The 117,022-nt window shown below is 40.9% G+C and overlaps 4 protein-coding genes and 1 pseudogene across 5 annotated transcripts; 4 read left to right on the top strand and 1 right to left on the bottom strand.

The window, feature by feature from the left end:
- Positions 1 to 20,264: 20,264 nt before the first annotated feature.
- On the bottom strand, positions 20,265 to 21,018 carry LOC148103440 (butyrophilin-like protein 2; the record flags this gene model as incomplete). Its single annotated transcript, XM_087838881.1, has 2 exons — positions 20,265 to 20,419; positions 20,658 to 21,018. Coding segments are annotated over 2 exons (516 nt in total), but the record flags the coding sequence as incomplete, so codon positions are not given.
- A 6,213-nt stretch (positions 21,019 to 27,231) lies between these two features.
- Positions 27,232 to 28,638, top strand: LOC148103441 (nuclear factor 7, ovary-like; annotated as a pseudogene).
- A 13,224-nt stretch (positions 28,639 to 41,862) lies between these two features.
- Positions 41,863 to 103,126, top strand: LOC148103442 (low affinity immunoglobulin gamma Fc region receptor III-like). The gene is made up of 8 exons (XM_087838107.1): positions 41,863 to 41,893; positions 42,354 to 42,389; positions 42,513 to 42,776; positions 42,856 to 43,101; positions 77,089 to 77,157; positions 77,270 to 77,365; positions 100,575 to 100,647; positions 103,030 to 103,126. The coding sequence occupies exons 1-8, from the start codon at positions 41,863 to 41,865 to the stop codon at positions 103,124 to 103,126; spliced, it is 912 nt and encodes a 303-aa protein (XP_087694233.1).
- LOC148103443 (nuclear factor 7, brain-like) lies at positions 80,030 to 81,478 on the top strand. The gene has a single exon (XM_087838715.1). The coding sequence runs from the start codon at positions 80,030 to 80,032 to the stop codon at positions 81,422 to 81,424; it is 1,395 nt and encodes a 464-aa protein (XP_087694841.1). The 3' UTR covers positions 81,425 to 81,478.
- LOC148103444 (nuclear factor 7, brain-like) lies at positions 97,645 to 99,048 on the top strand. Of its 2 annotated transcripts, XM_087838751.1 has the most exons (3): positions 97,657 to 97,893; positions 98,080 to 98,346; positions 98,380 to 99,048. In XM_087838751.1, exons 1-3 carry the CDS (start codon positions 97,657 to 97,659, stop codon positions 99,046 to 99,048), a joined length of 1,173 nt encoding a protein of 390 aa, XP_087694877.1. The 2 variants fall into 2 exon arrangements, with proteins under 2 accessions (XP_087694878.1, XP_087694877.1); XM_087838752.1 differs by having other exon boundaries at positions 97,645 to 99,048.
- Positions 103,127 to 117,022: the final 13,896 nt, after the last annotated feature.

Here is a 117,022-nt window from a genome sequence, read left to right on the forward strand (position 1 = left end):
ATACTTACTAAAACAATATATGAAAGTAATGAGAAAGTGGCCACTTTCATGAGTGAATCATGTAAGCCTTATATGATTCACTATATGAAGTAGGCCACATCTGATGCAAGTCTTTTATAAGTGTTCTTTTCCATATGGGTTTGCATGGCCTCTGCACCTGTCCCTCCTGCACTTTCCTGCTCAGTGTTTCGGATGTTTAGTTACTCCTCGGCCTCTTTAGCAATAAAGACACTTTTAATAAATCTAGCCTATTTGTAGCTCTGTACTGAACACTTGGCTTCACAAAAAACTGTGGCTGTGCAGCCGAAGGTAGCGTTACCTCTGGCAGATTGTCCTTGACAGCCGGGAACATGAGGAGGAAGCGTAGTCCTAAACAGAATCCCCTGGTACACAACCAACCCGTTCATGTGTCTAACAGTTTTTCACCACTCAGCAGCACACCCACCGGGAATCAAAGCAGTGATTCTGATCTGCGACATGTGAAGCTAGAGACACCAGTAACCACAGTCTTCTAGGGGCCGTAGTGTGGTGGGCCAGGAGTACCAAAATCAATTAATTTAATCCGCCATTAAATAATTAATTAAATGTTACATTAATTAATTAAAATCGGAATTAATTAATTAATTAAATAAACATTACAATAATTAATGAAATGCCCATTCATTTAATTTAAAATGTCAATAAATTATTCATTCAATTATTTCCAATTTTAATAAATTGACACATTTACTTAATTATTTAAGTTTATTTATGTATTTATTTAATTCATTTTGGCAGTCCTGGCCCTGTGGCTGTCTTCAAGAATTTATTTTATCTGTCAGCCTCACCCATCAGATGGCCAAGTCAGGGGGCGGGGTTCACACTGGTCGAGTCATAACCATTGCTTTTGCCTGGTGGCCGTTGTTTAGTGGGTACTCCCAGTAGAAATGCCCCCCCTTTCCTCCTTGTATAAAAAGATGTTAAATGTTAGTTTTAATTCAAAATGAATGCTTAACAAAGTTTAACACAAATGAACACCAGATAACAAAGAAAACGAATGGTTAAGCCTAACATGCTCAAGTGAGACATTAAACTTTACTAAAACTATGCAGTTATGAAACGTAAAGTAAACATGACCCAACAGATAAAACCTGAGTGAATTATGTCCTGTGTTTAATCACTGCGAGCTAAAACTCAGCGGAGGTTTTAAAGCTGTGTGTCGGTGACCGGATATCAGCCGCTGATAAAGTTGGTCCGTGGTTCGAGTACTCTAGTTTTCTCAGTGTCCATCACCTCCTTTTAAATCTCGTTTGTCATCTTTAACACAGGTCAGTCACTCTGAATGAAACACAAGCTCCAGCAGCTCTGCGCTCAGGAAACAAACTACATTTACTTATCTTACTTATCTAGCCAAAAACCAAAAATTGGCCCGTGTATAGCATCCTGCTATGCGATTGCATTTGTCCCTGACCACCAGAATCCCTCGTTAACTTTTATCGAGTGGAAAAAAGTTGCCATTCATCCTCCAGCTTCACTGTGCTAATGTTATGCTAACATAGCTGTGTCGCTAGCAATCACGTAGCACAACATTATATACCAGATAGTCCAACTTCAGTAACCCTGCAAACGCCACTGCTGTTTAGTTTCCTGTCCTTATGTTGGAAGTGATAGTAGAGCTGTACGTTTGAATTAGTTTCAAAAATCTCTCAGTCAGAACATGGTGTTACCGCGCCAGATCCACGGTCCCAAACCGTAGTAAAGAAACTCTGGCAGTTACTTGAATGTTCCGTAACTGGCTCGTAGCCAGCAACAGCTTACTATACAGGTCAACTCCGCTAGCAAAAAGATCGAAGGAGGCGTAGGAAACTGCTTCACCTAACTTTATTTCTTCTCCAAGGCACCAACACCGCGTACAGTGGGCTGAAACAGTCTACTCACAGCGAGCATCGCCGACACAACTCTGGCTGTCGAGGGAGTTATTATATTCCTTTTATTTATTTTCTTTCCGTCTCTTCTGTAGTGTCGAGACAACGCCGGTCTCTGCGATTCTTTTGGTCCTGGTAGAGATCACTCTGAGATGTTTCCATGTTTTACACAATCCTTTTATTACCCATTATTCTTACAGATGCATCTGGAGATCAGCACACTGCATTCCTATGCAGTCCTATGCTAAAAGCTGATCTCAAGAACTCCACACAACAGTTACAGTTATAACCTCTGGTATCCTCCCCCCTACAGTAAACACCCCCACAATGGAAATACACTAGTACAGTGGCCAAGGGCGCTGACACCCTGCCCCCCATCTCCTTTTAAGGTAGTGTCCGTTTGCCCTTTGTCTGCCCCTCACCCTCAGTAACTCTTGCTTCATGCCCTGGGGGTGGGAGTTGGTCCTCCTGCCCTGCACCTCAGTTCTTTGTTCCCATCCAAGGCCTATTTTCTATTTTGTATCCTTACACCCATTACCACAATATTATAATGTTGCAAGCAATCACAAACTACATTCTCTTTAACTCTGATCTACATTAAGGAATCTATTCTCAACAATCCCCCTTTTGATCTCTCCAATGAGAGATCACATCACACCTCTCCTTCATCCTAGGGCATAACTGGTTTCCTAAACCTGACCAGACCTGGTGTGAATGCTTTCCTCACTTCCTGAGATAAACTCTGTTTAACTGCTTGAATAGGGTGGTGTGGAGTAGACAACCTTCACTATCTATTCCCTCAGTCTTCTTTTTCCAGCGTGGGGTGAGTCTCTGCGTTCTTCCGTCTCTTCTTTCTTCAGTCTCAGGGGTAGACTACCTTGAGACCTTGCCACAGACCAGGGGATTATTCTGCCCCTGTGGTTGAGGTCTGGGTGTTCTCTGACTCGTCTGAGTCAGGGCTCGATTCCCCCTTTGGTGCTCAAGTTGCTCCTTGCTCCTCGGCTACTGCACACTGGCTCCAGTGGTACCCCGCTTCGCCTTTGCCCTTCGATCGAACAGCGTGCAATGTCCTGTCCACCAACTCAATTGGTCCTGTCCACCTCGGCTCCAACCACTTTCTTTTAATCACTTTCCGACGTACCCACCAGGCTTCTGACAGTGTGCTTCCTGCAGCAAGCTGTGCTCTCTCTCTTGCTCGCTCTTGAAGCCTTCTCTCCAGGTCTCAGTCTGCATCTTATGAATGATCTCCTTCCGTCAGTTTGGTCGCTGAACCTGTAATTAAAAATTAAAACTACCCCAGCAAATCCTTTTTGCCACATGGTCCTTGCCATGTGTCAATTCAAAACAATTAGAGATGCACAATAAAGTTGCCCATCCTCTCTTAAAAATTCCAGGGCTTCTCCCATGGAGTAGCTCTGCTCCAGGCCTGTAAACCTGTGTTTAAAAAAATGGCCAGTGGTGTTTCCTGTTGCAAATCATGTGATTAAATCATATGATTAACCCTCTGCTGTAGAAAAATGGTGTAGATGTTAGCCCAGTGCATCTTGTATGCACACTTTCTCACAGTGACCTCTGCACTGTAAACAATACAAGGTCATGAATAACACACCGCTGATAAATTCACAGACACAGAAAGTGGCAATTAAAAGGTTAAGTCAGCATGGCCCAAAAGCCCATGCAACCTGTTGCTGTCATCTTTCTGCTCCTGTAAAAAGAAACATACATACATACATCCACCCTTTTGTCTCTCTGGGTGGAGGTGCAATCTTGCATATTGGTGTCAAGTCAGTCAAGTTTTTGTCAGTCCAGTCAATCCCCGTGTTTATTGCTGATAGCAGAACCTCTTGTGTCGCATTCAGTTTCTACTGCCAGCAATATGACAACATTTCAAAAAGAACAAAAAAAGAATTTTAGAATGGATTACCTCGCGAAATCCTTTTAGGCAGGGACTCATTATCTGATTGCGTCCCAAATAAGTGACTTTCTCCAGAGCCCATTGTAATGTGGAGAAGCTCAGTTTGCGATAATTTTCAAGCCAAAATTTAGTATAGCGCTTTCAGATCCAATCGTGCAGGCCTGCTTGAAAGAGAGAAAATTGTCAATCAAAACTTTCAGTGCACTGTTAAAAAATCAAAATACCAGAATTATTTATAAATACAAATATATAAAATCGTAGTCTATTCCTTCTCTAAAAATGAAAACACACCAAATCTAATTGGCAGGTTCAACTTGGTAACAAAAGAAAAATGCATCAGCCAATTAAATCCCCCAAACTTTTCCTAGTCATGCATTTTGTACTTATGTATGTCATTTTATTTACCTTCCCCCTTTTTTCTGAAACAAAACTTCTTTTGCTCCACCTTTTTGTTTCAGAAACACCTAAATAAAAATTAAAAATCTCAATCATAGTCAGGCACAGCTAAATCCTAATGCTTGCGAGTTACCATAGGCAACCACGCTTTGTTTTGTAAACCCCTTCTACAGGTACCCTCTTGTGATGTGTGCACTTCCTGTATGATTTTGTGCTACCCCAGTACATGTTGTGTGCATGTGAGGTGTTGCCTTTCCGTTTTGTCCAGCAGTGCACTTGCATACCTCAGTGCTTGTCTTCCTCCCCCTTTTGTGGTGGTCTGGACACTTTTTCAATCCTCCACTTCAAGTCAGTCGTTTGTCTCCCTGGATTCCTTAACCCAATTTGATTCCCCAAACTAAAACAGCAGCCTCTGTCCTCACTTGCTCCTCTCACTCCGTTCTCCAATCCCACTTTGCAGTCCAATGGCAGTCAGTTCGCTTCAGCTTTGTCCTGTGTATTCTCCCACTGTCTCTTTCACTGCCATTTTGCTCCAAACATGGCAAATGTCAAACTCAGAAAGTCTCCTCAAAAGTCCTTCACCCACAGTGAAGTTGCAGCTTGCTGGAACCGCATCTCTCCATCCATCCAGTCATGATGATGGATCTTCTTTTTCTCTCTCTGATGTCGTTTGCCCATAGCGCTGCTGGACCTCTATGCTCAGGACTGTTGTCTCTTGGCCTGCTGTCCACTGTTGATGTTCATGTCTGTGCTTCTGGAACTGCACTCCGTGTCTTCAAGAAGAGATTAGCTTCCTTGGAGCTTGCTTTTTCAGGATGAGGAAGGAAAGCTGCAAAACAATTCAGCCAAAACTCGGGCTGGGTGTTTCTAATGATCTTTACCTATAATTGTCTTCCGACTGCTGCTTGTGGAGAATTGATCCAGGTCCATATCCCCACCTGCAAGTGACACACTGAGACAACTTGATCATTCACTGTCCTGGTCTGGAGTCTGTGGACTCCGTGTTTATGTTTAAGTTTATTAACATTCTGTGGTTTTGTTTATTTTGTGTTGCTTTTAATTATCCCTAGTGTTTTGTGTCCTCTGTGCCCTCCTGTTCCACATTCCTATGTTCTGTCTCCCCAGTCTGTGTTAAATTTGCATCTGTGTTAGAGTTCAGTTGGTGTGTTTCCTGTTTTATTTTGAAGGTCTTTTCAGCGTTTCTAGTTTCACTTCCCCTTGTGTTGTAATGTCCAATTAATTCCAGCCGTGTCTCTCTCCTGTCTTAAAAACCCTGAAAGTAAGATTTTAGTTGTTCTTGACTGAGAAAAACAAAACCCTCTTCATATTATTATTACTTTTTTCATCAACCACACTCCTATTCTGTTTTTCTTTTGTGTCCACTAAGGGCAGCTGGTGACCTGCAGTATCACCCGCTTCCCCAATTGGAGACAATTCCCCTCTCACAATTCCACACTTTTTTGGTTTTGTTGTTTTTTCTTTTTAATTTTTACCCTTTTTTTTTTTTTACCCCATTGTTTTAGACCCGCACATCAACCTCTTAATCCACTTCTCCAACCTCTCTTTTCCTTTCTCCCCAACTGCTCTCATCTAGTTGTTGATCAAAACTCCATATTATTACTATTATTGTTTTGTCAATAATCCCCTGTAATCCGCTCTGTCTCCCCTTTTGTCCCTCAAAGGAACACACACACACACACCTCCATTTTGCTCCTCACCTCCATTTTGCCCCTCAGGGCACTTACACACACCTCCTCCATTTTGGTCATCAGGTAGTTTAAACACACACCTACACAACTTTCCTTTGTCCTCAAAGGAGCACCCCCACACACACACACCTTTTGTTCTTCAGATTCAGCCACATGATACTCTCTGCACAATCACACTTCAAACCTAAGTTTCCTTAAAACACAAACTCACAACAAATTACAATTTAGGGAGGAATATTTAACCAATCTGCTCCCTCGGCCTCAAACCGTTTTAGTAGAATTTAGGGAGGAATATTTAGCCATCTTCTCCCTCGGCCTCAAACCGTTTTATTAGAATTTAGGGAGGAATTTTAACCAATCTACTCCCTCGGCCTCAAACCGTTTTAGTAGAATTCTGGGGTCCTGAACTTCCCGGGCCTCAAACCTAGCTCCAGAAACGCCGTCTGGGCCTATGAATTCGTCAACTCATAGGAGGGGCAGCCACATCAAAGGACAATAGAATTTAGAAAGTCCTGCTTTCTGGGCCTCAAACCATTTTAGTAGAATTTAGGGAGGAATTTTAAACAATCTTCTCCCTCGGCCTCAAACCGTTTTAGTAGAATTTAGGGAGGAATTTTAACCAATCTTCTCCCTCGGCCTCAAACCGTTTTAGTAGAATTTAGGGAGGAATTTTAACCAATCTACTCCCTCGGCCTCAAACCGTTTTAGTAGAATTTAGGGAGGAATATTTAACCAATCTGCTCCCTCGGCCTCAAACCGTTTTAGTAGAATTTAGGGAGGAATATTTAACCAATCTGCTCCCTCGGCCTCAAACCGTTTTAGTAGAATTTAGGGAGGAATATTTAGCCAATCTACTCCCTTGGCCTCAAACCGTTTTAGTAGAATTAGGGGGTCCTGAATTCCCCAGGCCTCAAACCTAGCTCCAGAAACACCATCTGGGCCTATGAATTCGTCAACTCATAGGAGGGGCAGCCACATCCAAGGACAATAGAATTTAGAAAGTCCTGCTTTCTGGGCCCCAAACCCTCACTCTTAGAGAAACCAGCTCCGTTCTACACACATCTCTTATCAAAATTTATGGACTTCTGCGTTCAGGACACTTTTGGGTGAAATTTAGCTTAATTTCCAATATGCAGATTCGATTAAACAGGTTCTGCTTACCTTGTTTTTTGCCGGCAATACCCTCAGTTTCCATTCCGCTTCAGCAAAGGTCCAAATGGAGATCAACTACCAAGATCCGGGTCACTGGCACCAAATTGTCGAGACAACGCCGGTCTCTGCGATTCTTTTGGTCCTGGTAGAGATTACTCTGAGATGTTTCCATGTTTTACACAATCCTTTTATTACCCATTATTCTTACAGATGCATCTGGAGATCAGCACACTGCATTCCTATGCAGTCCTATGCTAAAGGCTGATCTAAAGAACTCCACACAACAGTTACAGTTATAACCTCTGGTCTCCTCCACCCTACAGTAAACACCCCCACAATGGAAATACACTAGTACAGTGGCCAAGGGCGCTGACACCCTGCCCCCCATCTCCTTTTAAGGTAGTGTCCGTTTGTCCTTTGTCTGCCCCTCACCCTCAGTAACTCTTGCTTCATGCCCTGGGGGTGGGGGTTGGTCCTCCTGCCCTGCACCTCAGTTCTTTGTTCCCATCCAAGGCCTATTTTCTATTTTGTATCCTTACACCCATTACCACAATATTATAATGTTGCAAGCAATCACAAACTACATTCTCTTTAACTCTGATCTACATTAAGGAATCTATTCTCAACAGTAGCTAACCGTTACCTTTTTTCTTCTCCGCTCTCTCTCCACACACCCACACCAGCAGTCCCGCTACACACATCCCAAAATACATTTCCCATCAGGCTTCACCCTTAAAGGGCCATGCCTGTAACAATGGTATGAAATGTTTAGGTGGAAACTAGCGAGCTAACTTCCTGTTAACTTCTAACGCCGTTAAATTTAATAACTTCTGTTTTCATGGGTGCCTGGATGTTAAACTTTGTTTACACCTGGTAAAGCAGCAACGCTGATGATTTTATTAAAGATGAAAGAATTTAGACCGTTTTTAAAAAAAATTTTAAATAATTGTTTTCTTATTTTCAAGTGTGTGTGAAGCTGACACCCTCATGTCATCTTTGGCTCCTCCAGCTGAGACACACCTTCACAGACACACAGCCCCTCCCCTCACTAACAGCCGGATCACTGTCACAAGTGACACAATCACCTGTCTGTGTTTATGCATGTTTCAACATTCACAATGTGACGACAACCAAATGACTGTGTTCAGTGGCGGTCCTAGCCTGTTTCGCAGGCAAAACATATTAAGGATTGTACATTAACATAAAGCTGTTGTACACACACACACACATATGAAGAGAGAGAGTATACATAGTATGCAAACGGCTACCAAACAGCCATCATAATACGTCATACAATGAGAACAGGACAAATCAACAATTGACAATGACTAATTAATATTAAAATCTGTAACATAATGTTTGGAGTTTAGTCTGTTACTGTTACTATTTTTACCATTTCTTCTTGGAGCAACTGTAACGCACATAATTTCCTTAGGGATTAATAAAGTATTCTGATTCTGATTGTGCCTCTGCCATTCCCAATATGAGCTGGCTGATGTCGGGGCAGCAAGAGTACGAGCATTTTTTTTTTTTTTTTGTTGCCGCCCATGTTGCCCGGGGCAGCAACATGGGCGGTTGCCGCCCCGGGTTGTCGCCCGTATCTAAAACCGTTACTGCATCCAGAGGAAATATCTGGCTGTGCATCATGTTTGGTTGTTGAGATTTTTACAGTGACCTCAGTTTTCTGTGAATTCCTTCCTTTTCTTTTGGACGTTCCCTTTACTGGTCTCCATAGTGACTCATCAGCCTCCATCCCTGCATCCTCCTCCTTCTAACCAACCCTCTGTTGTATTTCTCTTTTCCTCCTGCCTGCAGCTCCATCTTCACCACCCTTTGTCCAGGATATCCACTCTCCCTCCTCTGCACACGTCCAAACCATCATAACCTTTCCTCTCTAACTAAAGTCATCCAGGCTTTTACATCTTTAAGATGTGGCTGTAGTTTAGCTAGCTTGATGTTTTTCTATTAGTATGTTGACATGGGTGGACAGTTCCAACCTGTACTGAACTCTGTTGTAATTGTGATGGTTTTATAATTTAATTTTCTTAAATTTCACACATGGCATCACATCTGAGTAGTGTTTACCTGCCTCGTCCATCTTTGTCACAGCTGCAAAATGAAATTACCATGACAACATCTCAGTACAGCCAGATAAACACCTGATACAGGGGCTTCATTTAAGAGGTAACAAAGTACAGGTTAGGTGTCAAAGGTTACTTATTAAAAACTAAAATGTGTTTTCGACCCCACTGTTGTGCAGTTTTCTCTCAGTGGGAAAAGTAAAGAATGCAATGATCTGCACATCTCATAAATTTACTTACAGTTAAACATGTAAAACATATCAAATCTTTAAACTGAGATTCCTTTTGTGTTTCATATAATAATTCAGCTTATTTTGAATTGATGGTACCAACATGTCGGGAGCTCTGGTTCCAACATCCAGGCAGGAAGTGGTCTAAAAAGGGCAAGCAGCATAATAAGTAAATAAACAGACCTTTTGTGAACCACTAAAACATGTATGAAGGGCCACGTGGGCGTATGTGCTGCCCTCTAGCTGCCGAGACTATTTCAGAGCCGCCACCTTTGGCGTTATTAATTTGCAGTTCTTTTCTACTTTGTAATTCGTGTTCTCTTTATCGGTAAACTGACACAGCACTTGACTCTGTAATTCTTACCTGGATGATAACTGGAACCTGTACGACTTAATAAGAAGAGGTGGACGTCCACTTAGTGTGACACTTTTTACTGTGGAAACAAAAACAAACAAGCAAAGAATAAAGAAATAAAAGTTAATAAACACTGAATCTGAACTCTTCATGTGATGTCAGGCTCTCTGAAAACACTGAACATAAAATGTTAAAAATATAACGATGTTTATTCCTTCTTATTTAAACTTCCAGACTTTTGTGTGACCTGCATGAAACCTCAGTTCACAAAATCACCAACAGGGGGCGATGATGAGCTGACCTCATGGGCCAAAAGGTCACATTGATTATGAAATCGCTCCAATGCAACATTTTTCCATCTGTTCAGATGCAAAATAACTTGTCAGTGTTGTGTAACGATTCTTCATCCCCAGCAGACGAGAGAAACGCTGTAACAAGAAGGTTTTACCGTCTGTGTCAGTTTCACTTCCTCCTTCCTGTGACGGTGTGAGGCCTGCATCAGCACCACACTGCAGCAGCAATGACTGATAACACAAACACTCAGACAAACATCCTCAGCAGCCTGATAACACAATGTGAAACTACCCACAACTGTGAAACAATCAGTTGTTCTTCCTTATTGTTTCATAAAACCACAGAAAGATTATGAAACAACCTCCGTCTGAGGAGTGACACACCGAGACCCGAAACATCAGAGCTGTGAAATGTAGAGAAAGGGAATTCCCGACATTCACTGAAGGGGTTAAATCTGTAGATGGTGCAGGAGGAGGAGAAGCTGGAGATGACTGATATGTAGCTGACACATCGATGAAACAGACCTCCTGTGATACTGTGGAGAAAGACTACGAGCAGCAGCTGTGAGGAGCGCCACCTGCAGGTGTAGATGAGCTGATCTCAGTGCTGACACACTGTATGTTACTGTGTGGGAACGATTGTAGTCAGTTCTCTGTGTGTGCTGACCTCTTCATGGTCTGATAGAGGCCAGGGTACGTAACTGGTTCCTGACCAGCTTCAGCTGTGTCCACCAACAAAATATGTTAGTACAATATTTGAGCGTTGATGGCCCAGTGCTCCTCTGCAGACTCAGACACACATTTTCTACACTTATAAAACATTTCAAACAGAAAGAATAAAAAGCAAACAGCACTCAAAGGTCAAATATATTTAAACCAAGAGTTTAATACACAAAATCTGATGACCGTGACAACAAAATATGAAAGATTTTGTTGTCATTGTACCAATGTAAATATCTTGGGGTCATTCTAGACCCAACCTTATCCTTCAAGAGTCACATAAATAAAGTGTCCCAGGTACTTAAATTTAATAATCGAAATTTTAATCATATACGTTATGCTGCCCTCACGACACGTGACCATGTGAAGCTAGACAGCTAGCGAACAAAATAGACGAGATCTTCCACACAAGGCTTGCTTTTCTTGCTTTTAATGAAGATCCTTTAAAGCCTTATCCTCTCTCAAGGCTCCTCCTTGCTATTTCTTATTTGTAACTGAAACATACAGAAAGTGAAAATAAACTGCTAGCTAATACACATCTTAATGACAAACTTAAAGATTAGCCTAGCTTAACACGTGCGTTACATTAGCATCACAGTTCACTCCAGGTAAACACATATAAAAGTTGTTTCTGAACATATTAATACTCACAAAGACGAACGTTTCCCAAGGTACAAGCGTGTAGGGCACTTTTAGCGTGTACATGAACTCGTTCACTCTTTCAATACTGCCGAAGCACTTTTACAGCATCAACGGAGAAAATACGTCAAAGATAGGTTAATGATCAGAGCGCTCCCTCGCTCCCATTCCCGCACATACAATACAAAGATCGCTTGTGATAACGATGTCTCACTCCGAGCAAATTTCGAACCCACACATTTTAACTGTTTTTAGCATGAATTACTTATAATATTTCTTAACTCTGAACTTATTTATCACTTTGCTTATGTAACTTAATCAGACTATGCACTAACTACTGACTTCTGACCAAAAGGCATAACATACGTAATAATTTAAATATGAATGTTGCAAAAACTTATTTTTACTCAATGATCATCTCTCATATCGACTATTGTTTGACGTCCGGGTCACTTGCTTGTCCAACAACACTTAAAACTATTGAAAACATTTATAAAAGAAGTTTAAAACTACTTGACAAAAAAACCCGACTTCCCACCACCACTGTCATGTGTTAAAAAAACATAAATTACTGAACTTCAATAACTTAGTGACACTTAAAAGAGTGTGTTTAATATATAAAGTCTTACACTCCCTTGCTCCACCACCACTAAACCGATTTGTTTAAGGCACAGGTTAAAAACTGGTTATGGACAAATCAAGTGTGTGATCATGTATCAGTTGTATAGTTTTAATGTTTTATTTGGGAATAGAATAGTGTGTATGTGTGAGTTTGGTGATGGAGTTTTTATTATGAATGAATTATGAATTATTATGTCTGTTTTTTATGTTTTATGGACAAAAGATGGAAATTAGCCCTTGGCTATAATCTGGTATGTTTATATTCAAGTAATTCTTTTTACATTTATGTTCATTAACATGCACTGTCCTAAATAAATTAAAATAAAATAACAATGTCCAACATCTCCCTCTAGTGGTCATATATAAACCATGTGTGAGGATGGTGTTCATTATATTCCAGCTACCACAGGTTAACAGGCTGGATAAACTCTGCACGTCTCCTATCAGTCTTGTGTCTAACACAGACACACAAACATTCACATCTACGACCAACTTAGACTCACAGGTTAATGTAACTGCCTGACTGTGGACTGTGGGAGAAGCAGAGTGCCCAGAAACAACCATGCAGACCCCACACAGAAAGATGGAGGCTGGATTCAAACCCAGCACCTTCTTCCAGTCAGACAACAGCATCACCATGCTGCCCCAGGGGGACGTCCACTAAATGGTTATACTGGTTATAGTTTGTTTCATTAACTAAGCTGCAACACTGACAGCAGACTGAAGTAGAGTCGACGTTTTAAATGATATTTTTGTGAATGAAGTCATAAATGTCAGGATGTGCTTTATCGATTATCACAGAGAAACTCAAATATCATGTAATCATCTCAGTTAACCTCAAATTATGTCAAAACAACGTTGCTGGTTTCTTAACTTCTGAAAGCACAAAAGGTTTTATGTGTTTCTGTGTGTTACACTTAAAAAAACAACTTAATTTTAAATGTTTTGCAACAAAAGAGGAACTGCAGAGTGTCTAAGTTCATATTCTGGAATAAATTTATCACATGAATCATTAAGAGGTTAGAAATCCACCAATAACTCTGTACAAATAGAGGAAGAAACAGACTCAGAGGAAGAGGGCGGGCTTTACTTGGTGTCAGTGACAGAAATGAAAAAAAGCTCAAATGAGTGAGAAGGACGATGAAGGAAACATCTGTGCTGTGTCTGCTCTGTAAGTAGAATCTCTGTTTGTTTGAATTCTTGTACTTTGACTGTCTGCTCTCCTGATAACTGATGATGGAGGAGAAGACATGAAAAACAAATCAGGCTGAATTCAAGTTCAAAACACCACGAGGACCAACTGCAGGTCTGAAGTTTCACAGAGTTACTGATGAATTTATGAGTGAAAAGATGAAATAAAATGTTGGTGTTTGTGTGAACAGAGCAGAGGACAGACCTTAGTTTAGTGCTAGTCTTTTGTATTTACTAATACATACAGTTACGTATTATTATAACATAACTGTATGTGATTCCTTGTGTAACAGTAACTACATTAGAGCATAAAATATGAAATGATGTGATCAGTTTTATTTTAGATATTTTATATTAGTTTTATTTCATTATTATCAAATATTACAAAGTTGTTCTTTATGTTCACCTCAAATCAACCTGAGTGTCATTTCTCTTTAGTTCTGATCTCACTGCTGAGCTGCACAACAAACCAAGGTCAGTAACCTTCTTCTGTCACAGTTTAAACCTGAGAAACTCTGACAGGTTTTACACATTTGGATTAAAACTTTCAGTAAAGATCTCAGAGACGTGATCATCAGTTTCTCATTTTAACCCTCACAGCTCGTCTGACTGTGAGTCCCAGCAGCTCTCAGATCTTTGAAGGAGACTTTGTGTCTCTGAGTTGTGAGGAGGACGACAGCTCTGCTGGATGGACTCTGAGGAGAAACACAAGCAAACAACAGAGGACTCAGTGTGGAGATGGGTGCAGTGCTAATTTATTAGCACTGCACCCATTAATAACAATCACAACTTCACAACTTAACACAACTGAAACCTGAATTCAGTGTTGCATAGTTTACTAACAGTGTGTGCTAACACTGAAGTTAGCAGTTTGTTTCCTAAGAGCTGCTGGGACAAACCACAGTGACCGGCTACAGAGTTTAGTTAAGGTGGTTCTAATATGTGACCTGTTGAATTATTTACAGGGATTTATTTTTCATTTAAAGCATCATTTGTGAAGTTTTTATGAAGTTTAGTTCTTTTATGTTCTTTGTGTAACGTTTAGATTTTCTTCTCTTGTGTTTTAACTCTTCAGGTTTCCTGTAACAGAGATGTAAACCACCGTTTTCTGATGGTGCTGCACTGTGACATAAACACTGCCACTTTATTAGGCACACCTTGCTGACTGCAGGTTATAACCCCTGCTGGAAACATCCCCACAGATTTGGATCCTTATTGCCATGACAGCACCACACAGCTGCTCCAGATGCTGCAGGATGCTGGTCGGGGCTCTAACAGTGAAACTTTACTGAAAGTAAGAAACCTGAGAGGAAATAAACTTTGGACTTTAGTAAGCTGAGCTCTGAAGCTGTGATGGAGCTCAGTCGGTGTGAAGGCGGCTGCTGTGTAACAAATGTTTGTCTGAGGTGCTGCGACTGATCGTGGTCATGTTTACTTAAAGAAGTCGGTGATGAAGCAGGCTGTGCAGTCCGAGCTCTTCATCAGTTAACAGTCCTCCAGAGCTGCTGCAGGGAGCTGACTGTCCTCCAGGTGGCACTAAGTGAACAAAGTCCAAAGAAATAAACTTGGACTGTTTTTTGAAGCCTAAATAAAATGTAAATAAACTTTATAGATACATTTGAAACCAGCTACTCTGTGACTTTACACACTCACACAGTAACAGAGCTGATTCCTGATTGGAGCAGCACAGAGTTAGTAATGTAGAACATGATCGCTCTCACTCTGTGTCTAAAAAACCCAGCAAACTGGTGATCACTTCAACAAAATGGGCATAGTTTATGGCTTTATCAGCTGCAACACCATGTAGCACCTGGATCCCCTGCAGGCCCTATAGGTGTCTGACCTCCAAGCCTTGTTGCATATGTCCCTCTGAGGTCCTTGTGCAGTAGCAGTAGCTGTACTAGTAGTACAAGAAGTAGTGGCAGTAAGAGTACTAGTATTGTGCAACAACCAGGCTTCAAGAGCAGTCACTCCTCTGGCTTACAAATGGTGAAAACATGTCATATGCACATGCCACACTCTTAACTGTAAATCAGAAATTTTGATAGAATTTGAAAAGCAGTTTAAAATTCTGGTTTGGCATAGACACAGACTTTAATAATCCCACACTGGGAATATTCACATGTTACAGCAGCACAAGGGTCAGCAAGAAAAAGTGAAACAGAGATATATTAGAAAAATACACAAATAAATAAGTAGTGCAAAAATTTAAAACAAGGAAAAAACCTACGCAAGAGTAATTACTACTGATCTGCAAACTGCTAACTGGTTGTTAGAGACAGCAAATACACTCAGAGAATATTAGCATGTCAGTATAAAGCTGACTGTAGTTCCTGGTCAGGCTGGCTGCACTTCAGTTAACTTCAGTTTTTTTTCTAATTTAAAATTTCATATCAGGTTTAAGTTTCAAGTTTTATTGTCATGTACAGATAAAGAGTGTAGTCACATTTACCCATTATGAAGTTATTTGGCTCGTGCTCCTAATAAATGTGTTTATTTATTAGATCTACTGATACAGCCGAAACATATAGTCACGTCTGATGAGGCCGACGGCGTGAGGAGATTCTGGACCCAAATGCAGGCACAGCAGCAAGAGCAGATTAATAACAAATGGAGAGGCTTTATTTTGGAGGCTTAACAAAACATAACTAGAAGGAAAGGAACAGGAAGGAACTAACAAAACATAAACTGGGAAAAGAAACATGAGGAATATGTAAAACGAATTCAAAATCAAATTCAGATTTTATTTGTCACATACACAGTCATACACAGTACGATATGCAGTGAAATGCTTACACGACTGCTCGTGACCTAAAGAAAAAAAAGGCTATGAATAAGATAGGAAATAAATATGAAAATTAAAAGGGGTCAATTTAATTTAATAAATAAATAAATTTAACTAGGAAGGAATAAAATAAAATATATAAATTAAAGTTGGAAAAAAAACCTGTACAACAAAATACACAATACACAAATACACAGTATAGAAATATATAAGAATGTATGAAGAAATATAAATATATATGTACAATAACAGCAGCTGTACAGTATTAAGTGGAAATGAAGAAATATAATGTCCAGTGTTGTGGGGTCATTACACACAGGCTAGAAGTGCAGCTCACTCTTTACTGACACATTGTAAATACGTTTAATGCTGGATTGTTGACGTTTTTGTACAATGGTTTAGCCACAAGCATAATTTCCACTTCTGGATAAAGATCACTCTATCTTCATGCTTCTTAACAAATTAAGAGTGTAATGTCTTTATTAAGTTGTTATTTATTAATGCATACATAATAATGTGCTCAGTGACATAAAGGTCCCCTTTCAAGAGTTTGTGCTACGTAGTTTTTTTCCTTTGTTTTAGTTGTTTTGTTTTTCCATCTTCACAACCCAGTGTTTAAAATGTTAATAATCTTAGGACCAACCCTCCAGCTTGTTATGAATCGCCCAGATTTTTTCTAAAGTTTGTGATTCAAAGTGGCCTTAATACTTTATACAGGCTAAATATTTCCAGAATAATGTTTCTCAATGTAAAACTGTAAAGAATCTTTACAGGATACAACATTTTGTAAACAGCCACCTCAGAACCTGTTGAGCCTCTCCTGTACTGTTAGATGGATGTAAGTCCAGATCTTCATAAACCGTCCTCATTACTCCATTAAGTAACCAAACAAATACATTTACTCTTGCAAATTATAAACAGTCCAATTGTTCCTTCCAAAAGTAACAAAAACAAAGAACAACAAATGACTCAGCAATGATAAGCAGAGCTAGACTGGAGTCCAGTTTGTTTCTATCCTTCATTAGTTGTTAGTGTCAGCAGCAGCATTTGATAAGTATGTCTAAAATATAAATATAAAATCTCTATAAAAGGATCGACTCCTTAAACCTATGCAGCAGTAATATTTAAGATGCTTATTTAATAATGTTCTACAAAGAGGTCAATGTGTTTGGGATCTTATTAGATCTCTCAGAAAAGCTGTCAGAGCAAAACTTTTTTCTTTCATAATAACACGTTTAATGTTAAACCACTGAGTCCATCTAAAACATGTTTGTGACCATCAGGACCGACCTGATAGAGTTCTGCTGGAGGATGTTGCTGATTGAGCTTTTTGGTTGTTCAGAACTCACTCAGCCTTTGGAGTTCGTTTTTAGGACATCCTGATAATAATGAATTACATTAGTCCAGCCTCGAAGCCTAGATGAAAATGATGCAAACTGCTGACCTGTCAAACCAGCTGGAGTGTGAGCTGGAGTCAGTCACACAAACAGGTTGAACAGGATGTGCTCTGTGCAGCACCTGCATGTAAAACAGAAGCAAAGCTGTTCCTGTGAAATGAAACTGAAAGCCTCTCTGAGCGTCTCCCTGTAGAAAATGGAGGCTGAGCTCAGTCAGATCACTCAGCCTGCAGACAAATGGAGGAGTGTTTGAGACGTGCAGATAAACAGTCACAGCTTTGTGTCGGCCTCTGAGGGCTCAGGGCCGTCCTGTTGTCATGGTATCAAGTGCATGACGGCTCTCTGCACACACTTTGAGTCCTTATTCACATTTTCTTTAAGTCCTCATCTCTGTGGACCTGAGGGATTACCCACAGTTCATAGTGCTGTGATGGTCAAAACATTAAGAACAAGGATGGAAATAAATAAATAACCAAACCAAAAGTTTAGAGGAATGTAGCTCATCAAAAATGCTTCATGATGAAGTTTTCACAATGATGAATAATTTGATTATTTTACAGTTTCTTCCTGTAAAGTTAGAGTCTGACAACAGACCAAATCAAACAGTAAATGTCAGATCACATGACGAGGTCTGAGGGACAGTTAACATCACAGCAGAGGTGACAAAGTGCTTTCTGTGGTCTGTTTATCTTCAATTCTTTGAATTTAATTAGACATTAATTTCATTAATGCGAATTAATTTCAGTACATTAAACATTAGCAGAAGGATGGAGAGCGTGCTATATGTATTTCTTGCACTTGCACAAACACAAACAGCAGCTCTTCTTTTTTTTGCCACTCAATCTAGAACAGAATTTAGATCAAGAAATTTCCATGATCATTATGATTTTATTGTATTTTATAGGAAATGCAGTTTGACATGTTTCCAATACTGAGGATGAGGATACACTATAAACATTTAAAGCTACTGTTAGTTTTCCTGTCTTGTAAAAAATAAAGTTTGTGTTCAGCACAGAAAATGAATATTTTTCAGATTTCAATGGACTTCCTGTCATTTTTGTTTTGTTTTGTTGGGGTTAAAACGATGCCACCTTAAAAGGAAACTGAAAAATAAATAAATATATCGATCGTGAAAAAAGATTAATTGACACTGTAAATATTGACATTAAAAAAAGAAAGAAGTTTTCACACTTACATCTTTTTTTTTTTGCTTACAGTTTTTTTTTCAGTTTCAATTTGCTGTTTTGGCGTCTGGGGGCACGATTGTTAATAACAAACGCACAAATATTACATCTTTTGAATCTGTGATGACATGTGAAATGATGATGACGTTCACATGATGTAGCTTCTCTGCCAACAACACAAATGAAAGAATAAATAATTGAAACCAAAGTAACGAGCGACTGAGACTGAGTTTATTGTTCAAATACAGACACACTCTTCACACTGACCTTTGTTCTCTGTCCTTCATACAAACATTTGGAGCTCACAGACTCTGTGAACACTGAGTTTTCAGGCTTTTCTAATGCTGTGTGAGCAGCAGGAAAATACAATCAGAGCATAAACACACATACATACAAGGTCAAACACGAGTGGCTACACTTTTTAAACACAATAACTGATCACTGATGTGAAGTCAGCGAGTACCGAGGTGAACTTTTCTTATCTTTGAGATCTATTGAAACAACTACCAATGACATCAAATGACAACAATACCGTTATTTAAGGTTAGAGGGTTACCTAGGCAACCAGGGATGTGCATAACCATCTGTCAGCTACAAATTGATGCATGAACGATGGGATCAGTTCATACTTGGATGTAATTTTAGTGAAACAGCTGATCGAGGATTAGTGTTGTTGAGGTTTTGTGGTCCAAAGCTCACACTCACATAATGAGGTCATATTTGATCTTATAAACAAAAACACTGATCCCAGGTCTGTAACACTGTTCATGGATACTGAGGGTAAACAAACCACACAGCTCACAAAGATAAAGAGAAAACTGAAATCAGATCTTGATGATTGAAACATTCAGGTGTGAAAAACTTCATAAATATGTCATCTGAGCTCAAAATGATGTAACTACAGTCAGTGGAAACAAAACCATCAACGTGAAAAATGTTCAAGTGTTGACTTCATTTGTTTGAAGAGTTAAAAGTAGGCGTGCACAACAAAACCACAGTAATGTCTCATTGAGCTGTGTCACACTCAAAGTCAGAGCTTTCTGTGTCAGAAAGAGGCTAAATCACCATGGTAACTGATGGTGAAAGAAGCCACTGAATGAAGCTAAACTGCACATCACACTGTTACAGGAATGTACCTGTATTCATGTAGTGGAGACATTAGTGAAGTTATCAATGAGTAACGTCTCTGATTGGACTGGGTGGCGCTCACAGGGATCATTTTGTGTAGAAGAAAAGTCACATGATACATGAAACGCTCCTTTTCATCTGAGCGTGCTCAGAGCCTGAAGCAGAGAGCCAGGGTAACAGAGAAAGGTGATAATCACCATGGTGATACCTGCTATCTCTAACTGCAGTTTCAGGTTTAGTTGAGTCAGCTAACACAAAGAAAGCCTGACTGTGTTGAAGTTGATTTGTAGTCACAGCCCTCTGGATGTTCCAGTGAACTACAGAGCAGAAATGTAAAGACTGTTTTTAAAGATGAAACTCGTCCACTGAGATGAGCTGTGAGCAAAAACAGAAGCAGCCATTAAAGATAAAACTGAAATAAAGCTACAGTGCTGTGGGCCTGCTGTCTGTGCTCAGTTCATCTGTTTCTGCAGGATTTTAAACACTGACAACACCCAGAACTCTGAACAGCAGCGGCAGACTCAAAGCTGGAAAAACCTCTGAGACATTTTAAACCTGCTGCACTTAAACAGGAGGCTGGTTTGTTTCCTCACTCTGCTGTTGTCTACGTTTGTAGATCAAAACAACAACAACAGCAACAACAACAAGAAGCAGAAGAAGAACTGACAGACCAACAATCAGTCCAACAGATCCATCCTCTGTGTGTCCTCCTGTCTGACCTGCAGGTGAGAAACAGGTGTGAGGTGTCAGCTGTCAGGTAGGTGATGAGTGAAGAACAGAACAGAATCCATTTCCTCTTCAAACTGCTGTCAGACATTATCTACTGCACTCTGATCACATCACTCAGACCAGCTGCTTTCTACAAAGTCTCATCAACAACATCTTTAGAAACAAACATCAACAACCAGGAAGCAGCTTCACCTCTGATCACACACACACTCAACTCTACTCACTCACCTGGAGGATCAACAACTCTCAGGTAGATGATGCTGATTAGAGTCATAGGTCCTCCGACTCGTTGGACAACTCGACACTCGTATGTTTCAGCGTCATTAATCGTCACATCCTTCAGAATCAAAGACACGTCTCCATCCTTCATCTGTCTGTCCTGCAGATCCACCCGGTTCTTAAAAGATGGATGCTGGTCGTCTGGAACAAAGTGACCATCCCTGTACAAAAGCACATATTCATCTCTCAGGTCAGCTCTGCTCCACTTTACAACTATGATGTTGTTGTTTGCAGCTCGACATGTCAGAGTGACGTCCTGTCCAGACTCAGCTGTGATGGTTTTCTGGTCTGAAAGAGGAAACAACACAGAGCAGATAGGTTAAAGGTCAAAGTACAACTGTTCACTTGTTCAGCAGCCAATCAGAAACACACAATAAAAGACAGTCTTCTGTTATTAGATGATGATCTTTGATTGTGTTTCTTCTTGTGTCAGCTGCTCCCTTCAGGCGTCACCACAGCGAGTCTTCTGCCTCCTCCTCACCTGATCCCGAGCATCTTCATCAGGGCTGATTTGTGACAGAAGGACAGCAGCAAGAGTGAAAGGGAAGGTTTAAAGATGGCAGTGAGCTGCTGTCATGTTTGCTTTGGAGACTCTGACACAAAGACAGGAGGCCGAGCTGAACGTGTTCAGATTTTCATTGAGAGCAGAATGGACGAGATTATGAACGAGTTCATCAGAGGGAAGCTCAGGCTGAGACGTTTGGAGACAAAGTTCATGAGCAAAGACTGAGATGGATGAAAAACATCATCTGAAACCATTTTGTGAACAAATAAAAACAAATCTTTAGTTTTAGAATCTGTTAGTTTGATAAAATGTTGCTGATGGACGAGTTCATTGAGACTCTGGATGTCTGTCAGACTGAGTCACTGCTTTTTATTGTAACAGCTGTACTGATGCTCCTAAATCTGGCCTCTGACACAAACCTCCAAACAGTAAGAATGAAAAAAGAATAAAACGATTAAAAACTCTTCAAGCAATAAATAATCAAACCTGAAAAAGAAGAAAATCATCTGGAAACTAAACTGAACTAAACACAAAAAGTCCAAATGGAATAAAAACTCAAACTACTGAGAAAAAACTACAATAACTCTGTTCCACAAACAACAACATGTGCTGATAATAAGTGAACATAATGTGTGAGAGAAAGCAGCCTCTCATTATAAGACACTGTGAGTCTCTGCTGCCTTTATGGAGCTACAGCTGTTTGTATACACTGAACAAAAAGCTTTGTAGCTGCATACTGACTCCTGACACTACAACACATCACACTGACTCACACATTACACTTCTTTGTCTATGTGCTGCAAACTGCACCAACACACAGACTCCACCCAGCTTTGTGTCGATCACAACACTGAATGAATGTGGCTGAACTGACCTCTGTGCCAAACAGCTGAACCAACTGACTCTTGTTTCACTTTGCTGTCCTGTTTAACAGGTAAAACAAGGTGTCACAGTTACAGGAAATGAAAATGTTTCCAATGCAACAGGTAGACGTGTAGAGACAAGCTCCACTCTGTCTGTCAGTGAATTGAAACGAACTTGTCCTAATGAATAAAAAGTCAAAAGTCAGTTGTGTTGGAGCCACAGAGAGCAAATCTTTGTTCTTTATGGAGAACCAGTGAGTTCTACTTCCTGTGTCTAGTTTTACTTCGTCTGTCTCGTCCTCTGTGATTGGCCCAGCTGTGCTCCCACATGTTATACTGTGTGTACATGTTGTCTTTGTCTTCTCTTACTCGTTGTTATTCTCCCTCACAGCTGTGTCCCATGAAGGTTATAGTTTCAGATGGTGATGAGTAGATGACACATGGAGTGTGTGGCACATTCACTTTGCTGTGTTGACACTGTGTTGGTGTGACACTGAAGGGCGATTAATTAATAATTGCCGAGTGTGAGACTAAACTTGGGTCATTCATTCTGACAGCTCTGTACTGTACTGTGTTACATGAGCGCTGATGGCTCATGTAACGTCTGCTTGTAGATCAGCTGATCACAGCCTGGAAACAGCTGGAGCTCACAAAACAAATGATTCCGACTTATTTCTTTGTCCCTGCTGCACTCAGTCGTAGAGTTCCTCTACCTGCCACATCCACTTTAACCCCAGACTACCTTTTACTGAGTACTACGGTAGGACCTGAGTACTTTCCAGAGCCTGTAGTTTTCACTTTTACTTCAGTAGAGAAGTTTAATGAGTACTTCAGCTATTACCGGAGTATTTGTACAGCTTAAGTATCTGTACTTCTTTGAAAACTCTGAAAGTGTCTGATTATCAGTAATTATCTATTATTTACTGAATAATATGGAGAATATAAAGCAGAAGCTGTGGGATGACTTACTGTAGTCAGGAGTTCAGGAGAATCCTCAGAGTTTCTGCTCCTCATCATGATGGAAACATGAAAACATGTTGATGCTCTTTGAGCTGGAATCAGTCCAAAGCAGCCGTGAGTGTGAACCAACAGACATCATTATAATAACTCTGACATGAATCCTGATAGAAATCCTGCTCACTGACCTCTCTAACTGCAACTCTGTCACTGACACATCTGCCAACATCTGTTCCTGTAACAGCTCAGAGGAGTTCAGCACTTTCTGATTATTATCAGAAAAATCAGAACAGGAGGAGCGTTTTTGTAAATGTGGCTGAAAGCAGCAAGACAAGTTTATTTATATAGCACAATTCAACAACAAGGTGATTCAGATAAAAGTAGATAAAATCAGTAGTTAAAATATAAGTTTTAAAATTTAAGCTTAAAAGTGTGGATTTGGTCCTTTATTCAAATGCAGCTGAGAACAGGTGAGTCTTCAACCTGGATTTAAATAAATCAGTGTTTCAGCTGATCTGAGGCTTTCTGGGAGTTTGTTCCAGATATAAGGAGCATAAAAGCTGAATGCAGCTTCTCCATGTCTGGTTCTGACTCTGGGAACTGATAAAAGACCGGATCCAGATGACCTGAGGGATCTGGAAGGTTGATACTGGGTCAGGAGGTCACTGATGTATTTTGGTCCTAAACAGAGGTGGGTCGAGTATCCAAAAATTGTACTCAAGTAAGAGTAGCATTACTTTAAAATATTATTAATCAAGTAAAAGTAGTCTTCAAAAAAGTTACTCGAGTAAGAGTAAAAAAGTACTTGGTGAAAAGACTACTCAAGTAGCGAGTAACTGATTGAAATGTCCGATTTATTTTTTAAATAAATGCTGTCAGACAAACAAAAATAAATAAATATACAAATTTTAGTATTTTCAAATAGAATATATGTAAAAAGATCAACAAAATAAGGCACAACAATTATAATTTCCAGATTTCAGTTTTTCACAACATTTTTCAAACAAGCTTTTTTCACCAATACCTACTGTAAATAATATGAATATATAAACAGTGCAAACAATTTCCAGTAACAAGATATGCTGTAAACTTTATATTCATTTTGGCTCCAAATGGCACAGCAGCCTCAGACAAAACAGAACGAGACATCTTCAACATATGTTCATACAAGGCAGCTCAGTTTACCATAAATTGTATGGATGTGCATCTATTTCTGCATATTTAGCAAAAATGAGCCATTTCTTCACTCAGTGAGGTGATGGTTAAGCTTCAGCAGCAGTTTGCTCTCAAGGTTCTTTCTGTGAAGCTGTGACTGTTTAGCAGTGAACAGGAGTCCTGCATGACTGAGAAGTCCTTCACAAGCTCCAGATGCAGGAAGAGCTGTATTGACTTTGATCAACAGCTTCTTGATGTGAAGAAAGCAATGCAATAGATCCACACCTCCAGTGAATGGACATGAAAGGTACCTCTCCAGCCCTGCTTCTGGCTTTCCTGACCCGATGGATCCATCATCTTCGTCGGTTAGGCTGCTGTTTGTGCTGACCTCATCCAGCTCTGTGTCTAGGTGATGTCTGATGAAGTGGAGACCTGTGGAAAGATGTATGGTTTTCAAAAGAATTAGGTCTGGTCATTAAGCCTAATATGATTCACTATATGAAGTAGGCCACATCTGATGCAAATCTTTTATAAGTTTTTTCTAGGAATTTCATTGCTCCTCCAGAGTTTCTTCATCAGGTTTCTGAACTCTACATATTAGCATCTGATGCCTCTTGGGTGTTACTGGTCCATTCGTGTCCATTCCCTCCTCAACCTCTCTCATACAGTGTTGTGAAATCATCAACAACCTCCAGTCAAAGAAACCAGAGATGGAGGTTTGTGTGTTCACCCAGGTGTCATCCACATACCTGAACCAATGACTTGGTGGTGTTTCAGGGTAGGATAGCAAAGCCCTCTTTTCCACGTCTTCCATATACAAGTTACCCACAATGGGTGAAACTGGGGAGCCCACGGCACACCCATGTTCCTGCCTGTAGAACTGACCCTTGTATGTGAAACAGGTGGAATTAAGACACAGTTTCAAAAGCAAGCACACCTGGTCCAACAGCCTTGTCTTGTTCTAACTACTTCAGACAGTCTGTCACCCTCGTCCTGTGACCACTTCCTGGGTCTCTTTCAGTCTTCAAATATAAAGTTTTTACAGCTTATAGATTTTAAGTTCTGCTCCAATCATTTGGGTAAAGATAAGAAACACTTTGATGGCCTATAAGTGAAAGTGAAAACGTGATAAACGAATAATATAATTAATAAATAATAAATAATTATATTTTTTTGATAAGTGAAGTTCACTGAACTGAAAGGAAAATTTGGTTTGATGATGGTTGACATGTTTTCCACATAGAAGTTTTTCCTCTAGTAAGGAGATACAGGTGCAGCAGAGCATTGCTGGAAGAAATGATCCCAAGGGTGGAATCTCCTGAGAAATCTTCAGAGACCCAGCGAGAAGTAGGGACCATAGCTGACAGCCCAGGCAGGGGTTGAGGTCAAAGGTCATGCTGTTTGGGGACCTACTGGTCATCATGAGAAGATTCTGGAACCACAGCAATGACCATAAAGCTGCATTGGATGGAGAGCTGTGCCACGGGGCTTTCCAGAGGTAATCACGAGGAGATTGTGGACAACAGATGGAGATCTGAAGGATGAGGGGAGCGTTCCAAGCTCCAATCGACCGTGCAGAGAGGAAGTTCAAGGATGGCATCATTATTCTGTGAACAGAAACCAGAAGCTATGGTGGTGACGGGAATGACTGACAGCAATTTCCTATGAACATCACCTAATGCTGTGTCACTGTGCTATGCATACTTTGGCACTCTGAAGAGGGTCTTCCTTTGTGTCATTGTTGTTGTCATTTGCATCATGAACAAGACTGCTGAAGTGACTCAACAGGTGGGGTTATAACAGCAGTAAAATAATTGAATCCAATACCCTTTCCAAAAAAGGTTTTCTGCAGAGACGAAAGGACAATAGAGGAGTCATAAGTATCCCCCCACAGGAAGAATGCATGAAATGAGGTGATGAGGGTTGATAGAGGCCATAAAACAGGAGTGCTGACAAAGGCCTGCAGCCTTGAAGATAACTGAAAGCCACATTGACAAACAGCAAAACTAACTGGTATGTTTGTTATACCCATGTCTGCATACATTTGGACTCTGGTCATATGGACAGTGATAGAAACAACTGGAAGAGACATTTATGAAGCTCTGAGGAACTCAAACCACTCTGCATGTGTGATTTACACACCTGGAGGAGATGCACCACAAAGCTGGAATGATTTTGCAAATGTTAATTTCTATGTTTGACTATTAACATTCATTTGCTTACTTGGAGGGAACGATGCTCGTCACAGTTCTCTCCCTCATGCACGAGCAACACAAAGAGCTCTGGTGACTTGCGTCTTGTTTTTGCCATTGTAGTAGAATTGTCTTGGCGTTCCAGCAATAGGTCTGTGCTAGATGAACGTATCAGCAACCTTCAAACACGTGTGGAGAATTCATTATTTCTTTGAAAGATTTTTAGTAAATAACAGAAAAAAGAAAGTAAGAGAAAGAGATGTCAGAGATGAGTGTCAGTAACACAAAAGTAACACTTAGTGTCATGCAGTGACTTTTACACAACCAGATCAGATGAACCAACTCACACTAAAACATGCATTTTGCTGCACTCTTTACACTTATTTCTTTTCTTTCTGCTCTTTTATATATTTTGTAAAACCACAAAAAATATTTTATATCAGCAACAATTTCTCTCAAACTGCTGCATCACAGCTTTCATGCTCTGACCTGCATGTGAAATGAGAGAAAAGCTCTTTATTAGTAACTTTTACAACTTCTGGCAGGTTAATGTCTGAAATTTGGAGTGAAACACACCCTTAGTTACAGGAAATAACACCACTGATTCTTCTGAGACTCATACTTATCGTTGGACCAAACTAGCAGCTTCCTCTGAGTGAGTCCAGCTACAGGAGAGAAAAGTGGAAAACTCCAACACTGCTGCTTCAAGCTGCTGACGCTCCACACACTGAATGTGAGTTTGAGCAAAAACACGACTCAAAGGAAGTTTCAGTGAAGGTGGTAGAGGAGGGAGGGGAGCCAGGACTGACTGTACTTCCTGTCTGCTGTTTTCAGCTTCACTCACAGACTCAATGGCTTCCAGATCAGAGGAGGATCTCTGCTGTCCGGTCTGTCAGGAGGTCTTCAGAGATCCTGTTCTTCTGTCATGTAGCCACAGCTTCTGTAAAGACTGTCTGAAGAGATGGTGGAGAGAGAGACCAACACACGAGTGTCCAGTTTGTAAGAGAAGATCTTCAATGGAAGAACCACCTTTAAATCTGGCTTTAAGGAACCTGTGTGAGTCGTTCTTACAGGAGAGAGATCAGAGAGCTTCAGAGGCTCTCTGCAGTCTGCACTCTGAGAAACTCAAACTCTTCTGTCTGGACCATCAGCAGCCAGTGTGTCACATCTGCCGAGACTCAGAAAAACACACCAATCACAGATTCAGACCCATCGATGAAGCTGCACAACAACACAAGAAGGAACTTCAGGAAACTCTGAAGCCCTTAAAGAAGAAGTTAAAGGTTTGTGAAGAAGTTCAAGTGGAGTTTGATCAAACAGCAGAACACATTAAGGTCTAGGCCCGACACACAGAGAGGCAGATTAAGGAGCAGTTTAAGAAGCTTCAGCAGTTTCTAGCAGAGGAAGAGGAGGCCAGGCTGGCTGCACTGAGGGAGGAAGAGGAGCAGAAGAGTGGGATGATGAAGGAGAAGATGGAGGCTCTGAGCAGAGAGATAGCAGCTCTTTCAGACACAGTCAGAGCCACAGAGGAGGAGCTGAGAGCTGAAGACGTCTCATTCCTGCACAACTACAAGGCTGCAGTGGAAAGAGTCCAGCGCTGCCCCCTGCTGGATGATCCACAGCTGCCCTCAGGAGCTCTGATAGACCAGGCCAAACACCTGGGCAACCTGACCTTCAACATCTGGAACAACATGAAGGACATGGTCTCCTACACTCCTCTCATTCTGGACCCAAACACTGCTCATCCAGAACTCATCCTGTCTGAAGATCTGACCAGTGTGAGAGGAGGAAAGAGGCAGCAGCTTCCTGATAATCCAGAGAGGTTTGATGGATCGATCTTCTCTGTCCTGGGCTCTGAGGGCTTTAACTCAGGGACTCACAGCTGGGATGTTGATGTTGGAGACAGTACAGGGTGGGGACTGTGTGTGTTAGCAGAGTCTGTGCAGAGGAAGGGAGTCATACGGTCTGGATTATGGACAATATGGTTCTATGAAGGTAAATACTCAGCATGCTCACCATCAACTAAATCTGCTCTCTCAGTAAAGAAGAAGTTCCAGAGGATCAGAGTGAATCTGGACTGGAACAGAGGAAAGCTGTCGTTCTCTGATCCTGATACTAACACACACATACACACCTTCACACACACTTTCACTCACAGGATGTTTCCATACATTTTAACTGGTGGTAAAGTGAAGGTGTGTCTGTTGAAGGTGTCAGTGTCAGTGCAGCAGATGAGTTGAGGATGATGATATTTCTAATGTTGTTTCCTGTCAGTGAATTGAAGCTGTTAAACTGCAGCTGTCCTCCTGCTGCCTCGTTGTTCCAAAGCTCTTTGTTTCTCTTTTAGTTCTCACTGTTTCTTTCTGTTTCTGCTGTCCACCTTTTCACATGGAAAATCATTTCACTGTTTCTCACTGAATGACTCCCCAAACTAGATTTGAAATTCTATCAAGTTTCTAATCATTACAAGTGATTCATGTTTCTATTTGATGTGTAAATGGAGATGATTTCGTTTGCTGGGATATGGACTGACATGTGTTGAATGGGAGGAGCAGTTTGTTGTTGTCTTCTTGTCTGTTTATGACAACAATAAATCTATTGTTGAAACAATGATTCATGTTTAACTCCATATATGAAATGTTTCTGATCTTTGAATTCTGTTTGATTAAAGACTTTCTTCATGACACAAATGAGATTTCAGTGTATTAATAGAACTAAATAAGCTCAGAGTTGAAAGGCTGGAGTATTATGTACGTGCTTCACTGTCAGGATCTTCAGGGGGATTCAAAGGGAAACATCAAACTGCTGTAATGAGATCAACTAGTTGGGCTGAACACACTTATCTGTAGTTTGTCTCCATCCAGGATCATCACAATATAATGAACATGTGTGAAGAGCCAAAAAATGCTGCTGCCCTCTCAGCATGATGAGCTCCAGCCTTTGTTAACAGGAAAACAGGAAACATGAGACAACTTTCAGAGACAGTAACCAACTGTGGCCACAAGATGGCAGCAGCTGATCTGAGATCCTTTATTGGACAGAACGACTCTGCTCTGTGACGTCATCAGAGAGACGGCCTTCACTTTGATAGATCTGACGTCACGTCTGCACTGCGATGATGAAAGCTGATAAACACATTGTTATTTATCCATGAAATCACCTCTGTCCTCTCAAGTGTAGCTGTTTACAGAGCTAAAGAAGTCCTTCATCATCAAAACAGACAAACATGTATTTTCTGTATGAAGTGACGTCATCCTCACTCTAACCTCTTACTTACATTCTGTTCAGTTTTCCTGCTGTAAGAAATAAACTGTGTGAAAATATAAATGCAGGGAAACATCCATTAATCACAGGTGAGCCGTTTGTTTCTGACTCACATTAAATGAGGCTTCAGGTGTAAATACCTCAGAAGTGTTTGTGAGTTCAGTAGAAGCAGACCCAGTCAACCATCATGGCATCCACAGCACTACACAAGGCAACAGAAAGGCCTTCATCATCTGCTGAACCACCTCTGAACCACGACGCTCTCCCTGCATCTAAAAGCTGTTAGTCAGGATGAGATGCTGCTGTGATCGCTCACAATTTACCTGTGAGATCTTTGTAAATATTGTCTGTGTTTCTGAAGGAAACACCTTTAGTCTGTTTGTATTTGGAGTGCAGATCTGGGCGTCCATCACTTTGGCAAACAACAAAGTTTTTTGCAGCTATTTTTTTTTTTAAATGCAGCCAAAGCGTTTTTTTAAACAAACATTTCAAACTATTTACAGAACAATCAGCTGTTCTGCATCAAATCTGATGCCACACAAATTATTTGTGCCACTCCAGAAAATAATTTCTGTCCACTATGAGATAAAGGAGAACATCAAAAGCCCGATACCTGCAGGCCTGACAACAGGAGATGTATCACTCCTGTAACATTTAGCAGTCACGTCATTGTTCTGACACACACAACAAAATTATTGACTACACTACACACTAACTACACAAGATTTGCGTTAAACGTCGCAAATCTCTCACATCTCAAAACACTGCCGTCACTCCTAAAATTTCCTCTTCTTGACAACTTCACATGGGACCCAACCTAACCTTAACAGTATGTAACAGTCACAATGGTGTGGTGTCTCTTTAAGACAACCCAAGTTGAGGGTTAATGTTGTCATCCGTATGCACTGTACATTTCCCTGTTTTGGTTTCAACTTCTTATCCCGCTGACCATGTATGGAGGCTGGTTAAGATGTATCACTGCTTTCTCAGAAACATCCTGCTTTCTTTGTGCTCAGTCTGTTTCACAACAGAGATGTTAAGATTTAAAAAATAATAAAGATAATAAACACACAGGTCAAAGGTCAGAGTCACAGGAATTAGGAAACAGTTCAGTTTCTTCCGTTTGAAATGTTTCAGTTTCTTTGCTTGATCAGTTCACACTTCTCTCTGTGAACGACTTCAGTGCTTCGTCCATGACTCCTGAAGGTAAAGGGCCCAAAGAGCCAATCAGCAGCTCTGAAATAGGAAATATGACTCATGGAGAAGTTCACAACAGTTTCAGCTGCCAATTGTACTCATCACCATGGAGACTGATGCATCAAATCTAAATAAAGGCTGGATGGAGGCAGAGTGAGTGTTGTAGATGCTGCATTTTGAAGCCTCAGTGTTTAAATTGTGTCCACAGCCACGTAGACAGAGTGGGTGGATTTGCTTCTAGAAGGACTTTGTTGCAGCTCTACAGCAGGTATTTGTTGTTGGATGACATCACATTCAGCAGTGCTGTGACTGAGCCATAAATGTCAGGGCTCAGACGAGGCCCACACATGCGTGTTTGTCGGTACACACAGTTAAGATATGGAACATGTGAACATGAGACATATGAAGAGACTGAACAGATAAAACGTCCTTTATATCCATCAGTGACTTGATGGAGCTTCTTGCTGCAGTGTGTTTGGGTTTGGCTGATAACACTGGTCCTGCATGTTTCCTTCATGCTCTGTGGTAAAAGTGCATCAGTCTGCAGCTCTGTGGTCGTCCTTCTTCTTTTTCTCAGAAACTTCCTGATTTCTTTGTTCTCACTGTTTTGCAGAGGTGTTAAGATTCAAAATAAAAACTGTGAAAAGTTGCTGCTATTTATAAATTTATAAAAAGACACCATTTAATGCTTTTAATAAGCTTAAAAGAACAGAATGAAATGTCTCCATCGCTGTAGTGTAATAAAATCACAGCACTGTTGCAGTAATTTTAATGTGTTTATTGCACAGAGACTGATTCAGCTGTGGTCTACTCAGCAGTGAGAACTGAAGACGTCCGTTATGGACAAACAACCATCAGAACAAGGAGGCCCAGGTACAGCTGCTCTTTATCTTTGACTGTGGACAGAGACAAGCTAGCTGCTCCCCCTGTTTACAGCCATCATGCTAAGCTAAGCTAACCAAACCACATTGTGACTCAAGCCCAGAGCTCAGACTTCAAAGACATCAAACGTCTCATCTTTCTGTCAAAACACAAAACAAAAAGATTCCTTGTAAAGTTGACCTTTTCCTTAAACTGTCCATTATAGCGTGGTCTTCCTACTTATCTTGACACAATACTCAGTCACGTTGCCTGCTGCAAACTTAAAAGAAGTCTGACGAATGAAGTGAAATTGTGCTCTAAGCAGAAGTGATTGTGAGCGTGTCTGAGGTCACGGTGTGTGTGAAAAGGTATCCAGCTGGGGCAGACATGATTCTGCAGGTCACCTGCCCAGTGGACAAAAAGAAATAAAATAGTTGTGTGGATGACATATGAATGATAATACGAAGAGTGTTTGGTGTTTCTCAGCCTGAAACAGCTGTAATGCTACTTTCTGTTTTGGAGAAAGGACAGTTAAAAAAAACAGAGAGAGAGATGTGTGTTGTTTTAAGCAGTGATGAGAATAATGAAAATGTGATGAGAGAGCAACACAAAAGTATAAGTACAGGGATGAAGCTCTTTACAGGAAGGGTCAGAGCAGACTCTACCTGCTGAGGCGGCTGAGGTCATTTGGAGTCCAGGGAGCGCTTTTAAAGACCTTCTATGACTCTGTGGTGGCATCTGTCATTTTTTACAGTGTTGTATGTTGGAGCAGCAGTTTATCAGCAGCTGAGAGGAAGAGGTTGGATAAACTCATCAGGAAGGCCAGCTCTGTTCTGGGATGCACCCTGGACCCAGTGCAGGTGGTGGGAGACAGAAGGACTCTGGCCAAAATAACATCTCTGATGGACAGAGTCTCCCACCCCATGCATGTAGATGTTGCTGAACTGCAGAGCTCCTTCAGTGACAGACTGCTGCATCCTCGATGCATGAAGGAGCGTTTCTGCAGCTCCTTCCTCCCTGCAGCTGTCAGACTGTACAATCAGAACTGCTCCCAACAAACACAGATGTTTACATCAGCGCTGTTTCTTGCACTATTTTATCAACCGATTCACACTATAACCAGGGTTGCCTCTTATCTGTATTTAATTTAATTTAATTTAACAACAGTATGGTACTCAGTTTTTGGTAACCATTGTCCTTCATGTAAATATGTAAGAATTGTGTATGTTTCTGTTCTGTGTCTTGTGTACTGTTTGTTTGTATATGTGTTTTCTTGCTGCTGTTACACCCAAATTTCCCCTTGTGGGACAATTAAAGGATTATTCTATCCTTGTGATATTTAATCCATCATCTCCCTGTCAAACAAAATAGATTTTGAATTGTGTTTCTGTCAGGAAGCCCCACTTCGACTCTTGGAAATCGTCTCTTCTAAATCAGACCATCCAAAGTGGACAATATAGATAATAGAGTCATCCCTCCAAATTGATATAACAACACTCGTGGTAAAGTAGTGGACTGGAAGAATACCTGACCAAGATTATCTTGCAGTGTTTTGCAGCCGCCAGTGAAGCCGGTAGATAAATTTGATCTGTGATTGTCACAGTTGGCTGTGTGGCTGGCAGGAGGACGGACCCAAATGCAGGACTCTCATATGGGAATTTAACTGAAAAGGCAGCTTTATTGTAGGACCACAACGGGAGAAGGGAGACTCTCTCTTCAAACGCTAGCTCCACAGCTGCCATCTAGCAAAGATACCGGTCTGGCACAACTTCCTCCCACATCCCCACATTTCCGGTTCACGCGCATCAAAATATGCAATTTTGAGACGCGATGGATTTTTCTTGGACACGCGTTGAGGTGCGAATGTCCACGCGTCAAATTAGGAGCGTTTGGGGCGTTTTCGTTCGCGTCTATCGCGTTCGGTGTGAACACACCGTAAGAAGCACTAAGAGCCTGGGTCTCCAACTGCAGTCCTCAAGGGCCGGTGTCCTGAAACTTTTGAATGCGTCCCTGCTGCAACACACCTGAATAAAATGATTAGGTCATTAGCAAAACTCTATAGAACGTGACTGCATGCTGAGGTGTCAAATCACCCTTTTGATTCATGTTACAGCAGCTCATGAGTGAATGAACTCAATAAAAGTATTTTTAGAAGTACATTTTTCCAAACACTTCCATTGACTTACATTTATTCAAATTTACTTGAGTAGGGTTAGGGGTTCCACCTCTGCATGCAGTCAAGTTCTACCCATATGGAAAAGATATATATGAATCTGATAAAGTTTGTATCTGTCTTCTGTGAAACTTGTATGAAAAGCATACAAGAGTGAAAACAGATATAAGATCTCTTGAAAAATTATATAATGAAAATTGAATGTTTTGGATACTTACTAAAACAATATATGAAAGTAATGAGAAAGTGGCCACTTTCATGAGTAAACCATGTAAGCCTTATATGATTCACTATATGAAGTAGGCCACATCTGATGCAAATCTTTTATAAGTTTTCTTTTCCATATGGGTTTGCATGGCCTCTGCACCTGTCCCTCCTGCACTTTCCTGCTCAGTGTTTCGGATGTTTAGTTACTCCTCGGCCTCTTTAGCAATAAAGACACTTTTAATAAATCTAGCCTATTTGTAGCTCTGTACTGAACACTTGGCTTCACAAAAAACTGTGGCTGTGCAGCCGAAGGTAGCGTTACCTCTGGCAGATTGTCCCTGACAGCCGGGAACATGAGGAGGAAGCGTAGTCCTAAACAGAATCCCCCGGTACACAACCAACCCGTTCATGTGTCTAACAGTTGTTCACCACTCAGCAGCACACCCACCGGGAATCAAAGCAGTGATTCTGATCTGCGACATGTGAAGCTAGAGACACCAGTAACCACAGTCTTCTAGGGGCCGTAGTGTGGTGGGCCAGGAGTTCCAAAATCAATTAATTTAATCCACCATTAAATAATTAATTAAATGTTACATTAATTAATTAAAATTGGAATTAATTAATTAATTAAATAAACATTACAATAATTAATGAAATGCCCATTCATTTCATTTAAAATGTCAATAAATTATTAATTCAATTATTTCCAATTTTAATAAATTGACACATTAACTTAATTATTTAAGTTTATTTATGTATTTATTTAATTCATTTTGGCAGTCCTGGCCCTGCGGCTGTCTTCAAGAATTTATTTTATCTGTTAGCCTCACCCATCAGGTGGCCAAGTCAGGGGGCGGGTTTCACACTGATCGAGTCATAACCATTGCTTTTGCCTGGTGGCCGTTGTTTAGTGGGTACTCCCAGTGGAAATGCCCCCCCCCCTCTTTCCTCCTTGTATAAAAAGATGTTAAATGTTAGTTTTAATTCAAAATGAATGCTTAACAAAGTTTAACACAAATGAACACCAGATAACAAAGAAAACGAATGGTTAAGCCTAACATGCTCAAGTGAGACATTAAACTTTACTAAAACTATGCAGTTATGAAACGTAACTTTAACCTCAGCCAAACCGATTTGCTCAATTGTAAATAAAACAGCAAAGTAAACATGACCCAACAGACAAAACCTGAGTGAATTATGTCCTGTGTTTAATCACTGAGAGCTAAAACTCAGCGGAGGTTTTAAAGCTGTGTGCCGGTGACCGGATATCAGCCGCTGATAAAGTTGGTCCGTGGTTCGAGTACTCTAGTTTTCTCAGTGTCCATCACCTCCTTTTAAATCTCGTTTGTCATCTTTAACACAGGTCAGTCACTCTGAATGAAACACAAGCTCCAGCAGCTCTGCGCTCAGGAAACAAACTACATTTACTTATCTTACTTATCTAGCCAAAAACCAAAAATTGGCCCGTGTATAGCATCCTGCTATGCGATTGCATTTGTCCCAGACCACCAGAATCCCTCGTTAGCTTTTATCGAGTGGAAAAAAAGTTGGCGTTCATCCTCCAGCTTCACTGTGCTAATGTTATGCTAACATAGCTGTGTCGCTAGCAATCACGTAGCACAACATTATATACCAGGTAGTCCAACTTCAGTGACCCTGCAAACGCCACTGCTGTTTAGTTTTCTGTCTTCATTTATGTTGGAAGTGATAGCAGAGCTGTACGTTTGAATTAGTTTCAAAAATCTCTCAGTCAGAACATGGTATGAAATGTTTAGGTGTAAACTGGCGAGCTAACTTCCTGCTAACTTCTAACTCCGTTAAATTTAATAACTTCTGTTTTTATAGATGCCTGGATGTTAAACTTAATTGTTACACCTGGTAAAGCAGCAACGCTGATGATTTTATTAAAGATGAAAGAATTTAGACCGTTTTTTAAAAAAAATGTAAATAATCGTTTTCTTATTTTCAAGTGTGTGTGAAGCTGACACACATGAGCAAAATCTGTTGATTTCATTTTAAGTTAATATGTGTATAATATTTTTTAGTTCTTCAACATATGTTTAATCAGCATGTGGCTTCTTTGTTAGTCACTGAAAATATAAACAGACTCACACTGGTTCTGAAAATAAATCAATATTAAATGAATATAAGATCAGATCTTCATTTGCAACAATGTGGACACCATCATGTTAGTGATGTTCGATTCGTGAACGAATCGTTCAATACTCGAGAATCACTTTACTGACTCGTGAATCATGATTCACAAGCCCAACTGACTCACTGACTCATCCCTGTTTCTGTTAGCAAACTAATTCGCTTAGTAGAAATATATCTAGCTTATAATTAAAATTGAGAGGGGGGGGGGGGGGGGGGGGGGGGACAACAGCCAGCTTCTTAACAAAAAAATGTCTGCTCTGAACTGGAAGAAAAAACCCTGAGTAGAAGCTCACATCAAGAAAATAGCTCCTCGGTTCACAGTGGCATCGCTCTGCTAATATGCTAACAGCACATTTGAGCTACTCACCCCCTCCCTCCTGTGCTGAATCATAGAGCGAGCGAATGACTCACTCACTCACTCACTCACTCGCTCACCCCCTCCCTCCTGTGCTAAATTTTTTGCACTCTCTGGTCAACTGACTCAGTGAATCAAATGACTCAAAAAGCCTGATTCACTTTGGTGAGTGACTCATTAAAACTCGATTCAGTAAAAAGAATCAAATTTACCATCACTACATCATGTCATCTTTGGCTCCTCCAGCTGAGACACACCTTCACAGACACACAGCCCCTCCCCTCACTAACAGCTGGATCACTGTCACAGGTGACACACTCACCTGTCTGTGTTTCTGCATGTTTCAACATTCACAATGTGACGACAACCAAATGACTGTGTTCAGTGGCGGTCCTAGCCTGTTTGGCAGGCAAAACATATTAAGGATTGTACATTAACATAAAGCTGTTGTACACACACACATATGAAGAGAGAGAGTATACATTGTATGCAAACGGCTACCAAACAGCCATCATAATACGTCATACAATGAGAACAGGACAAATCAACAACTGACAATGACTAATTAATATTAAAATCTGTAACATAATGTTTGGAGTTTAGTGTGTTACTGTTACTATTTTTACCATTTCTTCTTGGAGCAACTGTAACGCACATAATTTCCTTATTGATTAATAAAGTATTCTGATTCTGATTGTGCCTCTGCCATTCCCAATATGCGCTGGCTGATGTCGGGGCAGCAAGAGTACGAGCATTTTTTTTTTTTCTGTTGTCGCCCGTATCTAAAACCGCTACTGCATCCAGAGGAAATATCTGGCTGTGCATCATGTTTGGTTGTTGAGATTTTTACAGTAACCTCAGTTTTCTGTGAATTCCTTCCTTTTCTTTTGGACGTTCCCTTTACTGGTCTCCATAGTGACTCGTCAGCCTCCATCCCTGCATCCTCCTCCTTCTAACCAACCCTCTGTTGTATTTCTCTTTTCCTCCTGCCTGCAGCTCCATCTTCACCACCCTTTGTCCAGGATATCCACTCTCCCTCCTCTGCACACGTCCAAACCATCATAACCTTTCCTCTCTAACTAAAGTCATCCAGGCTTTTACATCTTTAAGATGTGGCTGTAGTTTAGCTAGCTTGATGTTTTTCTATTAGTATGTTGACATGGGTGGACAGTTCCAACCTGCACTGAACTCTGTTGTAATTGTGATGGTTTTATAATTTAATTTTCTTAAATTTCACACATGGCATCACATCTGAGTAGTGTTTACCTGCCTCGTCCATCTTTGTCACAGCTGCAAAATGAAATTACCATGACAACATCTCAGTACAGCCAGATAAACACCTGATACAGGGGCTTCATTTAAGAGGTAACAAAGTACAGGTTAGGTGTCAAAGGTTACTTATTAAAAACTAAAATGTGTTTTCGACCCCACTGTTGTGCAGTTTTCTCTCAGTGGGAAAAGTAAAGAATGCAATGATCTGCACATCTCATAAGTTTACTTACAGTTAAACATGTAAAACATATCAAATCTTTAAACTGAGATTCCTTTTGTGTTTCATATAATAATTCAGCTTATTTTGAATTGATGGTACCAACATGTCGGGAGCTCTGGTTCCAACATCCAGGCAGGAAGTGGTCTAAAAAGGGCAAGCAGCATAATAAGTAAATAAACAGACCTTTTGTGAACCACTAAAACATGTATGAAGGGCCACGTGGGCGTATGTGCTGCCCTCTAGCTGCCGAGACTATTTCAGAGCCGCCACCTTTGGCGTTATTAATTTGCAGTTCTTTTCTACTTTGTAATTCGTGTTCTCTTTATCGGTAAACTGACACAGCACTTGACTCTGTAATTCTTACCTGGATGATAACTGGAACCTGTACAACTTAATAAGAAGAGGTGGACGTCCACTTAGTGTGACACTTTTTACTGTGGAAACAAAAACAAACAAGCAAAGAATAAAGAAATAAAAGTTAATAAACACTGAATCTGAACTCTTCATGTGATGTCAGGCTCTCTGAAAACACTGAACATAAAATGTTAAAAATATAACGATGTTTATTCCTTGTTATTTAAACTTCCAGACTTTTGTGTGACCTGCATGAAACCTCAGTTCACAAAATCACCAACAGGGGGCAACGATGAGCTGACCTCATGGGCCAAAAGGTCACATTGATTATGAAATCGCTCCAATGCAACATTTTTCCATCTGTTCAGATGCAAAATAACTTGTCAGTGTTGTGTAACGATTCTTCATCCCCAGCAGACGAGAGAAACGCTGTAACAAGAAGGTTTTACCGTCTGTGTCAGTTTCACTTCCTCCTTCCTGTGACGGTGTGAGGCCTGCATCAGCACCACACTGCAGCAGCAATGACTGATAACACAAACACTCAGACAAACATCCTCAGCAGCCTGATAACACAATGTGAAACTACCCACAACTGTGAAACAATCAGTTGTTCTTCCTTATTGTTTCATAAAACCACAGAAAGATTATGAAACAACCTCCGTCTGAGGAGTGACACACCGAGACCCGAAACATCAGAGCTGTGAAATGTAGAGAAAGGGAATTCCCGACATTCACTGAAGGGGTTAAATCTGTAGATGGTGCAGGAGGAGAAGCTGGAGATGACTGATATGTAGCCGACACCGCGATGAAACAGACCTCCTGTGATACTGTGGAGAAAGACTACGAGCAGCAGCTGTGAGGAGCGTCACCTGCAGGTGTAGATGAGCTGATCTCAGTGCTGACACACTGTATGTTACTGTGTGGGAACGATTGTAGTCAGTTCTCTGTGTGTGCTGACCTCTTCATGATCTGATAGAGGCCAGGGTACGTAACTGGTTCCTGACCAGCTTCAGCTGTGTCCCCCAACAAAATATGTTAGTACAATATTTGAGCGTTGATGGCCCAGTGCTCCTCTGCAGACTCAGACACACATTTTCTACACTTATAAAACACGTCAAACAGAAAGAATAAAAAGCAAACAGCACTCAAAGGTCAAATATATTTAAACCAAGAGTTTAATACACAAAATCTGATGACCGTGACAACAAAATATGAAAGATTTTGTTGTCATTGTACCAATGTAAATATCTTGGGGTCATTCTAGACCCAACCTTATCCTTCAAGAGTCACATAAATAAAGTGTCCCAGGTACTTAAATTTAATAATCGAAATTTTAATCATATACGTTATGCTGCCCTCACGACACGTGACCATGTGAAGCTAGACAGCTAGCGAACAAAATAGACGAGATCTTCCACACAAGGCTTGCTTTTCTTGCTTTTAATGAAGATCCTTTAAAGCCTTATCCTCTCTCAAGGCTTCTCCTTGCTATTTCTTATTTGTAACTGAAACATACAGAAAGTGAAAATAAACTGCTAGCTAATACACATCTTAATGACAAACTTAAAGATTAGCCTAGCTTAACACGTGCGTTACATTAGCATCACAGTTAACTCCAGGTAAACACATATAAAAGTTGTTTCTGAACATATTAATACTCACAAAGACGAACGTTTCCCAAGGTACAAGCGTGTAGGGCACTTTTAGCGTGTACATGAACTCGTTCACTCTTTTAATACTGCCGAAGCACTTTTACAGCATCAACGGAGAAAATACGTCAAAGATAGGTTAATGATCAGAGCGCTCGCTCTCTCCCATTCCCGCACATACAATACAAAGATCGCTTGTGATAACGATGTCTCACTCCGAGCAAATTTCGAACCCACACATTTTAACTGTTTTTAGCATGAATTACTTATAATATTTCTTAACTCTGAACTTATTTATCACTTTGCTTATGTAACTTAATCAGACTATGCACTAACTACTGACTTCTGACCAAAAGGCATAACATACGTAATAATTTAAATATGAATGTTGCAAAAAATTATTTTTACTCAATGATCATCTCTCATATGGACTATTGTTTGACGTCCGGGTCACTTGCTTGTCCAACAACACTTAAAACTATTGAAAACATTTATAAAAGAAGTTTAAAACTACTTGACAAAAAAACCCCGACTTCCCACCACCACTGTCATGTGTTAAAAAACATAAATTACTGAACTTCAATAACTTAGTGAAACTTAAGAGTGTGTTTAATATATAAAGTCTTACACTCCCTTACTCCACCACCACTAAAGCAATTTGTTTTAAGGCACAGGTTAAAAACTGGTTATGGACAAATCAAGTGTGTGATCATGTATAAGTTGTATAGTTTTAATGTTTTATTTGGGAATAGAATAGTGTGTATGTGTGAGTTTGGTGATGGAGTTTTTATTATGAATGAATTATGAATTATTATGTCTATTGTTTATGTTTTATGGACAAAAGATGGAAATTAGCCCTTGGCTATAATCTGGTATGTTTACATTCATGTATTTTTTTTACATTTATGTTCATTAACATGCACTGTCCTAAATAAATTAAAATAAAATAACAATGTTAGTATTTAAAGTCCAACATCTCCCTCTAGTGGTCATATATAAACCATGTGTGAGGATGGTGTTCATTATATTCCAGCTACCACAGGTTAACAGGCTGGATAAACTCTGCACGTCTCCTATCAGTCTTGTGTCTAACACAGACACACAAACATTCACATCTACGACCAACTTAGACTCACAGGTTAATCTAACTGCCTGACTGTGGGCTGTGGGAGAAGCAGAGTGCCCAGAAACAACCATGCAGACCCCACACAGAAAGATGGAGGCTGGATTCAAACCCAGCACCTTCTTCCAGTCAGACAACAGCATCACCATGCTGCCCCAGGGGGCCGTCCACTAAATGGTTATACTGGTTATAGTTTGTTTCATTAACTAAGCTGCAACACTGACAGCAGACTGAAGTAGAGTCGACGTTTTAAATGATATTTTTGTGAATGAAGTCATAAATGTCAGGATGTGCTTTATCGATTATCACAGAGAAACTCAAATATCATGTAATCATCTCAGTTAACCTCAAATTATGTCAAAACAACGTTGCTGGTTTCTTAACTTCTGAAAGCACAAAAGGTTTTATGTGTTTCTGTGTGTTACACTTAAAAAAACAACTTAATTTTAAATGTTTTGCAACAAAAGAGGAACTGCAGAGTGTCTAAGTTCATATTCTGGAATAAATTTATCACATGAATCATTAAGAGGTTAGAAATCCACCAATAACTCTGTACAAATAGAGGAAGAAACAGACTCAGAGGAAGAGGGCGGGCTTTACTTGGTGTCAGTGAGAGAAATGAAAAAAAGCTCAAATGAGTGAGAAGGACGATGAAGGAAACATCTGTGCTGTGTCTGCTCTGTAAGTAGAATCTCTGTGTTTGTTTGAATTCTTGTACTTTGACTGTCTGCTCTCCTGATAACTGATGATGGAGGAGAAGACATGAAAAACAAATCAGGCTGAATTCAAGTTCAAAACACCACGAGGACCAACTGCAGGTCTGAAGTTTCACAGAGTTACTGATGAATTTATGAGTGAAAAGATGAAATAAAATGTTGGTGTTTGTGTGAACAGAGCAGAGGACAGACCTTAGTTTAGTGCTAGTCTTTTGTATTTACTAATACATACAGTTACGTATTATTATAACACAACTGTATGTGATTCCTTGTGTAACAGTAACTACATTAGAGCATAAAATATGAAATGATGTGATCAGTTTTATTTTAGATATTTTATATTAGTTTTATTTCATTATTATCAAATATTACGAAGTTGTTCTTTATGTTCACCTCAAATCAACCTGAGTGTCATTTCTCTTTAGTTCTGATCTCACTGCTGAGCTGCACAACAAACCAAGGTCAGTAACCTTCTTCTGTCACAGTTTAAACCTGAGAAATGTTCACTGATATGACCTGATTGGGTTCATGTTTCACAATGTAAAGTCTAACAGATCATCAGTTTTTCATTTTAACCCTCACAGCTCGTCTGACTGTGAGTCCCAGCAGCTCTCAGTTCTTTGAAGGAGACTTTGTGTCTCTGAGCTGTGAGGAGGACGACAGCTCTGCTGGATGGACTCTGAGGAGAAACACAAATATAGGAAACACCACTCAGTGTGGAGATGGGTGGGGAAAACTAGTTGGTTCTTCCTGTAACATGAGCTACATCATCCTGTCAGACAGTGGAGTTTACTGGTGTGAGTCCAGAGAGGGTCCCATCAGTAACATGGTTAAGCTGACAGTCACTGGTAAGCTGAGTGTGTGGAGTTAGTGTTGATGAAGCTGTGTGTAAATGGATGAAATGCTGTAGTTTGTCTCTGTGTTGAGGTGGATCAGTGATCCTGCAGAGTCCTGTCCTCCCTGTGATGGAGGGAGATGACGTCACTCTGCTCTGTAAAACAACGACCACTCCCTCCAACCTCCCAGCTGCTTTCTATAAAGATGGCTCCCTCATCAGGAAGCAGCCTACAGGTCACATGACCATCCAGCATGTTTCCAGGTCTGATGAAGGCCTCTACAAGTGTGACATCAGCGGTCATGGAGAGTCTCCATCCAGCTGGATCACTGTCACAGGTGACACACTCACCTGTCTGTGTTTCTGCAGCTTTCAACATTCACAATAAACTAATGATTATTGTTTGTCTATTTAAGGGAAACCTACAAACACATCTCCATCTACTCCCACACCTGTATCTACATCCACCTCTATCCCTACATCAGCCCCGCATCTTGTTCTTCCTGTGTTAATCTCTGTTGGGTCAGTCTGTGTTGTGGTTCTACTGGTGTTACTGGCTCTACTGGTGAGAAGAGATGTTGACCTGAAACCTGAAGGTGGGTTGTTGTCAGTCTGCACTGCATTGAGATGGCAGCCAGTTGTTTTGAATGAAAAAAAAGCTCATTTGAATAGTTTGATTCAAATGTGGCTCGTCTGGCCCAGAGAACAGGTGTCAGAGCTGTAACTGCTCAGATGTGTTTGATTTTGGTTTTAGTGACACACAAGTTGTCAACAAATTGTAATGTTAAAGGTATGGAGAGAGAAAATATCATTATGTGTTTTTCCTTCATTCTCTCAGAGGGTCTTAATGTGATGATTTGTCTTCATTAAATATATTTTTATTACCTCCTGCGTGTAAAACCACAGCAGCAACTTCCTGTTGCTGAAAGTTAAATGCAGAGTGACAACACAGGAAAAAATGTAACATACATTCACTGGAAACACTGTATCTGGGATCTTAGGTGGTTTCCAGTCTCAGAGAGAGTTTTGTTGTTCTGGTTAGACTTGTCACTGCCGCGTGTGCTACTTTGGCTAATAACAGTTTTCATGTTGGGACAACATATTCGCTTCATGATGAAGTGTGTCTGATTGTATTGAAAGAAGATGGCAGCTTTGTGGACACCAGCTTCCTTTTTCACACAAAAGCCGGCAGTTCCTCTTACTCAGAGGTGTTCAAATGAGAAAAAAAGCAAAAACCTGCTGCTCTCTGTAAAAAAAATGTGTGATTTTTTTTATAGACATTACAAATAATAAAGAAAATGTGCAGATTTCATACCTGCTGTAATTTAAATGTGTTTTGTTTTGCAGAGATTTATACAACTGTGGTTTACTCAGCAGTGAGAGCTGAAGACGTCAGTATTGGAGACAAAACCATCAGAAAGAGGAGTCCAAGGTACAACTGCTCTTTAACAGAGACAACCCAACCCCACAACCTGTTTCCACACATCATGCTAAGCTAAGCTAACCACATCAATGCTCAGTCTTCGAGCTCAGACTTGTGAGCTCTCCGTGACAAATGATTTCCTGTTAAGTTGTCTAGTTCACTTAAAGAACCATGAGCAGCAAGATGTGAGCTTCATTAAATTCACCCTGTTGGTCTTGAAACAATGCTGAACAACAACTATGATATTACGTTTTTATTAACTTTTAATACATTTATATACAACAAATATCATCACAGTAATAATAATAATAATAATAATAATAATAACAATAATAATAATAATAATAATAATAATAATAATAATAATAATAATAATAATAATAATCATCTCTGTGAGCCAAAAGCTCAGAAAGCAGAGTGCTCCAAACACTCTACCACAGTCTATTTTTATTTGTTGTTGTGTGTGAATGATGTCACAGAGGCAGGGTATCAATATGTCCATCTCAACCATTAAAGCCCCACCCACATGCTGTTTAATCAACCAATCAGAAGAGAGTTTTGATTAAAGGGACAGGAGGGAACACAGTTGGCTGCACAAAGGCCCCATGTAAAGAAGGATTATACTGAACTGTGAATCATGCAAAGCTACTGTAGTAGAAAAAAAAACATGCAGCTGGAAATTGGCAGAAAATGTCCACTTCAAATGTAGAAATACAGCATCTGTTATGTAATATCAGATTAAAGATACTCAAACTTACAGTGATGTTACAGACTGTTGTTACAGTGTTACAGTGATGATCAACAGTCTGAAGACAACCTGCACAAGAGCCAAAAGCCTCCATAAATGATATAAATGACTTTCTTGGCCTTTTCTGGGGGAAATGTACTAACGGAGTAGAGAAGGTCGTACAAAAAGGTCTCTGAGTTGGTAAAAATAAGGTGAATTGCTGTGAATATCTTATATCAGAACATCAACCAACATCTGAATTAGACTACAATGTTATTCATATGGAAGCTCTGTGTCACGGTCCTGGGTCGGTTCACCCAGCATTTTGAGTTTCTTATGTTTTGGTTTATTTTTGCATTATGGATTAGTTCTTATTCTCTGGTGATACTGTTTTGATTATAATTATATTCTGATTCTTTAGTTATCCGATGATGATGATGATGATGACGATGATGATTATTTCTGGTTTAGGTTTTGTTATCTTGCCCTCATGTTTGGTTTAGGTTGCCTGTGCTTATTCTTCTCTGCCCGTATGTCCCTCTGTCTGTCCATGACGTCATTATGTCTGTTTACGAGTCTGTGTCTCTGTCTGTCGTGTGCTTCCTGTTTTATTTTGTAGGTCTGTGTCAGTGCGTTCAGCTTTGTGCTCTCCCTGTCTCGTCAGTGTAATCAGCGTCAGCCGTGTCTCCCAGCTGTTTCCTCTTCGCTCCGTTCACCTCTTGTATTTAGTGTCTGTGTCTTCCCTACTCGGTGTCGTGTCGTTAACGTCTGTTCACCCTCGCTTCCTCTGTGTGTTCTGTTTGCCAGCCAGCCTACCTGCCTCGTTATTCTGTTCTTCCAGTTTAGTGTTTTTCTGTTCTGCTTCTTACCAGCAATAAAGCTGTGTGTTTTGAGTTACTTCCTCCTCAGTGAGTCCTGCATTTTGGGTCCTCTCTTCCTGCCTGCCTACACACAGACATGACACTCTGTGATTTGTATCTGAGCTGGTTCCCAGTAATGTCTGAACTGGGAGTGTGTGATGCAGAGAGGTGGAGATTGGAGGTCTTGATTGAACTACAAAGCTTGTAATCATGTTTCCTGTTGTTTGAACTGTGTGTGTTTGTGTTCAGACTTTAAACCAGAGCCAGACGTCGTCTACTCTTCACTGAAGTAGTCCACCAGTCCAACCACTGACGTCCAGCTGCTGGTCTCTAACTGGTCCCCCCAGCACCTCAGACCAGAGGACATCCACAGATTTTTACATGTCTTAAGCCTTTTTTTTTCTCACTGAGAAAACCCATAGACCCATAGGACTCATATATTGCATCATGGATTTTTTAAAGTGTCCTTTAATAAGGAATCACAGCTTCATGGTTTTATAAAAATGTTTCATGTCTTAAAAAATATGCTTTTTATGTGTTTTTTATGTGCCTCTTTTGTAGAAGTGAAATGAAAAAACTCAAAAAATACATACAATACATGGAATTAAAAAAAGCATTTTGCAGCAAATCTGCAGTAGGAAAATAAAAATGTGATTTGTATTTCTTTTTTTAATTTCTTAGCACTTATTCCCACAGCAAACGCCTTCCTTCTGAGGGTTTGTTCTCACTTGTTTTAAACATTGATGCTTCCTGATATATCTGGTTTCGTTATGATTTAATTATGATTATATCACCGTCAAATTTCAGCATATTCAGAAAAAGCTGCTGAAGATGATTCACATACACTGATATTAAAGTATCACAGACCAACAGCAGACAGTCAAACAAAGCAGAAGTCATTTTGGGGGCCCAGGGTGAGGTGTGAACTGTATGTTCTCTTCATTCAAACATGGAGATTTGAATCTCTCTGTTTTAAATCTCCACTGCTTTTTCCAGCCTTAACATTTTTAGCAACATCATGTTTGTCTTTATTGCCAAGAGCGATTTAGTTTTGATGAAAGGGTGCAGTGCTAATTTATTAGCTAGTGTCAGATAGCTTGGTTATCAAGCTGCTTCCATAGACTGTAAGGAGTCAACAGAAAGGCACTGATAGCTGCTAAATAGAGCTTTGTAACATAAAAACAAGATCCTAGATTTAAACTTACCAGAACTGCTAATGTTTGTTTATGCAATGAGCCACATAGTATTGGTTACACATTTGCATTAAAAATACCCCCGAAGCACAAAGATGGTCCAGAGGTCCAATTGGCTGAGGTGAAGCCTAACAGACAGTTGGCAGTTACAGCAGCCTGTGTCCAGCCACCTCTCAAAGAGGCCACGCCCCTAATAATGCAAACTTTCAGCCTCATTAACATTTGAACAGGTGAGTTATAAAGGCGTGTTAGCTATAGAGACCAAATATATTTTTAATAGCAGGTTGTATACATTTTTATTTCTGCTGTAAAGTTGAACATGTTCACATGAGTGTCTATGGAGAGTGACTGACTCGATAAATCTCCAGTGGACATTAGAGGAACTGCAGCATTTGGTGCTCTTGGTTTGTTCAGTGTTGTAGTGGGAGGAGTCAGAGACACTGAGCTGGACGGAATTAAGATTTAATGTTAAATTAGGTTGACATTAAATTAGATTAAGATTAATTATGTCATAGAAGCAAAAGTAGCTGAATTTAAGAAACTGGTGATGATGTGTAAAATAAACCCAGTTTGGATTATGAGTAAATGATTTTACATTTAACAGCATGATGGTATCAGTCAAATATATATTAGTCTGTCTGTAGATGTTCACACCATGTTAAGTTCTGTGTGTTTGTCCTCTGTGGTTAACACTAACGAGTCTGTTTCTGAGAAAGAAAAAGAAGCTTCATCTCCTGGTGTTTGAACACAGAGGTGTTCATTTGAAATAGAGGAAGAAACACATGTGAGTTATTTGTAAGAGCATTTCTGTAAACTCACACAGATCAGAGACTGTTATCATATTTACTAAATATGCATTCAAAACTATTGAGCCAATATTTTCAACTTATATGCCTGAAACATTTTCAAATGATGAGCTTCCAACAATGAGTTAAACAGTCAGAGCATGTGGAGAGTTTGGAAAAATCACATTAAGAAAGAGTCATCAAACATTTGGATTCATTTTAATGAGCTCAGACTTGTTGAAAATGCAGAGGAGCTGGTTGTGAACTGAGCTTCAGTTTATTAAAGAGATTTTGTTCATCTGGATGGAGGTTTTTCAGTGGGAGAAATGCTTTGCCACTCATCCAACTTATTTCTCCGTCTCTCCAACCTTATAAACAGTACATTTTTATATCATTTATATATAATGACACTAGCACCACTGACTAACTTTTTGTGACTATCTCAGAGTGACACTAAAAACTAGTTCATGCATTTATTACTTCCAGGCTGGACGACTGTAATTCATTATTATCAGGATGTCCTAAAAACTCCCTGAAAAGCCTTCAGCTGATCCAAAATGCTGCAGCAAGAGTCCTGACAGGGACTAGAAAGAGAGAGCAGATTTCTCCTGTTTTGGCTTCCTGTTAAATCCAGAATTCAAAATCCTGCTCCTCACATACAAGGTCTTAAATAATCAGGCCCATCTTATCTTAATGACCTTGTAGTACCATATCACCCTATTAGAGCACTTCACTCTCGCTCTGTGGGACTTGGATACAGTCAGTGTTTCTTTTTCACTCACTGTGTATTTATACCTCTCTACATTTAATTATTACTTATTATTAATCTCCAGCTCTCTTCCACATGGAGTACAAAATGTTCATCATACTTCACCCCAGCTGTTTTAATTGGGTTATATAAATGAAAAAGATCAGTTCATTATAAAGGCTGGAGTTTTAGAAACAAAGAAACAAATAACCTTTAAATAATTGATTTTTTGTTGCTCTTTGTTTGAGGTTTTTATGGCTGATGAAAAATTCTCACCATCCATCACTTATCCCAGCTTACCTGAAGTAAACATGAATCAATTTTAATTCTTTTTTTCACTTTATTAAAGTCGTAATAATTTAGAGAGCTTATATAAGATCTACATTCTTCGTATGATTTTCAGGTGTTGTCAAAAGTTCTAAACTGATCTACAGGTTACAGCACAAAACTTATTATTAATATACACACAATCATTTAAAAAATGGTGCACAGCTATGAATCATAGGATGCAGTTGCCTCCTGTTGCGTCAAAAAGGATGAAGCCTTGTTTCCTCTGCTGAAGGATGACATAAGCACTGAAGCACCTTTCTGTGGCATTGGGACAATTCAAACAGCTCTCATTATGGCTGCCACCCAACTAATAACAGGCCACTTGTCTTAGCTGGGAAACTTCCCAAGCAAGACTGAATATTCGAGCGCACCCACAGGTTGCCATACACCCAGACTTGTTTTCACAACCAGGTTGAGAGCAGTGGAGTAAACATTTTCATTACAACCTGTTTAATAATGAAGACGTTTTTAGGCAAACATGTTTTATTGTGTCTTATTTTTATAGTGTGTTTTTACCCTTTTTAGCAAACCTTATTCAATAGTAAAAAGCAGTGATTTGTGATTAAAAACAGGCTCTGTGATCATGTTATGTTAGGATTTTATTGTCTCCTGGCTGCTTTCAACCTGTTGTGTTTCTCACTGTCGTCACTTTGAGTTTGCAGTCACATAAAAGCTCGTTGTGGTATTTCATGTGGTCGTTTTGTGTCTCCTTCAGGTTATTTAGCATCTTCCTGAAGTCCTTTGGCTCTTCTGTTTGCTTTGTTATCATTTACATCATTCTGTCTGTAGGTGCTGAGTTATTTTTGTTAGACTATAAAATGCTTTTTTAAACCTTGCCCACCTTTACGGCCCCTCTAATGGATCCAGGATGCCACTTTCTCAATGTTATGAAAGAGCCCATCTGGAAGCACTCTATGTTTGATGTTGCTTTATTTCCCGTTTATTCTCTGTCGCATCAGGTTTCACAGAGCTGCACCTGAGGATTTCAGATCAGCTTCACCGATTTCAGCATCACTCATTGTTCAAAAGCTTAAGCTCTGTTTCACCGTGATGACAAGGAGAAAGGAGGTTTTTAAATCACAGAGACTTACTACATTTCAAAGGTTTCTTCTTATAGAAAAGCTTTTTTCACAGTTATTTTCCTTCTTCTTATTATTTTTACATCTTTGAGCTCCTGTTTACATTTTTCTGTCATTTCTTTAATGTCTTAAAAACATAAAGTACAAACTTAAGACACAGAGATGACACAGGTTTCCACCTGATCCAGTTAAAATTAAAGGCAGACGTTCAAAGACAGCAGCTGATGTGTCAGGAAACAGAACACAGAGCCGTCAGTTTCTAACGCTGCTGAAGTCCATGTAAGGCTGTGAAGGAAAGCACAATCTGAGCCTGTTGGGTGAAGAGTTTCTTTTAACCCTTCGCTGCTTCCAGCTTTTTAATTTCTCCATTAATTAACTGAACATTTTCACTCACCGCTCATCTCGTCACAGGCTCATCGTTTACCCGTCTGTCCTGTAGTGTGTGTTCACGGCTGCACTGCACCGCTCTCCAAGTCACTGAGTTTGTGGGTGTGTCGTGTGGTTTTAGTTGGAAGTAGGCGTGTACACACACACACACACACACACACACACACACACACACACACATTTACAGTCTGGGCAGAGAGCCAACACACAGTCAACGTGCTTCTTATTTTTCTGACTTCTTACGAATCTGCCGACAAAAATAGACTCACTTACATTTAAAGCTGCTTCCTCTTTGCAGCTCCACACCTGTGTGGGTCCACATACCAGTTTTAAACTGAAATCCAATTCTAAAAGTGGAAATGCATTTTAGTTAGGGGAAAGCACCAAACTGCTTACATGACCGAGTGAAGGATTAACCAGAAATCCACTCTGAGAATTACCTGTAACTGAAGGCATCTTAGAGAAAAACGTCACACAACTCAGTCGTCCTCACCTCCACATCCACAGTGTGATATTTCTCCTGAAAAAAACCCCAACACCTGAATGAATACCAAATAATGTAAATTGGTTAAAAAAAATACAGAATTTTTAAAGTTACACTTTACAAAATGAAACATCCCTTTGATTGTAATAATGTCTCTTCCTCTTTCTTCTGTATTTTGAGTCCAACTAATTTGCTAAGCAGCAAAAATATAAACGTGTTTGACTAACAGTAGTGATGTTATTCAAAGACGACTCCTATGAGGGCCGTGGGCTCTCTCTCTTCTTCTTGACCGTGAGAAATGACCACATGCGAGGAAAGCTGCAGGTGCATAAATGACCCACTGCAGATTCAGGGAAGTAGTTATGAAGAATAACTAGTTGCTGACTAACATATGAATAAAAACATATAAAAACATTGTTGTCCTCTGACCCAGTAATTAGACTTTTGTTTTGACTTTTTCTGGATTAAAGTGATGATTTATGTTCAGTTTGTATTATTTAGTATAAAGTATAATATTTTTCCTGAGTTTATCTTTGCTTCTAGTCCTTTGGTTCCTCATAATGTTAGTGTCTTTCTGCATTTCCTGTCCTGTCTCTGTCATGCGGCGGCTGTGTGAAGGCAAGAGAGGACCCAAATGCACGGCTCTAGACACACGGGGATGAACTCAAAGGCAGGTCTTTATTAACAGGAACATAAGAAGTCATACAAAACTATACTGGGAGAAACTGAAGCTGAGGCGCTGGGAAGACACGGGAAATGCACACAACCTAGAGGGACGACGCAACACGGAGCAAAGGGACACTCTGACATAAATACACAGAAGGTAATGAGGGAAGTGGGAACACAGCTGAGGACAATTACTCATGACCGAGCGGGGAGGACACGAAACTGAAAATACTGACACCGAGATGTGGACCTTAAACACAACACAGTACACAGAGATGAGCAGAGAGAGAGAGGCAGAGAACAAGGATGAATACACGAGGGGATGAGGAGAACACAGAACACAATAACAGCATGGACACAGGGGGGATCCAAATACAAACCAAACAATCCAATGAACATAAGGAACAAAATACAAAACCACAGGAAAACTGAGAACACGGTCAAAATGACCCAGGACCATGACAGTCTCAGGTTAGGTTTATGTTTGTATTCCCTGTGTTTTCTCCCTTCTTGTCCCATATGTCATCCCACTTGTCTTCTGTCTGTCCATCCTTAGCCCCAGGGTCAAGTTCACATGTCTTAGTCCTGCTCTCTGTGTTTGTTCATTCCTGTTTCATTTTGATCCAGCATCATCTTCAGTTTTGCTTCCTGTGTCACTTTACTCTGTAATGAGTCCCACTTGTTGGCCATCCTCTCCTGAGCCTGTGTGTATTTATGTCCTCAGTTTCCCTCGATTCCTTGTTGTGTCCTTCACTCAGGCTTTTCCCCTCTTGCCTGACTTCTTGTTTTTTTGTATTTTGTTGAGTTTTCAAGCTACAGCAATAAAGCTGCCGCACTTAGTTTAGCTTTTTGTCCTGCTACTGGATCCTGCCACACAGCCGGACTTGACAATATCAAATGTACAAACTGAGAACATTATCATTTTAGGAAACGTATTACTTAATTTTAAGTTCGATGGCAGCCACACATCTAAAACAAAAGTTGGGATGAGGGCTTAATAAAGAAAAGGAAGTGAGAAAAAGAAAATGGAGCGGAGAACATTTTGTGTAGTTACAGAGATGCCCCAAAGTCTCAAACCTCCCCTCATGTTTTTATATTTCATTAGGAAAATGGAAAAAAGATGCATTGATCCATTGAAACATATGGGAATACAGCTTGTACGGCAAAAAGAGAGTTTGTACAGTTATAACAAGCTACAACGTCAGTATTTTATTCTTCAGCAAAGCCTGAAATCTCTTTGGAAGCTTTCTTGTAAATTTATTCTGAGCAATAGTGTTATTTGTTTTGTTTTATTTTATTTTTTTTACATTTCCTGTCCAGTCCTTAAATCCTAGAATCCAGTCCCATGAATCATTAAAGCATAAAACCAGCTCCTAACACTGCTGAGGAGTGTCTGAAAGTCATGTTATCAGGAAGTAGCCAAAGATCCAGCAAACAGCTGACACATGACCTGACTGTAAACTGAAGCCTCATCAGAAATGGTCTCAGTAGAAAAATGTCTGCCAAGAAGTTGTCAAGTAAATGCGGCATGCCAAACTACACAAGTAAAACATGGTAGAGGCTCCGTCATGGTTTGCATGGTTGCATTTTAGCCAGAGGGGTTGGAGGCCGTGATAAAATTGATAGAATTATAAATGAATAAACATACGGTCGTTGTTTGAGCCACCGTGTAATACCTTCTGCAAAGAAACAGCTTTATTTTTCAGCATGACAATGAACCTAAACATACTAACAATGCAATAAAATACCTGGACACTATCGGTCATGGACTGGCCTCCCCAGAACCCGGAGCTTTATTGAAGCAGCGTGGGATCATCTTCACAGAGAACAAAAAGCACTTAAAACACCTGGAGAACTGTTCCTAAAGACGACTTAAAGACATTACAAGAGATCTGATTAAGAGAGTTCAGGTTGTAGAACAAAGGTGGGCGCACCAAATATGGACTCTTAACCTGACTCTGGTTTTGCCTTTTATGCTGTATTTTCATTAATGTTTGGACACGAGGAGTGGCTCAGGACTCACATTATTCATAAGTTTTCCAAACTATCATCAAGCACTTGGATGTTTGGCTGTAATCTTATCTTTTTACCTTCCTGTCATTGGTGCCATTGATGAGCACTGGGAGTTAACAGACAACGGTCGCACTCCTTTTATTCTCCTTTTCTTTCAATTAACATACTTTTGATTCTTGATTGCAAACCTCAAACCCCTCCGGTCCAGCTCTCACAAAAACTTTATCAAAGAGGAAAAGATGTTTTTTTCCTGCGATAAGCACGTTTGTTCTGGTGTTTTCATCAGGGGCCAAACAGGAAGCTGCAGCGACGCTCTCTACACGTTCAGATAAGTCAGACAGTCGGACCTCTATAAAACCTGACCTACGTTTAAAACAAGGCAGTTCTCAGACTGACAGCCGACCAAAGGAAGCAGATCTTTGAACCAACCAACCATGGTCCTCGCCCTTCTCTGCATGGATCACAAATTCAAATTCAAATTTTTATTTGTCACATACAGTCATACACAGTACGATATGCAGTGAAATGCTTACACAACTGCTCGTGACCTAAAGAAAAAAAGAAAAGTCTATGAATAAGATAGGAAATAAATATGAAAATTAAAAAGGGTCAATTTAACCAGGAAGGAATAAATAAAATATATAAATTAAAGTTGAAAATAAAATAACTGTACAACAAAATACACAATACACAGTATAGAAATATATAAGAATGTATGAAGAAATATAAATATATATACACAATAACAGCAGCTGTACAAGTATTAACTGGAAATGAAGGAATATAATGTCCAGTGTTGTGCAATCCACATTATTTAGTGTCTTGTGCAGTGCAAATATGCTTAAAGTGATTTAAGTGATGAAGTGAAAACAATGTCCAGTGTGTGTGTAAGAACTATATGTGTGGGTCAGTACTGTGTGGTGGTGTGATTGAGAGACCGTATCGCCTGCGGGAAGAAGCTCCTCCTCAGTCTCTCTGTGTTGGTCTTCAGGGAGCAGAATCACTTTCCTGACCTCAACAGAGAGAACAGTCTGTTGTTGGGATGGCTGAGGTCCTTCACCATCTTCCTGGCCTTGGTCCAGCACCGCCTGCTGTAGATTGAGTGCAGGTCAGGGAGCTCTGAGCGGATGGTGCGCTCAGCTGATCACACAACCCTCTGTAGAGCTCGTCTGTCCTGCATGGTGCTGTTCCTGAACCAGGTTAAGATGTTTCCCGTCAGGATGCTCTCTATGGTGCAGGAGTAAAAGTTCCTGAGCACCTTGGAGGGCAGCTACAGGTTGTTTTACGATCTGTGATAAAATTATAAAAAATTCTATTCAATCTGGGAATTAACAAACTATAACTTAAGTGTGGCCTACAAAATGACTCAGAGCAATAAAATGTGTCCATCCTTCCAACCCGGTCAGGAAGATGAACATCCCAAAACAATGAACAGTCCCGGAGCTGAAGGACAAAAGCAATACACAGAATTATAAATGTGTCAAATGTTAAAAATAGTCACAATTTACATGCTTACTTAAGACCCTTCCTTAATAGAAACCACACCTAAACTAAGGCTACGTCCACACGAGCCCGGAGAGATCTGAAAACAGCGTTTTCGTCTGAAAATGCTCGGCGTCCCCACCATTGAGTTATGCATCCACATTGAGCACAAGTGTGAAATGCAAGGCCTGCCTCAGCTGGCGGGAAAATGTTGAGGAAAAGCACCGAGTTTTTTAAATGGACTAACAATGAGATGGAGTTGTTGCTGCGAGTAACACAAAAGTACAAAGTGGCAAAAGCGAGTGAGAGTTAGAGAGTTTGAAGAAAAGCTATCTGAAGCATGCACAAACTGATAGGGCTGTCAAAACTGAGAGCAAACAAAACAACTGCTGTACGATGCCCTCTGCTATCTAAGTTTAATAGGTCACATGACTGCATCACATGACTAAAACGTGTCATTGTTATCATTAGTGTGGACGTAGCCTAAGTCCTTGTTCTTATTTCTCTGCCTCACACACCTGATTTCATCTGAGCTCATCCTTTCACAGATCAAACAGGATCAGTTAGAGGTCAGAGGTCAACCACAGCAGGTTTAATGTGGCGTTTTTCTGTCTCTGTAGGGCTCTGAACTGTGAGGAGAGTTCAGCATATCCACAGGATCTTTCTGTTATCTGGATTCACACTAACATCATCAGTCAGGAGAAAAACAATCACACCAACCTGATTAGCAACTCGCTAAGTTAACCCTGGATTTTCCCCGGTGATGGCAACATCTGACCAACCACAGCCGTGGATCAGTGTACAGACAGCAGAGCGGCAGATGTTACAAAGGAAGATAAAATTACAATATCAGAAAAGTATGAAGAGGTTAAACACACAATGAAGACTGAAAGTAAAACCCCTGCTGTAGACAGAGCAGCTGTGAGTGCTTTAAATGTTTATGCCAGTAAGATGGGAGAAGAGCTGCTATATCAATAAAGTTGAACCTGTTTGAAGCCTGGAATGAAAGCTGTGTAAGTTAACGGGCTCATCAATATCACATCTTAGATCAGATTAGTTGAACCTTTATTAATCCCTCGGGTGGGTTTAGGGGCGATTCTAGGATCAGAGCTTTGGATGGAGAGCTGCCCATCCAGTCAAGGTAAACTTTACTCGTCACGATGAGACGTCTTCCCCGTCTCTGTCAGTCCCTGCATCCTTAAATGTCTCCAGTTGTCCCGAGTTCCCTCTGACTGTCTCCTTGGTGCATTTAAACCCCTGTTCCTCTCTGTCCTCGTCGTCTGTTGTCTTCATCTCCGTTATCAGTCATCATAATTTTACCATCTCTGTGCAAGTCTGCAAATTTCTTTATTAAATCATAAGATTTAATAATCCTGATAATAATGACTTGCAGTAGTCAAAAGTGTTGATATTAAAACCTAAGAATTTCAGGAAGTTTGTTTTACAAATAAAGCTCTGTGGTCTCTGTAGTTCCATCTTCTATAGACAGATGAACATCTATAGTCTCCAACCGTTAACCTCTCTGCTCTGTGTTGTTTTGTCTTTTAGATCAAAAAAACACCACGGAGGACACACAGAGAATGGATCTCTAGTCCTACTTGTTGGTCTGTCAATTTTTGCTGTGCTTCTTGTTACTGATTTTGTTGTTTTTCTGATCTACAGAAAACATAAAAAGAAGCAGAATCAGGATTCATAGCAGCCTCCTGTTGAATTGTAGCCTGTTTGAAATGTCTCAGAGTTTTTCTCCTGCTGCTGTTCAGACTCTCAGTGTTGTCAGTGAACATTCAGGTACAGACAGATGATCTGATCATCCAGCAGACAGACATCAAACACGTCCAGAGTTGGTTTGATGATAAATTTCTCTGATTATCATCAAACCTGTTCAGACTGTGTCAGTGTGTCTCTGTCTGTCAGAGACTCTGTGAACTACAGAGTTTGTTCATCTTCACAGTTTTTATAGGATTTGTTGATGGGAATTTCTTTTGGCTTCCAGCTGCTCATCTTATTGTACTTTTCTGTAGCATAGGTTTTCATATTTATGTCCTGTATTTGGAAATTACAGGATTTGTATTTTCAAACAATTTTTTTTCTGTTGATAGAGATTAAAAAAAAGTCACTTCAGCCTGTGAACACAAAATATTCCTTTATATAACTCATATTAAAACACATTCAAGTCTCACAGAGATGAAAAAACTTAGAGAAACCTGCTGTATACTGTGGGTGTAGTTCAACACACAGTCAATCATTAGCTGGCTTGACAAACCTACATTAAATCTCCAGCTGCAGATGGTTTCAGAAAGGTTATCGATGTCTGTTCAGCTTTCTGCTCAGACTCCTGTCTGCATTCACATTAAACTTGTTTTGCAAGTCATGTGACCCTTCTTCCACACAATAACAGTTGTTATCTGTCACGGTTCTGGGTCAGGTTGACCCAGTATTTTGAGTTGTTATGTTTTGGTGTGTTTTTGCATTTTGGATTCTTTTCTTATGATGATGATGATGAATCTATGTTTCAGTTATTCTTGTTTAGGGATTAGTTTGTAGATTTTGTGTTCTCATGTTTTTTGCAGGTTTAGTTCAAGTTCCATGTGTCATTTTCTGTCTGTCTCTCAGTGTCGAGTCTGCGTCTTTGTGTGATGGTTTCTTGTTCCTGTTTTATTGTGAAGGTCTGCGTCTCATGTGAGTGTTCAGTTTTACCTCTTGTCTCGTCTCGTTGATTACTCCCAGCTGTGTTCCCCACCTGTGTGTAATCTCCCTGTTTCTCTGTGTGCATTTAAGTTGCGTCTTCTGTCTTGTAGTTGCTGGTCCGTCTGTGTATCCACTATGTCTCACCTGTGTGTTCTCCCTGCTGGCCGTTGTCCTCATTATGGTTCGTGCTCTGTAGTTTAGTTGTTTCCAGTCTAGTTTAGTTCATGCTCCATTTGCTGTTTGTCTATATTTATTTCATATTTAATAAACCACCTTCACACCTTTACAAGTGCCTGCGTTTGGATCCTCCTTTATTATTTCCACACGGCTCACTCTACTCGCCGTGACATTATCAGATGGTGATGAGAAATATTTGAACCACTTAGCACACTCTCTGTGCTGCTGTTTATTTCTAAGGTGACGGCTGCACATTAGAGCTGTGGATCTTTACACTGGACCCCTTTAAACATTAAACTTTATGTCCCACAGCCTGATAACAGAGATGTGTAAATCACTTCAGTTTGTCTCAGGTGAAATTAGTTTTATTGATCGAACAGCTTTACCTGGTGTTTGTTCTGTGTTCTAGTAACTGCAATTTTTATGTGTATGAGACTTGACAGCAGATTAGAATCAAGTACAGCAACATTTATACATTCTCCAAATAACATATGCACATGTCCATAACATTAAAACCAGAGATGGGCAGTTAACGCGTTACTGTAATCCGATTACTTTTTTCAAGTAACAAGTAAAGTAAGGGATTACTATTGCAAAAACGGTAATTAGATTACCGTTACTTTCCTGTAGGAACGCTGCGTTACTGCGTTACTAAAACCGTGATTTTTTGCGAGAATGTCTCATGACAGTGACGTAAGCGAGTGCGACGTTCGTGACAACAGCTGTGTGCAGATCAACAATGGATCATATATCGAGTGCAGAGAGAGTATGAGCGTGCAGCGTTTAAAGCGTGGAAGTACTGACCTTACTTTGAGTTTGATTCCATAAAAAGTGACAAAAACATTAGTGTCCGTTGTGCGTGGGAAGAAAACTTCTTTTTACAGCGAAAAAAACCCTAAACTTCCGAGCAAGCACCGAGTAGCTACGACGTAATGGGAAACTCACAGAGAAACTCGCGGATTCTTCCACTGACCGCTGCACACCTGCACCAGGGTAAACCTCCGCCTACCCCACTCCTGCTTTACAGGTGAAAATAGAGCAACAGGACCGCTAGTCTTTGATTTTATTTATTTTCTGCTGTGTTTTACTTGCATCTATTTGAAAGACTGAGTGTAAACACACACAAATATTTTATTTTATGTGCTGGAATGTGCAGAAAATAGGTTTAAATATTAAACAAATTTCTTCCAGTCAGAGAATGTTGCATGTAATTAAATTTTTGCTTGATGCATAAAGTTAAAAGATTAGTTTTAAAAAGAGACTTTTCCATTTGATTACATTTTGTATGATGATTATGTAGAAAAAGTAGAATTGGGCTGAAAGATCTATCACTTTATCACCTATTCAGGTTGTAAATCGTGTTTTTAAAAAGTAACTAAGTAATTAATTACTTTTGAAAATAAGTAATCAGTAAAGTAATGGGATTACCTTTTGGGGGAAGTAATCAGTAATTAGTTACTGATTACTTTTTTCAAGTAACTTGACCAACACTGATTAAAACCCACAGTTGGAGCTTTGTTTAGTGTTTAGTGTTGTCTAGTGTACGGCTTAACAACTCGCTCGTAGCAGAGAATCTCTGTCATGCTTAAAACCTGCTGCACATCAAAGAATCAGTGCAGTAGATGAACTTATGATTGTTGCTCTTTATCTGTACATGTTGGTGCTATTAACTTGGACGTGTGAGTCCAGAACAGTTCTGTTTGGTAACAATAAAGTCCATCGAATAAATAAATGTTCAGATGGTGGTGAATTTTTTTTTACATTACTGTTACTGTAATCACATTACTGTTACTGTAATCACATTACTGTCATTTTATTATTGACAAAATATTAAAGAAATGTTGATGATCTGTTTATATCCATGTTAATCTTTAAAGTCCAACATCTCCCTCTAGTGGGCATAAATAAATAAACCATGTGTGAGGAAATACATTTATTCATTAACCAAACTACAAGATGTTGACACAAGGGGACAATTGATGTCTCCATTAAACAGATGGATAATTGTTGGCATTCCTGGAGTGGCTTCATCTCAGGAGGTAGAGCAGATCATCCACTAATTATAAAGCTTGTGAACTGATCCCTTGATGCTCCAGTCTGCATGCCAAATATCCTTGGACAACATACAAAACCTAAGTTTTTGTCTGATGCATCCATCAGTTTGAATGTTAGACAGAACGCACTTAAGAGAGTAAAATTGTGGCATATAAGTACATATAAATATTTACCACAAAAACTTAAATTATGTTGAAAAACTACTCAATGATACATTTTTCTTTTTAGCTTTTCTAGATAAAAGCCTCATGTTTGAATGTTTTTTTTAAGTTGTCTTTTCACAAAGAAAAAACGTAGCCCTCCACCTCTGTGTTTGAACCAATAGAAAAGCTGGTGCTCAGAGAAAGATGGCTTCACTTGGCACTGGACTGGATGATGCCATCATTCACCTCCTACATCATTCCCTCTCTCACCTGGAGACCGCTGGGAGCACTGTGAGAATCATGGTCTTTGATTTCTCCAGTGCCTTCAACACCAATCTTCCCACAGTCCTGAAGGACAAGCAGGAGTGGACCATCAACGCACTACATGGATTTTGGACCACCTCACTGACCGACCACAGTATGTGAGAACTTAGGGATGTATGGTGGACAGGGTCGTCTGCAGTATGGGGGCCCCACAGGGAACGGTTCTGGCTCCGTTCCTCTTCACCATCTACACTGCAGACTCAGAACTAAAGATGCTAAAATCAGATACAAAAGATATAAAAATAGGTTAACTAATATACTTAGATTTAGTAAAAAGGAATACTATATGAAGCAATTAGATATAAATAGAAATAATAATAAAAGATTATGGGAAATCCTGAACAGTGTTATAAAACGTGGGACTAGACAAAAGAACTATCCCAAGTATTTCATTTGTAATGACCATGAAGAATACAATATGGATGTTGTGGCAAATAGTCTCAATGAATTCTTTGTAACTGCTGGACCAAATTTAGCAAGAACAATCACTGATCCTGGGAAAGCACAGGAAAAACCGGATACACTGATAGACAGAAATCCATATTCTATGTTTCTCACAGCCGTTGATGAAAGTGAAGTTTTTGAAATTGTCAAAAAATGTAAAAATCAGAAATCTTTGGATTGTAATGATATTGATATGATAGTGGTTAAAAGGGTCATTGAGGCTATTATAAAACCATTTACATACATCTGTAATTTATCATTTCAAACTGGTCGATTTCCAGACAGAATGAAAATAGCAAAAGTTGTACCTCTATACAAATCTGGAACCAAACACCATTTCACAAACTACAGACCTGTCTCTTTACTGCCTCAATTCTCAAAAGTTCTTGAAAAACTGTTTAAAAACCGACTGGAAAAATTTACAGATAAACATAAACTACTCACTGAGAGTCAGTACGGATTCAGGTCAAGCAGATCAACATCATTGGCACTATTAGATTCAATAGATTACATCACAAATTCCATAGACAAAAAGCAATATGTGGCTGGGTTATTCATAGACTTGACAAAGGCATTTGACACTATAGATCCTGATATATTAATAAGAAACTGGAACGTTATGGTGTCAGAGGGGTAGTTTTAGATTGGGTCCGGAGTTATTTAAGTGACAGAAAGCAGTTTGTGGAAATAAATGGTGGTTGTTCCTTATGTATGGACATTGCTTGTGGTGTACCCCAAGGGTCAGTTTTGGGTCCAAAATTCTTCAACTTGTACATTAACGACATCTGTAAAGTGTCCAAAGTATTAAAAATGTTTCTCTTTGCTGACGATACAAACATTTTTTGCTCTGGTGATGATCTGCTTTATTGGAGGATATGACTAATGAAATAAGTAAAGTGAAGTTCTGGCTTGATAAAAATAAATTATCATTAAATTTGAATAAATATAAACTTATGTTATTTGGAAATAGTAGTTTAAATACAAATGCAAAGATTCAAATAAATGGTGTTGATATTGAAAGAGTCAGTGAAAATAAATTTCTGGGGGTAATAATGGATGAAAAACTTAACTGGAGAGCTCACGTAAGATATATTCATTCCAAAGTATCACGTAAACAAGGCAAAACAGGTATTCAACAGAACATCACTTCATATTCTATACTGTTCACTGGTTTCACCATGCTTAAGCTATTGTGCAGAGGTCTGGGGCAATAACTATAAAACCACATTACATTCACTTTTTACTCTTCAAAAAAAAGCAATTCGAATCATCCACCATGCAGGTTATAGGGAACATACAAACTCACTATTTTTGCAGTCTGAAATATTGAAAATTGATGATCTAGCGAAATTCCAAACAGCACAAATTCTATTCAAAGCAAAAAATAAAGAACTGCCAGGTAATATTCAGAGTATGTTTTTTTTGAAAGAAGGAAGTTATAATTTAAGGGGTTTTTGTAACTTCAAAACAATGAAGGTACGTACTACAAGAAAAGGCTTTTGTGTTTCTGTTCATGGAGTGAAACTATGGAACAGTCTGAATATGGAATTAAAGCAATGTCCAAACATAAAACTGTTCAAAAAGAGTTATAAAAATATGATCTTCTCAAACTATAAAGAAAAGGAAAATATTGAAATTAAGTGAATGTCTCTATTAAAAAAAACAAACAAAAACAAACAAAACAACTCATGATGTGATATTATAGTATATAGTATATCAGAAATCTGTTCGCTGTTTTTATTACAAATTATATCAGTAAGGAAGCTGACTAAATATTAACTGATAATTTATGGCAAAGGGGTGGGATTAAATAAGTGTTTACTTCTTCCCTTTCAACATGTAAATTAATAATTTTTTTTGTATGTAATTTGTACAGTATTTTTTTTTCTTTCTTATTTTCTTTTCTAAATGTACTTGTATATTGTTCACATGTTGAAATAAATTACTAATTAAATTAATTAATTAATTAATTAATTACACTGCAGACTTCTCCTACAACGCCACCCAGTGCTTCCTGCAGTAGTCCTCTGATGACTCTGCAATAGTCGGCCTCGTCACTGATGGGGACGACAAGGAGTACAGAGACTTTGTGGACTGGTGCCAGCGGAACTACCTCCAGATCAACACTAATAAAACCAAGAAGCTGGTGGTAGACTTCCAGTGTGGTGAGTGACGGAGAATGGTGGCTTAGCTGTCATCCCTGAGCAGCTCCTTTAGTGGCTGCAGCACCCTACTGGTGTTGGACAGAGGGGCAGGACATTTATTCATTAACCAAACTACAAGATGTTGACACAAGGGGACAAGGCTGGAGTATTATGTACGTGCTTCACTGTCAGGATCTTCAGGGGGATTCAAAGGGAAACATCAAACATCAAAGATTTAAAAAATAATAAAGATAATAAACACACAGGTCAAAGGTCAGAGTCACAGGAATTAGGAAACAGTTCAGTTTCTTGTAAGCTCTTGGACTCGTATTTGCTGCTTATATGTTTGGGAACTATGGAAGCTCAATTGTGGAGATGTATTTATGTTTGGGAAGTAGTTACTGCATTTAAGTTTAAAAAATTATATTGATATTAAAATGAATGTTTAAGTTTGAATAAATTGTTTATGTAGATAGTGTTTCCCACATTTATGTTAATTAATACTAAAAATAGTTACCCCAAATCCTTGGTTAAAACTAGTATAAATATGTTTAGTTTAATTTAAGTAAAATAATTCTTTGTAAAAGAAAATCCTTGGTTAAGGTCTCTATTAAAATATTTGCAAACTCTAAAATGTATACTTTGAAAATTTAATTGTTTATAAAAAGTGTAAATGCATGGTAGACACATTTTGTGTATTTAAGAACCAGTTTATTCCATCTTCCTTGTTTGAAAATACTCAGCTCTGTAATTAAAAACCAATGAATGTAAAACTAACTTAAACTGGGTTAAATGATAGTCTAGACAAAAGTATTTAGCATTAGCTATGTTAAATGGCTTTACTGAAGTGTATATATTTTTGTTATTTCATTTGTATTCTGTATAATGCATTTAATTTATCGGAATGATTAATGAAATGTTCTTTATTTTTTGTGTTGAAAGGTTTTTCACCTACCTACCTATCAGGTATCAAACTAGCTGGTCAAAATAAATTTGAGTGAAATTCAAAGTCTGGTCTTTTTCAGATGTGTGGGCACCTCACAGACAGAGAATAAACATTAAATAAACATTACAATAATTAATGAAATGCCCATTCATTTCATTTAAAATGTCAATAAATTATTAATTCAATTATTTCCAATTTTAATAAATTGACACATTTACTTAATTATTTAAGTTTATTTACGTATTTATTTAATTCATTTTGGCAGTCCTGGCCCTGCGGCTGTCTTCAAGAATTTATTTTATCTGTCAGCCTCACCCATCAGGTGGCCAAGTCAGGGGGCGGGGTTCACACTGATCGAGTCATAACCATTGCTTTTGCCTGGTGGCCGTTGTTTAGTGGGTACTCCCAGTGGAAATGCCCCCCCCCCTTTTCTCCTTGTATAAAAAGATGTTAAATGTTAGTTTTAATTCAAAATTAATGCTTAACAAAGTTTAACACAAATGAACACCAGATAACAAAGAAAACGAATGGTTAAGCCTAACATGCTCAAGTGAGACATTAAACTTTTCTAAAACTATGCAGTTATGAAACGTAACTTTAACCTCAGCCAAACCGATTTGCTCAATTGTAAATAAAACAGCGAAGTAAACATGACCCAACAGACAAAACCTGAGTGAATTATGTCCTGTGTTTAATCACTGAGAGCTAAAACTCAGCGGAGGTTTTAAAGCTGTGTGCCGGTGACCGGATATCAGCCGCTGATAAAGTTGGTCCGTGGTTTGAGTACTCTAGTTTTCTCAGTGTCCATCACCTCCTTTTAAATCTCGTTTGTCATCTTTAACACAGGTCAGTCACTCTGAATGAAACACAAGCTCCAGCAGCTCTGCGCTCAGGAAACAAACTACATTTACTTATCTTACTTATCTAGCCAAAAACCAAAAATTGGCCCGTGTATAGCATCCTGCTATGCGATTGCATTCGTCCCTGACCACCAGAATCCCTCGTTAACTTTTATCGAGTGGAAAAAAAGTTGGCGTTCATCCTCCAGCTTCACTGTGCTAATGCTATGCTAACATAGCTGTGTCGCTAGCAATCACGTAGCACAACATTATATACCAGGTAGTCCAACTTCAGTAACCCTGCAAACGCCACTGCTGTTTAGTTTCCTGTCTTTATGTTGGAAGTGGTAGCAGAGCTGTACGTTCCCAGATAGCAAGGAGACATTGAACAGATGTTGATTTTCCATCTGAACCATCAGAATCGTCATGCTTGAAATGTCAACACAAAACCAATGTTGAAACAACATTGAAATACTGATGAAACCTGACACTGACATTGAAATAACATTGATTCACTGTTGTTCTGTCATCGTTGATTGTTGATCTATTTATAGTTGACAAGGTGACAACAATCACGTTGAAAAACCATTGATTTATGGTTTCGCGGGAAATTAAAGCTGCTACCACTTGGACTATTCCATAGCCCCCCCCCTCTCACAGTGGTACATCCCTTCAGGTAACCATTGTCTTGTACAGTAGAGCGGGACATTAGATTTACTCTCAGCGGAATTGACCGGAGAAGGCATCAGTTCATGCACTGCACTGGCCTGCACCACGATTAATATAAGGTAAGAATGAATGACTTTTGTTCTATTCTTATTTCCACGGTTGCATTTGAATAACAGTAAAAAACAAACAAACTTGTTAATGTAAAGTTTCGGACAAAATGTGGGAGCCCGAAATTGTGTCTACTTTCATCTTACAATCCGGCAACAAATAAATTGCACTGCGAACAAAGTCAACAAAGAAAACATTTTCGTTTCATACTTTTCCGTTATATTCCCTTACAAAGCTAGCTAGCTAGCTTTAACGCTTCGAGGGTTCCTTTGTTCTTGGCGTCGCCTCGGCGCTTGACCCAGACTTTCGCTCTGTAGTTGCTTTTTAGCATAGTACTACAAAAAATTGTAAATCTGTGATATATGATTGATAAACGTAAAGGTAACTGTATAAATGTGTTCAATGACTTTGTTACTTTTAATGATTGGAGAGCACCCGCTTCGATTCGCACTCAATTCAAACTTTACGTTGCACGCTCACCAAACTTTACGTTGCACGCTCACCTAACTTTACGTTGCACGCTCACCTAACTTCACGATGCACGCTCACCTAACTTTACGATGCACGCTCACCTAACTTCACGTTGCACGCTCACCTAACTTTACGATGCACGCTCACCTACCTTGCGTTTGCACCTTTTGTCCACACGTAAACTGCGTTTTATTATTTATTTATTAGTTTTTCGCCTCTCACTGCTTAAGCCATTAATCTTTCTGGAATTGTTTTTTTAAACAGATGCGACCTCACAAAAGATATTAGCTATGCTGTCAGACCTGATGACAGCTGTTAACGAACTCCGTGAGGAGGTCAGAGCCATCCGCCACCCCTGCTGCAATGAATGCTGGGGTACTGCCTCTGGATTTGCCCTTGCACAACATTGAGGAGCTAAACAATGCAGAGGCAGCTCTTCAATCATAAGAGGCAAATAAGGCAATGGTAAGTATATAAAGGTTATGTACACTTTGTAACTATAAAGTGTAATAGCTGTCAGATGTGATTTAAATACATAACAACGGCCTGTTGATTAAACACACAAGCACTTGCATACACATTTAAGACATGAGACACGCTAATTCCATCTCTTAAAATGTGTCTATAGGTGAGACGCTTTGCCTTGATTGGAGGGACCACACTGGAGGTGCGAGTCCGCCGTGTAATGGCTTATGCCATTACAAATGAGCTGGCCTCGGTACTCAACTGGGCAGGGAAAAAAACCAAGGACCAGACAAAGCAAAAAAGGGCATTTAAAGATACAGCGCTCTGCAAATGCATATATGGTGGTAAGTTTTACAGTTTTTTTTGCTATATTACTTTGTCTTTCTTAATAACAAGACTTTCATGTCCGGTTAATCTGGAGATGGAGTCTTTGGTCTTTGGCTTGTTTAGTCCTCGGGTTGTAGTTGTACAGCCCGAGGACCCCATGTTTATTTTGTTTTAAAGGATACACGGCACACCATGCTAAGACTTATCACTTTTTCCGCTCATAGCTCTTTGGGAATCAAATGCGGCAGTTTGCAGATTTACGCCTGGTGACTTTCATGTTTATCAGCCTAGGAGTTTACATACTTTCTCCCCGCTGAAGACAGTTAACAAGAGCTTATTCATGTGCTCTAATTCACTTTTTTTGTTTGTGTGTGTGTATTTTTTTCCTAGATGGCCTGACGCAGCAGTTAGGGGCAAACTCTATGTCCGAGTTTGTCTTTGCACAAGCAGTGCAGAAATGGCTCCGATACGCCCCAGATCGTATGGGTATGGGTGGTGCAGGACGCACATCATGCATCCCCATCCCAGAGTAAAAAATTACAAACTTCTGTGAAACATATAAATGTAAATAGGAAACTGTCTTTTAATAAAGTATTTAGCAAACGAAACATGCCTATTGACCTTTTTTTGTTTATTTTTTTTCTCTGTAACATCACATGCAATGCTTTCTTATTTTAGGATATTAATATTGACATGATACATTGTGAGACATTTGTTGTTGTTGTTTTTTATAAAGGGTATCCAATTTGAGGAATAAGTACAATTATGTGTTTAGGTGGTTTAAGTATTGATGGAAACATGCAGTAGTTTAGTATTGGTTAAAATACTTATAAAGAAAGGTAGATTTCCAGTCATGATTTAACTGTTGTTTTAATAAAAAGCAACTGTGCGAAAGAGGTGGAAAATCAACACCATAGCTCAACAGTGTTTCAATATCAGAATCTGACATTGTTTCAATGTCAGGTTTCAACATTGATTCAACATCAAAACCTGACGTTGTTTCAACATTAATAAAGGGTGCAAGAGTGACGTTAGGTCAACGTCACACTTCAACGTTGGTTCAATGACGTCGCCTGATATTGACTCTACGTTGTTTCAATGTTTCCTTGCTATCTGGGTTTGAATTACTTTCAAAAATCGCTCAGTCAGAACATGGTGTTACCGCGCCAGATCCGCGGTCCCGAACCGTAGTAAAGAAACTCTGGCAGTTACTTGAAAGTTCCGTAACTGGCTCGTAGCCAGTAACAGCTTACTATACAGGTCAACTCTGCTAGCAAAAAGATCGAAGGAGGCGTAGGAAACTGCTTCACCGAACTTTATTTCTTCTCCAAGGCACGAACACCGCGTACAGTGGGCTGAAACAGTCTACTCACAGCGAGCATCGCCGACACAACTCTGGCTGTCGAGGGAGTTATTATATTCCGTTAATTTATTTTCTTTCCGTCTCTTCTGTAGCTAACCGTTACTTTTTTTCTTCTCCGCTCTCTCTCCACACACCCACACCAGCAGTCCCGCTACACACATCCCAAAATACATTTCCCATCAGGCTTCACCCTTAAAGGGCCATGCCTGTAACAATGGTATGAAATGTTTAGGTGGAAACTAGCGAGCTAACTTCCTGTTAACTTCTAACTCCGTTAAATTTAATAACTTCTTTTTTCATGGGTGCCTGGATGTTAAACTTTGTTTACACCTGGTAAAGCAGCAACGCTGATGATTTTATTAAAGATGAAAGAATTTACACCGTTTTTAAAAAAAAAATTTAAATAATCGTTTTCTTATTTTCAAGTGTGTGTGACGCTGACACCCTCATGTCATCTTTGGCTCCTCCAGCTGAGACACACCTTCACAGACACACAGCCCCTACCCCACAAACAGCCGGATCACTGTCACAGGTGACACACTCACCTGTCTGTGTTTCTGCATGTTTCAACATTCACAATGTGACGACAACCAAATGACTGTTTTCAGTGGCGGTCCTAGCCTGTTTGGCAGGCAAAACATATTAAGGATTGTACATTAACATAAAGCTGTTGTACATGTAGCCGGTCTGGCCTTAAACTCTGATTGCCGTTAATTCTCTGCGTTGTGTTGTGCGAATGACCAGAGGAGTCAGCTCTCACTTTGCCAGCTGGATGGATTTATTCTCCCAGAACTGTTTAAAATAAAAACAAAACAGTACAGCGACTTCACTTCACTACTGGACTTCTGCATGAACACCTCTCCTCAGCGGGGCCTCTACACGACTGAGGAAAATAGCGCGCAGCTACAGGAAGTGACTTCGCGGGAAGTCAAAGGTCACACAAACAAAATAAAAGCTCCCAAAATATAAATACAGAAAATAAACATATATAAATAAACACATATACATAACCAATACTGACAAAGCAAGATAACACTGCAGGATGGATCTTTGGTTAAATATAAATTATTTTCTAATACACTTGTTACATCCACTCCTAGATTTCACCAAAATCCAGAACAGTCAGGTGAACAATCTAATCGGAACACAGGGACAAATCTACAGAATTTATGGCTCCTGGGCACGGGTTTAAACCTCCGAGCTATAAGCTCTAGTCTCAGCTGTATAAGCCACCTACCAGATAGGTTCAGAAAGAGCATGAGGGTGATCAGGCCTCAGCCTTTCTTAGATCAGTGTGATGCCATTTACACCACACACACATTCCCGGCCATCCACACACATCACTACCTTAAAAACACACTATTTAATTGTGCCATAATGATACTGTCCCCTAGAATCAAAATACAGAAAGATCTGTAAACACCTGGGTTTACTTAAAACAGCGTAAGAAGAGACTGAGACCTTCTGCTAACTGAATTTGCCAAACGCTTAAAGCCAAAAGGCTTCTGAACCATGGACTCAATGAGTCTATTAACTCTTTTGCTGACTCGGCCGGCTCGCGTCATGACAACATTGTCCGGGCCTGCCCGTGGCTGTCCTTGTGGACCCACATCATGACAAACATTCGTTGGAGGCATCTGCGCGTCGGCGACATGCACTGGGGCTACTGGTAGGGGCTTGGTGTGTGCATCACAGTCTGTGTCTAATGGATGCGAGTGAGTGAGCGCAGTTTCTGAAAATGTATCTAACACAGACGGGGAGTCTAAGTCAGGTTCTGCTACCAAACTGTCCAAGTCTGTGTCTCTGTCTGGGCAGTCCTCTCCTACCAGGGAACACTGGGTTGAATCCCCTGCAACCACCTCTGGAGCTTGTTGACTTGTCTTGCCCAATCCTGAGAGTCCCTTACTCAGGGTCTCCTGACTCTCATCATCATCTGAGTTGATCCAAGCACTGGTCCTCTCCTCTGCAGTCTCCTCATCCAAGGAATCTAACTGGTCTGACGCACATGACCCTCCCTCTGATCCAGTGTCACACAGTTCAGCGGTCACTACTAGCAGGAAGCTGATATTTAAAACCAGGTTGCGATGTACCACCTTTATGTTGCCTCTGTCATCTTCCAACTTGTATGTGTGAGTCTGCAGATTTCTGTCTCTGAATGTGTACACTGTTGCATCCCACTTGTCAGCAAGTTTCTTCTTTCCTCTTTCACCCTTATTTGCAATGAGTACTCTGTCTCCTATGTTCAGATGAGTGCCCTTTACTTTTCTGTTATATCCTTTTGCCTGTTTGTCTTGTTCCTTGATGGCATGAGTCTGGGCAATCTTAGCTGCCTCATGAAGATGTGACATGAGTGTTTTCACATAACTTTTTTGATCCACAACTACAGGATCACAGAGCACCTGTTTAAACATCACATCAACGGGGAGCCTCGGGATGCGGCCAAACATGAGCTGAAATGGGGCAAAACCCATGGTCTCATGTACAGTTGCATTATATGCAAATGTCAGACTCTGTATTTGTTGAGGCCACTTGTTCTTTTCTCTGAGGGGCAAGGACCTAAGCATGTTGCCAAGTGTCCTATTAAACCTCTCAGTCCCTCCATTTCCGATGGGGTGGTATGCCGTAGTATGGGATTTGGAGACCCCCGAGAACTTGAGCAGTTCTGCCAAGAGCTCACTTTCAGAATTTGCCCCCTGATCGGAGTGAATCCCCTCAGGAAACCCATACACACAGAAAACATGGTCCCATAGTTTCTTAGCCACCTGCTTTGCAGTCTGGTTTGTGCAAGGGAAGGCATGGGCTAGCTTAGTGAAATGATCCGTAAGGACAAGAACATCTACTGAGCGTTGCTTACTATCCTCCGCACTCCAAAAATCCAAACACACCAGCTCCATAGGGGCGGAGGTTCTGATGCTCTCAAGTGGGGCTCGAGCAGAGGGTTCTGGTGTTTTGGCCAGGATGCATCTTTGACAACATTTGACATACTCTTTTATATCAGACTCCATCTTCGCCCAAAAGAACCGTTGTCTTGCGAGATATAAAGTCTTCGCTTGCCCCTGATGTCCTGCAATATCATGGACACCATTCAATGCCTTTGCTCTGAGACTGTCAGGCAAAACAAACTGATGTCTCCTTTGTTTACTCAGGGGGTCCTTTGTGATCCGATAGAGAACTCCATTTTGGATCCTAAGCCTTTCCCACTGTTTAAATAACGCCATGGCCTTCGCATCAAATCCTGCCCTTTCACGCCTGGAAGGTCGCCTTCTCCTTGTGACAAATGGTAAGATCTTTGAAATACTGGGATCAAGTTCCTGGCTATGCTGGAGTTCCTCTAGTGTGGACACAGGAAATTACTCCTGTCCTGGCAACACTAGGTCCTGAACTGACTGGAACAGTTCCACAGCCCTTGTTTCAGCAGCCAGATCCCACTCACTGTGAAAATCCAGGATTGCCTTAACATCCATAGCATCACACCCAGGCTGAGACGAGGGCGGCTGCAGTCCTGTGGTGCGGAAAGGTGGTGTGTCTACGCGTTGACCTTGGACCTTCAACCGGAATGCATTTTGTATTCCCTCAGAACTGACACTCTCAGATTCAGCAAGGAGGTGACTGTACTGCTCTGTGATCAGCCTATGGCTGACTGTTGTTGCAAAGGGGTCTCTGCTGAGATCATCAGCTACGACGTTCTTGGTACCAGGTATGTGCTTCAGATCAAATGTGTAAGGAGCAAGCTTGGACACCCAACGCTGCTCACAAGCATCAAGCTTTGGTTTTGTCATGATGTAGGTGAGAGGGTTGTTATCTGTCCACACTGTAAAGGGATGACCTCTTAGCCAGTGACTGAACTTCTCACACACACTCCATTTCAATGCCAAAAACTCTAGCCTGTGGGCTGGGTACTTTTTCTGTGAATTGCTCAGGGTCTTACTTGCAAAAGCAATTGGACGAGCTTTCTGCTGTCGAGCTGGTATTTGTGACAATACAGCACCGAGCCCATCTAATGAAGCATCAATGGACAATATCAAAGGCAAAGAAAAGTCTGGATGTGTAAGGACTACACAATTCAACAGCTTCTCTTTCAGATTAGACAGAGCTGCGTCACATTCATCTGTCCAGTCAGAGGGCTTCAGCTTTCTGTATACACCATCATTGGTGCCTGTTTTAACTCAACAATCCCATTGGGGTTGTAAATGCTGTGTATTTCTTGTCTTCCTCTGCCATAGGGATGTTATAAAATCCCGAGGTCAGATCCATGGTGCTGAAGTAGGTATTTCCACCCAATGCAGCAAGGCAGTCAGACTGGTGTGGCAGTGGGTGTGCATCTTTGAGGGTCCTTGCATTCAGCCATCTGAAGTCAGTGCAGATTCTTAAACTACCATCCTTTTTCCACACTAACACCAGTGGAGAGGCATACTCGCTCATAGACCTTCTGATGATTTCCTGTTCTTCCATTTCAGACAAAACTTGTCGCAGCTTTTGGTAATGTGCTGGAGGGACTCGGTAGTAAGGAAGGCGGAATGGCCTCTCATCAGTTAGCCTGATGCGGTGTACAAAGCCTTCGGCCTTGCCACAGTCATGTGTATGCTTGGAGAAAATGTCATTGTACTTCTCAAGCATTTTAACCAATTTCTCCTTCCCCCCTTGACCAACATGGCACAGGTCAATATCAATTTCACTGAGCCCAACGTGTTTTAGTCTCTGTTTAAGATCAGTGAGGTGTGCATCATCCTTTTCTTCCTCCTGCACAGATTTCTGGGGTCGACAGGTGCCCTGGAAAACTTCAAAATCCTCAACAGCAACACAAGGGGACACGTCAGCCAACTTACTGTTTCTTTTCAGGGTGACTGGTTTATCCAACAGGTTAGTGACCTTCATGGGAACCCACCTATCACCCCACAATGGCGTTATGATGCGGCCAACCATGATGTTACATGGCATGGACTTTGACGAAGTGGCTTCAACAATCACTGTGCTCCCTGGTGACATAGAAACATCACTCGGCAGCTTGCCCCAGACTAGATGCTCTTGTCTTGCTAACAAGGTGACTGACTGCTGAAGCTTGACTGTGCCGATCTTGTCTGGGAGTTCTTCACCTCTCCATCTGGACGAATTAGCCATGAGGTCAAGAAACTGCTCACACTCTGGGGGACAACCGCCACCTGACACGAGGCGCCAATAGTCATTGGTTATTATCAACTGATGCATGAGAAACCGGATGACATTTGTGCCAATGATTATATCATCACGCTGACCTGGCACTACAAGGATGGGAACAATACAGGTCTCTCCATACAGTTTCATTTCAACTTCATACATGCATTTGGGCTTGGTAAGTGTGCCACCACAGCCTACTAGCACTATTTCTTGAGGCAGGGGAGTGGGTTCTGGCAGTATATTCTCACTCAGCATACTCTGTTCTGCTTGCTCACTGAGTGTGCACGCCATGGAACCAGAGTCAAGCATACCCTGCATGTGGTGTCTGTTATTAATGCTGACAGGAGTGTAAAACAGTTTGTCAAACGGGCCAACTCTCTGTGTGTTTTGTACTACCACCTTAACACCATCTGGTGCGGCTGCACATGCTTTAATGTAATGCTTTTCAACATCATCACTGCCGAGGGTTTCAACATCTGTGCCCACACATCCCCTCACCAAATGCGGGCCAGCTAGTTTAAAGGCTGGGTGTCATGAGGTTGGGAGGCAGGGTGCCTTTGAATAGGTGAGCGACGAGGGCAGTTTCTCTTAATATGGTTTGGCTCAAAGCATGCAAGGCATAGGTGTTTCTGCCTACAATGCGCAAGGGTAGAATGTTCAGGGGACTGGCATACTCTACAACATCTGGGTCGGGCCTGACCTGGAGGAAGCTGCTTGTCTGCAACCTGGTTATTCTGCGACAAAGCATGGTCAAAAAGGCTGATTAGTAATTTCAGGCAACTGTCGTTACAAGGGGCCTTTACTGTCTCATTTGATCCCGCCTGCACCTGTGTTTCTCCCGGGTGCATTGATGTCGCTAGACCATCAGCTGCAGGGGTCTGGATGTTAGCTTTAACTGGTGTGAGACACTTAGACCTGGGGAGCATACGCTCTTTCATCTCAAGCTGGTACCGATTCACATGCTCCTGAATCTCACTGGCTGTCCACTTATCTGGTGCCTTGAACTTGAAAACAGCAGCAAGGGTGGGATCAGGGCAGTACTTCACAAACATCATGGCTGCCTCCTGGCAGGGATCCTCCATGTGCCGTCTGAGCCTCTTCAGGCTTTCTTCTGCTGCATCAACTGCCTTATTCAGTCTGACCCAATATTCTACAGGAGTTTCTCCTGGCACTGGAACTGTGCTGTAGAAATCGGCCATAGGCATACACGAATATGTCATGTCACTGAAATGTTGCCTCAGTATGTCATATATAACATTTGGATTCTCACAAGGTTTTAACGATGGGGTGCTTCTCAGAGTTATCCTTACAATGTCCTTAGCTTTGCCCATCAACTTGAACATTATTTCTTGGTACTGTTCCTGAAGGGGTGTTGCTCGCTTCTTGACATACATTCTCATCAGCTCCTCCCACTCACAGACTGTATGTTTATCCGACCCATCTCCTCTGAAGACTGGAGGCTCTCTCACATCTGACTGCAGGACTAGCTTCGCCCCAGTCAGGTTAAGGTAAGTGGGCTCACTGGGTGGCTGGCTTACACTGCTCTGAGCTTGTGCGGCCCCGTCATCCCTTTCCCCACATTCCTTTTTCAACTGTTCCCTAATGGTCTGCCCCACCTGTTGAGCTATGTGTGTTATTAGGTCATTTAATGCTGGGTCTGCTATGGCTGAAGGGTCTGAGAATGATTTACCATTACCACTACTGGAAGATGTGCAACCAAGTATGCAAGTGGAACAGAAAGCTGGGGAGCCTGCACTACGAACTGGAGTACTAGGCAACCCCTCAATTACCCTCCCTCTTCCCATGGCAAAGCTGAACCCGTCACTTGAAATTTTTTCATCATCCATTGTTCTAACATATGTACAATGCAAACAGCAGAATTACATTTACCTTGTAAACAACAGTCCAAAAAAAAGGGTGCAAGTGTTTCTTAGAACGCTTGGGATTTGTGTTCAAAGCTTACATTACATTGTCCATTACAGCAACCTCTGGTGACCAAACTGATGTTGATCGCGTCTCCACGAACCACGATGAGCAAGTCTGAAGTGGTGTGGATCCGGGTCACGGCACCACTGTAGCCGGTCTGGCCTTAAACTCTGATTGCCGTTAATTCTCTGTGTTGTGTTGTGCGAATGACCAGAGGAGTCAGCTCTCACTTTGCCAGCTGGATGGATTTATTCTCCCAGAACTGTTTAAAATAAAAACAAAACAGTACAGCGACTTCACTTCACTACTGGACTTCTGCATGAACACCTCTCCTCAGCGGGGCCTCTACACGACTGAGGAAAATAGCACGCAGCTACAGGAAGTGACTTCGCGGGAAGTCAAAGGTCACACAAACAAAATAAAAGCTCCCAAAATATAAATACAGAAAATAAACATATATAAATAAACACATATACATAACCAATACTGACAAAGCAAGATAACATTGCAGGATGGATCTTTGGTGAAATATAAATTATTTTCTAATACACCCATTAAATACACACACACATATGAAGAGAGAGAGTATGCATAGTATGCAAACGGCTACCAAACAGCCATCATAATTCGTCATACAATGAGAACGGGACAAATCAACAATTGACAATGACTAATTAATATTAAAATCTGTAACATAATGTTTGGAGTTTAGTCTGTTACTGTTGCTATTTTTACCATTTCTTCTTGGAGCAACTGTAACTCACATAATTTCCTTAGGGATTAATAAAGTATTCTGATTCTGATTGTTTCAGGATGACCTGCCATTATCCAATCACACATCTGCTTACCTGCATCTTTTGCTCGTCTCTCCTCCTCTTCTTTTCTCTTTTTTCTAAACTGAGCACCTGATGGCTTTGAACTTTTCTTGTCCATCTTGGTTTTAATTTTGCACTCCAGTATGAACACCCATCCCTCAACCCCAGGATCACCACAACATAACCTAATAGACCTACACCTTAGTTGACAGATTCACTTTGTCTAAGGTGTATTTCTGAGATTTCACACAACCCAGGATTCAAATCATGAATACATAATGGGCTTGGATTTACAACATTATGAATGAAATGTGCTCTATTTGGAAGCAGCCGGCCCCCCTCCCCTTTCGACGGGTTGTGTGAGACTTTAAATCATCAAACTGTAAATTTTAAATTGTTATTGATCCCTTTACCCCGAGTCCTAAAGTGTATATTTATTTTCTTACTCTTCTTATATTTATTGTTTGTTTACTTGCACTGCTGTAACTGGAGCCTGGTCGTCTCGTCTCTCTATAAACTGGACTGTATGTAGCGGAGATGACAATAAAGTTTACTTTGACTTCAGCAGCGAGCAGGCGCACCGAGGGCTCTCGCTCACTTTTCATGTATAGAATTTTGAAAAAACATCGGTGCAAATTATAAGTCTGTATCATGATGTCTGGTGTTTTCGTGTTTGTTGGTTTGTTTTTATTTTGTTTTGAGTTGGTTATTAGACGCTGCTCCAGCCAGCCAGAGAATCCCCCGCCCTCTCCTTCCTGTGCCGCAAGCAGCAGGCGCACCTCGCAAACGGAGGGCGCCCTTACTCCCAGCAGATGGGTAATAGAAAACCGATCGGTGCCTGTACCATTCCCAATAATCGCTGGCTGACGTCAGGGCAGCAAGAGTACAAGTATTTTTTTTTTTTTTTTTTTGCCGATGCCCGTGATGCCGCCCCCCACCACAATGCCGCCCCGGGCAACCGCCGGTGTCGCCCGTATCTAAAACCGCTACTGGCAGTGTTTGCTTTATTTTAGACAAACACACCTCCTCCTGGTTCTACCTCCATCACTCTCTCCTCCTCTTCTCTCTGTGCTGTTGCCTGTTGGATCAGTCTATGTTGTGGTTCTACTGGTGTTACTGGTTCTGCTGGTGAGACGATGTGTTCACAGGAAACTTGAAGGTTTGTACATATTCATTCTTATTCATTGTGGTATTTTGTTTCCATTCTGTCATCATAATTTGGTCCATTTAGATTCTTAAATCTTAAAAGTGTTTACTTTAACTCATTTCAGCAGATGGAGAAGATGACATCACCAGTGACATCACATACAGTGTTGTGAAATCATCAAATAATCAACAACCTCCAGTCAAAGAAACCAGAGATGGAGGTTTGTGTGTTCACCCAGGTGTCATCCACATACCTGAACCAATGACTTGGTGGTGTTTCAGGGTAGGATAGCAAAGCCCTCTTTTCCACGTCTTCCATATACAAGTTGCCCACAATGGGTGAAACTGGGGAGCCCACGGCACACCCATGTTCCTGCCTGTAGAACTGACCCTTGTATGTGAAACAGGTGGAATTAAGACACAGTTTCAAAAGCAAGCACACCTGGTCCAACAGCCTTGTCTTGTTCTAACTACTTCAGACAGTCTGTCACCCTCGTCCTGTGACCACTTCCTGGGTCTCTTTCAGTCTTCAAATATAAAGTTTTTACAGCTTATAGATTTTAAGTTCTGCTCCAATCATTTGGGTAAAGATAAGAAACACTTTGATGGCCTATAAGTGAAAGTGAAAACGTGATAAACGAATAATATAATTAATAAATAATTATATTTTTTTGATAAGAGAAGTTCACTGAACTGAAAGGAAAATTTGGTTTGATGATGGTTGACATGTTTTCCAAATAGAAGTTTTTCCTCTAGTAAGGAGATACAGGTGCAGCAGAGCATTGCTGGAAGAAATGATCCCAAGGGTGGAATCTCCTGAGAAATCTTCAGAGACCCAGCGAGAAGTAGGGACCATAGCTGACAGCCCAGGCAGGGGTTGAGGTCAAAGGTCATGCTGTTTGGGGACCTACTGGTCATCATGAGAAGATTCTGGAACCACAGCAATGACCATAAAGCTGCATTGGATGGAGAGCTGTGCCACGGGGCTTTCCAGAGGTAATCACGAGGAGATTGTGGACAACAGATGGAGATCTGAAGGATGAGGGGAGCGTTCCAAGCTCCAATCGACCGTGCAGAGAGGAAGTTCAAGGATGGCATCATTATTCTGTGAACAGAAACCAGAAGCTATGGTGGTGACGGGGAATGACTGACAGCAATTTCCTATGAACATCACCTAATGCTGTGTCACTGTGCTATGCATACTTTGACACTCTGAAGAGGGTCTTCCTTTGTGTCATTGTTGTTGTCATTTGTATCATGAACAAGACTGCTGAAGTGACTCAACAGGTGGGGTTATAACAGCAGTAAAATAATTGAATCCAATACCCTTTCCAAAAAAGGTTTTCTGCAGAGACGAAAGGACAACAGAGGAGTCATAAGTACCCCCCCACAGGAAGAATGCATGAAATGAGGTGATGAGGGTTGATAGAGGCCATAAAACAGGAGTGCTGACAAAGGCCTGCAGCCTTGAAGATAACTGAAAGCCACATTGACAAACAGCAAAACTAACTGGTATGTTTGTTATACCCATGTCTGCATACATTTGGACTCTGGTCATATGGACAGTGATAGAAACAACTGGAAGAGACATTTATGAAGCTCTGAGGAACTCAAACCACTCTGCATGTGTGATTTACACACCTGGAGGAGATGCACCACAAAGCTGGAATGATTTTGCAAATGTTAATTTCTATGTTTGACTATTAACATTCATTTGCTTACTTGGAGGGAACGATGCTCGTCACAGTTCTCTCCCTCATGCACGAGCAACACAAAGAGCTCTGGTGACCTGCGTCTTGTTTTTGCCATTGTAGTAGAATTGTCTTGGCGTTCCAGCAATAGGTCTGTGCTAGATGAACGTATCAGCAACCTTCAAACACGTGTGGAGAATTCATTATTTCTTTGAAAGATTTTTGACTAAATAACAGAAAAAAGAAAGTAAGAGAAAGAGATGTCAGAGATGAGTGTCAGTAACACAAAAGTAACACTCAGTGTCATGCAGTGACTTTTACACAACCAGATCAGATGAACCAACTCACACTAAAACATGCATTTTGCTGCACTCTTTACACTTATTTCTTTTCTTTCTGCTCTTTTATATATTTTGTAAAACCACAAAAAATATTTTATATCAGCAGCAATTTCTCTCAAACTGCTGCATCACAGCTTTCATGCTCTGACCTGCATGTGAAATGAGAGAAAAGCTCTTTATTAGTAACTTTTACAACTTCTGGCAGGTTAATGTCTGAACTTTGGAGTGAAACACACCCTTAGTTACAAGAAATAACACCACTGTCTGTAACTAAGTGAATCCACCTTAACACCACCTGTGTGTGTGTGACTGCACTACACTCCCACTGCTGGGAACATGAACAAGAAGCAGAACAAAGTCTGAAACAGAAGCTGACAAACAGCTGCACCACCGAGTGACACTTTATTTTATAAACTTCACAACAGGTTTCATGTTGTGACCTGTGGAGGTGAAAAGACACAAAACCTGTTTTACAGTTTTTGAGCTGCAGGCAGGATTGAAACACACCTTAGTTAAAAGTCAAACAGCAACATTTGTCTCCTCCCCTCACGTCACTCAAATGTGACAAACCAGGAAACAGGAAGTTCTTCGTCCTCAGTAAAGAGAGACGCACAGACGATCAGACTGAGCTCAGACCAAACTAGCAGCTTCCTCTGAGTGAGTCCAGCTACAGGAGAGAAAAGTGGAAAACTCCAACACTGCTGCTTCAAGCTGCTGACGCTCCACACACTGAAGGTGAGTTTGAGCAAAAACACGACTCAAAGGAAGTTTCAGTGAAGGTGGTAGAGGAGGGAGGGGAGCCAGGACTGACTGTACTTCCTGTCTGCTGTTTTCAGCTTCACTCACAGACTCAATGGCTTCCAGATCAGAGGAGGATCTCTGCTGTCCGGTCTGTCAGGAGGTCTTCAGAGATCCTGTTATTCTGTCATGTAGCCACAGCTTCTGTAAAGACTGTCTGAAGAGATGGTGGAGAGAGAGACAAACACACGAGTGTCCAGTTTGTAAGAGAAGATCTTCAAAGGAACCACCTTTAAATCTGGCTTTAAAGAACCTGTGTGAGTCGTTCTTACAGGAGAGAGATCAGAGAGCTTCAGAGGCTCTCTGCAGTCTGCACTCTGAGAAACTCAAACTCTTCTGTCTGGACCATCAGCAGCCAGTGTGTCTCGTCTGCAGAGACTCAGAAAAACACACCAATCACAGATTCAGACCCATCGATGAAGCTGCACAACAACACAAGAAGGAACTTCAGGAAACTCTGGAGCCCTTAAAGAAGAAGTTAAAGGTTTGTGAAGAAGTTCAAGTGAAGTTTGATCAAACAGCAGAACACATTAAGGTCCAGGCCCGACACACAGAGAGGCAGATTAAGGAGCAGTTTAAGAAGCTTCAGCAGTTTCTAGCAGAGGAAGAGGAGGCCAGGCTGGCTGCACTGAGGGAGGAAGAGGAGCAGAAGAGTGGGATGATGAAGGAGAAGATGGAGGCTCTGAGCAGAGAGATGGCAGCTCTTTCAGACACAGTCAGAGCCACAGAGGAGGAGCTGAGAGCTGAAGACGTCTCATTCCTGCACAACTACAAGGCTGCAGTGGAAAGAGTCCAGCGCTGCCCCCTGCTGGATGATCCACAGCTGCCCTCAGGAGCTCTGATAGACCAGGCCAAACACCTGGGCAACCTGACCTTCAACATCTGGAACAACATGAAGGACATGGTCTCCTACACTCCTCTCATTCTGGACCCAAACACTGCTGGTCTAAACCTCATCCTGTCTGAAGATCTGACCAGTGTGAGACGAGGAGGAGAGAGGCAGCAGCTTTCTGATAATCCAGAGAGGTTTGATTGGTCCTACTCTGTCCTGGGCTCTGAGGGCTTTAACTCAGGGACTCACAGCTGGGATGTTGATGTTGGAGACAGTACATGGTGGAATCTGGGTGTGTTAGCAGAGTCTGTGCAGAGGAAGGGAGACATGCTTTCTGGATTATGGAGATTACGGTTCTATGAAGGTGAATACTACACATGTTCAACATCAGCTGGTTTCACTGCTCTCTCAGTCCAGAAGAAGCTCCAGAGGATCAGAGTGAATCTGGACTGGAACAGAGGAAAGCTGTCGTTCTCTGATCCTGATACTAACACACACATACACACCTTCACACACACTTTCACTCACAGGATGTTTCCATTCATTAGCACTGTACATGGTGGTAAAGTGAAGGTGTTGCCGTTGAAGGTGTCAGTGTCAGTGCAGCAGATGAGTTGAGGATGATGATATTTCTAATGTTGTTTCCTGTCAGTGAATTGAAGCTGTTAAACTGCAGCTGTCCTCCTGCTGCCTCGTTGTTCCAAAGCTCTTTGTTTCTCTTTTAGTTCTCACTGTTTCTTTCTGTTTCTGCTGTCCACCTTTTCACATGGAAAATCATTTCACTGTTTCTCACTGAATGACTCCCCAAACTAGATTTGAAATTCTATCAAGTTTCTAATCATTACAAGTGATTCATGTTTCTATTTGATGTGTAAATGGAGATGATTTAGTTTGCTGGGATATGGACTGACATGTGTTGAATGGGAGGAGCAGTTTGTTGTTGTCTTCTTGTCTGTTTCTGACAACAATAAATCTATTGTTGAAACAATGATTCATGTTTAACTCCATATATGAAATGTTTCTGATCTTTGAATTCTGTTTGATTAAAGACTTTCTTCATGACACAAATGAGATTTCAGTGTATTAATAGAACTAAATAAGCTCAGAGTTGAAAGGCTGGAGTATTATGTACGTGCTTCACTGTCAGGATCTTCAGGGGGATTCAAAGGGAAACATCAAACATCAAAGATTTAAAAATAATAAAGATAATAAACACACAGGTCAAAGGTCAGAGTCACAGGAATTAGGAAACAGTTCAGTTTCTTCCGTTTGAAATGTTTCAGTTTCTTTGCTTGATCAGTTCACACTTCTCTCTGTGAACGACTTCAGTGCTTCGTCCATGACTCCTGAAGGTAAAGGGCCCAAAGAGCCAATCAGCAGCTCTGAAACAGGAAATATGACTCATGGAGAAGTTCACAACAGTTTCAGCTGCCAATTGTACTCATCACCATGGAGACTGATGCATCAAATCTAAATAAAGGCTGGATGGAGGCAGAGTGAGTGTTGTAGATGCTGCATTTTGAAGCCTCAGTGTTTAAATTGTGTCCACAGCCATGTAGACAGAGTGGGTGGATTTGCTTCTAGAAGGACTTTGTTGCAGCTCTACAGCAGGTATTTGTTGTTGGATGACATCACATTCAGCAGTGCTGTGACTGAGCCATAAATGTCAGGGCTCAGACGAGGCCCACACATGCGTGTTTGTCGGTACACACAGTTAAGATATGGAACATGTGAACATGAGACATATGAAGAGACTGAACAGATAAAACGTCCTTTATATCCATCAGTGACTTGATGGAGCTTCTTGCTGCAGTGTGTTTGGGTTTGGCTGATAACACTGGTCCTGCATGTTTCCTTCATGCTCTGTGGTAAAAGTGCATCAGTCTGCTGCTCTGTGGTCGTCCTTCTTCTCTTTTTTCCTTAAACTGTCCATTATAGCGTGGTCTTCCTACTTATCTTGACACAATACTCAGTCACGTTGCCTGCTGCAAACTTAAAAGAAGTCTGACGAATGAAATGAAATTGTGCTCTAAGCAGAAGTGATTGTGAGCGTGTCTGAGGTCACGGTGTGTGTGAAAAGGTATCCAGCTGGGGCAGACATGATTCTGCAGGTCACCTGCCCAGTGGACAAAAAGAAATAAAATAGTTGTGTGGATGACATATGAATGATAATACGAAGAGTGTTTGGTGTTTCTCAGCCTGAAACAGCTGTAATGCTACTTTCTGTTTTGGAGAAAGGACAGTTAAAAAAACAGAGACAGAGATGTGTGTTGTTTTAAGCAGTGATGAGAATAATGAAAATGTGATGAGAGAGCAACACAAAAGTATAAGTACAGGGATGAAGCTCTTTACAGGAAGGGTCAGAGCAGACTCTACCTGCTGAGGCGGCTGAGGTCATTTGGAGTCCAGGGAGCGCTTTTAAAGACCTTCTATGACTCTGTGGTGGCATCTGTCATTTTTTACAGTGTTGTATGTTGGAGCAGCAGTTTATCTGCAGCTGAGAGGAAGAGGTTGGATAAACTCATCAGGAAGGCCAGCTCTGTTCTGGGATGCACCCTGGACCCAGTGCAGGTGGTGGGAGACAGAAGGACTCTGGCCAAAATAACATCTCTGATGGACAGAGTCTCCCACCCCATGCATGTAGATGTTGCTGAACTGCAGAGCTGCTTCAGTGACAGACTGCTGCATCCTCGATGCATGAAGGAGCGTTTCTGCAGGTCCTTCCTCCCTGCAGCTGTCAGACTGTACAATCAGAACTGCTCCCAACAAACACAGATGTTTACATCAGCGCTGTTTCTTGCACTATTTTATCAACCGATTCACACTATAACCAGGGTTGCCTCTTATCTGTATTTAATTTAATTTAATTTAACAACAGTATGGTACTCAGTTTTTGGTAACCATTGTCCTTCATGTAAATATGTAAGAATTGTGTATGTTTCTGTTCTGTGTCTTGTGCACTGTTTGTTTGTATATGTGTTTTCTTGCTGCTGTTACACCCAAATTTCCGCTTGTGGGACAATTAAAGGATTATTCTATCCTTGTGATATTTAATCCATCATCTCCCTGTCAAACAAAATAGATTTTGAATTGTGTTTCTGTCAGGAAGCCCCACTTCAACTCTTGGAAATCGTCTCTTCTAAATCAGACCATCCAAAGTGGACTATATAGATAATAGAGTCATCCCTCCAAATTGATATAACAACACTCGTGGTAAAGTTGTGGACTGGAAGAATACCTGACCAAGATTATCTTGCAATGTTTTGCAGCCGCCAGTCAAGCCGGTAGATAAATTTGGTCTGTAATTGTCGCAGTTGGCTGTGTGGCTGGCAGGAGGACGGACCCAAATGCAGGACTCTCATATGGGAATTTAACTGAAAAGGCAGCTTTATTGTAGGACCACAACGGGAGAAGGGAGACTCTCTCTTCAAACGCTAGCTCCACAGCTGCCATCTAGCAAAGATACCGGTCTGGCACAACTTCCTCCCACATTTCCGGTTCACGCGCTTCAAAATATGCAATTTTGAGACGCGATGGATTTTTCTTGGACACGCATTGAGGTGCGAATGTGCACGCGTCAAATTAGGGGCGTTTGGGGCGTTTTCGTTCGCGTCTATCGCGTTCGGTGTGAACACACCGTAAGAAGCACTAAGAGCATGGGTCTCCAACTGCAGTCCTCAAGGGCCGGTGTCCTGAAACTTTTGAATGCGTCCCTGCTGCAACACACCTGAATAAAATGATTAGGTCATTAGCAAAACTCTATAGAACGTGACTGCATGCTGAGGTGTCAAATCACCCTTTTGATTCATGTTACAGCAGCTCATCAGTGAATGAACTAAATAAAAGTATTTTTAGAAGCACATTTTTCCAAACACTTCCATTGACTTACATTTATTCAAATTTACTTGAGTAGGGTTAGGGGTTCCACCTCTGCATGCAGTCAAGTTCTACCCATATGGAAAAGATATATATAAATCTGATAAAGTTTGTATCTGTCTTGTGTGAAACTTGTATGAAAAGCATACAAGAGTGAAAACTGATATAAGATCTCTTGAAAGATTATATAATGAAACTTGAATGTTTTGGATACTTACTAAAACAATATATGAAAGTAATGAGAAAGTGGCCACTTTCATGAGTAAATCATGTAAGCCTTATATGATTCACTATATGAAGTAGGCCACATCTGATGCAAATCTTTTATAAGTTTTCTTTTCCATATGGGTTTGCATGGCCTCTGCACCTGTCCCTCCTGCACTTTCCTGCTCAGTGTTTCGGATGTTTAGTTACTCCTCGGCCTCTTTAGCAATAAAGACACTTTTAATAAATCTAGCCTATTTGTAGCTCTGTACTGAACACTTGGCTTCACAAAAAACTGTGGCTGTGCAGCCGAAGGTAGCGTTACCTCTGGCAGATTGTCCCTGACAGCCGGGAACATGAGGAGGAAGCGTAGTCCTAAACAGAATCCCCCGGTACACAACCAACCCGTTCATGTGTCTAACAGTTGTTCACCACTCAGCAGCACACCCACCGGGAATCAAAGCAGTGATTCTGATCTGCGACATGTGAAGCTAGAGACACCAGTAACCACAGTCTTCTAGGGGCCGTAGTGTGGCGGGCCAGGAGTACCAAAATCAATTAATTTAATCCACCATTAAATAATTAATTAAATGTTACATTAATTAATTAAAATTGGAATTAATTAATTAATTAAATAAACATTACAATAATTAATGAAATGCCCATTCATTTCATTTAAAATGTCAATAAATTATTCATTCAATTATTTCCAATTTTAATAAATTGACACATTTACTTAATTATTTAAGTTTATTTATGTATTTATTTAATTCATTTTGGCAGTCCTGGCCCTGCGGCTGTCTTCAAGAATTTATTTTATCTGTCAGCCTCACCCATCAGGTGGCCAAGTCAGGGGGCGGGGTTCACACTGATTGAGTCATAACCATTGCTTTTGCCTGGTGGCCGTTGTTTAGTGGGTACTCCCAGTGGAAATGCCCCCCCCTCTTTCCTCCTTGTATAAAAAGATGTTAAATGTTAGTTTTAATTCAAAATTAATGCTTAACAAAGTTTAACACAAATGAACACCAGATAACAAAGAAAACGAATGGTTAAGCCTAACATGCTCAAGTGAGACATTAAACTTTACTAAAACTATGCAGTTATGAAACGTAACTTTAACCTCAGCCAAACCGATTTGCTCAATTGTAAATAACACAGCGAAGTAAACATGACCCAACAGACAAAACCTGAGTGAATTATGTCCTGTGTTTAATCACTGAGAGCTAAAACTCAGCGGAGGTTTTAAAGCTGTGTGCCGGTGACCGGATATCAGCCGCTGATAAAGTTGGTCTGTGGTTCGAGTACTCTAGTTTTCTCAGTGTGCATCACCTCCTTTTAAATCTCATTTGTCATCTTTAACACAGGTCAGTCACTCTGAATGAAACACAAGCTCCAGCAGCTCTGCGCTCAGGAAACAAACTACATTTACTTATCTTACTTATCTAGCCAAAAACCAAAAATTGGCCCGTGTATAGCATCCTGCTATGCGATTGCATTTGTCCCTGACCACCAGAATCCCTCGTTAACTTTTATCGAGTGGAAAAAAAGTTGGCGTTCATCCTCCAGCTTCATTGTGCTAATGCTATGCTAACATAGCTGTGTCGCTAGCAATCACGTAGCACAACATTATATACGAGCTAGTCCAACTTCAGTAACCCTGCAAACGCCACTGCTGTTTAGTTTCCTGTCCTTATGTTGGAAGTGGTAGCAGAGCTGTACGTTTGAATTACTTTCAAAAATCTCTCAGTCAGAACATGGTGTTACCGCGCCAGATCCGCGGTCCTGAACCGTAGTAAAGAAACTCTGGCAGTTACTTGAAAGTTCCGTAACTGGCTCGTAGCCAGTAACAGCTTACTATACAGGTCAACTCCGCTAGCAAAAAGATCGAAGGAGGTGTAGGAAACTGCTTCACCGAACTTTATTTCTTCTCCAAGGCACGAACACCGCGTACAGTGGGCTGAAACAGTCTACTCACAGCGAGCATCGCCGACACAACTCTGGCTGTCGAGGGAGTTATTATATTCCTTTAATTTATTTTCTTTCCGTCTCTTCTGTAGCTAACCGTTACTTTTTTCTTCTCCGCTCTCTCTCCACACACCCACACCAGCAGTCCCGCTACACACATCCCAAAATACATTTCACGTCATGCTTCACCCTTAAAGGGCCATGTCTGTAACAATGGTATGAAATGTTTAGGTGGAAACTAGCGAGCTAACTTCCTGTTAACTTCTAACTCCGTTAAATTTAATAACTTCTGTTTTCATGGGTGCCTGGATGTTAAACTTTGTTTACACCTGGTAAAGCAGCAACGCTGATGATTTTATTAAAGATGAAAGAATTTACACCGTTTTTTAAAAAAAATTTAAATAATCGTTTTCTTATTTTCAAGTGTGTGTGAAGCTGACACCATCATGTCATCTTTGGCTCCTCCAGCTGAGACACACTTTCACAGACACACAGCCCCTCCCCTCACTAACAGCTGGATCACTGTCACAGGTGACACACTCACCTGTCTGTGTTTCTGCATGTTTCAACATTCACAATGTGACGACAACCAAATGACTGTGTTCAGTGGCGGTCCTAGCCTGTTTGGCAGGCAAAACATATTAAGGATTGTACATTAACATAAAGCTGTTGTACACACACACACATATGAAGAGAGAGAGTATACATAGTATGCAAACGGCTACCAAACAGCCATCATAATACGTCATACAATGAGAACAGGAGAAATCAACAACTGACAATGACTAATTAATATTAAAATCTGTAACATAATGTTTGGAGTTTAGTCTGTTACTGTTGCTATTTTTACCATTTCTTCTTGGAGCAACTGTAACCCACATAATTTCCTTAGGGATTAATAAAGTATTCTGATTCTGATTGTTTCAGGATAACCTGCCATTATCCAATCACACATCTGCTTACCTGCATCTTTTGCTCGTTTCTCCTCTTCTTCTTTTCTCTTTTTTCTAAACTGAGGACCTGATGGCTTTGAACTTTTCTTGTCCATCTTGGTTTTAATTTTGCACTCCAGTATGAACACCCATTCCCCAACCCGAGGATCACCACAACATAACCTAATAGACCTACACCTTAGTTGACAGATTCACTTTGTCTAGGGTTTATTTCTGAGATTTCACACAACCCAGGACTCAAATCATGAATACATAATGGGCTTGGATTTGCAACATTATGAATGAAATGTGCTCTATTTGGAAGCAGCCGGTTCCCCTCCCCTTTTGACGGGTTGTGTGTGAGACTTTAAATCATCAAACTGTGAATTTTAAATTGTTATTGATCCCTTTACCCCGAGTCCTAAAGTGTATATTTATTTTCTTACTCTTCTTATATTTATTGTTTGTTTACTTGCACTGCTGTAACTGGAGCCTGGTCGTCTCGTCTCTCTATATACTGGACTGTATGTAGCGGAGATGGCAATAAAGTTTACTTTGACTTCAGCAGCGAGCAGGCGCACCGAGGGCTCTCGCTCACTTTTCACGTATAGAATTTCGAAAAAAAACATCGGTGCAAATTATAAGTCTGTATCATGATGTCTGGTGTTTTCATGTTTGTTGGTTTGTTTTTATTTTCTTTTATTTTGAGAGTTGGTTATTAGACGCTGCTCCAGCCAGCCAGAGAATCCCCCGCCGCCCCGCCCTCTCCTCCCTGCACCGCTAGCAGCAGGCGCACCTCGCAAACGGAGGGCGCCCTTACTCCCAGCAAATGGGCGATAGAAAACCGATTGGTGCCTGTACCATTCCCAATAATCGCTGGCTGACGTTGGGGCAGTATGAGTACGAGCATTTTTTTTTTTTTGCCGATGCCCGTGATGCCGCCCCAGGCAACTGCCCGTGTCGCCAGTATCTAAAACCGCTACTGGCAGTGTTTGCTTTATTTTAGACAAACACACCTCCTCCTGGTTCTACCTCCATCACTCTCTCCTCCTCTTCTCTCTGTGCTGTTGCCTGTTGGATCAGTCTATGTTGTGGTTCTACTGGTGTTACTGGTTCTGCTGGTGAGACGATGTGTTCACAGGAAACTTGAAGGTTTGTACATATTCATTCTTATTGTGATGGCTGCAATTACAGCCACACAGTGGTAATACCCACCATGTTTGTAGAGGCTTACAAGTAACATTGATTTCACATTTGTCTTTCTTTAAATATAGGCATTAGTTTACAGGACAATAAATAACTGGTTTTTGTTTAGAGTTAATTCACATATCCACATAACACTGCATTCTAAAATAAGTGCGCACATTTTAGTTTACACTGTTATGTATGGTTAATCTTTTGTTTTCTGAGTTACCTTAGTTGCAGCTGTTCCAGTCCCTTGATTAAGGAGCCAAGAGGTGGAAAAGGGGCGGAGCGAGTTTTAAAGGAACACTACAAATTGGTTCATGCCATAACTCGGGACCATGGGGGGAATTGGAGTTCATTATGTTTGGTTTAGTTAGGTTTTGTGTATTTTACCCCTTCTCCTGTTTTTGTGGGCTGATCAGCCACTATTTAAGTTTCCCCTTTGTCTCGTTAAGTTAGGTCAGTTTGTTTGAGTTATCAGTAGTGTTGTCAACTTTGAGTAGAGTTCTGTTATTTTGACCTCTTTTATGGACCCAAGATTTTGATTCTTTTGGCATGATTTAACTAATTATGTTTTTTGGGTTAAATAAAAAAATCATTTTTTTGGACTTTAACCTGTGCCTAAGTTTCCTTCACTGCTCGGTCCATCACAAGTGGTGTCAGGAGTGGGATCAGCAGTTGAAGGCACAGGATTTTTTTCCCTTTTTTTTTCCCCTCTTCACTTATCAAGCCATGCACAGAATAGGAAGGAGTGGCAGAGGAGCAAAGGGAGATTGTCAAAACCAGCCAGTTGGAGTGGTAGAACAAGTAGAAGGAGAAGAAGAAAATAGAGCCTATGGAGGGGTAGATAGTACTGAGAGCCAAGGTAAGGAGCCGACAATGTCAGAACTGATTTCCATCCTTCGTTCTCATATGGGTCAGCAGGAGGCCCAGGAAGCAAGAAGAAGGGTGGAGTTTACCCGCCAGGAACAGCGCTTTAGAGCACTACAACATCAATTTCAGCTGTTGCAGGTAGAAGTGCAAGCTCGTACCTCCCCGGTCCCTGAGCCTCAAATGGAGGAACCTGAACAACCAGAGGTAGAGTCCTTTGAAGAGGAGGATCCTCCTGGTGCTGGCTCCAGTAATGAGCAAATACATCCTCAATCAGGTCAGTCTTGCTTTTATGAACCCAGGCTGGAAAAATTGACAGAGGAGGATGATATTGAACATTTTTTAACAACATTTGAACGCATGGCTGTAGTTTGCCGGTGGAAAAAAATGGACTGGGTTTTTCATCTGATTCCTTTACTCACTGGCAAAGCAAGAGGTGCGTATGTCCATATGGATATGGATGACTCTCTAGACTATGACAAAGTTAAAGCAGCTATTCTTCAAAAGTATGACATTAATCCTGAGACATATAGACTGAGATTCCGTTCGCTGGAGGTAAAACCTGATGAGAATCCAAAAGAACTATATGCAAGATTGAAAGAGTTATATGAGAAATGGGTAAAGCCAAAAGGAAAAACGGTGCATGAGGTTGGTGAAATATTAATTTTAGAGCAATACTTGAGAATGCTGTCTCCTGAGTTACAGATATGGATTAAAGAACGCAATCCAAACTCTGCAGTGGCGGCTGCAGAGCTGGCTGATGTGTTTGTGGCAGCACGGAGAAAAGGACAGCCATGGAGCCACACAGCATGGAAAATGAGAGATATTCCAAAATCTGTCCCTCACTACCAGAAAGCAGGGGTGAGTAAACCTCCAAAGAGCCAGTCTGTCAATATGCCGTCAAGACCTCCACCCAAGACTGTGATTTGTTATTTGTGTGGGATGGAGGGCCATACAAAACCTATGTGCCCGAAGAATTCTACAAAAATAACTCAGATGTGTTTTGTACCCCGACAAAGTGTGGAGCCTAAAGTGGAGTTTGAGAATGGTTTCAAAATGACCTTAGTTGAGGTTGATGGGAAACCATTAAAGGCCCTTGTTGACTCAGGAAGTATTCAGACTCTTGTGCACCGAGACTTTGTTCCTGCAAATAAAGTTAATAATGTGGAGACAATCCCTGTTCGCTGCATTCATGGAGATGAGAGGTCATATCCAACAGCAGATCTGTACATCAAGGTACAGGGACAAACGTATATTCTAAATATTGGTGTTGCAGAGAATCTGCCATTTCCAGTAGTGCTGGGTCGAGATCTGCCTGTGTTGTTTGACTTGCTGAATCCTAGTCATACATGCAATGTTGCAGTAACAAGAGCTCAAGCTAAGAAGAAAGAGGAGCCCCTACACCCACTCCGTGCCTTGCCCTTCTATGATGCGGACATAGAGACTGCACCCGGGAAGTCTCGTAAGTCACGTGGACAGAGAAGGCAAGAGAAGTTTCTACATACTGCTGTTCGAGCAGCTCCTAGCACAGAGCCTGAGTTACCTTTGGGTTTTAAAATCCCTGTTAATATTATTGAAAGGCAACATGATGATCCATCTCTAACATCTCTGTTCCAGAAAGCTGCAGAGAGGAACCAAGGAACTAAGCAAGATTTGAACAGCAAGGGGGAGTTTTTGCTGAAAGATGGCATTCTGTATCGTCAGCAGGGTTCAGCATTGCAGTTGGTGGTTCCTAGAGCAGTCCAGAAGGTGGTGCTCTCCTTGGGACACTCCATTCCATGGGCTGGCCACTTGGGAAAGCACAAAACCATAGCCCGCATTAGAAAATATTTTCATTGGCCTGGAGTGCGCTCGGATGTGACACTGTTCTGTAAAAGCTGCCCTCAGTGCCAGAAGTCTTCTCTTAAAATCCCCTTCAGAGCTCCTCTCCAGTCTCTACCAATTATCAGCACTCCATTTGAACGGCTAGGAATGGACATTGTTGGTCCTCTAGAAAGAAGCAAGGCAGGCAACCGTTACATGCTTGTTGTGACAGATTATGCTACAAAGTATCCAGAGGTCTTTCCTTTGAGATCAATAAAAGCCAAAGCAGTCGCCCTCTGTCTCATACAGTTCTTCTCAAGGGTTGGTTTTCCTCGTGAGATTCTTACTGACCGTGGCACTAACTTTATTTCCACTTTGTTGAAGCAGGTGTACCAACTCCTTGGGATTAAGAGCCTGAGGACAACGCCATACCACCCTCAGACAGATGGCCTAACAGAGCGCTTCAATCAGACCCTGAAACAAATGTTACGCAAATTTGTCAATGAAACTGGTACAGACTGGGATCAGTGGCTGCCCTACCTCCTCTTTGCATATAGAGAAGTACCCCAGGCTTCTACAGGTTTTTCACCTTTCGAACTGTTGTATGGCCATGAGGTACGAGGCCCCTTGTCTCTTCTAAGGGAGACTTGGGAGGGTGACCAAGAAAGATCACAGGCTGTCAATGTTGTCTCTTATGTTGTCCAGATGCAGGAACGGTTGGAGAAGATGACGGAGCTGGCCCAAGGCCACAAAGCAGAAGCACAGCAGCACCAGAAGACCTGGTACGACCAGTCAGCTCGGCAAAGATCCTTCAGTCCTGGTCAGAAGGTGCTGGTGCTTCTTCCAAGTGATGACAGTAAGCTGTTAGCAAAGTGGCAAGGGCCATATGAGGTCCAAACGAAACTTGGACAAACAACCTATAAGGTCGCTATTCCAGATCAGCCCCGCTCCAGCAGAGTACTGCACATCAACCTGCTTAAGGAATGGGTGGACAGACCAAAAGCAGATGTCTTTCTGATCCGGGAGGTTTCGGAGGAGGAGGAAGTGGATGATCAGTATCTGCCAAAACCCACTCCTCAGGACCTGGACCTCAACCATCTTCCTGAGGAAAGACAGGCTCAGGTGAGAAACCTGTGTAAATTAGATGTGTTCAGTGAAAATCCTGGTAGAACGGACATTGTGGAACATGACATTATGTTGAAAGATGGAGCTTCTGTGAGGAGAATGAGTTACAGGATACCTGAGCGTCTACTGATCCCGTTGAAAGAGGAGATCAACCTGATGTTGTCACTAGGAATCATTGAAGCCTCGAAGAGTGAGTGGTGCCATCCAGTGGTCCTGGTGCCAAAGAAGGATGGCAGTATCCGTTTCTGCATAGACTTTAGGTACCTGAATGCAATATCACAATTTGATTCATATCCAACTCCCCGCATTGATGACATGGTTGAGCGCCTTGGGAAGGCCAGATACCTGACAACAATAGACCTCTGCAAGGGTTATTGGCAGGTACCACTGATTAAGCGCTCAAAAGAGCTGACTGCTTTCCGGACGCCGTGGGGCTTGTTCCAGTTTAAAGTCATGCCCTTTGGACTGCATGGTGCCCCGGCAATATTCCAGAGACTGATGGACCAGGTACTGTCTGACATCTCTGATTTTGCTGCAGCCTACCTTGATGACATAGTGATTTTCAGTTCTACCTGGGAAGAACACCTGCAACATCTGGAGAAGGTATTGGGGCGTCTTCATTCTGCAGGGTTGACTGTTAATCCAGCTAAGTGTACCATTGCCAAGGCTGAAACTGAGTACTTTGGGTTTGTAATTGGAAATGGAGTAATAAAACCTCAAGTCAATAAGGTCACCGCCATAGAATCCTGTCCCTTGCCAGAGACCAGAAAACAGCTGAGATCGTTTTTGGGTATGGCAGGATTCTATCATCGGTTTATCCCTCATTTCTCCGCCAGGGCAGCTCTTCTGACGGATCTGACTGGTGCCCGAAGTCCCAATAAGATCACCTGGACAGAGGAGGCTAAGATGGCTTTTCAGGACCTACGACAATCTCTGAGTAAGAGCCCAGTCTTGCACAGCCCTGATTTTGAGAGAAATTTCATTCTTCAGACTGATGCCTCAGAGAGAGGATTGGGAGCTGTTCTGTTACAGGGACCGCCTGGAGAGCGTCATCCATGGCCTTCATCAGCCGCAAGCTGTTTCCGAGGGAAGTGCGATACTCAACCATCGAGAAGGAGGGACTTGCCATCAAATGGGCTCTGGACTCCTTTAGGTATTATCTTCTCGGACGGGAGTTCATATTGGAAACAGATCACAAGGCTCTTCAATGGATAGAGAGAATGAAGGACACAAATGGAAGGATCACGCGATGGTACCTTGCAATCCAGCCATTCCGGTTCACCATCAACCACATCCCCGGCAAAGATAACTGCACTGCAGACTGTCTCTCTCGCTGTCCCAGGGAGAGATCTGAAGAGGGGGAGTGTGTGATGGCTGCAATTACAGCCACACAGTGGTAATACCCACCATGTTTGTAGAGGCTTACAAGTAACATTGCATTCACATTTGTCTTTCTTTAAATATAGGCATTAGTTTACAGGACAATAAATAACTGGTTTTGGTTTAGAGTTAATTCGCATATCCACATAACACTGTATTCTAAAATAAGTGCGCACATTTTAGTTTACACTGTTATGTATGATTAATCTTTTGTTTTCTGAGTTACCTTAGTTGCAGCTGTTCCAGTCCCTTGATTAAGGAGCCAAGAGGTGGAAAAGGGGCGGAGCGAGTTTTAAAGGAACACTACAAATTGGTTCATGCCATAACTCGGGACCATGGGGGGAATTGGAGTTCATTATGTTTGGTTTAGTTAGGTTTTGTGTATTTTACCCCTTCGCCTGTTTTTGTGGGCTGATCAGCCACTATTTAAGTTTCCCCTTTGTCTCGTTAAGTTAGGTCAGTTTGTTTGAGTTATCAGTAGTGTTGTCAACTTTGAGTAGAGTTCTGTTATTTTGACCTCTTTTATGGGCCCAAGATTTTGATTCTTTTTGCATGATTTAACTAATTATGTTTTTTGGGGTAATAAAAAAATCATTTTTTTGGACTTTAACCTGTGCCTAAGTTTCCTTCACTGCTCGGTCCATCACACTTATTCATCGTGGTATTTTGTTTCCATTCTGTCATCATAATTTGGTCCATTTAGATCCTTAAATCATAAAAGTGTTTACTTTAACTCATTTCAGCAGATGGAGAAGATGACATCACCAGTGACATCACATACAGTGTTGTGAAAGCATCAAATCATCAACACCCTCCAGTCAAAGAAACCAGAGATGGAGGTTTGTGTGTTCACCCAGGTGTCATCCACATACCTGAACCAATGGCTTGGTGGTGTTTCAGGGTAGGATAGCAAAGCCCTCTTTTCCACGTCTTCCATATACAAGTTACACACAATGGGTGAAACTGGGGAGCCCACGGCACACCCATGTTCCTGCCTGTAGAACTGACCCTTGTATGTGAAACAGGTGGAATTAAGACACAGTTTCAAAAGCAAGCACACCTGGTCCAACAGCCTTGTCTTGTTCTAACTACTTCAGACAGCCTGTCACCCTCGTCCTGTGACCACTTCCTGGGTCTCTTTCAGTCTTCAAATATAAAGTTTTTACAGCTTATAGATTTTAAGTTCTGCTCCAATCATTTGGGTAAAGATAAGAAACACTTTGATGGCCTATAAGTGAAAGTGAAAATGTGATAAACGAATAATATAAATAATAATTAATAAATAATTATATTTTTTTGATAAGTGAAGTTCACTGAACTGAAAGGAAATTTTGGTTTGATGATGGTTGACATGTTTTCCAAATAGAAGTTTTTCCTCTAGTAAGGAGATACAGGTGCAGCAGAGCATTGCTGGAAGAAATGATCCCAAGGGTGGAATCTCCTGAGAAATCTTCAGAGACCCAGCGAGAAGTAGGGACCATAGCTGACAGCCCAGGCAGGGGTTGAGGTCAAAGGTCATGCTGTTCGGGGACCTACTGGTCATCATGAGAAGATTCTGGAACCACAGCAATGACCATAAAGCTGCATTGGATGGAGAGCTGTGCCACGGGGCTTTCCAGAGGTAATCACGAGGAGATTGTGGACAACAGATGGAGATCTGAAGGATGAGGGGAGCGTTCCAAGCTCCAATCGACCGTGCAGAGAGGAAGTTCAAGGATGGCATCATTATTCTGTGAACAGAAACCAGAAGCTATGGTGGTGACGGGGAATGACTGACAGCAATTTCCTATGAACATCACCTAATGCTGTGTCACTGTGCTATGCATACTTTGACACTCTGAAGAGGGTCTTCCTTTGTGTCATTGTTGTTGTCATTTGCATCATGAACAAGACTGCTGAAGTGACTCAACAGGTGGGGTTATAACAGCAGTAAAATAATTGAATCCAATACCCTTTCCAAAAAAGGTTTTCTGCAGAGACGAAAGGACAATAGAGGAGTCATAAGTATCCCCCCACAGGAAGAATGCATGAAATGAGGTGATGAGGCTTGATAGAGGCCATAAAACAGGAGTGCTGACAAAGGCCTGCAGCCTTGAAGATAACTGAAAGCCACATTGACAAACAGCAAAACTAACTGGTATGTTTGTTATACCCATGTCTGCATACATTTGGACTCTGGTCATATGGACAGTGATAGAAACAACTGGAAGAGACATTTATGAAGCTCTGAGGAACTCAAACCACTCTGCATGTGTGATTTACACACCTGGAGGAGATGCACCACAAAGCTGGAATGATTTTGCAAATGTTAATTTCTGTGTTTGACTATTAACATTCATTTGCTTAGTTGGAGGGAACGATGCTCGTCACAGTTCTCTCCCTCATGCACGAGCAACACAAAGAGCTCTGGTGACTTGCGTCTTGTTTTTGCCATTGTAGTAGAATTGTCTTGGCGTTCCAGCAATAGGTCTGTGCTAGATGAACGTATCAGCAACCTTCAAACACGTGTGGAGAATTCATTATTTCTTTGAAAGATTTTTGACTAAATAACAGAAAAAAGAAAGTAAGAGAAAGAGATGTCAGAGATGAGTGTCAGTAACACAAAAGTAACACTCAGTGTCATGCAGTGACTTTTACACAACCAGATCAGATGAACCAACTCACACTAAAACATGCATTTTGCTGCACTCTTTACACTTATTTCTTTTCTTTCTGCTCTTTTATATATTTTGTAAAACCACAAAAAATATTTTATATCAGCAGCAATTTCTCTCAAACTGCTGCATCACAGCTTTCATGCTCTGACCTGCATGTGAAATGAGAGAAAAGCTCTTTATTAGTAACTTTTACAACTTCTGGCAGGTTAATGTCTGAACTTTGGAGTGAAACACACCCTGAGTTACAAGAAATAACACCACAGTCTGTAACTAAGTGAATCCACCTTAACACCACCTGTGTGTGTGTGACTGCATTACACTCCCACTGCTGGGAACCTGAACAAGAACCAGAACAAAGTCTGAAACAGAAGCTGACAAACAGCTGCACCACCGAGTGACACTTTATTTTATAAACTTCACAACAGGTTTCATGTTGTGACCTGTGGAGGTGAAAAGACACAAAACCTGTTTGACAGTTTTTGAGCTGCAGGCAGGATTGAAACACACCTTAGTTAAAAGTCAAACAGCAACATTTGTCTCCTCTCCTCACGTCACTCAAATGTGACAAACCAGGAAACAGGAAGTTCTTCGTCCTCAGTAAAGAGAGACGCACAGACGATCAGACTGAGCTCAGACCAAACTAGCAGCTTCCTCTGAGTGAGTCCAGCTACAGGAGAGAAAAGTGGAAAACTCCAACACTGCTGCTTCAAGCTGCTGACGCTCCACACACTGAATGTGAGTTTGAGCAAAAACACGACTCAAAGGAAGTTTCAGTGAAGGTGGTAGAGGAGGGAGGGGAGCCAGGACTGACTGTACTTCCTGTCTGCTGTTTTCAGCTTCACTCACAGACTCAATGGCTTCCAGATCAGAGGAGGATCTCTGCTGTACGGTCTGTCAGGAGGTCTTCAGAGATCCTGTTCTTCTGTCATGTAGCCACAGCTTCTGTAAAGACTGTCTGAAGAGATGGTGGAGAGAGAGACCAACACACGAGTGTCCAGTTTGTAAGAGAAGATCTTCAAAGAATCATCCACCTTTAAATCTGGCTTTAAAGAACCTGTGTGAGTCGTTCTTACAGGAGAGAGATCAGAGAGCTTCAGAGGCTCTCTGCAGTCTGCACTCTGAGAAACTCAAACTCTTCTGTCTGGACCATCAGCAGCCAGTGTGTCTCGTCTGCAGAGACTCAGAAAAACACACCAATCACAGATTCAGACCCATCGATGAAGCTGCACAACAACACAAGAAGGAACTTCAGGAAACTCTTGAGCCCTTAAAGAAGAAGTTAAAGGTTTGTGAAGAAGTTCAAGTGAAGTTTGATCAAACAGCAGAACACATTAAGGTCCAGGCCCGACACACAGAGAGGCAGATTAAGGAGCAGTTTAAGAAGCTTCATCAGTTTCTAGCAGAGGAAGAGGAGGCCAGGCTGGCTGCACTGAGGGAGGAAGAGGAGCAGAAGAGTGGGATGATGAAGGAGAAGATGGAGGCTCTGAGCAGAGAGATAGCAGCTCTTTCAGACACAGTCAGAGCCACAGAGGAGGAGCTGAGAGCTGAAGACGTCTCATTCCTGCACAACTACAAGGCTGCAGTGGAAAGAGTCCAGCGCTGCCCCCTGCTGGATGATCCACAGCTGCCCTCAGGAGCTCTGATAGACCAGGCCAAACACCTGGGCAACCTGACCTTCAACATCTGGAACAACATGAAGGACATGGTCTCCTACACTCCTCTCATTCTGGACCCAAACACTGCTCATCCAAACCTCATCCTGTCTGAAGATCTGACCAGTGTGAGACAAGGAGGAGAGAGGCAGCAGCTTCCTGATAATCCAGAGAGGTTTGATTATTACATCTCTGTCCTGGGCTCTGAGGGCTTTAACTCAGGGACTCACAGCTGGGATGTTGATGTTGGAGACAGTACAGGGTGGGATCTGGGTGTTTTAGCAGAGTCTGTGCAGAGGAAGGGAGACATACTGTCTGGATTATGGGTAATATGTTTCTATGAAGATAAATACTACACACACTCACCATCAGCTGGTTTCACTGATCTCTCAGTCCAGAAGAAGCTCCAGAGGATCAGAGTGAATCTGGACTGGAACAGAGGAAAGCTGTCGTTCTCTGATCCTGATACTAACACACACATACACACCTTCACACACACTTTCACTCACAGGATGTTTCCATTCATTCGCACTAGTGATGAAGTGAAGGTGTGTCCGTTGAAGGTGTCAGTGTCAGTGCAGCAGATGAGTTGAGGATGATGATATTTCTAATGTTGTTTCCTGTCAGTGAATTGAAGCTGTTAAACTGCAGCTGTCCTCCTGCTGCCTCGTTGTTCCAAAGCTCTTTGTTTCTCTTTTAGTTCTCACTGTTTCTTTCTGTTTCTGCTGTCCACCTTTTCACATGGAAAATCATTTCACTGTTTCTCACTGAATGACTCCCCAAACTAGATTTGAAATTCTATCAAGTTTCTAATCATTACAAGTGATTCATGTTTCTATTTGATGTGTAAATGGAGATGATTTCGTTTGCTGGGATATGGACTGACATGTGTTGAATGGGAGGAGCAGTTTGTTGTTGTCTTCTTGTCTGTTTATGACAACAATAAATCTATTGTTGAAACAATGATTCATGTTTAACTCCATATATGAAATGTTTCTGATCTTTGAATTCTGTTTGATTAAAGACTTTCTTCATGACACAAATGAGATTTCAGTGTATTAATAGAACTAAATAAGCTCAGAGTTGAAAGGCTGGAGTATTATGTACGTGCTTCACTGTCAGGATCTTCAGGGGGATTCAAAGGGAAACATCAAACATCAAAGATTTAAAAAATAATAAAGATAATAAACACACAGGTCAAAGGTCAGAGTCACAGGAATTAGGAAACAGTTCAGTTTCTTCCGTTTGAAATGTTTCAGTTTCTTTGCTTGATCAGTTCACACTTCTCTCTGTGAACGACTTCAGTGCTTCGTCCATGACTCCTGAAGGTAAAGGGCCCAAAGAGCCAATCAGCAGCTCTGAAACAGGAAATATGACTCATGGAGAAGTTCACAACAGTTTCAGCTGCCAATTGTACTCATCACCATGGAGACTGATGCATCAAATCTAAATAAAGGCTGGATGGAGGCAGAGTGAGTGTTGTAGATGCTGCATTTTGAAGCCTCAGTGTTTAAATTGTGTCCACAGCCATGTACACAGAGTGGGTGGATTTGCTTCTAGAAGGACTTTGTTGCAGCTCTACAGCAGGTATTTGTTGTTGGATGACATCACATTCAGCAGTGCTGTGACTGAGCCATAAATGTCAGGGCTCAGACGAGGCCCACACATGCGTGTTTGTCGGTACACACAGTTAAGATATGGAACATGTGAACATGAGACATATGAAGAGACTGAACAGATAAAACGTCCTTTATATCCATCAGTGACTTGATGGAGCTTCTTGCTGCAGTGTGTTTGGGTTTGGCTGATAACACTGGTCCTGCATGTTTCCTTCATGCTCTGTGGTAAAAGTGCATCAGTCTGCAGCTCTGTGGTCGTCCTTCTTCTTTTTCTCAGAAACTTCCTGATTTCTTTGTTCTCACTGTTTTGCAGAGGTGTTAAGATTAAAAATAAAAACTGTGAAAAGTTGCAGCTATTTATAAATTTTTAAAAAGACACCATTTAATGCTTTTAATAAGCTTAAAAGAACAGAATGAAATGTCTCCATCGCTGTAGTGTAATAATATCACAGCACTGTTGCAGTAATTTTAATGTGTTTATTGCACAGAGACTGATTCAGCTGTGGTCTACTCAGCAGTGAGAACTGAAGACGTCCGTTATGGACAAACAACCATCAGAACAAGGAGGCCCAGGTACAGCTGCTCTTTATCTTTGACTGTGGACAGAGACAAGCTAGCTGCTCCCCCTGTTTACAGCCATCATGCTAAGCTAAGCTAACCAAACCACATTGTGACTCAAGCCCAGAGCTCAGACTTCAAAGACATCAAACGTCTCATCTTTCTGTCAAAACACAAAACAAAAAGATTCCTTGTAAAGTTGACCTTTTCCTTAAACTGTCCATTATAGCGTGGTCTTCCTACTTATCTTGACACAATACTCAGTCACGTTGCCTGCTGCAAACTTAAAAGAAGTCTGACGAATGAAGTGAAATTGTGCTCTAAGCAGAAGTGATTGTGAGCGTGTCTGAGGTCACTGTGTGTGTGAAAAGGTATCCAGCTGGGGCAGACATGATTCTGCAGGTCACCTGCCCAGTGGACAAAAAGAAATAAAATAGTTGTGTGGATGACATATGAATGATAATACGAAGAGTGTTTGGTGTTTCTCAGCCTGAAACAGCTGTAATGCTACTTTCTGTTTTGGAGAAAGGACAGTTAAAAAAACAGAGAGAGAGATGTGTGTTGTTTTAAGCAGTGATGAGAATAATGAAAATGTGATGAGAGAGCAACACAAAAGTATAAGTACAGGGATGAAGCTCTTTACAGGAAGGGTCAGAGCAGACTCTACCTGCTGAGGCGGCTGAGGTCATTTGGAGTCCAGGGAGCGCTTTTAAAGACCTTCTATGACTCTGTGGTGGCATCTGTCATTTTTTACAGTGTTGTATGTTGGAGCAGCAGTTTATCAGCAGCTGAGAGGAAGAGGTTGGATAAACTCATCAGGAAGGCCAGCTCTGTTCTGGGATGCACCCTGGACCCAGTGCAGGTGGTGGGAGACAGAAGGACTCTGGCCAGAATAACATCTCTGATGGACAGAGTCTCCCACCCCATGCATGTAGATGTTGCTGAACTGCAGAGCTCCTTCAGTGACAGACTGCTGCATCCTCGATGCATGAAGGAGCGTTTCTGCAGGTCCTTCCTCCCTGCAGCTGTCAGACTGTACAATCAGAACTGCTCCCAACAAACACAGATGTTTACATCAGCGCTGTTTCTTGCTCTATTTTATCAACCGATTCACACTATAACCAGGGTTGCCTCTTATCTGTATTTAATTTAATTTAATTTAATTTAACAACAGTATGGTACTCAGTTTTTGGTAACCATTGTCCTTCATGTAAATATGTAAGAATTGTGTATGTTTCTGTTCTGTGTCTTGTGTACTGTTTGTTTGTATATGTGTTTTCTTGCTGCTGTTACACCCAAATTTCCCCTTGTGGGACAATTAAAGGATTATTCTATCCTTGTGATATTTAATCCATCATCTCCCTGTCAAACAAAATAGATGTTGAATTGTGTTTCTGTCAGGAAGCCCCACTTCAACTCTTGGAAATCGTCTCTTCTAAATCAGACCATCCAAAGTGGACTATATAGATAATAGAGTCATCCCTCCAAATTGATAGAACAACACTCGTGGTAAAGTAGTGGACTGGAAGAATACCTGACCAAGATTATCTTGCAATGTTTTGCAGCCGCCAGTCAAGCCGGTAGATAAATTTGGTCTGTGATTGTCGCAGTTGGCTGTGTGGCTGGCAGGAGGACGGACCCAAATGCAGGACTCTCATATGGGAATTTAACTGAAAAGGCAGCTTTATTGTAGGACCACAACGGGAGAAGGGAGACTCTCTCTTCAAACGCTAGCTCCACAGCTGCCATCTAGCAAAGATACCGGTCTGGCACAACTTCCTCCCACATTTCCGGTTCACGCGCGTCAAAATATGCAATTTTGAGACGCGATGGATTTTTCTTGGACACGCGTTGAGGTGCGAATGTGCACGCGTCAAATTAGGGGCGTTTGGGGCGTTTTCGTTCGCGTCTATCGCGTTCGGTGTGAACACACCGTAAGAAGCACTAAGAGCACTAAGGGTCTCCAACTGCAGTCTTCAAGGGCCGGTGTCCTGAAACTTTTGAATGCGTCCCTGCTGCAACACACCTGAATAAAATGATTAGGTCATTAGCAAAACTCTATAGAACGTGACTGCATGCTGAGGTGTCTGATGCAAGTCTTTTATAAGTTTTCTTTTCCATATGGGTTTGCATGGCCTCTGCACCTGTCCCTCCTGCACTTTCCTGCTCAGTGTTTCGGATGTTTAGTTACTCCTTTAGCAATAAAGACACTTTTAATAAATCTAGCCTATTTGTAGCTCTGTACTGAACACTTGGCTTCACAAAAAACTGTGGCTGTGCAGCCGAAGGTAGCGTTACCTCTGGCAGATTGTCCCTGACAGCCGGGAACATGAGGAGGAAGCGTAGTCCTAAACAGAATCCCCCGGTACACAACCAACCCGTTCATGTGTCTAACAGTTGTTCACCACTCAGCAGCACACCCACCGGGAATCAAAGCAGTGATTCTGATCTGCGACATGTGAAGCTAGAGACACCAGTAACCACAGTCTTCTAGGGGCCGTAGTGTGGTGGGCCAGGAGTACCAAAATCAATTAATTTAATCCACCATTAAATAATTAATTAAATGTTACATTAATTAATTAAAATTGGATTTAATTACTTAAATAAATAAACATTACAATAATTAATGAAATGCCCATTCATCTAATTTAAAATGTCAATAAATTATTCATTCAATTATTTCCAATTTTAATAAATTGACACATTTACTTAATTATTTAAGTTTATTTATGTATTTATTTAATTCATTTTGGCAGTCCTGGCCCTGCAGCTGTCTTCAAGAATTTATTTTATCTGTCAGCCTCACCCATCAGGTGGCCAAGTCAGGGGGCGGGATTCACACTGATCGAGTCATAACCATTGCTTTTGCCTGGTGGCCGTTGTTTAGTGGGTACTTAACAAAGTTTAACACAAATGAACACCAGATAACAAAGAAAACGAATGGCTAAGCCTAACATGCTCAAGTGAGACATTAAACTTTACTAAAACTATGCAGTTATGAAACGTAACTTTAACCTCAGCCAAACCGATTTGCTCAATTGTAAATAAAACAGCAAAGTAAACATGACCCAACAGACAAAACCTGAGTGAATTATGTCCTGTGTTTAATCACTGAGAGCTAAAACTCAGCGGAGGTTTTAAAGCTGTGTGCCGGTGACCGGATATCAGCCGCTGATAAAGTTGGTCCGTGGTTCGAGTACTCTAGTTTTCTCAGTGTCCATCACCTCCTTTTAAATCTCGTTTGTCATCTTTAACACAGGTCAGTCACTCTGAATGAAACACAAGCTCCAGCAGCTCTGCGCTCAGGAAACAAACTACATTTACTTATCTTACTTATCTAGCCAACAACCAAAAATTGGCCCGTGTATAGCATCCTGCTATGCAAATGCATTTGTCCCTGACAACCAGAATCCCTCGTTAACTTTTATCGAGTGGAAAAAAAGTTGGTGTTCATCCTCCAGCTTCACTGTGCTAATGTTATGCTAACATAGCTGTGTCGCTAGCAATCACGTAGCACAACATTATATACCAGGTAGTCCAACTTCAGTAACCCTGCAAACGCCACTGCTGTTTAGTTTTCTGTCTTCATTTATGTTGGAAGTGGTAGCAGAGCTGTACGTTTGAATTAGTTTCAAAAATCTCTCAGTCAGAACATGGTATGAAATGTTTAGGTGTAAACTAGCGAGCTAACTTCCTGTTAACTTCTAACTCCGTTAAATTTAATAACTTCTGTTTTCATGGATGCCTGGAATTTAAACGTAATTGTTACACCTGGTAAAGCAGCAACGCTGATGATTTTATTAAAGATGAAAGAATTTAGACCGTTTTTAAAAAAAATTTAAATAATCGTTTTCTTATTTTCAAGTGTGTGTGAAGCTGACACACATGAGCAAAATCTGTTGATTTCATTTGAAAGTTAATATGTCTATAATATTTTTTAGTTCTTCAACATATGTTTAATCAGAATGTGGCTTCTTTGTTAGTCACTGAAAATATAAACAGACTCATACTGGTTCTGAAAATAAATCAATATAAAATGAATATAAGATCAGATTTTCATTTGCAACAATGTGGACACCATCATGTTAGTGATGTTCGATTCGTGAACGAATCGTTCAATACTCGAGAATCACTTTACTGACTTGTGAATCATGATTCACAAGCCCAACTGACTCACTGACTCATCCCTGTTTCTGTTAGCAAACTAATTCGCTTAGTAGAAATATATCTAGCTTATAATTAAAATTGAGGGGGGGGGGGGGGGGGGGGGGGGACAACATCCAGTATCTTAACAAAAACATTTCTGCTCTGAACTGGAAGAAATAACCCTGAGTAGAAGCTCACGTCAAGAAAATAGCTCCTCGGTTCACAGTAGCATCATTCTGCTAACATGCTAACAGCACATTTGAGCTACTCACCCCCTCCCTCCTGTGCTGAATCGTAGAGCGAGCGAACGACTCACTCACTCACTCGCTCACCCCCTCCCTCCTGTGCTGAATCATAGAGCGAACGACTCACTCACTCGCTCACTCACCCCCTCCCTCCTGTGCTAAATTTTTTGCACTCTCTGGTCAACTGACTCAGTGAATCTAATGACTCAAAAAACCTGATTCACTTTGGTGAGTGACTCATTAAAACTCGATTCAGTAAAAAGAATCAAATTTACCATCACTACATCACGTCATCTTTGGCTCCTCCAGCTGAGACACACCTTCACAGACACACAGCCCCTCCCCTCACTAACAGCTGGATCACTGTCACAGGTGACACACTCACCTGTCTGTGTTTCTGCATGTATCAACATTCACAATGTGACGACAACTTAATGACTGTGTTCAGTGGCGGTCCTAGCCTGTTTGGCAGGCAAAACATATTAAGGATTGTACATTAACATAAAGCTGTTGTACACACACACATGAAGAGAGAGAGTATACATAGTACGCAAACGGCTACCAAACAGCCATCATAATACGTCATACAATGAGAACAGGACAAATCAACAACTGACAATGACTAATTGACCCTGTGCACGAGAAAATGCTAACTTCCTGGTTTGAGACCGGATGTGGGGTTGTACATTTCCGGTAGCTTTACTTTGCGGTCAATCGCTACTGCGAAGATATACTCCAAAATCATGTCCAAAACTCGAAAACGGAACGATCGCGTTAAGTTACAAAGAGCAGAAGGTGGGAACACTCACCACTGTTGTGTCATAAAAATCTAATGATCAATTTTGACGTTTAAAGAGTTTAGATCGATCAGTTGTTTACATCACTCAACACAAGCAGAACTGCAGCAGAAGACACATCGTCTACATTCAGAAGCACATCTCTGTACAGTGACTGGTGTCATGATTTAAACAGGCAAATGTTCAGCATTCAAACTACAGGTGAACAATAGTCAAACCAGATGTTTTCCGTTATGTCCATATCAGCTAGTCAAGTACACACCTACACAGCATGTTAACGAACCGTGAAAAAAAGCCACACAAAAAATTAATGATTGCTGGTAACGGTTTCTATACATTAGTATGTACGAAGGGTATGTTGTGACTTACCTTCAAAATTACAGCGGTCCCTCGCTATAACGCGGTTCACCTTTCACCTCGCTGTTTCACAGCTTTTTTAGTGCAAGTTTGCATGCTTTTTTACGTCCTGCGTCCTGATCGCTGCAGACGATCTCCTCCGTCTCTCCCGTACAGTACAGAATCGCTGCATCTATCGCTAGCAGTGTGACTCTGAAGTGCAGTGCTGTATGTCCACGATGTCCACAAAATGTTTTGCACCGTCAAAAAATAAAATTGGCTACTTGATTTCACCTATCACTGGTTATTTTTAGAACATAACACCCGCGATAAACGAGGGACAGCTGAGAAATATAACATTTGAATCCATTTTCTCTTTTCCCCTGAGGCGTGGGGGAAAAATATTGACAAGTCGATGAACATCATTTACAGATATATTGGGTAAATGCCCGAGACATCTATAGAAATGTAAATCGCCGCTTTATTTATTTATTTGCTTAACTTGTTTTGGACCACAAACAAGGCGCGAATAGGACACCGGAAACAAAGCTGCCCACAGGAGTTTCCGCACCGGAAGTAGCATATGCTAACGTGCACATAGTCAATTAATATAAAAATCTGTAACATAATGTTTGGAGTTTAGTGTGTTACTGTTGCTATTTTTACCATTTCTTCTTGAAGCAAGTGTAACGCACATAATTTCCTTAGGGATTAATAAAGTATTCTGATTCTGATTGTGCCTCTGCCATTCCCAATATGCGCTGGCTGATGTCGGGGCAGCAAGAGTACGAGCATTTTTTTTTTCTTGTTGCCCGGGTTTTTTTTATTTTACAGTAACCTCAGTTTTCTGTGAATTCCTTCCTTTTCTTTTGGTTGTTCACTTTACTGGTCTCCATAGTGACTCGTCAGCCTCCATCCCTGCATCCTCCTCCTTCTAACCAACCCTCTGTTGTATTTCTCTTTTCCTCCTGCCTGCAGCTCCATCTTCACCACCCTTTGTCCAGGATATCCACTCTCCCTCCTCTGCACACGTCCAAACCATCATAACCTTTCCTCTCTAACTAAAGTCATCCAGGCTTTTACATCTTTAAGATGTGGCTGTAGTTTAGCTAGCTTGATGTTTTTCTATTAGTATGTTGACATGGGTGGACAGTTCCAACCTGCACTGAACTCTGTTGTAATTGTGATGGTTTTATAATTTAATTTTCTTCAATTTCACACATGGCATCACATCTGAGTAGTGTTTACCTGCCTCGTCCATCTTTGTCACAGCTGCAAAATGAAATTACCATGACAACATCTCAGTACAGCCAGATAAACACCTGATACAGGGGCTTCATTTAAGAGGTAACAAAGTACAGGTTAGGTGTCAAAGGTTACTTATTAAAAACTAAAATGTGTTTTCGACCCCACTGTTGTGCAGTTTTCTCTCAGTGGGAAAAGTAAAGAATGCAATGATCTGCACATCTCATAAATTTACTTACAGTTAAACATGTAAAACATATCAAATCTTTAAACTGAGATTCCTTTTGTGTTTCATATAATAATTCAGCTTATTTTGAATTGATGGTACCAACATGTCGGGAGCTGTGGTTCCAACATCCAGGCAGGAAGTGGTCTAAAAAGGGCAAGCAGCATAATAAGTAAATAAACAGGCCTTTTGTGAACCACTAAAACATGTATGAAGGGCCATGTGGGCGTATGTGCTGCCCTCTAGCTGCCGAGACTATTTCAGAGCCGCCACCTTTGGCGTTATTAATTTGCAGTTCTTTTCTACTTTGTAATTCGTGTTCTCTTTATCGGTAAACTGACACAGCACTTGACTCTGTAATTCTTACCTGGATGATAACTGGAACCTGTACGACTTAATAAGAAGAGGTGGACGTCCACTTAGTGTGACACTTTTTACTGTGGAAACAAAAACAAACAAGCAAAGAATAAAGAAATAAAAGTTAATAAACACTGAATCTGAACTCTTCATGTGATGTCAGGCTCTCTGAAAACACTGAACATAAAATGTTAAAAATATAACGATGTTTATTCCTTCTTATTTAAACTTGCAGACTTTTGTGTGACCTGCATGAAACCTCAGTTCACAAAATCACCAACAGGGGGCAACGATGAGCTGACCTCATGGGCCAAAAGGTCACATTGATTATGAAATCGCTCCAATGCAACATTTTTCCATCTGTTCAGATGCAAAATAACTTGTCAGTGTTGTGTAACGATTCTTCCTCCCCAGAAGACGAGAGAAACGCTGTAACAAGAAGGTTTTACCGTCTGTGTCAGTTTCACTTCCTCCTTCCTGTGACGGTGTGAGGCCTGCATCAGCACCACACTGCAGCAGCAATGACTGATAACACAAACACTCAGACAAACATCCTCAGGAGCCTGATAACACAATGTGAAACTACCCACAACTGTGAAACAATCAGTTTTTCTTCCTTATTGTTTCATAAAACCACAGAAAGATTATGAAACAACCTCCGTCTGAGGAGTGACACACCGAGACCCGAAACATCAGAGCTGTGAAATGTAGAGAAAGGGAATTCCCGACATTCACTGAAGGGGTTAAATCTGTAGATGGTGCAGGAGGAGAAGCTGGAGATGACTGATATGTAGCCGACACAGCGATGAAACAGACCTCCTGTGATACTGTGGAGAAAGACTACGAGCAGCAGCTGTGAGGAGCGTCACCTGCAGGTGTAGATGAGCTGATCTCAGTGCTGACACACTGTATGTTACTGTGTGGGAACGATTGTAGTCAGTTCTCTGTGTGTGCTGACCTCTTCATGGTCTGATAGAGGCCAGGGTACGTAACTGGTTCCTGACCAGCTTCAGCTGTGTCCACCAACAAAATATGTTAGTACAATATTTGAGCGTTGATGGCCCAGTGCTCCTCTGCAGACTCAGACACACATTTTCTACACTTATAAAACATTTGAAACAGAAAGAATAAAAAGCAAACAGCACTCAAAGGTCAAATATATTTAAACCAAGAGTTTAATACACAAAATCTGATGACTGTGACAACAAAATATGAAAGATTTTGTTGTCATTGTACCAATGTAAATATCTTGGGGTCATTCTAGACCCAACCTTATCCTTCAAGAGTCACATAAATAAAGTGTCCCAGGTACTTAAATTTAATAATCGAAATTTTAATCATATACGTTATGCTGCCCTCACGACACGTGACCATGTGACGCTAGACAGCTAGCGAACAAAATAGACGAGATCTTCCACACAAGGCTTGCTTTTCTTGCTTTTAATGAAGATCCTTTAAAGCCTTATCCTCTCTCAAGGCTTCTCCTTGCTATTTCTTATTTGTAACTGAAACATACAGAAAGTGAAAATAAACTGCTAGCTAATACACATCTTAATGACAAACTTAAAGATTAGCCTAGCTTAACACGTGCGTTACATTACCATCACAGTTAACTCCAGGTAAACACATATAAAAGTTGTTTCTGAACATATTAATACTCACAAAGACGAACGTTTCCCAAGGTACAAGCGTGTAGGGCACTTTTAGCGTGTACATGAACTCGTTCACTCTTTTAATACTGCCGAAGCACTTTTACAGCATCAACGGAGAAAATACGTCAAAGATAGGTTAATGATCAGAGCGCTCCCTCGCTCCCATTCCCCCACATACAATACAAAGATCGCTTGTGATTACGATGTCTCACTCCGAGCAAATTTCGAACCCACACATTTTAACTTTATTTTTAGCATGAATTACTTATAATATTTCTTAACTCTGAACTTATTTATCACTTTGCTTATGTAACTTAATCAGACTATGCACTAACTACTGACTTCTGACCAAAAGGCATAACATACGTAATAATTTAAATATAAATGTTGCAAAAAATTATTTTTACTCAATGATCATCTCTCATATCGACTATTGTTTGACGTCCGGGTCACTTGCTTGTCCAACAACACTTAAAACTATTGAAAACATTTATAAAAGAAGTTTAAAACTACTTGACAAAAAAAACGACTTCCCACCACCACTGTCATGTGTTAAAAAACACAAATTACTGAACTTCAATAACTTAGTGAAACTTAAAAGAGTGTGTTTAATATATAAAGTCTTACACTCCCTTGCTCCACCACCACTAAAGCAATTTGTTTAAGGCACAGGTTAAAAACTGGTTATGGACAAATCAAGTGTGTGATCATGTATCAGTTGTATAGTTTTAATGTTTTATTTGGGAATAGAATAGTGTGTATGTGTGAGTTTGGTGATGGAGTTTTTATTATGAATTATTATGAATTATTATGTCTATTTTTTATGTTTTATGGACAAAAGATGGAAATTAGCCCTTGGCTATAATCTGGTATGTTTATATTCATGTATTTTATTTACATTTATGTTCATTAACATGCACTGTCCTAAATAAATTAAAATAAAATAACAATGTCCAACATCTCCCTCTAGTGGTCATATATAAACCATGTGTGAGGATGGTGTTCATTATATTCCAGCTACCACAGGTTAACAGGCTGGATAAACTCTGCACGTCTCCTATCAGTCTTGTGTCTAACATAGACACACATACATTCACATCTACGACCAACTTAGACTCACAGGTTAATCTAACTGCCTGACTGTGGGCTGTGGGAGAAGCAAAGTGCCCAGAAACAACCATGCAGACCCCACACAGAAAGATGGAGGCTGGATTCAAACCCAGCACCTTCTTCCAGTCAGACAACAGCATCACCATGCTGCCCCAGGGGGCCGTCCACTAAATGGTTATACTGGTTATAGTTTGTTTCATTAACTAAGCTGCAACACTGACAGCAGACTGAAGTAGAGTCGACGTTTTAAATGATATTTTTAATTGATTTGTTGTGAATGAAGTCATAAATGTCAGGATGTGCTTTATCGATTATCACAGAGAAACTCAAATATCATGTAATCATCTCAGTTAACCTCAAATTATGTCAAAACAACGTTGCTGGTTTCTTAACTTTTGAAAGCACAAAAGGTTTTATGTGTTTCTGTGTGTTACACTTAAAAAAACAACTTAATTTTAAATGTTTTGCAACAAAAGAGGAACTACAGAGTGTCTAAGTTCATATTCTGGAATAAATTTATCACATAAATCATTAAGAGGTTAGAAATCCACCAATAACTCTGTACAAATAGAGGAAGAAACAGACTCAGAGGAAGAGGGCGGGCTTTACTTGGTGTCAGTGAGAGAAATGAAAAAAAGCTCAAATGAGTGAGAAGGACGATGAAGGAAACATCTGTGCTGTGTCTGCTCTGTAAGTAGAATCTCTGTGTTTGTTTGAATTCTTGTACTTTGACTGTCTGCTCTCCTGATAACTGATGATGGAGGAGAAGACATGAAAAACAAATCAGGCTGAATTCAAGTTCAAAACACCACGAGGACCAACTGCAGGTCTGAAGTTTCACAGAGTTACTGATGAATTTATGAGTGAAAAGTTGAAATAAAATGTTGGTGTTTGTGTGAACAGAGCAGAGGACAGACCTTAGTTTAGTGCTAGTCTTTTGTATTTACCAATGTTGGGTAAGTTAGTTTAAAATAGTAACTTAGTTACATTACTAGTTACTTCTATCAAAAGTAACTCAGTTACTTCAAGTTACTCGTTACTTTCAAAGTAACTAGTTACTAGGGAAAGTAACTTTGGTTTTACTCAGAATTCTCTTGTTAATGTGTTGCTTCCATAACTTTGCCAGTCTTCTAGCTTGCTTACTTGCCACAAGTGCACTGTGCCACCTACCAATAGAAAGGAAAAGATAATGTGCATATTTCCACGAGAGAAATCCCACGCCTGGACCGTCATTGACTGCTGCCATGATTCTAGCCTACGTCACAGCGTCATGTGCACCTTTTACATCCAACACAAAAACTGCAGTCGTGGTGCTTTGATTGTACTCAGAACTCGGAAATTCTGCCTTCTGAATAGGAAGATGTAGGTAACACCAGACTGCAGATGAGCTGCATACAGGGCTGGACTGGGACAAAAAATCGTCCCAGGCGTTTTGATTAGAGACTGGCCCACCATTATAGGAAAAATCATAAAGCCTTTGAATGAAAACAAACGCTGTTGTGACAGTGATGTACACTGTTTTGATGGTATATATGCATCAATCTATCAATCGTTTGTTGTAAGATTCAGATAATTATTTTTTAAAAGCTAGACATTTTAAATGAGAATAAGAAAGAAAAGTATTTCTTTGTGCCCCCCTCTCCCTGTTAATGGCCTACCTGCCCCCCTGGCAAAACTTTGCTAGATCCGCCCCTGCACAGTTACCAGCTGTCAGCTACCTAAAAAAGGATCCTGGGGTTATCTGTCTCTCAGAAACAGTTCATAACTTCCCTTCAACTCATTCATGTCACCTAAAAGGTAAACCTGTTTCTCCATCACCTGTTCAGCTCTGATGATTCAGTAAGGACGTCTCCTGGTTTCATCTTCATGTTTCCCTCTCACCACATATCCAAACCATCATGACCAGCAGCTTTTTTGCAGCTGTGGCTCCAGCAAACATCAGCTGATACTAGAAATTAATATTAAATAAATTCTAACAACAGCTGATCAAGCTTAAACATGCTACTGTTGTTTAAGGCGACATCGGCAGGTTTCCTGTTTCTGGCGCAAAGTGGGCGATAAACAAACAAGAGAGCCGATCAGCTGATCATTGATCAGTTTCATGATTGAAGTAGAAACAGGAGAGGGAGGGGAGAATGAGAGAAGAAGAGGCAGCTGTGCAGCAAAGACACAGAATAACTCCAGCTTTGTGTCTTTTTCATTGTAGCTGAATTACGGGACAAACTGTTCCTTTTCGCCTCAATAAGAAACGCGTAATATTTTCTCTGAATACCAGACGGGACGGTTGGCAACTCTAATAACTTATGAACAAAATAAAGTTCAACATGATTAACTTCATAGCACCCACCCAGCTGTATAGAAACTCCGTCATGCTAGCTAGTACGCAGTACAGAAAAAGTCAGAATAACGAAAATAAACTGGACACGTGGCCGCCTCGGGTCTCTTTTCCTGCCTCCCCTTTCCCTCCTCCACCTGCTGCCTCCACCACTTCCCAATGTTACAGAATCTGTGGAAGCTCCGCGATAGCCACCACACGAAGTAACGAGTAACGACCCTATCTAAATCCCAGTAACGACTAACGCGTTCCTGATTTTGGCATAATAACTAGTTACCGTGCTCGTTACCACAATAATAACGTAGCTACTGTAACGCGTTACTTAATAACGCGTTAGTCCCAACACTGGTATTTACTAATACATACAGTTACGTGTTATTATAACATAACTGTATGTGATTCCTTGTGTAACAGTAACTACATTAGAGCATGAAATGTGAAATGATGAGATCAGTTTTATTTTAGATATTTTATATTAGTTTTATTTCATTATTATCAAATATTACGAAGTTGTTCTTTGTGTTCACCTCAAATCAACCTGAGTGTCATTTCTCTTTAGTTCTGATCTCACTGCTGAGCTGCACAACAAACCAAGGTCAGTAACCTTCTTCTGTCACAGTTTAAACCTGAGAAATGTTCACTGATATGACCTTATTGGGTTCATGGTTCATGTTTTTAAATGATATAAATGACTTTCTTGGCCTTTTCTGGGGGAAATGTACTAACGGAGTAGAGAAGGTCGTACAAAAAGGTCTCTGAGTTGGTAAAAATAAGGTGAATTGCTGTGAATATCTTATATCAGAACATCAACCAACATCTGAATTAGACAACAATGTTATTCATATGGAAGCTCTGTGTCACGGTCCTGGGTCGGTTCACCCAGCATTTTGAGTTTCTTATGTTTTGGTTTCTTTTTGCATTATGGATTAGTTCTTATTCTCTGGTGATACTGTTTTGATTATAATTATATTCTGATTCTTTAGTTATCCGATGATGATGATGATGACGATGATGATTATTTCTGGTTTAGGTTTTGTTATCTTGCCCTCATGTTTGGTTTAGGTTGCCTGTGCTTATTCTTCTCTGCCCGTATGTCCCTCTGTCTGTCCGTGACGTCATTATGTCTGTTTACGAGTCTGTGTCTCTGTCTGTCGTGTGCTTCCTGTTTTATTTTGTAGGTCTGTGTCAGTGCGTTCAGCTTTGTGCTCTCCCTGTCTCGTCAGTGTAATCAGCGTCAGCCGTGTCTCCCAGCTGTTTCCTCTTCGCTCCGTTCACCTCTTGTATTTAGTGTCTGTTGCTGTGTCCCAATTCGGGGTCTGCACGCTTGAAGTACGCGCACTACGCATACTACATACGGTGCGTACTATAAGTACGAGAAGTGCGGAAGTGAGAGGCGTTTGGAATGGGACGGTATATGCTTCGTCACGCTGTTCAGGTTGCCTAGCAACCATGATACTAACCGCGTTACATACAGCTTTGTTTGACAGAAATGAAGGAGAAAAATGTTTTGTTGGTCAATCATTTTTGTCATGACATCACTTTGATTAGTTGAGTATCTGAGGTTGAGACCACAGGACTGTAAAACATGATTGTTGGGTTTCATTTCTGTACTGAACAGTCATTTAAGATTAGCTAGTAAATAATAATTAGTTAATGTTGTTCATGAGACTAAAGTCATCTCACTATGGTAATGTAAATATCATATGGCCAATATTATATTATATATATATATTATATATATTATATTATTAAATGAATAAACATACGGTCGTTGTTTGAGCCACCGTGTAATACCTTCTGCAAAGAAACAGCTTTATTTTTCAGCATGACAATGAACCTAAACATACTAACAATGCAATGCCTGCTGTAGATTGAGTGCAGGTCAGGGAGCTCTGAGCGGATGGTGCTCAGCTGATCGCACAACCCTCTGTAGAGCTCGTCTGTCCTGCATGGTGCTGTTCCCGAACCAGGTTGAGATGTTTCCCGTCAGGATGCTCTCTATGGTGCAGGAGTAAAAGTTCCTGAGCACCTTGGAGGGCAGCTACAGGTTGTTTTACGATCTGTGACAAAATTATAAAAAATTCTTTTCAATCTGGGAATTAACAAACTATAACTTAAGTGTGGCCTACAAAATGACTCAGAGCAATAAAATGTGTCCATCCTTCCAACCCGGTCAGGAAGATAAACATCCCAAAACAATGAACAGTCCCGGAGCTGAAGGACAAAAGCAATACACAGAATTATAAATGTGTCAAATGTTAAAAATAGTCACAATTTACATGCTTACTTAAGACCCTTCCTTAATAGAAACCACACCTAAACTAAGGCTACGTCCACACGAGCCCGGAGAGATCTGAAAACAGCGTTTTCGTCTGAAAATGCTCAGCGTCCCCATCATTGAGTTATGCATCCACATTGAGCACAAGTGTGAAATGCAAGGCCTGCCTCAACAGGCGGGAAAATGTTGAGGAAAAGCACCGAGTTTTTTAAATGGACTAACAATGGAGTTGTTGCTGCGAGTAAGATGGAGAGCTGCCCATCCAGTCAAGGTAAACCTTACTCGTCACGATGAGACGTCTTCCCCGTCTCTGTCAGTCCCTGCATCCTTAAATGTCTCCAGTTGTCCCGAGTTCTCTCTGACTGTCTCCTTGGTGCATTTAAACCCCTGTTCCTCTCTGTCCTCATCGTCTGTTGTCTTCATCTCCGTTATCAGTCATCATAATTTTACCATCTCTGTGCAAGTCTGTAAATTTCTTTATTAAATCATAAGATTTAATAATCCTGATAATAATGACTTGCAGTAGTCAAAAGTGTTGATATTAAAACCTAAGAATTTCAGGAAGTTTGTTTTACAAATAAAGCTCTGTGGTCTCTGTAGTTCCATCTTCTATAGACAGATGAACATCTATAGTCTCCAACCGTTAACCTCTCTGCTCTGTGTTGTTTTGTCTTTTAGATCAAAAAAACACCACGGAGGACACACAGAGAATGGATCTCTAGTCCTACTTGTTGGTCTGTCAAAAAACTTCAGCCTGTGAACACAAAATATTCCTTTATATAACTCATATTAAAACAAATTCAAGCCTCACAGAGATGAAAAAACTTAGAGAAACCTGCTGTATACTGTGGATGTAGTTCAACACACAGTCAATCATTAGCTGGCTTGACAAACCTACATTAAATCTCCAGCTGCAGATGGTTTCAGAAAGGTTATCGATGTCTGTTCAGCTGGGCTTTCTGCTCAGACTCCTGTCTGCATTCACATTAAACTTGTTTTGCAAGTCATGTGACCCTTCTTCCACACAATAACAGTTGTTATCTGTCACGGTTCTGGGTCAGGTTGACCCAGTATTTTGAGTTGTTATGTTTTGGTGTGTTTTTGCATTTTGGATTCTTTTCTTATGATGATGATGATGAATCTATGTTTCAGTTATTCTTGTTTAGGGATTAGTTTGTAGATTTTGTGTTCTCATGTTTTTTGCAGGTTTAGTTCAAGTTCCATGTGTCATTTTCTGTCTGTCTCTCAGTGTCGAGTCTGCGTCTTTGTGTGATGGTTTCTTGTTCCTGTTTTATTGTGAAGGTCTGCGTCTCATGTGAGTGTTCAGTTTTACCTCTTGTCTCGTCTCGTTGATTACTCCCAGCTGTGTTCCCCACCTGTGTGTAATCTCCCTGTTTCTCTGTGTGCATTTAAGTCGCGTCTTCTGTCTTGTAGTTGCTGGTCCGTCTGTGTGTCCACTATGTCTCACCTGTGTGTTCTCCCTGCTGGCCGTTGTCCTCATTCAGGTTCGTGCTCTGTAGTTTAGTTGTTTCCAGTCTAGTTTAGTTCATGCTCCATTTGCTGTTTGTCTATATTTATTTTGTATTTAATAAACCACCTTCACACCTTTACAAGTGCCTGCGTTTGGATCCTCCTTTATTATTTCCACACGGCTCACTCTACT

The sequence above is a fragment of the Neolamprologus brichardi genome, chromosome 3 (genome assembly GCF_056152115.1).
Source record: "Neolamprologus brichardi isolate AB-2024 chromosome 3, ASM5615211v1, whole genome shotgun sequence".
Classification (NCBI taxonomy): Eukaryota; Metazoa; Chordata; class Actinopteri; order Cichliformes; family Cichlidae; genus Neolamprologus; species Neolamprologus brichardi.

Bases quoted from the DNA above. Each gene is read 5' to 3' on its own strand.
- LOC148103442 (XM_087838107.1), top strand. From the start codon at position 41,863: ATGAAGGAAACATCTGTGCTGTGTCTGCTCT. The intron at 42,390-42,512 runs GTCAGTAACCTT...TAACCCTCACAG, and splicing joins GAGCTGCACAACAAACCAAG to CTCGTCTGACTGTGAGTCCC. The intron at 42,777-42,855 runs GTAAGCTGAGTG...CTCTGTGTTGAG, and splicing joins GGTTAAGCTGACAGTCACTG to GTGGATCAGTGATCCTGCAG.
- LOC148103443 (XM_087838715.1), top strand. From the start codon at position 80,030: ATGGCTTCCAGATCAGAGGAGGATCTCTGCTGTCCGGTCTGTCAGGAG.
- LOC148103444 (XM_087838752.1), top strand. From the start codon at position 97,657: ATGGCTTCCAGATCAGAGGAGGATCTCTGCTGTACGGTCTGTCAGGAG.